Genomic DNA, 144,179 nt, shown 5'->3' with positions numbered 1-144,179 from the left:
CTTCCACTTCTGTTGAATGTATTGAAATGTTGTCCATATTGGCATTATGTGTATCATTGTTGTTTGTAGTGTCCATATTCTCAACATTTGGAATGTTTCTATAGGCATCCATGTCAAGTAATGTAGTATGATCAGAATTGAAAAAGATATCATTGTCATACTCATAGGAACTCATGTTTGCGGACTCTTGAGCCTCTTTAGTTTATCTCCTAGATTTTTGGGAACGAGTTTCAACCATGAACTAGGTCTTGACCAAGATGTGTGAGACTAGATGAAAATGGAAAAAGTATGGAAGACCAAGAGTTGGATGGAATGTAAATGAATCTGAGGTGTACTTGCAATGTCCAAAGTGTAAGATCAAGTATGTATATAGTAGAGTAGGTGTGACTTCTAAAGAGATGATAGTTTCTCTTGATGAGGTAAGTTAACCTTGAGTCTAAGTAAGATCAAATGAGACCCAAAGGTGATAGACCTTGATGAGGGACCACTTAGCAAATGTTGTTGCATGTAATGTGTTGACAAAGTATGATGAGGACAAGCAAGTGACCTTTTGACTCAAGTTTAGACAAATGTGTATGTAATCTAAGGTGTAAAGCAATGATGGACTTTGTGAGACCCAAAGACAGGTTGAATTCTAGATGAAAACCTGAAGAGATAGCTTAGGAAGCTCAAGAATTCTGAAACTGGCTGCTCTTGTTTGTTGGACTGTAAATTTTTCCAATTTGTGAAGTTGTTTGTTGTGACCAAATCTGAATTTTTGACCATTTTTCGTGACAAGAGGACACAATGTTGATGATGACTCAATGTTTGCAAGTGTTTAGACTCAAAAATGACTTAAAGAAAAGTGTGTTAATTGATGTAAAAATATTTTGCATACACTTGAAGACACAAAAGACACAATGTTTTGATGTTTGATCTTGAATGTTTGATAGTTCAAAATAAGACAAGCACAAATCTTATGGTTGGCCAGGACAATAGTTGTTGATCCCACATGAGGCTACACTATTCAAAGCAGATACTTAGATGATTGACCCCATTGGCTCCACTCTCGGCACTCACTTCTTGGGGCAGCCAAGCATCAATACCCATGAAAACTCCCCATGGCGAACTTTGTATCTCTACTAAGAACTGTATGTGTGTGGGCCACTCCAGAGATCTGACCTCCTGCCTCAACAACTAGAAGGATTTTGGCTTCTAAAACAAAAAGGTACTAGTAAGGGCATCCGCTCGTGTGGCCATACATGCGGCACTTTTAGCTCTGTAAATACAGAAGGCTCCCAGTCGGTAGGGGTTATGCCTTACAACTGATCAAATAAATTTGATCAAATGGGTTTATGGGGAGACATAGTGTTGGTATAAACTAATCAACACATGTTGTCCATGGTTTTCACCATGGATACAGTTGTTTATAGTGGTTCAGAAGAGGTGGGTTTTCCTCGCTACCACTTGGGTCGCTCTCCTCACTAGTAGTCTTAATGACCACACGAGGAGACAGGCCCTCTAAAGATTAAACAAAAAGAGTCTATTGCCCAAGACACAAAAGACACTGGTTCAATTTTAGTGCACCAATTGAAGTGTTTGATAATCTATGAAAACAAGGCACACAATAAAGATCAAAAGAAAATCCTTGTCAAGGTCCTGCAACAAAGATTTGTTAGTAGTTTGGATTGTTTCAAATGATCACCCCTTCTTGCAAGCACAGAAGTTAGGTAAATTTTAGATCCACAAGACTTTGTGAAATAGGGGCCTTCAACAATGCATTTTTTATTTACCAATTCAAAGATCTGATTCATCACAAAAAAATACCACCTGTAAAATTTCAATAAATTTCTAGAAATGTAAGAAAATCCAAAAAAATTGCTAATTTGCTCCAAAAATTAATTTTTTATGAAAAATCATAAAAAAGTCATATAAAATGCAAAATGGATCCAAAATATCTAAAATTTTTACTGGAGACTCTCGATGACATTCCAAACTTGTTTAAAAAAATTCCTACAAAATGTCCAAGCAGTTTGTGAGATATGAGCAAAATAATGAAAAGCCCTAATTTTCAAAGATCCGATTTTTTAAGAATGATTTTGCATCAAATTTAAAATCACAAAAAATAGATCCTGTGTATAATTCTATGATATTTCCAAAAATGTAATAAAATCCAAAATAATCACTAATTTTCTCTCAAAATTATTTTTTTATGAAAAATCATAAAAAATTCATATAAAATGTAAAAGTGATCCAAAAACTCTAAAATTTATACTGAACTCCTTTGATAATTTTCCTGACCTGCACAAAAGCTTTGATGCCAAAATTCAAATCCGATTGTGCGATCTGATCAAAATAATGAAAAACCCTAATTTTTAATGATCCAATTTTTAGGGAAATATTTTGCATAAAAATTAAAATTATAAAGAATAGATCATGTGTATAAATCAGAGAGTTTTCCAAAAATATAAGAAAATCTGAAAAATTCGCTAATTTGCTCTCAAAATTAATTTTTTATGAAAATTCATAAAAAAAAAATGGAAAATGCAAATTTACTCCAGAAATTCTGAATTTTGGCTTGAGAGCTCTTAATGCTGTCCTCAACCTGCAAAAAAAAAATTGTGCAAAAATTCTAATTTTTTTGTGAGATCGGATCAAATATCTCCAAGATCCTGATTTTGTGTCCAAAACCCTAGCTGCACAAGGTTATTCTCCAAATTGTTTTACAAAACAATAATATAGGGTTAGAAAAACCTGCAAAAAACATAGATCTAACCAAAATCCATGTCCCACGGGGCGTACCAAAATGTTTATGTTGAAAATGGATAACAACAATATTGAAAGACTAAATGAATTCAACCACAAAACCCTAGCCTAACAGCAACAAAGATCCACCATAACATATGAATATTACCTAAGACAATGCAAATCAAATGAAATCACAAAGATTATACCATCACATGTCCAATAGGGTTTGGATCTCCATTCTTCCCATCTCCATTGATCTTGCTTGATATATTTTCTCTCAGATTTTATGTGTACACAAGAGCTCAACAAAGAATGGAAATGTGGTTGCAAGTAGGCTTGATCACATATGATAGTTTGAATGCTAGAAGAATTGATTAGAATGCATAGGATTGAATAGATGATTAGATTGCTTAGGGTTGATAATGAAGGAAGCATCTCCTTATATAGAAGACACTATAAGAAATGGAGGGATAAGATTGAGGTGTAAAAGATAAATGGTCGGCTAAGATTAGAGGGTAGGTAGAGAAAATAAGAAAATAATGAGAGGGTAGGTAGTGTAGGAATTAAGAGAAGAATGACATGTGTCATGGGTAGAAAAGGCTAATGAATTAATTAAATAAATAAAGATTTAATTAATTAATAGAGGAAGTGGGATCAATTAAATAAATAAGGTATTTATTTAATATAGGAAAAAGGATAATTTAAATAAATAAAGGTATTTATTTAAATGAGAAATAAGGTTAGAAGAGGATAAATGAATTAATTAAATAAATAAAGATTTATTTAATTAATAGAAGAATTAGGCTAAAGTAATTAAATAAATAAAGATATTTATTTAATTAGACAGGACAATTTTAGGTGTCTACACATATATATGTCCTCTATTTTGAAAATTAAAATTAGAAAAAAATAAGTTTGTTTTCTTTTTTTTTCATGATGCTAACTAGAATCCCTAATTTTTAGTATTTTTTAGCAATAAAAAATCTATCTTTGAATATATAAAAAGATATATTTTTTTTTTTTTTTAAAATAATAGACATAAATTTCATTAATATTTGTACATTTGATTAGTTTAATCATTTTAAAATTTAATTTAGAAATGTCAGTTTTGTGCGGTTGAACTTAAGCAGTTTTAGTTGTGCTGGCCACTTCCTTTATAAAAGTGTGACATAGAATTGTTCTTTTACCCTTGAATATTCAAAACAAACACATAAGAAATTGTATGAAACCCTAAATCAGAAACCCAAAATTGCTTGTCCTTCATAGTGGTTAAATGAAAATAACAAACAGATTCAACAACGTATTTCCAATCAAACCACAATACTCCCTTGAATTCAACAAGGGTTTAATTAACACACATAGTGTAATGATTGTTTGAGTGAAATAACCAAGCAGCCAAAGCATAGATAAAAATAGTAACCACCATGATAGACAAAAACCCTAAAACATTTCCTAGTCAACCACAAATTGTCGTAATTTAATGGTTTGCTAACAAAATAATCAAACAAACACACAATAAATTATGAGAAACCCTGATTCAGAAACCCAAAATTACCTGTCCTTTACAGTGGTTTCACAAAATCCTTCTTTTCAACCACACAAAGGAGTTGTCAATAACTTGTTCTTCCACGTGCAGATGATAAAAACCTTAGAAACATCCCCCTCACAAAGAGAAAGGGATTCGGGTGGAGATGAAAATAGCAACCAAATTCAAGACTGTATTTCCTAGTCAACAACAAATTGACGCAGTTTAATGATTGTTTGACAAAAAATTCAAAGGAAACACATAATAAATTGTGAGAAACCCTAAATCAGAAAATCAAAATTACTTGTCCTTCATACTGGTTTCACAAAATACATGACAACTGCATCAATGCCCACATGTAGTTTGATGGGTTTCAAATGTATTTCCAACTGCACCACAATAAAGGTGTCTCTTTCCAACAACGAAATGAACTTCAATAATGTAATTTCCCCCAGATGAACCACAACTGTATCAATGTGGACATGAAAATGAAACACCACAACCCGTTGAAAATGAAAACAAAACAATAACTATCAAGCGTCTAGGATTGATTATCGAATGCAGATGGAAAAAAATTTGCAGACTCCAACACCACTTTGGAAAACACCACACAATCGATCCCATGTTGTGGAGGTTTACGTGGTTACAGACAATGAGCTCTCATGGTACAATACACCTATCGTTAGTAAATCTCACGGCACGAATGTCGCTTGCAAGCAACATGGGAGCTGAAGATTGATTTTTTTTAAAACCTTGCCAATAAATGTAGACACGACAACGACAACTTTTTGGCTGCCAGCGAGAAGGAGGCTTTCAGAGGGCAGAATTTTTTCTATTTTCTGGGCTTAAAAGCCCACACTAAAGCCTATCGGTTAAATAATATCATAGAATGTATATTTTAGGTGAAAAGTCAAGAAAGTTAAAACGTTCAAATATATCATTTTCACAGATCAATAATAGGTTAATTTATATTTTATTTTATATTAACAAGAGATGTAATGTGTCAAGTTCTTGGCCATAGGGAGAGATGAACATAAAGATATGTAGATGAAGAGAGAGAGAGAGAGAGAGAGAGGAAAAGAAATATAGATGTAAAGTTCTACAAAGAGGAAGAAGGGGAGAGAGATATGAATGTTAATTATGCATCATACATTACATAGTTTATAATATAATAATTATTAAAAAATTTAAAATAAAAAATTAGATTTATTTTTTTAATATTTATAAATATAATGTTATAATTAAAGGAAATACAAAAATATAAGTTTAAAAGATTTATTTTAGAAAAAAAAACTTCTTAAATAAAGTTTTGCCCCCTCTAAAGATTTATATATAAATATATATAATTAAAACATTTAAAAATATAAATTTACAAGATTTTTTATACTTATTAAATAAATTACTTACTATATAATAGTTTCTAAGGTGTTAGAGTGCATATCCATGCCCACCACTTGAGAACTAGTCCAGTGAAGCATTCATGATGTAATCTTTTTTAAAATTCTATGCACTAGGTAATTGATATAAAAATTAATGTGGTACTTTCCAACAATTGGATATGTGTCCAAAACTTTTAAGCAGAGTAAATATTCATGTCCGTTTCTTTTTTTTATTAAGTAATTTAATTTTGGTGGGGTAAGTCCACTCAAGAAAATATATCCACATATCACATATGCGAGCTTCCAAAGAAAAATTGGCATCTTAAACGAACGAGGTTGACGGGGCCATCATTTGTTATTATTTTAATAATATATAGAAATTTAATTAATTATCTTAAAACACCTGCAAATAAATATGTCATTGCTGAAATGTAGTAGGCTTTCATCATTATCTTGAAACAAGTGCAAATAAATATGTCATTGCTGAAATGTAGTAGGCTTTCATCATTATCTTGAAACAAGTGCATATAAATATGTCATTGCTGACATGTCAGGTAGGCTTTCGTCATTGATAGTATATAGACTTTTGATTGGAATTCATATTGTGCATTTAATTTTGTGGAAAGAAATATTATTATTTGTACAATTGGTTGGCTACGTAAGAAAATTGAATGGAGGAAACTGTGATTCTTTTTTAAAAATAATTAGTTAAAAGAAAAATTAAATTTAGACTCTTGATTTTTTATTCAAATTTTTTAACTCTATGTACTGATTGCTTAATCTAATTAAAAAAATAGATTGAATGGATAGCCATTAATAATATTAATATTTTGTTTTAAGATATTTCAGTTTGTTCATAATGATCTGATTTGATCATTCTTATTTTTATACGATTTTATGTTTTGTTGGTTTTATGATATTTTAATTTCTAATAGGTGGTAGATTTTAGAAAAACCTACTTAAAGTTTTATCTTTGGATTTTAGTAACAGTTTTTGTTGTTTGAAAATCATGCTCTAATTTTTTCTAATGTCCCTCAACAATTTTGAAAATCATCGTTTAATTTTAAGGAAAAATAATAGCTACAACTTGAAAGAACTACCTATTAGAACAAACAATGAAAATGAAATCTAAGCACTTATTCTAGATATAGAAGTTTGTGATTTATAAGATTTCAGAAACTTAAATTGAAGAAAGTGAACAATAGATTGACTACAAATTAGAAGACCAAGAATGTTATGAAAATAGTATGACTCAAGATTAATATGCCAAATTCTTTTATCATTAAGCATTGTTATAAGAAGACAATAAAATGATAGATTACATTGTGCACCATTCAATTGATCAAATGAGAATTGTGAGAAGGATTGAGAAATGACTCTTTAAGATATAAATCGTGCACATTGGTAACTAACAATATACTATGTACACACAAATAGACAATTCATAACAAGTACACTAGATATAAGAACTCTCTCTAATATCATTAAGATAGAACACACTATTAATATCTTACATTAATCCATCCAAATTTAATAAAAAACAAAACATTAAAATAAAATAAATTTTAAATAAAATTAATCTTTTATCTATCTACAAACAAATATTAAAATTCAAGTTAAATATTAATATTCTTGAATGATTAGTGAACTTTATTGCTTTTTACCATTGTGTTAAAAATATTAATAATAATAATAATAATATAAACTTAATAGTATAGAATGTGAATGAGATAATAGAAAACTTGCTTTCTTTTATTTGTTTTCTCCACTTTTACAAAAGAACCCTAAATTCTTCTATGATGCATATACACAACTTAATATTCTTTAATATTAATTAAGTTATAAAGAACTAATATAAATCTGGCCTGTAGAAATTTACCAAGAAATCAAGCTCCCAATGTTCTCAGATATGGTGTTTATGAGCTCTCTAAAGTTAAATCAAAGAATAACAAAACCTTGCTGATCAGTCAAATATTTCACAACGAACTCGCTTTCTTTTATTTAAACAACAAAAGGACGCTTGCATTAAACAAGACTGAAAAGTGTATCAGAAGAAGAAGATTCATGGCAGATTCATCTTGGCTATCATTTTGAGAGTTATAATACGAAGATTCCCTTTTTGTTTTATAACAATCGCTCAGTCTTGATGATATAACCGCTGGCGGAGTGTTCAATTTAATCCCAACGAGTATAATTATTCCTCCGTGTACCTTCTTCCTCTCCAGCTGTCTGTTGTCTTGTCATTTCCATTCACTCTGATTAAGCATAGGACAAATTCCAGGATGATTTTGACTGAAAAATCTTTTTCTCAGATTTTCCTACAGGGATCTTCTAATTGCATTCAATATGTTTTAGTTAGTTCCATTTAATATGTTTTAGTTTATTATTTTGTGGGGTATACGATCAGGAAAGCAAGGGGCAGTTCAAAATATATATGTAAAAGAATAGTCTAGAAACAAAACAGCTGCAACAGCCAAGAACAGGGGAATCCCTGGTATGTGCAAAATAGATTGAAGTAATGCTACAGCAGCAGAGCACAGAAATATTTTTGTTGGGTGTGTATGAAATGAAAGAGCAGTAGCTCTATTCTGTAGATCAGACTCGTATGTTTCAATATATTTTATTATTTTTAAAATTTGCAGCAAATTTTCACATACTTCTGTTTCTATTTCTTCTCTGTTTTTCTCTTTTTCTCCTCTACCTCATCCCTTCATCAGGAATACTTCTCTTTTTTTCTCTGTTTTTCTCTTTTTCTCCTCTCTCCTCACACCATTCAGTTATAAAAGGAAATCTGAATCCCAGACTTTTTAAATTAGCTCGATTATTTCCTTCAAGAGATTAAAAAAAACTTTGAGAAGCAAAAACCTTGAGGCTACACAATGGCGGTAAGACCTAGTTTCTTTGCATCTCAATTAGGGTTTTGTTTAGAAATTACAAATATTTATTTAATAACTGAAGATAGATTTATTAGCAATAAATTCATGGGTTTTTATGTAGATCACTAATGAAATAGAAAATCTTTATTGCAAGCATTGCAGATTGTGGTGATGCGAGTAGGTATGTATTGCGGTTGCTGCGAACGAAAAGTTCGGAAGACTCTCTCTCAACTCCAAGGTGGATTAATTTATCAGACTTAGTTTCTTACTGCTATAAAAGCATCATCTATTGTTACAATTTCTGAATGTTTTGTTGGGTTTTCCAAAAATAGGTGTAGACAACGTGGAGATCGACATGGCAAGGCAGAAAGTTACAGTAACTGGGCATGTCGATTGTGAAAAGGTTTTAGACGCTGTGAGACAATGTGGGAGAAAGCCAAAGCTGTCGCATTATTCTGATGATGTTGAGTGTACTTGTTATACTGATCCTAATCATGAAACACAAACGTTTGATTCCACTTACAATTACAGTGAGCATGGTTACAATGGTAGCAGTCACGGCTATTATCATGTTGTTCACTGCTGTTGCTGTGCAGTTGTACACAAATTTACATATTATTTCAGCGATGAAAATACGCACGCCTGTAGTATAATGTAATGTCATTCACTTATTGTACACAGAATTTCCCAGTTCAGGAAACTTTTACATTTGCAGAGATTCTTTTTGTCTTAATCGCGAAGGAACTCAGGAAATGCATCATTGAATGAAGACATGAGAAAGTCTAATACAAAATCACAAGTCATCCATGGAACAAACGGAATGCAATAGTTTTAAATGTGTTTTTAATGAAAGAATGTGTTAGGAAATGTGATATTTATTCCTAACGCGTTTTCCATATGAGATGGACGATCTCATTTTGAAAATCAATGTGAGATGATCAGACATATTTCGTTGGTTCGTTTTTTCATATTTTTTATATAGTTTTTTCTTTCTTTTAATTCGTTTTTATTTAATTTTTAATCTGTATTTGTTCTTTGTTCTTAATGAAAGAATAAATTCATTGTATTTTCACAGTCCAAATTAATGAACTGTCTGAAAATAATTAATTTTTCACATAAAGACGTGCATCCTTGAGGCCACTAGTTTGTTTCGTACCATAACTGCTCCCCTCACGTCTCGCAAACAATAGTAAGCAATTACTTATTCCTCACAGAAGGTACATAATTTTCATTCATTTTAATATTGAAGTCACCACCCTCGAGTTGAACGAAGCATTTATCCCAAGGGTTTTATGTAAATAAGGAATATAATTTTTTTTTAGAGAAGAGAGTGTTAATCCATATAAAACAATTAGAAAAGAATGCTCTTTCATATGGGATCGATATATTATTATGCATTAAGATAAATGTGTTTAGTTTTCAGAAATGTTACAAATTGAATCATAACCCTAAACCTAAATCAAATTATATTATAACCTTAACATTAAATCAAATTAAACTCTAACCTTAAACATAATTTAACTGAACACTAAACAAAATTTGAACCATAACCTTAAACATAGTTGAACACTAAACCAAATCAAATCCTAACTCTAAACATAACTAAACACTAAACCAGATTCAATTATAATTTATTAGGGAATTTAGGGTTAGTGTTATAATCCAAACCCTAATTCTGATTCTATATTTGATTTTTGACTTAAAAACAAAGCAAAATTGAACCCTAACACTAAACCAAATTAAAACCCAATCTTAAACATAAATCAAATTTAACCTTAACCCTTAAATAAATTGTTCAACAAAACAAGAATAGTGAACCTAAATTCCATGGTGATCCTAAACCACATTGAACACTAACCCTGAAGCTATATAAAAGTGAACTATTACCTTAAATCATATTCAATACTCATGTCAAACCTAATTAAACATATTAAACATTGAATTAGGGTTAGTTTTAGGGTTCCATCAACATATAGTTTTATAATGATTATGTTTTAATTTGGGTTTACCTTTGGTGAGGGTCAAATTATTTTTTTAATAAATCTCTTTGCTTACTTTATATATATAATAATATATATATGCTAGTCCATATAAAACAATTAAAAAAGAATGCTCTTTCATATAGGATCGATATATTATTATGCATTAAGATAAATGTGTTTAGTTTCCAAAATGTTACAAAATTTGTTTAGCCATTTCTACATTTATGTTGCATTCAACTTAAATATTTCTACCTATATATTGATTTTTATAAAACTTTCTTTTAAATTTTATTTTTTTATAAAATATTCATGCTCTTTGATTTTTATTAATTTTTTTATATTTTGCATTTTCATAAAATATACATGTTTCACTAACATATATATCTTATATAATCCATATAAAATGCGTGACATTTAATCTATAGATTATATTTATAACATTATCATTACATTAATTTTGTGATTAACCAGCATGTATATCCTATATAATCTAAAGTGCGCCCAAATATATCTTGATGTTTAATCTATAGATTATATTATATTTAGAATTTAGATATATGTTATGTATAATCATTTATTATTTAATTTATATTATTTATGAATAAGTAGTTAATATAATATTTTTTATTATATATTTAAAATTTAAATATATATTTAAATAATATTAATTTAAATATGAATTATTATATATTTTAAAGTAATATATATGAATTATATGTTATATTTACAATTAATATATACAGTATTTATTAAATGTAGTTTAATTTGAATATTAATTATAATCAAAATATTTATTATTAATTTATAATGTCAATAGAGAAGATTTTAAAGTTTATATTAATTTAATATTTAGTCTATTAAGATTAAGTTAATTCTTATATTAAATGTTATTTTGTATCATATAATATTAATATTATTAATATTAATTTAAAATTAAGTTCAATAATATTTACTTAATAATAATATAAATTTAAAATAAATGGTAAATGCTAATTGTTTTAAATTTAATTTAATTTTTTTCATTTACTTTTTTTTGTAAATTTAGAGAAAAATATATAAATAAAATAGAAGTAATTATAAATAAAATGTACAAAAGATTTGTAGGTTATTTGATAATGTTAACATTGGTTGTATGATAATAATTTTAATCATTTAATAATATTAAAAGGATACAAGTTTTGTTAAAATAACAATGAATATGTTGAAAGCTTTGTATATTTAAAAATAAAAGTTTAATAGAAATTTTGAAATAATAGAAACTGCATTAGAATATAATTGTAATTTGGAAAATTCTTTTGGGTAAATTGATGTGTAAGGGAGATCATATATATATTTGTTGACCTTCTTTGTCATCTATTTCTAACTTTCATATTAGATGATATTCTTTGTCAACCAATAGTATGTAATTGTCACATCCAGCTATTTCCCAAGATGTAGTAAAACTCTTCCAATGAATCATAACATCATAATAGTTTTCATAAGATTTCCTTTCAGGTCTATAATAGTAAAAGATACAATTTTTTGAATGTTTTTAAGAGTTCCATTTATTGATGTTAACATAACTCTTGTATTCTTACACAATAATAGTTATGTTTCAAGTTCATTGGTTGTTCCTTCATCAACATCATTAACTGGTGGCAATTGTCCAAGATCCCTACCCAAAATGATAGATGTTCCTGAAAATAGTTTTGGATGAGTAAGTATGCGAGGTTGTATATATCATACGTATCAATTGACATAAAAAATTAATGAATTTGAAAAGAATTTAATATTAATAGCTCGATTGAATGGCATACCTACAAATGTTTGTGATCTGGTAATGAAGCATTTTGAAGTGACGTGTGTATAGTGCCTATCACATAAGATTTACGTGTTCTCGTTGTGCCTTGTATTATCACATATAACGGACATTCATTTGTACTTCTTTGATTGTGTGGAATTATAATATTAACCGCCCGTTCTTATTGTTTGCTAAGATTACTATGGTTTACGAATTGTGGAATGTCATTGTGTATGAGATAGCCAACATTTATCATGGTAGTAATAGATTTCATAACTTCATTTGTATATTGTTTACCGTGGAATTTTGTAGACTACTTTGCTTCTTTATCTATATCTCTTCGTCCAAGCATATCTATTTATGAAATTTGAATTATCTAACCATGATGAAGTCTTGAAAGTGGAATGTCATAAATGCATATACTGTGCAACTATATGAGGGTATTCAATAACGTTCTGTTTTTGCCAACAATGGAAAGATTATTGTCTTCCATCAAGCCATCTACAACAATAGTGCACATGAAATTATCACAATCACAGTAGAATAAGCATGCAAGTAGAACGATTCGTTGAAGGTAGATGCTATGTACTTGTGTAATAGCCTTCAAATCACAATAAATAATTTATGTTTGGGCTCAGAAGAAGCAGATATGGCTTGAATATAAACTGTAGACCATTGATAAATTCACACAATGTTATTAAAATAAATAAAGTTTTTTGCAAAAAGAAAACAAATAGAGAATAAAAACCATAATGAAGCAAAAATACCTCTAAGTTGTGTTGCATAGATGATGTTACAATAACTTGCCTTCAAAATTATGTTGCAAAGAATTTCACAATTCGAAAGCTTGAAGTAAACATAGCAAATATAAGCAATAAGAATTAGTTTATTTATAAAAGAGTTATATCAACCATCCATAAAATTCACTCAAGTAAATATTAACCCTTATTCACGTCTACGCCAATGTAGGCAAAAAAATTAAATCTCAGTGTTATGCATAGGTTTGTTCTACAAATCCAAAAAAAAACAGTTATACCAATGCATAAAATTGGATCAAACAATTATTAATCTTCATTCATGTCACAAAAGTTATGCATAGGTTTTGTTCACGATATAGGAGCTATGCACAGGTTTTGCGGTAATCTTTATTAACGTCACAACAATTTTGCACAGGTTTTGTTCACGCCACAGCAGTTATGCATGGGTTTTGCGGTAAGCAATAAGAGTTACATAACAAAAACTCTGTCATTCCTGTGAAAAAAGAGCCTTAGCCAATTTGAACGGTGAGAATTTGTTATTTATTGCTAGATTTCATGTGGAGTTTTCATGTACACGAGTGAGTGGAGCATTTATGATTGTAGTTTTATGCCTCTCATCATAATTATATATCGAGACTACATCAATTAAATTAGTATGAGAAACAAATGATTTTGAAGGAATGATGAAGATGAAAAAATAATTGATAAGTTCAGTTAACATTTTAGTTTTATTGAGTTATGATCCTTTGGTGAAATGGTGGGTCTTCTTGCCTATAGTGCCTACAACCTAGGTTCAAACCTTGCAGGTTCATGTTAACAATGGAGCATGTTTAACCTTGGGGAGAACCTTGGAGAAATGATGGGGCTTCTTGCCTGTAAAGACTACATCCTTAGTTCAAACCATAAAGTTTAGGGGAGTGATAAGGGATGAGTATGGTAGGATTTTAGCAGTGATGGCACTCCCCTTGGGATGTTAGACCAACCACCTTGTTGAGGCTATGACAGCCTACCATGGAGTTTTTTTAGCCAAGAATATTAAGGCTAATTATGTGTGGATTGAGGGGGATTCTAATAACATTATTCAATGCCTTGTGGGTAAACAAAAACCATCTTGGAGCATTAGAACTTGAAATAATATCTTTTCAAAAGGTAAATATTTCTCATGCTTATCGCGAAGCTAATGGGTTGGCCAACCGTTTTGCCAACATGGGTGTAAAGGGTATTGATGAAAAAATATGGGGACCTAGAGATAGCTTTTCGGTCGATATTAAGGCCTTGATGCGTTATGATTTGGCCCAGGTGAAATAGATCTTGTCATTAAATCCCAATGCCATATCTTAATATGATGACCTAAATATTTATGATTAAGTGTGCATTTTTAGAGTTACTTATATTTACTTCACAAGATTTATGGGTATTTCAAGACCCTTTCTAGAAGTTTCCCACTCTGCATTCTGCGACCGTTGGAGACACCATGGGTGGAGAAAGGAAAAGGGTTGAACCCTTAAACTATGAGGAGTTCAGGAAAAACAAAAATATATAGACCGTATTTTGGAGCATGGGGGGCTTACCCCCTTCATAGAAAGATTGCATGGAGCTCATGCTAATGTTACTAAGAAATTCACCAAGGGTTTCAAGGATGGGAAAATACAAATCGAAGGCAGGAAGGTGGAGTTAGATGAAAGGTTAATAGCAGAGGTTACAGGACTTCCAATGGAAGGAGTGAAATTTTATAGGGACAGAAAAATGTCTGATGCTGTTGTTAATCAATTCCCCAAAAACAAGAAGGAGAGGGCTAAGCTCGCCAAAGTTGACAAAAGCAACTATGACACTGGTAATATCAAATCAATTTGGTGTTTTGTTCTTATGGTTTTGATGAAATATATTACTCTAGATGGCAGATACATTAGGGCCTATGGGCACCATTTTGTTGTAATCAATCATTTTAGGCACAAAGTCCACATTTCATTTCCTTTTTATCTGATGGCTTCCATCAATGTCAGTACTAAGGACCATAGAAAGAAATAAAATTCTCCTGTCCTTCATGGGGATTTTCTTTTTTATTATCTAAAAACATGTCAGAACCCTGCCTTTCCCTTCCTTTAGGGTTTCAGATGGGTCTAGTGAATTGGAAGAACAAGGGTATGTGAGTCTTTCCTCTGACAAGGAGGAGTGGAATACTAGAATAGAGGAGTCATAATCGAGGTTTGAGTATTCCCTAAAGGTTGGCTATAAAAATAAGAAGGGCAAAGCATCCCCTGTCTTTATTTCTAATTTTGAATCCCAACCTTCTAATGAGTCCTTACCGAATAAGACTACCCAAGCCCCTCCTCATAATAATAGACCTCCCTTCCCAAATGACCTTAATGCCAACTCTTTTTTCCTTAATCTGGATAGGGAGAATCCAAATGATATTTCGAGTGTTGCTTGTGATTTTGCAGCCAATAATTTCATATTGTTCAAATGGGATTTTCATGAGATAAAGGATATCAACATCAAAGTTCGAGAAATGAATAGTAGACAAGAGATTCAGGTTGCAGAACAGTGGATGGTGGATCAAAGAAAACCAATCATGGATTCTATGCAAAAAACTGTGGCCACGGTGTCTGATATGAAAAAAATATTATGATAGAAGGATTTCCTACCTGGAAGATAAACTTAAGAAAGAGTTTGAAGGAATGTTGAGCTAAGTGGATAACAAGTTTTAGAAGGTCAACGAGAATCTGATTTCCTTGGTCTCTTACAGTCACAAGGTGGTGAAGAACTCTGTTGAAAGCATAAATACCATGGTATAGAAGTTGGAATCTCTTCACCATGATGGGACTTTGACGGATGTGGAAATTTTGGAGAAAAAATAGCACGAGATGGCTAGTCTAAGTAAAAGAACCAAAGCTAATTTGAAGAAGAAATCTGCCAATTAGGATATTCAAGAGCTGAAGAAAATTGCCCTTAATATGACTCAGCTAGAAACTGAGGCCATGGAGGCCCTTAAAAGTTTGTATTAGTGTCTTTCCTTTGGCTATCATTGTATTTATCTTTTGGTGTTTTGTTGGACTTTCGCTATCACTGGGTTGCCTTTCTTTGGGTTTTTCTTTTCACAGCTTTCTCATGTAGTTTTTTGTTAAAGGGTTTCTGGTCCCTTCAAAACCTGTTTGTTCTGTAATTAAAAATATTTTAGCTTTATTATTATTTCTCTAATGTTTTCATCTTTCTATTTTTTATTTTATAGTTATTTTAGAAATTCTTGGATTATTTTTATCTTATCATCTATATTAATTTTTCATTAAGATGATTTTTTAATGATTTTTTTAACAATCTTCTTATTGGTGGCTGCAATGTTTTCAATGATGTAATTATTCTCTATTTACAAATTTAAAAATCAAAATCTTGACAAATAATAAACCAAAAAAGTTGTCATTTCATAAGATATGCCCCTAATTTGTATCAAGGTCCGTGAATTAAGTGTAACAAATTCATCAATTATTAGTCCCTACCTTATAATTCATGGACTAATATTTTCATCTACCTATTTCCAATTAATCACTACTTTGAAAATCGTGCAACATTTTTATCCTATAGTCTATATTAATTTGTCAAATTAAGATGACTTTTATGCTGATTTTAACAATTTTCTGATTGGTGGTTGTAAATTTTATGGTGATTTAATTCTTTTTTATTTACAAATTTAAAAATAAAAATCTTGAAGAATAATAAACGAGCATGCAAATTTTTTTGATTGATTTCTAATGTTTTGTGGGTTTTTGATGTGTCTACAAAATGGGTTGGGTGTCTATTTCCATGGATCTCTAGAGGGCACTTACGGAGGGTAGGTGTATGTTTCCATTGCAACCAACCTTGGATTAGATACATATTTCTAATCATTTTCACCTTCATCTATAAGTCGATTGTTACTAAATAAACCAATGCATAAGATAATATTTTCTTTTCAAATTTTCATAATTTTGTGTCTTCTTTATTTAGAGTGATTTTCCCTTTGTAATATTACTCACAGAAGCACCTGGAAAATATTTTTCTCCTAGCCCTATTTACGCTTGGCATCAACTTTTTAGTTAGATTAACATGTGTTTTAGATGCATCAACACTATTGATTACATGAGACAATTTGTGCAAAATCTTTGGGTGAGTAGCATGTCATGGTTTCTGTGCGTTTTATGCTAAGATTCTTCCTTTGCTGGAACACTTTTTTTTTTGTCAAAATGCAAATATTTAAGGGTTTTAACCAACATTATCAATTCCCTTGAAATTGGTGGATTTGTATTGTCATTTGATACAAGGAAGAGATTTTGCATCATGTGACTAACACAAATATTATTAAGGAGGCTGAGAGTTTAGTTGATTATGCCAAACAATCTTGTTCTTACCATCAATGAGGATGTGGGAATATCAATGCTAGACAAGGCCAAATGTATCCAATGGTTTCTTTCAAAGTAGTTTGTACTCCATTTGATATATATGCTTGCTTTATTGTTTTGGATTGTAACAGATCTACAAACTATGAATAAAATAGTGAAATGTAGTTAGGCCTCAAAGTTAAAAAAAAACTATGCATTCTAGCATTATTTTTGGTAAAAAAAAGAGACTCCGACTCACTTTTGGTTGCCTTGAATCTGTTGTCATAATTCATCTGTAGATTTGGCTTCATAAATAGTGGTATCTGTCTATGTATATATATCTATATACCATTATTTATAAAGTTGGGGGGTTCTGGGGTTGTTTCAAGCTATAAAGGTTTGCACAAAAATCATTCCATAAGTAATTTATTGGACCCTTAGATACATATGCAATCATCTAAGTCCATGAAAACACATTTCTTTCTATCATTTTTTCAACAATTAATTTGCCTTGTCTAAAACATAATAGGGTAATAAATTTGAAAGTCTAAATGATGATGCTCAATTTCTCTTGCATTTTTAAGTTGTACAGGTTAGCATCTTTACATTAATGTCGAAATCTTGTGTTCCATGTTAAATGTAGTCTTTGATTACCGCAAGCCACATATCTAGCTTCTACTCAACAATGGTCATTCGAGGACCTTATTTATCAACAGACTTACTAACATAGCTGAAGAATAATTTGGGCTAGTAATTGCTATGTTGTTCATGCAATAAGCTCTCTAGGTAATTTGCTTTCTAGATTCTCTTGTTTGTAAATTTTTTCAAATGGTGTCTTTTAAAGCTTAGATGCAAGTGCTTCTTTAGCTTTCGTAGTTGAACTCTTACTATATTATCAACCCTTAACGATTGTTAGCCATTTGACTTTAGTACAAGTTTTTGTTCCCATGTTTGTTTGTTTTTTATTATACAAGTAGTTTTTTAACCAAATCTAGGTTATGCTTTCAGTATGATTTGTGTCATATGGTGCAGTTTGGCTCCTCTTTTGCAAAGGAAACAAACACTTTTACTAGATTTCTATATTGTTCTTCTTCCAATTTTTTCACTAGAAGCATGTTTATTGCTTTATTTATTTTCAGGTATAGACAAGAAGATAAGAAGTAGCTAAAATACAATTTTGGGAAAATCACCAAAAAGAAAAAGTTTAATTTGAAATGATGGTAGTAGAGGTACTTTCAACTTCTTTAAATCATAGTTCATTTGCCTAATGTGCCATTGTTATTGGCATGATACTATCTTTTAAGTATGCATTCATTAAATTGCCTACATATTCTTCTTTTATGCCTTTGTTAATTTCTTTTTTTTTTCTTCCTACCTATCATACCCACTCTCTACCTATATGATTGTTATTGATTTATTTATCACATGTGTTCTTGGCCTTCTCATATAGGCTTCAGCCACAATGACATCCACCTATTATCGATGTTCGACGTGACAGATCTATCACTTGTTTAACTCCTTCACACATGGCCATACACTTTTTTTTGTTTATATTTTTCTGAAATAGAGATTTGTTGGCATTATTGGCATTAAGTTGTCATTTATGTCAATCGGTTTGGCCAAGTCACCAGTAAGTAAGAAATGGTGACCGGTATAAGAAGAGCAAGACAGATGGAAGGCTACTGGTAAATGTGACTCGTGTCATCTATCGGTAAATAAGGCTTACTAGTAATGCATCTACCAATAAAGAAGGCTTACTGGTAAGGCATCTATCGGTAAAGAAGGCTTACTGGTAAGGCATAAACTAGGATGAAGGTTGTTTGTTTGTTATGAAGGCACAATAACTAATGAACAGAACAAAGATGATGTTTGATGGTCATACCGGTAAGATAAACTAAACCGGTAGTCAAACTTGGTCAACAAAGTATGTCAAATCGACATAGGAATCCAAGAAGAGGTGGATGTCGAAAAGCATGACAGTTGGATGCTAGGTGGAGGTATTGCACTGCTTGGTGGAGTGTGCATCAATGTAACAAATTTGCAAGCAGGTCGGCTTTTATGAGGAATACGCAAGTCATGGAGGATGCCAGAGGATTGCGGAATGAGGAAGGCAAGCTGGCAAAGCAACTGAACTAATCCTGCAAGAAGATTTGATCTTCGTACCTGTTTGGTGAAGGAAACAACAAAGCCATTAATGGAGAATGACAGGGAAAAGTAGAAAAGCATGGTGCAGACCTCTAGATTTAGAAAACGCACATTGGAATGCAAAGCTTTACTGGTGATTGATCTATGTCATGAAGATCTTATCCTTGTAAAAGAAGATCAAATAAAATCAGATTCAGATCGAGTTGGAGAACATAAAACCTAACACGACAGTGTTTGAATGTGTTCTTGGCGAGAATCCATGATTATAAATACATGAGCTCAAAACAGAAAAGGATGATACTTGAGGAAAAGAAGAAGAGTGAAGAGAACTTGAGCAAAGAGAAGGATCTTCTCCCTTAGAATTTATTCTAAGAAAAGTTGCAGAAGTGAGTTAACAAGCAAACCGGTAAGAGGGTTTAACTGACAGTGATAGAGTACCGATATAACTGTAGTAGGTCTAACAGTTGAGAAAAGTGGTGAAGTGTGATTGATCAAGAAGGCATCCAAGTGTGACACAAGGGTTGCAAGGATGAGAGAGAGAGATAAGAGAGGCCAATAATTAGAGAGAGTTATCTGTTAATTGGTAGTGTGAGATCCAGTAAAGAAGAGAAGATTATTAACTGGCATAGACCTATTTAATCAAGAGTTGAAGAATTCATTTGCAACAAGAAGCTATAACTGTATCTAAATTGTATACATCACCAAGTTGGATCTTGGTGCAGGGGTTGGTGCCCTAAATCTTTGTAATCCAGTGTTTTACTTGTGAGGCTGGATTGGAGCAGTAGTCTCCAACAATATTTCTCACTAAGCTTTTTCCTATATTGGGTTTTCCTCATACATCTGTAGTTGTGGGTAGCACTTGTGTGATTGCCTTCTTTGGTTTCCTCATTTTCTTTACTAGTTTTATTGTTTAGCGTTTAAGATAACAACTGGTATTTTGAAGTTGCTTTAAAAGTCATAAGGTTTTAGGAACCACTGATTCACCCCCCTCTCAATGGTACTTCGTGTTCAACAAGATTTAACTTAGAGAAACCTTGATCTTTGTACTTTCAAACTATCATTCTTGTTTAAGAAATTTCTACAATCCCTTATATTTTGTATTATTTGAAACATTCCCTCTCCTCATGAGAAGTTTTTCATGACTTTTACTAATGAAACTTGCATCCATTGTGTTTAACCTCTTAACACTCGATTTGTCATCATGATGAAAGGGTTTTTGTTTTTGTTCATACCTTGTAGTCTTCATTGCCTTCTATTCTACTAAAATAGATAGACTTTTCCAGAAAGGGTTATTCTTTTTTCTTCCTTTCAAAGTTGGCTTAAAAAGAATTCATTTTTCCTTTGGTTTAAAAAGAATGTCATCTTTATTTTGGCCTTAAAAATCAACCTCATTTTCATTTGGGCTCTAAAAAGAATCACATTTATAAGGTAAAAAAAATAAAAAATCAAACCTTTACTTTCTTGCAAGCTAGGGCAAACACATCAGATTTGGGCTTTAAAAGAACCAACAAAACTCAATTTCCTGCAAAGGATTAAAAATAACAATCAACTTTATTATTACAAGTTAAAAATAACAAGCCACAAATTTTCAATTTGCCAAGCAATTTACTTTCAAGAAAAATGTGCTTTACTTTATGTTGACCAGGATTTCAATTTCCTAGTTAGACAACAAATTGCTTTGTGGGATAAAAAGAACACCATGCTTGTTGAAGAAACATCTCAGGACTTAGCCAAAAATTGCTTTGAAAAGGTTAAAAAGAACTCTGATTGCTTTGTCTTAAGCGGTAGGTATATGCTCTCCCCTTAATTGGGTGATCAAAAAGGCAAACCCACTTTTTCATTGCTTTATTTACTTTCAAGCATTAAATCCTTTAGAGGGTTTGCCTTCCTAAAGCCTCGAAAGGGCTAGTGTGAAGGGTATGACCCAAGTGGGAAACGACTTTATCGCCAAGTATTCCAACCCACTATAATCAAATGTGGAGGCTAATGAAAATCCCCTCCAATGGTTTTTCTCAGTGGTTAGCCTTCCCCCGGTATCTTTCAGATACGTAAAGCCTTTGTTCTAAATGTTGGGAAGCCTCCCAAGGGAGTTTATCACTGAAGACCAAACGGAAGCCTAATTATGAACCTTAGCATTAGAAAATTTGAGCTGAGTCAATTGCCAAACATTGGCAATATCATAGTGCAAGGGTGGGGAAGAATCTGCCCCCAAGCTTACTCACCATATATCTCCCAAGATAACTACCCAACTGTGAAGCAATTCACTTTGGGTTAATTTTTGGAAAAAAGAAAAAAAATGGGCACCCTCTAGGGGGTGACAAGGTTGTTTGAGTTTACGGAGTATCTAGACTAGTGGGCTATGATATTGTCAATGACCTTTGAATAAATAGTCTATCTGATGTGTCTTTTGTTGCAAATCAAACCAGTGAAAATATCGGGATTTGAAAACATCCTCACAAAAACAAACACTCAATGTTTAGCATAGGGATGGCCATTGTTTTCATGTGTGCTATGTCTTCTTGTCATGAACATTAAAACATCTTGCAATTTACAAATCAACTAATACAACAATCAATTCAAAACAAAGAGCAAAGAGCAACCTTAGTGAGAAGAGAATTTCTAAATCCAACTAATCACCTTTAGAAAAAGGTATTAGATCTTCAACTATCTTAGGATAAGATTTCATCCAATGAAATTAAGCAGTATCCATTTGAGTGATCAAAAGTTCCATCATCCAACAAGTCTTCTCAAAACAATACCTAGTTAGGTTCTCAAGTTGTAAAATTAAGTTTCTACATCGTGAAACTTAGACTCATATCAAACTAAACTTATACTTGACAAGTGGGCTTGAGTATCCAAAATGAAGTATCCATCCAACATCAACATCAACATTGATCATTTTGTATGACCACTCCCCACATTTTGAGAAGAAAAAGTCTTCTTCAAAAGACTAAGTTGAAGAAGAGACAACCTAGTTCTAAGGAACTTATCAAGAGGAATAAATTTCTCTATATTAACCATCAACTTTAAATCATATCGTGTTTTCTTACGTCATATGCGGTTGTATATCCAAGGAAAAACCAACGAATTTGACAAAGAGCCTTTGAGAAGTAGGGCTTATGTTCAGAAAGCAACATTCAACCAACACCTTAATAGGGGAGGAAGGATTAATCTCGCTCTGTTTCCAAAGTTTCTTATCACTTACAATGAAGCTCGACCTGAGCCACCAACTCCACCAAGAACCCCAATAGAAGAAGATAAAATCACTACTATAGAGATATGTTGATGCCCACTATCACTAGATCTCAGAATAACAAAGAGAAAGAATCACAACCAGAATCAAGCATGAGTCGTAGAGTGTCCAATCCTATTAAAGAATATACAAATATGGGAGAAACAAAGATCGCCAAAGAGACTCTCCAATAATGTCAAGAGAATTTCACTTTCCAAAAACTCATAGAAAGGCTTATAGAATCAGATAAGAAAAAATATCTCCTCATGCTAACTAGTAAAGCAGTCAATATTCCTACAGATTTTGACATAAAAAATTTAAGGAATACTGATGAGATAATCTCATGAACAAGAGCAAGGACTTATACTTACAAAAATCAAGAAGGAGGGGAAATGCATGATCAATACAACACACGGAACCGAGATCATACCCATTAACAAGATAACACTCATGAACAAGACAATACTCGTGATCATGACAATCTTAATGAATGAGGGGAAGCTCGCCATTGAAGGACCAATGCTCCCCTAGCTATTATTACACAACAACTCCAAGCACTCCAACGACAAATGCAAGACATGCAACAAGGGTCCACAATAAGATACTTATTGGAGAACATTTGTCCTTATCCTTTTGATAGGAGGTTAAACATGGTACCTTTTCCCCCAAATTCAGATATACCAAAGTATGACAAATACAATGGTAAGAGTGATCCCCCTGATCACGTCCGGGAATTTTGTACTATGAGCTTGGAGTTTGGTCACAACGATACATACCTGACGAGACTACTCCCAAGAAGTTTGGGAGGGAAAACAATGGAGTGGTTGTCAAAACTCACACCTCCCATCAGATCATTTGATGAGTTGGTGAATAAATTCATAACACAATACTCCTACATTATTCAACATGAGGTCACCATGCTTGACATATGCAATACGAAGCAGAAAAACAATGAAACATTCATGGTGTTCATTCGAAGATGGAGTCGCATGGTCTCAAGGTACCCACGAGATGTACCTAAAAAGGAAAAGATGGAAATCTTCATAGACAACTTAAATAGTGAAATGAGTTATCGCCTCAAACTACAATGCATACCATCTTTTACAAAATTAATAGAGAATGGTATCCAAGTAGAGGATGCCTCCATCAAGAAAGGGACCTTGAAGTTATTTAAGTAAGGTGTTAGTTCGTCAAACAATAACACCTTTAACAATCAAAACAAAAACAACAACTCAAACAAGTCTAGATTTTCGACAAAAAACAAAAACATTGTTAATGATGGGGTAGTTGATGTCGACAATGTAAAGTCTAAACAACCAGTGTTGACTTTATCAGGAAACTCACCATCCAATAATGGTCAAATAAGTGCCAATCAAGGCACTAACACTTATCAATGCAATACCAACCAAGGAGAATCAACATCAAGTAACAACAATCACCAAGGCAACAACAACAACAACCCAGGGAACAACACAAATCAAAGAGGCAACGCTAACACTTCCCCGTATCGATGAATATACATACCATTGGGAAAAACCTTGGAATTAGCATTTTGAGAACTATTGGAAAATAAGATCATCACATTGCCAGCAACAAGCAACTTTGAACCCCAAGTCAAACCACCATGGTGGAATGACTCACATTATTGTGATTATCATCGAAACAAGGGGCATAGAACAAATGATTGCATGAGGTTGAAAAACCTAGTTCAAGATATGATAGATAAGGGAGACTTAACAGTCGATGGTCATAAAACCAATGATAACCATGAAGCCTTTAAAAATCCTCTTCCTAATTACGACAAGGGAGGAGCATCAACGTCAAATAACAATAAAGGAGCTCGTATCAATGACATATATGAAAACACCATCAATCACATATCGACATATGACAATCAAGTGAATGCAATAAAAAATAAAGACAAACAAGAACATGTGTCAATAAATGTGACAACAAGGGCTCAGAAATATGTCTTGAAGGGGAACACATCAACAACAACAACTCTCCCCAAGACTCAATATAGCTTGGTCGACCAACTACGGAGAACACCCCCTCAGATATTTATACTTGAGTTGCTCAAACTTTCACCAAAACACAAGGATATCTTGGAGCAAGCTCTTGTCAAAACAACCATTCCAAATGATCTGGATATTGATCGGTTCCAAGCCATGGTGGCCCATATGATGGTGCCACATAACATATCTTTTTTCCAAACATGATGATGTCTCCTTGAGTCATCCTCATAACACCCCGCTCCATATTGAGGTCTTAGTCTACAAACATCGGGTAAAAAGAGTACTCATAGATGGAGGAGTCAGTCTCAATATATGTACTTTAATGCTTATCTGTGCATTGGGCTTCTCTAAGCAAGCTATTGATCCTAAAAAGAAAATCATTATTAAATCCTATGATGATGAAGAAAGATCATCTGAAGGAACTCTGATACTACCCATTCAGGTAGGTCTTGTACAAAGAGACACATTATGCCAAGTCTTGGACATAGACTTGACATATAATATACTATTGGGTCATCCATGGATCCATTAAATGCAAGCGGTATCTTCCACGTACCATCAATGTCTCAAGTTCCCCTACAATGGACAGAAAATTTCAATAGCTGCAGATACTAACCCTTTTCAGTACTGTAATGCTATGGGGGAAACTCAAGATAGTCTGGTTCCACACAATAGGGAGGCCCAAGCTTCCTCATCATCCAACCATCAAGAAGAACTCAAGTCCCTATCCATGAACTTCAAGAAAAAGATGAAAATAAAGGACCAAGGCATAGGGGAGTACTCTTTTGAACCCTTGTCTCTATCTAAGTTGCCAACTTCACCAAGGTCTCATGGACAACCTTCCACATCAAGACATCAGGCAACACAACCCATCACAAAGTTTGATGGTAAATTTATCCAAATGGGCACACTGGCTAAAGAATCAAAAGATAAAGAAATCCTTAGCTGGCTATATAAGGATGAGGAATAAATTAGAGCTGCTACCCTAGAAGTAGCCATACCAACTGAATAGTATGGAAATGGGTTCCGGATCATGCAGTGCATGGGGTACAAAGGAAAAGGTTCTATTGGAAAACATCAATAAGGTATCATAGAACCCATATAGCCCCATTCCCAATTAGCAAGAGATAAAACGGGGCTTGGGTATGGCCAACATGTTCCGCCTGTGCAAAAGTGAGATCACCATCAAAAACCTCAATGGAAAGAAAAGACAAAACATAATGAAGACTCATGGTAGGAAGCACTACATCAAGCTGCTAAAAAGACAAGAAAAGACCAAGAGCGTGAAAAAGAAGAAAAGTGACAAGAAGAACTCGCTATCCAAAGGGAGGAAGCTTCCTATAAAAAAGTACATCATGTACAAGAACCTAATCAAACCAAGGTCGAGCCATGACCTAAGGAAATTGCTACTCAAAGAAAGGAAATGGTGTATGAACAACTTCAAAGAGTACAAGAAAGCACTGATCCCGAATCAGAACAAGCTACCAAACTTGTGTCAATTATCAGTGAACTTTTATCACCATACAACATACCTGTCAGATTTAGTGAAGCCACCTGGGATAACGATTTTGAAACTGATTCCAACAAGTATGAGTGGGACACCTGTTCTGATGTTACTGAAGATATTGAGGTGGATATAATCCATGCATACACACCCATTCCTCATGAGGGACAAGGCTCAAGATATCGATCGTTTGAATTTGTACCACAGCATATCTACGAGGCTAGTGAGAATGAGCAGCGACAATACGAACAAGGTAATATTAATGAGAGTACCATCAAAGACCTCAAGAATATCATAGGCCTCTCAATATAGCAAAAAACTATGACAATGTTTCCATCATGACACTTACAACAGTTGATCTTGACCCGCCAAATGACTCCCTGCCGCTCATATATCCTGACCTTATAGACTGGAAAGAACCCGAACATCATGATATACCAATATTCCCATTTGAACGATGAAGCCATTTTTCAATACCTGTGCTCAGTCAACCCGAAAACATGCTCCACTAGTGAACCGCATAACGATATCTACAATCAGGGGAGTGTCAAGTCTTTGAGTCACAAAAGAAAAATAAAGAGTGGATCTAATGGTGAAAACCATGTAATGGCAATAATAGATCACAAAAAAAAAACTTAAAAAAAAGGATGTATCTAAAGGTGAAAACCTTTTTGAGGCACCTGAAGATGGGAGACTTGACACTCTTCCTGAACATTACCGGGAGAGGTCACCAATCTTGATTGAGCCAACTCAATTAATAAATATCGGCATTGAAGTGACATCCAAAACCATACATCTGGCAGAATCACTCACGGAAAAAGGAAAACCAGATTTTATCAAATTCTTCAAGGAGAAGCAAATCAATTTTGATTGGCCTTATGCTAACATGCCAGGGGTAGATCCGAATCTAATCATGCATCACTTGTCTATCACTCTTGGAGCTAAACCTGTCAAATAGAAATTAAGGAAGATGAATCCACATGTGGCATTATTAGTCAAAGAAGAATTAAAGAAGTTATTAGATGTCGGATTCATCTGACCTATAGACTATGCTGAATGGATCTCAAACATTGTACTAGTTTCTAAACTGGATAAAAGCATAAGGATTTGTATAGACTTGAGAGACCTCAAGAAGGCATGTCTGAAATATGACTTTGCTTTGCCAAGCATTGACACCATTGTTGATCTAATAGTAGGGCACACAATGCTATCACTCATGGATGGTTTTTCTGGAAACAACCAAATTAAGATAGCTCCAGAGGAGTAAGATAAAACTATATTCAAATATCCATGGGGAACATGTTGCTGGAACGTCATGCCGTTTGGCTTGAAAAATGTCGGTGCAACTTATCAGAGAGCCATGATAACAATCTTCCACCACATGATGAATACTTTCATGGAGGATTATGTAGATGATTTTTTAGCTAAATCATTCACAAGAGCAGAACACCTGGGCATCCTAGATAAAATCTTTCAATGATTAGAGAAATTCAATATCAGATTGAATCCTAATAAGTGTGTTTTCGGGGTCACATCCAAAAAACTCTTGGGCTAAATTGTATCTGAAAAAGGCATCGAGGTGGACCCTGCAAAGGTTCAAGCTATCATGGAGATGCCACCTCCAAAGAACATTAGTCAGCTACGATCTCTTCAAGGTAGGCTACAATCCATCAGACGATTCATTGCTCAAACTAGTGGACAAATGTCTCACATTCAAACATCTACTTCATAATAATATACCTTTCAGATGGGAAGACAAATGTGCAGAATAATTCCACTAGCTCAAACAATATCTAATGAATCCACCAGTTTTGGTACCACCAATAGCAGGCAAGCCACTCATCCTCTATATATCAGCAACAAAAGTGTCATTGGGGGCACTGCTAGCACAAGAAGATTTAGCAAGAAAAGAAAGGGCTATCTATTACATCAGTAGGACTTTAAACGAAAATGAATTCAATTATATATTCATTGAAAAGGCTTGCTTAGCAATGGTGTTTGCCTCTCAAAAGTTCTACCACTATATGTTAGCCCACACAATCAAGCTGGTAGAAAAGATCGATCCTCTCAAGTATCTAATTAGCAAGGCTACTCTCATAGGAAGATTACCTAAATGGGTCATGATCCTAAGTGAGTTTGAAATTCAACACATAGAACAACGAGCTATCAAAGGACAACAAATTGCAGATCAACTCTCAGAAGCACCACTACCAAACCAACACCCACTACAAGTGGAATTTCCAGATATGGATGTACTCACTATCATACCCAATCAATGGACCCTATACTTTGATGGATCCTATACACAATATGGATCGGGTGTCAACATCCTGCTCATCACTCCAGAAGGGCACACAATTTCGAGACCTTATAGACTAATGTTTCCATGCACCAATAATATTGCTAAATATGAAGCCCTAGTAACAAGAATCAAAGTAGCTGTAGAATGGAAAATCACATAATTAAAAGTCTATGGGGATCCTCAATTATTTATCAATCAAATCAATGATGACTATCAGACAAAAGATGATAATCTAATGCCTTACAAGAGAATGGTGGATGACTTCAAAAAGTACTTTGTACACATCACCTTTGAGCAGAGTCCAAGATTGGAAAATAGAGTTGTCGATGCAATGGCCACTACTACCTCACTTCTACAAATTCTAGATAAACAAAATCATTACGAATTCGTAGTGGAGCAATTGTTTTCCCCAGCCTATGACAATTCAACATCTCAAGTCATTTGTGCCCTGGTCGGTTCTGATTCCCCTCCATACGGGAAGATCTATTACTATCTCAAAAACAATGCCCTCCCACCCGACCTATCTCGCAACCAAAAATGAAGCTTCATCCAACAAGCCACCCGCTATACCTTAACTGTTGACACACTTTATCGTCAAGGTCTAGATGGTACTCTTCTTCAATGCCTCGATCATAATGAATCTGACTCCGCCTTACATGAGCTTCACAAAGGTATTTGTGGTACACATTCAAGTGGTCCTTCTCTTGCCAAGAAACTGCTAAGAATGGGATAATACTAGCTGACAATGGAAAGAGAGTCCTATCAATTTTCTAGGAAATTTCTGAAGTGCCAAATTCATGGTAACCTCATACATGCACCAGCACGAGAGCTGCAACCATTCACCACATCTTGCCCTTTCTGTCAATGGGGATTTGATCTAATAGGAAAGATCCATCCTTCCAGTTCAAATGGACATAAGTTCATCATCACGACCACCAAGTACTTCAAAGAAGTCCCAATGACCACCGTGACTGGAAAGCAAATCTCATCATTCATCCTCAACTATCTCATTTGTAGATATGGCATCCCTAGTTCCATCATCATAGATAATGGACGTCCTTTCAAGAATCAGGATGTACAAGAGCTATGCGAGCGATTCAATATCCAACATCACTTTTCCACACCATACTACCCACAAGGGAATGGCCAAGCAGAAGCATCAAACAAAACAATCCTAAAAATCCTCAAGAAAACAGTGAATGATGCTGGCAAGGATTGGCATGTACAACTCAATCCGACACTTTGGGCCTATAGAACTAGTATCCGCACACCTACAGGGGCTACACCATATTCATTGGTGTATGGTTCAAAAGCAATTCTGCCTCTTGAGGAAGAAATCTCATCTCTCCGAGTATCTTTAAAGGGCCTCATACCAGATGAGGAATATCGAGTGAATAGGTTGCAAGAACTACTAGATCTTCTTGATGAAAGACGACAACATGCCTATGACCATCTCAAGGCATATCAACAATGAATGTACATAATCTATGATCACAAAGTCATCCCAACGGCTTTCAAAATTGGTGATCTAGTCCTAAAAGAAATTCCCAGAAATCAACAAGACTGAGAGAAGAAGGGGAAGTTTGAACCCAACTGGTTACTGGTTGGGACCATTTGTCATCATATCAGCCTATGGATCATAACCATATCAATTGTCAACTTCAGAAGGGGATGTGATCGGCGAACCAACCAACAACATCTATCTAAAGAAGTTCTACACTTGAGTCGTCCAATGCATAGATCAAGCAAAAAAGCAAAAAAAATAATCAAAAAAGTATAAAAAATCGTCACTATGGTGAAAACCTAGCAAACATGCCTTGTGACACAAAAAAATATAAAAAATATTTTAAAAAATAAAAAATGAAAAACAAATCAAAAAGTGCAATAAAAACAAGTGGTGAAAACTTGGCAACAAGTGCCACTTGTGAGAGAAGGACTCCTCCATCTATCAGTACTTGCATCATATATTTGATTCATCTGATCTAAGCCCATAGTCACCTCCAAACACTTATACATGCCACATCATCCTGGACATAATTAGCATAGTCACTGTCCCTAATAATCTAAATCATATCCCACCATGGCTTGGTGATCAGTGAAAATATCCATATCAAGTAAAATCTAGAGTGGGGGCAAGTTAGTGACCTCATTGGGGGAATCTCACCTTTAGGTTTTAACAACATATCAAACATGCATCAAGAGAAAACAAGGATCATAACAACAACTAAGAACATATCCATGTATGAGTGCAAACACAAAAGTGAACACATCCAGGCTCTTTCAACTAATCATACTTGCAAGATGTTTTATGTGACATGGATACATTCCAAATAGCATGCATGTTTACTTGTGGATTTGATCTTTTGCTAATCATATCTCCTAAGAAACTCAGGGATGTCTCACAAATAGATAAGCAAGGAAGGAATATGATGTTTTCTTTGTCTATTGTTTAAGAGTGAAGCCTTCTACTATGCAAATTTTTCTTATGATAAGATCAGGTAACATATCACTGAAGACATTTCGGATTTGTCTGGGAAAAAGGTTAACTCTTGTCTGTTTTACTCAAGCAACACTCGCATTGTCTTGGTTCAATTATACCTCGATGCTTGTGCTATCTTGCAATATCAAAATTCATGTAAGTTATACTCAGGTCATTATGGTTCAATTATACCATAACGCTTGTATCAACTTTCAATAAATCAAGGCCCGATGATGAAAAAGGAAGCACTGGCACTTTGATCAAAACATATGGCAACATCTGGGAATGAGAATGCATTAGTATCATTTCATTATCATATTAATCTTGCATTAGGTTGCATATCATTTCATGCTCATCTTATATCAGTATCATATCCTTACCATATTACTCTTGCATTAGGTTGCATATCATTTTAGGATCATTAATGTCATAACATGTTAATCTTGCATTAGATTTCATATCATTATCATTTTCGCTTTGCATTGGGTTGCATATAAATCATTAGGTTCATTCTCATTATCATATTAAGTTTGTATTATCATTATCATTTAGACCGTGTTAAAATCTTGCATATGGTTACATTCATTGCATTAGTTGCCATTATCATTAAGTCTCATTTTCAAGATACATTCACAAATCACAATCATATCATTATCACAATGCATCCCATACATGAGCATCATCATATTGAGAATATGTAAAATTCTAGATTCCATTATCCACAGCACACAAAAGCATAAAACATGTTAGAAACATTTGCACAAATCATAAGCATCTGCAATCATTAAATCCATCGATCATCTGCATATCATCTTTTAAACATATAGCATTAGACATACATTACCATCATCATATAATGCACATAAATCATCAACAACACACACATCACATCATCTGCATCATCATGTACAACAGTCAAATAGATCAAAAGCATATCATATAGCTCATCAAAATCAAAGTAGTTGCATCCATAACATATCATCATCTATATGTGTGACCACATGCTGATCCAAAAGAAAAACAAGGATATAAGTCCGAAAAATATCATCAATGAAGTAACCAAATGACCAAAGTCCCTGGATATATATCAAATAACAAATGTACATTACATCACATAACATCAGTATCAAGGCAATCAATAAATATCAATAAGATCATCAGAACATCATATGAGAACATTGTTGAGTATCATATCAGTAAGATCAAAGTACAACAATGTATTATATCAGGAGGTCATCAAAATACAAAGATATATGTACATCAAGGTACAAATATTAAATTTATGATCATGATCATGACGCAAGATCAGCCTGACCACCTCTAGAGCTTGTCGGTCGAGAGCTCGAGCTACCCACACCTATGCTACTGCTAGGAGCATCCCTCCTAGGACCTACAACCCCCTCACTACCCCTTTATCTATGAGAACCCCCATGCTAAGAGCTGGCAGCATAGGTAGGAGTACATCGGTTAGGGGGTACAAACTAAAAATATAGAGTCTTGTAGTACTCTACCCGCCCTATCTACTCAATAAGAATATGGATGGTGTCCCTTGTAACACCCTCTATAGTTGCTTGTTGTAATGATCACACTATCTTCTCTGCCCGACCTCATCGCTCTATCTTTGTATCTCTCTCCGCCCGAGCAGTATCTCACTCTAGTGACAATGTCACCACCTGTCTCTGCAACTATGCAACCTATGCCTAGGCCTGTGTGAGTTGACCATGTACCCTATGCAACAAGGCCTGTAATGATGCTATCTGTGCATGTTGCTAATGAGGGGACACTCTAATCTGCAAACCCTATGGTTGCAAATGCTGCAAATCCTACATACCAACCTATCGAGGGGCAGGAGAGGGCATATCAATCCTCCTTCGTCAAGCCAATGGCTGCACATCCTCCTCTGCTGCTGCGCTCACCAATCTCATCAAACCTACTCCTCCACCAACCTCCTCCAACTCTGTCTCCTCATCAAAAGAATCACCACTCTACTCCTTAGATCCATCACTATCTGATCCCTCCTCAACCCCCATGGCAGCAACATCCTCTTCCTATATTGGACCTCCCCTCCCAACCCCACTCCTCCATCCTCCTCCTCTAGCCCTCACCACTCCTCCTCTCCCCCTCACCACTCCTCTTCCTCCCTCATCTCCTCCTCCTCCCTCGCCACCACCTCCTCCTTGACCATGTCCAATCGCACCACTTACAACAATCCTACCTCCCCTCCTCCCACCTCAACAACCTTTTCCCTAATCATCATCATCATCGACCTCCTCTTGTACAGAAATTGACTCTCCTGGCCCTGTCAGTCGAGGGAACCTGTGTGTCAAAAAGTAATGTATATACTCCGCAGTCATCCCCACGTCTGCGATGTCCTCAAACATACTCCATACTCAAAAAGGGAAAAGAATAGAACTCAGCCCAAGCTTTCACAAAATCCAATGTGGGGCCCCAATCTTTCCTCTCCTTGTGTACCTGAGCGTACATAGTCATCCCCTGCGGCATCGTCTGCACTCGCCCAAATTGTCGATAAACCGGAGGAAGAATAAACCACTCTATCACATACGGGGTGTGACCCAAAATAAATCTGCTCATAAATAAGTGGGCCACCTCAAAATCATCCTCCGGCCATGGCTCACACAATCAATAGGGCCTCCACACCACTGTATCCATATCATGTAGAGCCCACCTCCAATACTCTAACTTCCTGAGCATCAGCTGGGAAGCAACCTGGTTGTACATCATAACAAATGGTGCCCCTGCTCTCCTAAACCTCAGACCTAGTGGACGGGTCATGGCTATGTGCTCCCATGCCCAAATCTGTAGCAAAGTGCATATGGAAACTAGGCTAGCCGCGTCATCATAAACCACCTGATGAAGCTCATGATATAAATGGGCGAGCAAACAAATACCCCACATGTATCATGTGCGTGTCTGCACCATCTATTGTACAACTTGGCCCCATCCAATTGATAAACCATGCGACCTCCTATGTGAAGTCAGGAAGCTGCCAATCAAACCTGCCAAAACTGAAGGGAGTGGGGCATAGCTGTCTACCATGTCCTTCCACACCACTGAGTAACCTGCAATGTGGGGATCACCAAACACCTCCTGTAGAGCATCGGTCCCACCGGCCTCCTCCACATCATACTCCAGAAGCTCACCTATTATTAGAATTCGTAAAATCCAATAGACGTCCTCCAGCGTCATTGTGATATCACCCGTCAGCAAATGGAAGGTGTTATGCTCATTGTACCATCTCTCAGCCATCACAGTGAGTAGTGCCCTATTCTTTCGATAGGGTGGCATGTGCAACAAGTGGATGAGACTGCAAGCCTCTATGACTACCAAATCACTAGCACTCAATCAATCTCGCATCACAAAATTCTTTGAAAATTTCTCTCGAAGCATGAGAACTCCTCGATGGACCTATATCAACACATGGATATCATCCTATCAGATACATCTATTCTACACAATCTGACAATCAACAAATCAAGTGATGACAGTCAAGCAATCAACCAACATCTGCTAAACCAAACATCTAATCAATCAATCATGCCTCATATTGACATTCAAACAACACGCTTCATATCAGGACTCATATCGAAAATTAAATACCATTTTAAAATGACCAAGTTGCATATCGACAATCAATCTAAAAAATAAATCAATCAATTTCCACTCAATCCAGACTCATATCGTAGATCAATCAAATCAGTCTCATATTGACAAAATGACACATATAAAACAAAGATCTAGATCAACATAATGATCCATATCGACAAAACAACCCATATAAAAAATTGACCCATAATGACAAGTTGATCCATATTGAAAAATTGACCCATAACAACAAGTTGTCCCATATCGAACACAGTCCCATATCGAACACAATCCCATATCAAAAATTGATCCATATCGACCAACACCAAACAATCCATATCAAAAAACTTGACCCGTATCGAATAACGACAAGTTGACCCATAATGAAAAATTGACCCATCAACAGCGAGCGACAATAGACTCATATCGAACATTGACCCATATCGCAATCATGATCCATATCGACTTTGAACCATATCGCAATCAATACCCATATCAAACATTGACTCATATCGAAAACAGATTCATATCGACTTTGAACCATATTGACTTTGACCCAAATTGATCCAACCCAAAATTCAAATTGACACAACAGACTCATAACAACAAACATCAATTACCGACCAAAATCAACAGATTCGATCCAAAATGACACTGTGACAAGGTGCAAAACTTCATAACAAATCTAAAAATCAAAATTGCACATGTTCAAATTTTTCACAAATCACACAAAATGCTCACTGTTTCATATGCGCTAAAACAGTCAGCAAATGCGCAATTTCATATCATTATTTAATCTATCATATGCACTATAAGATTCATCGTATTCACTAAAAAACACATCATATGCACAATATTGTTTCTCATATGCGCTAATCTACAACTCAAATGTGCAACGCCAAAAATCAAATGCGCTACAATAATTGTTAAATGCGCTAAAATATCCATCGCATGCGCTAAAGGAAAAATCATATGCGCGAAAATAAAGCAAAAAAAGAGAAAAAGCGCAAAAAACCCTAACTAGCCCAAAAAAATCAAAAAATTTCCAAAAATCGCCTAAAAACTAAGCTAAAAATTTACAAAGCGGGTTAACATATCAACTTACCAATGGTCTGTACTATGCTAGCCTCTCAAATCGACAAAATCGCTCAAAACGGTGATGGTGATAGTGGGTGACATCTTCTCTCTCTCCTCCAAGCTCCAATGCTCTAAGGCCAAGTGTGCAAATGAAGTGGAAATGGGCCATCGAAGGCTTATATAGCCCATGATGATGCAGGCAGTTGTGATGCCTCGGTGGACATGTGGGGCATGTACATGCTATCCCCACATAGTCCCAACCCCATTTTTAAATATCACTTTTAATAAATCTATCGGGCGATAAATTATAAAATTTTTTAAAAAAAATTAAAATTAAAATCCAAAAGAAAAATTAAAAAATGTAAACTAAAAAATTTAGAAAATCGCAAAATTTCAAAAATCATCGTACTTTGCCTTTCTCCCTCGAAAAAGGCAAATTTTTTCAATTTATCTCCCGAGGGGGCATATAATCATTATCATATCAACATTTCTATATCGGCTCCATCATCAGTCTCATATCGACATCTCATATTGAAATCAATTTTCATATCTAGGGAATCAAATCAACAACTTTGGCAACAAAATCATATCAAAAAAATTTGACGATAAATCGTGTGTTTTTTTTTTAATCAACATGTGGTCACACGTTAATTCAAAAAGGGGGAACATATAGACACCTAAAAGTTGCACAACAAATTAAGTGAATTTTACTCATTTAATTATCCCTATTTCTTCCAATTAATTAAATTAAGATTTAATTAATATCCCCTTTTCTTCTATTTTGCCCATTAATCAAGTTAAAGATTTGATTAATATTTCCCTTTTTCTATCTAAGCCATTTCATTAAAATCACATTTAATTAAAATCCCCCTTCTAGCCATTTTTAATTAAATGCACATTTAATTAAAATCCCCCTTCTAGCCATTTTTAATTAAATTTACATTTAATTAAAACCACCCACTTGCAAAATTAAAAATCACATGAATATTTATTTAAATCTATCAAATGCAAGTTGCAACCAAAATTGAAATAAATTAAATTATTTTTTCCTCACCCACTTGCAAAATCCTACATCTCCCACTTGCCTCCTAAACCTCTTCTAGAGCCTTCTAGATTCTTCTAAACCCCTTTAATTATCCTCAATCCCTCTAATCATTTCCTTTCCCTAGATTTGAGGAGGTCACTTCTCAAATTTGGAAGAAAGTCTTCTAAATGTATTTAAGACTTTATTTCCTTCAACAAGCTAACTTGTTGAGTTCCCCAAATTTGGAAGGACTCTTACAAATTTGTCCCCAAAGTCTTCCTAACCATTAAAGGTTAACTCAACCTTCCCACATGGTTAGAGACTTTCTCTTTAACTTAACCCTCATCTAGCCCAAGGGTCTCATCAAACACTCATGGCTTTGACCCTAGTTATCCTATTAACCCTTGCACAAGAGTTTACCCCTTGGTTAACGGCTTTATCCATTGGTTATCCACTAACCTAACCATAACCTTGCCTCCTAAGGTAACCTCCATGTCTCCTCAAGCATTTAATGTCTCTTACATCTCCTCTCAAGCCCTCTCAAGGTGACATTTATCAACTTGGGATTGGATTGATAACTTTCAATCCTAGCCTTTGTTGAGATTATTCAATCTCAACCCTCCATTCCCCTGCTTTCCCTATAAATAGAGCCCATTCCTTCTTCAAAATAATCAAGTCTTTTGTGCATCAAATTTATAGTCATTTTTACAGGTTAAGGAGCTCTCTTTGTTATCTTCAAGCATCAAGCATTCATCTCATAGCATTTTAGTTTCATTTAGCTTAAATGCATATCCTTTTCTAGCTTAATTAACTCATCTAGTAGCATTTAATCTTTAATGTGGAATTAACCTAGTTTCATATCTTCATCATCTTGAGCATTTAGTCTTGCATCTTGCATTTCATCTTAATCCATCATCTTCGCTTTCACTAGGGTCTTAGTCACATCCATTTTGATCCTAGAATCATTTAAATCTCGTTCTCTAGGTTGTCATCCAAGAGATCAAGTGCTCTTCCAAGTGAAGGCCGCCTTGAATCTTGAGGATCTTTAGAGATAGAGGAGCATGGAACGTGCTTAGATTTTGATTTTTCAAAGTTAGCTTCTTGGTTTTGGATTTTGATTTCTGACCTCTAACATAATGTTTCATGTGTGTGTTTAAAGTGTTCTTCTCTATTGTAGGATGATACCACATTTCCGGCCTACAGTACCCATATCATATGACTATTAAGGTATTTGTGCATAAGTATTGACCAATGTTTAGATTACACTTTCAAATGACCAGTTTTTTACCCTTATATGCAAAGCAAATCCCCAAAAATTGTTGAAATGAAATGGCTTAGCATGACCTATAAGTGCACTAATTAAGCTACAAAAACTATTGGTATTTCTAAAATGAATGTTCTCTAATCTTTACATTCAACTTGAGCAATTAAACTAGTTAATTTTTTATTTTCTTGAAAATTCATTATGTGAAGAGATGTATCTATAATGATAGTAGGGAGAGAAGCACTTAATTAGTATTGTGGCCACAAAAGAAATATTAAATAAAAACTATTAAGAAATAAAATAAATTACTAATTTATAAATAGATATATCTAAAACTGTTTTTTTTTGTTTTTAATAAATTATTAATTTATAAATAGATATATTTAAGACTATTATTTTTTATTTTAGATGGAAGTCATCAACAAATCACTTTTTGCTATTTGATAGAGAACACTAGTCTCATTCCTTTTCAAGATGTCCAGCTATACATTCATTAAGAACTATTCAATTTCACCAACAATAAAAGACTAATTATTTTCATAACTATAATAATCAATATATTTGATACAGACGTAATCTGAAATTTCTTTTCTCTCAATTTGTTTATGTGAGAAGAATACAAACAGATGGAAACAATCAAGTTAATTTCAGAAGTCTTAGATTCAGAATGATTTAAAAGCGGATAGAGGCGTGGGATTATAAAAGTGGTTAAACTACAAGGAAGCAAGAAAACGCGTTATATTAAACCCTTTGGCATACTTGTTCACCAAGTTTAGACCATGGCGGCGCTATATATTCTAAACAATTCATTTACAGCATAAAAAGGATATTTTGTTTAAAATAAATAAAAAGGGATTCTTGGTATGTAAGCTTTCCAATTACAACTGTCTGTTTGCATAATTATTCTCTTGGAAATTTTTATTCTTTCGCTGGAGTAGATTATAATCTACTTAGGAATTCTCCTCGTTTTAAATTTTGGTTGTTTAATTTTTTATTTGAAATAAACAAATCCAATTTAGATTTGACAATTTAGTGGAGATGTCCAATATAGAGATTGAGATTTTTCTACAGAATTATAAATACTTCTCTGATAATTTTCGATTGTAAAGGTCTAACTGACTGAGTTGTATGTGTGTATGTAAATCTAATTATAATTTTATTAATCTTATTTCGATTCGTCTTTAAAATAGGATGAACCGGTGGAATAAACGCTTTCATAATTAGATGTACGAGAGCTAAAGTATTCTTAAAAGCTTATTCAATATTAAAGAAGTTGAAGTTTTCACTGTGTCGCAGAAGATTTAAGATCTTAATTGTAGAAATTGGCAAAACATTGTAGAAGTTAATCGTATTCAGTAGTAACGCATGCAAGAATTTAGGTCACTCTCAAAGTTGAGAAACCAAGACAAGCTACCAAAGTTTTTGTAACTTATATTCCTAATTTATATTAATATACTATCACCTAACAGATATTTTAGGTGAAATGAACATTAAAAAAGTTGAAACTTATAAAAAATATATATATATTAATTTACAATTTTTTGGTGTTAATATATAAATAAAATAAGTTAATTTATATTTTATTGTTATATTAATAGTATTTTGTTTTAATTTTTTAAAAAAATGGTTTCTTATTATTTTTTAGTTACAAAAAATTGATTTGATTATTCTTAATTTTGTAAGATTTTGTGTTTTGTTGGTTTAATGATATTTATATTTCTTCTATAAGATGATAGATTTTGAAAAAACTTCTTAAATTTTAGAAAAAAAATTAAAATTTATTTTATTTTGATGTTAAGTTTAAATAAAGTTACAAAATCTTTTCAAATTGTCAACCCCATGCTGGCTAAACATCTCATTAGCCATGCAATCCTCACTCCCAAATCTATCAAATCCATCATTTATAAGTTTCAAAGTACACATCTCAAAGAATAAATCGGCACATTAATATCTAATGTAAGATGCCACTCCTCCTCAAAATTATTTTATTTTTTGTGAATCTATGAATTATATCGGTTTGATTCCAGTTAGAATTATACTGATACGAAAAGGAATTGATTACAAAAAAAAAAAAAAAGATGATCCATTTGATCCATTCACTCCATTCACTCTCTTTTTATAAATCCTTTTTGAACTTCCTTAAAAAAACTATGTCCTTCTCATTTTAGAAGTAGCATATGCTTAAGGGGTGTTGTCTTCTTTGCTCTCACTAATATTTTCCTTCAACAATTGTAAAAGATCATCGTACAATTCAATTTCTTTTACATATATGAGATCAACTCCACCAAGTCTTGAAGATCTCCCTCACCCTTATCATTACCACATAAAATATTCTTCAATAATAACAAATAGTACATAATTGAAGATCTCTCTCACCCTTATCATTAATACAAAAAATATTCTTCAATAATAACAACTAATATATAATATAAATAAGATAATAAAAAACTTGTTGACTTTTACATTTTTCTTCATTTTTATAAACCACCCTAAATTCTTCCATTATTCATATACACTACTTAATATTAATTAAATTATAAAGAATTAATGCACATAAAAATTTACCAACGAATCAAGCTCTGAACATTCTCAGACACGGTGTTTATGAGCTCTCTACAAGTTAAATGAAAGAATAAGAAGACCTTGCCAGTAATGCGAATATTTCACAACGAAGTTGCTTTCCATTATTAAAATAGAGCACAAAAAACAACAAAAGGGAGCTTGCATTAAACAAGGCCACCTTAGAAAGGCATAAAAATATTTGGGCAGAAGAAGATTCATGGCAGATTCATCTTCGCTATCATTCAGAGGGTTCTAATAGGAAGATTCATTGAGGAGTCTCTTTTTCATTTCTTATTGTTTTAGTTAAAACAAATCGCCCAGCCTTGATATAACTGTCATGGAATTGTTGAACTTGCCAAGCACGCCAACCTCCGTGTTTTCTTCATTCCTCTCACCTTCCTAATCTCCTTCCACTGCTTATAAAAGGAAATCTGAATCCCAGACTTCTCAAATCAACTTGATTATTTCCTTTTATTTGTATTCAAGAGATAAAAAATTTGAGAAGCAACAATCAGGAGGCGACGCAATGACGGTAAGAGCTAATTTGCTTGTACCTCAATTAGGGTTTTGTTTAAGAATTACAAATATTTCTTCACTACTCGAAGATAAATTTATTAACAATAAATTCATGGGGTTTTATGTGGATTACTAATGAAACCGAATAGCTTTATTGCAGGCATTGCAGATTGTGGAGATGCAAGTAAATATGGATTGTGGTGGCTGCGAACGAAAAATTCGCAAGGCTCTCTCTCAACTCCAAGGTAGATTAATTTATCATGCTTTCAAACATAGTTTCTAACTACTGTAAATTCAATCGTCTATAGTTTCAATCTATGAATATTTCGTTGGGTTTTGATAAAATAGGTGTAGACAATGTGGAGATCGACATGGCAATGCAGAAAGTTACAGTGACTGGTTATGTCGATCGTAAAAAGGTAATCAAGGCTGTGAGAGGATGTGGGAAAAAGGCAGAGGTGTGGCCTTATCCTTATGATGCCGAGTATACTTCTTATACTGATCGTTATTATGAAAGAAAAACGTTTGATTCCACTTACAATTACCGTAAGCATGGATACAATGGTAGAAGCCATGGGTATTATCAAAATCCTCCCTACTCTACAGTTGTAGACGATAAATTGACAGATTTATTCAGCGATGAAAACCCCCATGCGTGCAGAATAATATAATGTCATTCAGTTATTGTACATAGAATTTCCCAGTTCGGGGAAACCGCGTTTTCATTTGAAGAGTTTTTTTTGTCTTAGTCGCGAAGGAACTCAGGAAATACATCATTGAATGAAGACATAAGAAAGTATAACACAAAATCACAGGTCATCCATGGAACCACCAGGATGCAATAGATTCTTTTCTTCTTTTTTTTCTAAGAATGCGTTAGGGGATGTAATATTCTATAATTTCTTTCTTTCTTTTTCTTGAAAGAAAACAAAAAACCTAAATCACAAATTACCCAAGGAATCAAGGAAATGCAATACTTCAAAATAAATTTAAAGAATTTATTGAAGAAATGTAATATTTTTTAATGGCTTTTTAAAATAAGTTTTTATTTTATTTAGAAAACGGAAGTTAAATAAAAAGTCATCCAAGGATTCAAGGAAATGCAATACTTCAAAACAAATTTGAAAATGTATTGAAGAAAGGTAATATTTTTTAATGTCTTTTTAAAATAAGATATATGTAATGTTATATCAAAAATCATTTATGGAATTAATGAAATATAATATTATTTAATAATAACTTTTTGAATAAATAAGAAAGTTAGTATTAAATTATGATTGTCTTAAATAAGTATGCAAATATTCTTTTTCTTGTCTATATATAATGATTCTTATATGAAAAACATTGAAAAGAAACTAGCATCTATTTGTCACTTTCATCTTCTTTGATTTATATCCACGTGTTGAATCATTTATATCCTCTTCAATGGAAGTGACAAATGAATCATCTACAAAATGCTCATTAATTAGTATAATTGATAAATGATGCAATATAATACCTTTAACCACCCCTTGAGAAATAAAATGGGTCAAGAGATAGCCAAATTATTTAGCATCAAGCACATATAGAGTTGGGCTCAAAGGAAAAACATGGTTAATATAATGAAAGAGCCCAAAGGCATTGGATTGGTGACCATTGAGGGTGATATAAATAGAGGCACTATCAAAGAGAATTATAATATATTCAAGGATAAAACATTATCCAAATCCCCAAGCTCAAAGAATGACTAGAATGAAAGTCCATTAAATATGATCATTAGCCTCAAAAAAATTATTTTTTAAGAATAGATCATTTTGTTGAGAACAGCATGCCCATTTTTTGCCTTTATAGATTACTAAGATATTATCAGGATATATCTAGATTTTATGAAACTAGTTTGCTGTAACTACTCAATTTAAAAAAATAGTCTATGCACCTTTGAAGATAAATGTTTGGTGGTAATTTTGTGTGGTACATCAAGTAGAGTAAGGGGCCTCTAGATATGGATATACTTATATCTTGTCTTAGGTATGAACTTGATGTTTCTTTATTAATGACTTTCACTAAGGACCTGGAATGGAAAGCTTCTAGATAAAATATATGCATGTCCTCTCCCACATAATCAAAAGAGCCTCATAGGATTCATAAGGGAAGCCATCACACCCAAGATTCTTGTCATTGTTAATGGTATGTAAAACCTCCTTGAGATTGTCAATGGAGACAAAATTATTGTAGAAGTCTTATCGTGAAGAGGAAAGTTGATAATGTGAATAACTTGGAGGCATTCTTGGAGGGAATTGTTTATTCACAATTGTGGTTTCTTATCTACACATGACCAGCTTGCACAAAATTCACAATTATGAAATGTGATTAAGAATAAGTGCAATAATGAAAGGAGAAATATACATAATCTCTAGTTGTCAATATTTTTTATAGTTTCACATTTATGAAGAAAGGTGGCATATTCAATTAGGCAAATGGAATTTCTAGGGGAGATCAGACACAAGAGACTGAAATCCATCATGCTGCATGATCACCCACTAGTTATTGATGTGGTGAGGGCCATTTTGGGGGATGAATTCTTAACTGCAAATCACAAATATAGAGCCAACAAAGATATCCCCTCCATGTTTCTAGCGATTTCTATGGATTTAAGTTTTAGCAAAGAAAAAGAAAGACTTTTATGCGAAAGGGTCTTCAAAGGGAAAGTTTTGGGGGGTATGGAAGAAGTGATGATGAATATTGATGATCATAAATATATTCCCATGCCCAAAAATTTCTTCAAAATGCATCTCGATGCCCCCAAATTCCCCTTAGTCCTAATTGATGAGGAGGAGGAATACCAAGACAATTGGCATTTAGTGACCGGAGGACTGGAATTTCTACTAAATTGGACGTAGATTGAGATGAATGAAGACCCCATGTGGGTTAAATCGTATGTCCAACTGGAGGGGCTCAAATGGGAAATGTAGGTTGATGACATTCATCAAGACAATGTGGCAAAGAGGGCAAGTGGATAACTTCAAGATTTTGTTTGAGGTCAGGCAATTTTTGTTTGAAGTTGTTAGGTCTACGGTTAAGTTGTAAGGATTTCATTTGTGTATGTTTGGGTAGGCTTAGGGTGGTATTAGATCCATTTTTGTATAGTTGGGATCTCGTTTAGGTTTTGCAAAACATATATTTTATGGGCTTTGTTAATCTTTTTCAAGTTAATCTAATGCAAGTTGGCCTTTCCAGCAATTTAACTACCAAGAAAAAAGGTGGCATCTTCAATTATAAAATAATAGAGATATTTTTACTAAACAATCTAATAGAACATACTAAAGTTTTTTTTTAATTTTATTTACAAAGATAAAAAAATTAAATCTATAAAATGGTGATTGTGTGATTATAAAATTATTATTGTACTTCATGATTAATATTATTTTCTATAAATGTCTAAGAGCCAAACCTAACAATTTTTTCCCTAATTAAACAATCTCTTTTTAAATGAAAATTTATAGAAGAAAATTATAAAAAAAAACCTCTCTTAATGTTACATGGATCTCCATAATTTAATGGATTATAGCCTTGCATTCCTATTCATTATATTTTATTTCCATTTTTTTTTATTTCCTATACTCCTGGTACTTTTCCTACTAAAATATTTTCTTTTGTAATTCATCTATTCCTACCTTATATCTTGATGCCATATCATTTGTTTGACAATACTTCATTAATAAATATTATCACTTAGTAACTCTAGAAACTAAAAGGGCATATAATTTTGAAATGGATTATCTTTATTTCAAACTCATGGTAAACATTTTTCCTTATGTCCTATTGAATGTTTAATGAAAACCCTTTAAAAATTAGTTTAAATAAAGTCATTAAATGCACAATAGTAAAAGGAAGTTAATAAACTCAAATCATTTCTCCTAGGCTTATATGCCACATTGAACTAAAACTAACCCATGACATATCCTTATAGAAAAGGTACACCTAGGAATTTCCATGGAGGATAAAATTGAGTGATTTTAAAGGTTCCTATATATCTTGATTCCATATCATTTGTTTGACCATACTTCACTAATAAATATTATCACCTAGTATCTCCAGAAACTAAAAGGGCATATGATTTTGAAATGGATTATCTTTGTTTCAAACTCATGGTCAACATTTTTCCTTATGTCCTCCTATTGAATATTTAATGAAAACTCTTTAAAAATTAGTTTAAATAAAGTCTTTAACTGTATAATAGCAAAAGGAATTTAATAAATTCAAATTATTTAGATTATAGGCCTATATGCCACATTGAATGAAAACTAACCAATGGCATATCCTTTACAGAAAAGGTACACCTAGCAATTTCCTTGGAGAACAAAATTGAACGATTTTAAAGGCTCTTTATTGTGCAATCAATTTATGGGGTTTTAATTAGATAGCACAGTGACTAATGGTGCTACTCTAGATTGAGTTTTTATGCATGATTTCTTTTTTGTTTTTTTATAAATTATTTGGATATTACAAATCTCTTTCTTATAGTTACATAGGCTGTCTAACAATATTTTGATAGTGGATAATACCATTTTTTGGTTCATATACAATGCATAAATATTACATTTTATTTGGTTCATCATTCTTTTTATTGCCTACATGCCATTATGTTCTTTCTCAATAATTTATTGGTTATTTTGGATTCATTCCTTCCCCTTCATTACTAAACAACATGCCATCAATCTTCATGACTACACACTACATTGGTGGATAGTTTAAGGTATTTTAAAGTGTATACATTAAAAATGGTATTCAATGCACTTTTGGAGGTACCTTGGAGTTTAGATGCTAGTTGCTCCTCTTTGGAATGAATATTATTTAACATGCTTCTCTATCTAGAAAGAACCACTATTCAAATCGTGGCTCATATAATGAGTAGTTTCTACCTTCTCCATTATTCAATCTCTATCTAATATTTTAATATTTTAAAAAAAATTAATTTATTTTATTTAGATAAATCATTCAAGAATACAATTTTCCAGTTATTGCTAAAGACTGCAATGAACTTCTTCTCACAACTACAAATATTATTGTGGAGAAGCATGTACTTGATACTCTTGGATAAAAGTGATATCCGATTTTTAGATTAACACAATCTACTCTTGTTTCTCTTCACTCAAATATATTGTGTGATTTACTCTTCACTGTAATATCTTGTTGCAGCTGATTTTTAAATTCAAATAATTGCTTTCAAGAATTTTATCTTAGTAGAACGCTCTATTGTATTAATCATTTAATATTAATAAATACATTTATCCAATAAAAAAAAATATCACCTCTGTCAGAACAAATTTATAAGCATACCGAGGGGCCATCTCACTACCACATGCACAATTGTAGGGGCACATTACTAACCATTTATAAAGCCGTAAGCTACTCATTGAGAAAATAAATGCATAGAACTTTGAAACAATCCATGTAAAACAGCATGGGGAGATGTAGGAGCACGAATTACAAGCCATAATTTCACAAAATCCGAACAGAACTCTCTCGAGAAAATTCTCAGCACTTTTTTTCTTTCTTTGCAACAATTTTATTGCAATTGTCTACCAAAAGACAGACGTCACTTCCAGAGGTAACAAGATTATGACAAACAATATATAATTAGTCCCAAGCCTTTGCCCAGGACATAACAGATTTTCCCAAATATAAACTTATGTACATGGCCATATTTGATACAATAGTAGCTCTATCTCCATTACATTACAATGCATGCATGTGGATTATCATCGCTAAATAGGTGTGACGATTTATCATCAATAATTGTTGAATGAGAAGGTGCTTGAAAGTACCCATGGGTGCTCCCATTGTAGCCATGCTTGTAGTAATTGTAACTGGAATTATACGTCGTCTTCTCAAAGTACTGCTCTGTGTAAGGATGATGTTCGCTATCATAAGGATATGGCCACAACTCTGCTTGTTTCCCACTTCTTCTCACAGCCTTGAGAACCTTCTTCGCCCCAATGTACCCACTCACTGTGACCTTCTGCATTGACAGGTCAATGTCTACACTGTCTATCCCTGCAATAGGATAAACCCACCAAAATTTAGGTTTCCCTAGACATCATAAAACCAGTATTTCTATGAATCTTAAACAGCTGGTGGAGGGGGCCTTGTGGTCAAAGCGTGAGATCTAATCATTAGATGTAGATAGATAAGTTTGAATAGTACATTCTAAGTTTTGATTTATTTTCTTGATTTATCGGAAATCATCTTGATTTTTTCAATAAAATTCATCTATTAATATGATTTCAAATGAACCATCTTAACAAATCATGTTAATAAAGAGTTTGTTATCATCAACATCCACTTGATTTTTGCCATTACTTTGATTATAATCTTTTTCTTTATGAATTGATATCAGAATTATCATTTATAAATAAATAATAATGCATATATTCACAAAAATGGATGGATGGATCTAAACTAAACTGGAATTCAGATTAAAAGCATAACACAAATACTAGTCCTTATACCTTTGAGATTAGAGAGAGCTTTGCGAACCTTCCTTTCGCAACCACTGCAGTCCATGTTTACTTGCAACTCCACAATCTGTAATCATATTGTCGAATCAATAAGAGCAAACACATATTGATGACTGAAGCTTAGAATTGAAATATCTCTCAAGCACTTATCATTGAATAGAAAATACAGTGGTAAGGAAAGGATGTCTAACAGTCATTGTGCCACAAAAACTATGATGATTTATGCGTTCTACGGAGAAAAATGTGGACAAAGTGAAAAACCAAGCTCAAAGATGTCGGCTGTGCTGTGATTTGGAGTAGTTAGAACATCTTTTATAGGGTTAAGGGTGCCTGAAATTGCTAGGAAACTTGCAGAGTATAATTTGAAGCTCAATCATAGAATGAGTAAAATTCGGAATGGTACACAAGGAGCTTGCGGTGGCGACGTTTTTTGCAGATGGCTTTTTATGTTATGGATTTAGCTTTACTCAAACAAAAGTATTCACTTATGAATATTAAATGCAAAATCACATGGCAAACACTATTCTTGGCGCAGTAGCTGCCGCTAAGCGATCCTCTTTCTAGCGCTCAAAATGCATTGTTGTCTTCCCTTATTAGGTGGGTGACACCCATTTAAACTGATGAGGGTGATAATCTGTCAATTTCAAACAATTCAGATTCCAACCATGATAACTTATCATAGGACGCCAAAATCGTGTATGATATATATTTTAAAGTTAGAACACTGTTTCGAATTGGCGACAAAATTTAGATGTCTTAGTCTCTACTTTTGGTATATATTATTGTAATCAAAATCACTTAATTGATATCATGGTGGAAGAGTGCATCCTAAGTTCTTTACGATTTAGTGCTTGGTTTTATATGTATTCTTTTTATGTTATATTCTTTTTTATCAAGAGTCTGTATTGTAGATTTTTCATTTGTGTGTTATTTATTATCATTTAAATAGTTTTCAATTTTATAAATTTATTAGTTGTTAGAGTTGAACATTTGATAATTGATGACAATGGTTTCATAAGTAATGCAATCTAAAAAGTTTGTTTTCAAAGTCTTTCACAAGACATACCTTCTAAAATATTTTTAGATGTATTTTTTCTCATTCTAAAATTTGATGGTGTTGGCTATTAGTTTGAAAATTTATCTTAGTTAGTAATTTTGTTAGAAGGATTTTCCCTAAAACTGTACTTAAAGAATAGGTGACGAAGGCTTAAGTCATGCATGGGATATTCATTAGCAATATCAAAACATTAGGAAATGATTCTTTTTCACTTTGTTGAAGTCAATTATGCAAATGATCTTTGATTCACCTATTTGCCACTACTTATTTTCACAACCTATACCTAAGACTTGTCATTTTAAAGGGGTGAGCTATCTATGTCTCATTTGGGGTGGAATTTCTTGGGTTGCTTTCCCCATGCTGAAAATTCTTATCAAAAGTAACAAGTTAGTTAGGAAATATCATTTGTGTTAAACTAGATATTTTTTTCTCAACTTTCCTAAACAAAAGTATTTATGTTGATAAGGATGTAACAGAGACTATTGACATACAAATGACACCACACAACATGTTCTTTATATCAACTTATCTAAAAATTATTTTAGGCATCAATCTTATGATCATAAGGTCAAGGATTTATCCCTTGTCACTCCTCATTATAATTTCACTCCTCTTGTTCATGAAAATCCTCCCAAGAAAGAAAAAGGAATTGCCAATGGTCATGAGTTGTAAAATAATCATAATTTTAGAAATGGTAATGGACCACAAAAATCTAAACTGGTAATGGTGGTCAACCACCTAATTCTAAAGGTGGTATTGCTATAGAATCTTAGGGAATAAGGGAAAATTTTGTTGCCTCACATGGTGAATCATATAAAGAGGCAAATAATTAGAAATACACAAATATTCTATTTTTATCATCTATATTATTTGTTAGACAAAAACAAATATTTTTTCTCCAATATGTCTCCTCCTAATGGTCCAATGCCATTCTCACTATCCATCTAGGAATTTGGAGGAAAACATGTATATTCTAGATTAAAGAATATATATTCCTTGAGTAATTAAACTACTTGTACCTTCAATTACTGTCTAGATATTGAGTTCTTGCAAAACAAGTGTGTTTCTCTTTATGAGATGGGTTGTGAAGATAAGACTCTTAACTCTTGCCATTGAATTTTTTCTCGTACAACCTTTGAAGTCTAAAAAAATCACAAGAAAATATTCCATATGAAACACTTGTCAACCATTTATAGGTTTAGACATTCTTTATTTTTAAGAAATAAAAACTTCAAACTTCTACCTTTTTCTATCTATTGTTTGTGTGTAATTTATCTAGTGAGTTATTTTTTTCTAAGGATCATGATGCAAGAAATGGTAATTGCCACCATTCTCTCTCCTAAGTTTCCATCACATTTCATTAACCAAGTATTTATGACCCCATCAATAGATTTATTAATTGTAATGCTTATAATGATGTTGATGGATGATCTTCCCTCTAGTGATGGATTATAATTCAATTATTACCACTAATTTGGTTCTAGATGTGGATATTTAATGTGGTTAAAATAACTACTAATGAATGTGTGGTTTCATCTATGTGTTGTAAAACTAAAAGAAAGAGATACATGTCACTGCATGTGCAATAAATTAGGGATTTTATCTCAATATTGGTCACCATTATTCTTACATATTATGGTCTACACAAAGCAATTTGAAGGTCATCTCTAATGGAGTGTGAAAATAGCTTGATAGAGCCATACTTTAATTCAATCTTTCTTTTCCTTTATTCCAACCAACCAATGATATTTCATAAAATGTTATCTTTTCATATCACTTCCATATGGTTTTTATTAAATGTGGTTTTCTACTCCTAGAACTAAAAATACTATTATTTATCTACATGTCTTTATTGACTCATCAAAATGCATTAGCTCACATAATGCATGTGAAATTTGGAGCCACATCCCTCGCGTCATATAATATAGATATATTAGTTGAATGGTGCTCTCAAATGTACATAATGTTTCCTCCATATTTATGGTCATTAGCTTGTCAAATTCAACAATCACTTGTACAAGGCCACTACATTAGAGTTATGTCAATCCATGACTACATTGAATGCTTAGCCATTCATTCCATAGTTGCTATGTGACCCATCATTTGGTGCTATAACATAGTTTTTTAAATTGATAATGTAGTCTCCAGAGTATGAGAACCCTTAGGTACCTAAAAGGTGTGACCATTAGAATGTAAACTTGACACCTATTAAATTTTTGTTTCAATGGTGAAGGTGAAGGTTTTACAAATCTATTCAATACAATAAAATTTATAGATCTATTTTATTAAATTGTGCATGCATCTGGCTAAAACAAAGTGCCAATATAAACACTCTTAGAAGGAACATAGCTCCTCTAACCATCTAGCACCCTCCACCTGAGAAAATAACCTACACACCCACATCACTCAATTCAATTATAGAAATTAGGTTATATTTCCAACTAAGGATATCCAATACACCACAAATTCCCTTCACTCATCAATTAGAGAATCAACTTAATAATCTACCATGGTCATCGATATTTAAATCTCCAACTTACACCTTACCACCATCATATTCTTACCACTTTGTAAACCAAACTTGATGTGAGGTTATGTGGAAAGAAGCACCAAAGTCTATCAACTACATACTTTTAATGCAAAAGTGGACAAGACAGTGGCATTTAACCATCACCTTCATCCGAAGGGGATATCTCAAATCATCATTAGAATATTTATCTTTCTTCTTTTTCTTCTTCACCTTACAGTCTCTTCTTAGGTGTTTGAATTTCATGTAGTTCCAATATTTTTCCTTGAAATCACTAGGAGATTTGGATCTTCTGTGGGATTTGTATGTATACTTTTTTTTCTTCTATTTTTATTTAAACAATATATTCCATAAAATTCCAGGACCTTCTTCACCAATAGAGAATAATTCCTTCTCATTTCTTTAAAAAGAAAATATGCAACTACTTCAAGTCCATTTTAAACTTGGTGATAGTGCTCCCACACGCCATAACAAGGTAATGTTATGAATCTAGAAAATAACATAATAATTTATATACTAATAATATTAATCTATTTTCAGTCCCACAAAGTGAAACTAGGCAACTACCATATTGAATAAATTTAGATGTCTATCCACAAACCCAGTATCCTCTATCATAAGAGTATATAACTTATTTTTCAAGAAAAAATTATTTAACAAATATTTATATCCTAATAAATTCCTCCTTGAATCTTCTTATAAAGATTGATTGTGATAGTATTTTCATACACATTCAAGAACACTAATTCAAAACTAAGTCTAATAATAACCTCTAATGTGATATCTATCTTGTAATGATAATCTTTTGGCGTAGCTATAGGTTTGGATATAGATATTATCACCTACAAATCTTAATTTACAACAAATCCTCCACTTTGAGCTTTCACAACTCAAGTTTTGTGTCCCTCCATCTCATCTTGTAATAAGATCAAGACCCTCTTTGTGTACACTCTTATTCAAAAAAAAATTAGTAGAAAAATCCCTATACCAAACACCTAGAATATAAAGTAATCAATCTCTTATACCTAATGAAAGGAAGTAAGCTATATGAAAATAATTACTACTATAAATTTATAAGGAGAGTGTTGTACAACATTTTGAATCTTCTTCTAGAGATTGATTGTGATAGTATTTTCATACACATTCAAGAACACTAATTCAAAACTAAGTCTAATAATAACCTCTAATGTGATATCTATCTTGTTATGATAATCTTTTGGCGTAGCTATAGGTTTGGATATAGATATCATCACCTACAAATCTTAATTTACAACAAATCCTCCAATTTGAGTTTTCACAACTCAAGTTTTGTGTCCCTCCATCTCATCTTGTAATAAGATCAAGACCCTCTTTGTGTACACTCTTATTCAAAAAAAAAAATTATTAAAAAAATCCCTATACCAAACACCTAGAATATAAAGTAATCAATCTCTTATACCTAATGAAAGGAAGTAAGCTATATGAAAATTATTACTACTATAAATTTATAAGGAGAGTGTTGTACAACATTTAATCTTTTAATAAATACAAACATATATATACTCATTTTGCATATTATATAATTATTATTTTTGCTTTAAAAATCTTATCAGTAGGATCAAGGTTTGGACACCTTAAAAAATTTAAGATTTAACTAAGGGAGGCTATCATAAATCCATGTTTTTTTGACAAGCTAAAAACAATTGTTAAACTCTACACATCTTTTTTATTATGTTGAATCCCTGACTATTAGATCTTGCATGATTTTGTCAGATTATTGATCCTCGGTAAATTGCCAAATGAAATAGAAGATATGTGATATATTAAATTTGATGGTCATGTAAGGTTTGTGAGGGTGTTTGTGAACTTATTATAAAATCTTAAGCTAAAACCATCCAAAAATTAGCATGCAAATCCTAAATCTCAAGATGAGTCCACAAGCTAAAAAATAGTATATTCCTTACACCTATCATAACCATATTATAATCCACTAAAAAATTGGGCTTTCTATTTTTTCCATTATTCACCAATCATAAATGTCTTATGATGTGTCATAATATGTACCATAAGTTGGTCAACAAGTGTAACTCCCCATTATAGCTCTTTTATGTGTCCAAAAAAATTTCACATTTCTTTTGCAATTTTATTGAAGCCATAACTTTCAACTTGAGAGGTTGATTTGACCTTATTGTTTAAATCATAAATATTGAAGAGAAAAATGCAACTTGAGAAACCATATAATTTTATTTTAGCCAAAAACCAACTCTATATCTCAAAAATTAAATTTTTCTATTTTATGTTAGAGTAATTAGGATAATGACCTGGGTAATTAATTATCTAATTAGGTTATTTATTACTTTATTCACTTAAAAGATAAACTTAGGAGTGTTTTTTTTTCATTTTAATAGATTTAGCTATATTTACCACATGTCATCTCATTCATTATGATGTGGAAACTTGTCAATATCTCTTTTAATCTTTGTCTAGGGCTTAGATCTAGGGTTACATTATCCTTTCTATAAAGATTTATTATTTTATTATAATCAATCAATATTTTGTGGATCAATACAATTCTTGGGTTGTTGAGAAAATCTATATTGCTTGATCTTGATTTGTGACAAGTGTTTTGGATCCAAATAATTGTTGAGACTTGTGGGGTTCAATCAAAAAGTCCAATGCAGTACCAAAGTGCCATTTGATCTAAGATTTCTTGATTTTTTCTAAGAAATCCATCCTTGAGAATAAAAAATGACTTACCTTGGAACAAAACAAACATCGTAGTTGGATTCAAACTAGTCAAAAATATGAATGCCATGTATCAATTTGTTAAAATTCATCCAATTTTGTGAAACAAAAAAAGAAATTTTTTTCTTTAAAAAGATGAAATTCAGCCATAACTTTTTCCTATCATATTTTGGAGAAAAATAATTATCCAGTCTTGTCCACAACCACAAAAAACCATTTGAGTATCAATTATTTTTGTAGATAGTGAGAAAATCTTATAAAAAAAGTGTTGTCAAAATAGCACAACATGGCTATTTTTCCTTTAGGTTGAAGTTTATTTTGTTATCAAATTGGATTTTATACCTTTTGGATTGAAAAATGCTCTTTACATTTTTTTGAAAGCATTAAAAAAAATTGGGTTTCTATTATTTTTTGTATTTAATAGGTAAATTTTGCTAAAATCAAATAAGAAGGGTCATGCCTATTGGCTTAGCTAGCTAAATTTACCTTGTTTTTTCAAAAAATCATAACATCAGCTAGGGTGTCAAAATTAGGAAAACAAAATATTGTCAAAAAGCTGATTTTGAGTACTTTCATCATTAGATTTATCGTTGTTCCTATTATTCTTAGTCAAAGTTAAATCTTCATTGTCTACTTTTGAGCTCATATATTTTTCTTAATATCTCTAATTTTTACGATTCATGAAACATTGGAAAAGTAATTCAAATCTCTCAAAAATCCATTTTCATACAATTTTTCAGAACCTTCCTCAAATGCATTTTACTCATTTTTTTGTGTTTTCGCATTCTAATCAATCACTTGGACATTTTGGCACCCAAAATGATTTGTTTGTATGAGATAACTTTATTTGATTTTATTTGCATGCATTAATATTATTGGGGTATAATTTTAATTTGAAGAGGTATCATGGTTTTTTTATGTTCATCCTTTTCTTGTCATTTTGTCATAAGGTAATTATGAGTCTTGTCGAAAGGACACCCTAAGACATTTCCAATGGCTTGATTTTTTGCCTTATCTATTTGGGTTCATTCATAAACTAGCCACACATGGGGTTAGCTATGCTTATAAGAACATCATTGACCATATTGTAGGAATGTTGTCTTGTGTTGATTTTAACACTATTATGCTTTATCAAGTGTTGATTGTCACCACACACTTTAGACTCACCTTTGAAAGATCTATGAAGATCTTCAAATCTCTTCATTTATAGAGGACAATGCATCATGTTGTCTCATTCCCATTACACATGTATATTATATACCCTATGATCGTGATACTTTTGAGATGCTTGAGTTGATCACATGTTTGGCATGTTTTGATGAATTAGAGGCTTGTCTCTCAGTTCTCACTCCTAAAATTGAGACCCCATCTAGATATTTTGATGTTTCTAATTATCTTGGTCATGGTATGTGCATGTCCCCCATTGATTTATTAGAGTAGAAAATTCATCTTCTAAACACAACTACTTGGTATTTGTATCTTATAGAGATACAATTCTTGTTTGTGGTCTCATATTCCAAATTTGGAGGATTATTTTAAGAACATTCATCTCCTCTTTTTTGATAGCTACATAGCTTCTTGGGATTCATATCTTAGAGAAATATCATCCTTGTTCATGGATTCTTAGATAAGGAATTGGAGGATTATCTTGAGGAAATATATCTACTCTTTTTTTTTTTTTAATTTCATTAGTGTTGTCAGCCCTTTTCCACTTCTCATGAAGATTTTTCTACATTAGTTTTCATAATCTTGGATTGTCACCTTCTACACTGATTGAGCCTTTACCTAATTGGTTTTGTGCATCATCATCATTTGTGTACAAAATAATAGTTAAGTAGTTTCAAAAGGTACACACCATTTGGATTTGGATTCTTGATTCTTTCAATTCATGGGAATGTCTTTTCCAATCATGAGTGGATCTCTTTCTTTCTAAGGCAAGAAACATTGTTTGTAAATTATAGTGGATTGTGTTCTATCTTTAGAATTTCATCATTGGCATGAGAGGTAATTCTTTATGTGTGGAATCATATCCTCATTTTCCTTCTCCGATGTGGAGGACATCTATTGTACTTGTGTGACAAAAGAAATCCTTGGGGGCTCACACCAAGTCCTCCTTCCATCCTTCTTTGACTAGTGTAGTTATTTCATTTTCTGTTTTTTGGAGAGTATTTTTTCCCATGTGATTTCCTCCTTTTCTCTAGTTATATGAGATTAGTTTTTTTGTGCATGGGTGCCTCGTCAAGCCTTGCAGCTAGGATTCATCATTCATATTTAGGGTTTTATATTCTCCCTAAGTTAATCTTAAGAGGGGTTTTAGAGTAATTAGGATAATCACCTAATTAATTATCTAAAATCAGGTCTTTTATTAATATACTTTATTCACTTAAACAAAACTTAGGAGTATTTTTCTACTTTATTAGATTGGGGTATATTTAGCACATGTTCTCTCATTCGTTATGATGTCAGACACTTGTGAAGATATCTTTTAATCTTCCTCCATGATTTAGATCTAGGGTTGCATTGTCCTTTCAATAAGGATTGATTCTTTCATTGTAATCAATCAATCTTTTGTGCATTAGTACAATTCTCAAGTTGTTGAGAAAATCTATCTTGCTTTATCTCCATTTGTGATGAGTGTTTTGCTTGCACATAGTTGTTGAGGCTTGTGGAGTTGAATCAATACCTCCAATATTTAATAATGACAAAGTCATATTTTTTTGTGATCTTATTAATAGAAGGAAGGTTAAGACACCTTTCCTAACAATTATAGGTATTAAATAGGGGATACCACCATAAAGCCACATGTCATTAACAAGATAAGTTGTTGTTAGACTCCACACACCTTATTTATTGTGTTAAAGCCTTAACTATTTGATATTTCATTCATTTGTCAAATCTTTGATCCTCGATGGATTACCATATAAAATAGAAGATCCTTGTGAAATTTAATTTTATGGCCATGCAAGGTTTAGCAATGTGTTTGTGAAGTCATTTTTTACTATTGAACCATGATATAAATGTGAACCCATGGCAGGGTGAAAAGAAATCAAATGAAGATAGAAACTTGTTGAACAAATGGATGTATTTAAATATGAAGTTTTTATAAATCTCTTCATAGACTATGGACCCAAAATGATAAACCTTGAACTAGTCTCAACTATAAATTCATAAGTTTAAGTGTTTCCTATTGAAAAGACTTAAGTGCATGACTTTAATTGGGAGACCATGACATAAGAAACAAGCTTTTAGACTCAAAAAAATGGTAGACACAAAGACAACATCCAAGTGGTGATGGGAAATAATTAAACATGTTAATCACATCTTTGCCCTAAGTATACTAATCTTACCCACTTCCTAAATCATTGGATCCACCAATAATCTAATACGTTTTTATATAATATGTAATATATTATAGTGAGACATTCCTAAATTTCGAAAAACATTATATCAAATGAAATAAATTTTGATAAACAACATTCTCTAAGTTTTGACTTGTTTGGGCAACTCATCTGAAATTCCATTAATAGGTGGTTCTTACTGGAGAAGCTGGTGTAATTTTAGATGAGTCATCACAAGAAGTCAAAGCTTAGAGTGTGTTGTTTAGAGTTGCCCATATTTTCATGTATATTGTGATTGACTATTTCAAGTACCTTTGAGCTTTGAGAGAAACTTGTGAATCTTTCTCTAACCTGCAATCCATGTTTACTTGCATCTATAGAACTTGCATTCATATTCAAAACATTAACAAAATAAGCAAAAACACATCATCGACTAAAACTTGAATTTGAAATATTAATAAAAAAAATATCAATATAGACTCATATTTTGATATATAACTTTTCAAGTACCAATAAAAAATGAACAACAAAAGATACCTAAATGCCCCATAGCAGCGAGAAAACAATAATGCTTCCCAAGCTCCTCCGTGATCTCCTTCAAGGAAAAAAATATATGAATGAAAACAAAATAGTAAATGCTATGCTTGAACAAATATTCATCGTTATGATGTTGGGAAGAGTTTTGAGTTTGTTTTATAGAGAATTAAAGAAAATTGGAAAAGGATGCATGAACCCTTCAAGAAGCAAACGAGGAACAAAAATAAAAGGTGTTAAGATGCTTCCACTTCCTTAGGCTACGCTGTTTGCCCAAAAGAGTCAGTGCTTTCGTCCACATTTCTCTCGTAATATGTCGACAGTCCATAGAAAAGTATGGAGAATATGATTTGATAATGTGAAGAATACGTATTTGTAAGCAAAGGCTTCCTACTCATCATTTGGCTTAAATTTGGAAGCCTATTATATCAAGCCATTTGTCATTTGCGTGATGGAGATTATTAAGGAAATATTATTATTATAATATTATGAAAATATAATGCTTCTATATATTATACGATCTAACACACATTCAAATGCGATGTCTTTTGTGTCCATCTTTTTAAGGATAGATTCTATTTATTCTTTCTATTGTATTAAAATATTGGCATCCATGTAAATATAGTTGTAGGAAACAGCTTATTTAGATTTGGTGTTTTTATATTTTTATAGATTATTTTGAAAATTGTGATCATCAAAAATAAATCTATTAGTCGAGTTTGTAGTTGTGGAGTATTTGTCTTTATAATATTATAATAATAAAATAGTTGTAGAATAGATTATATATGAGCTATAGTATATTAATTTGAGGACAAAATAGATAATGATTTGAGATCAACAAATTCTTTTGAGTTGTATTTATTATTATTTTTATTGGTTTGTATAAGATACCAATATGAGTAGATTGATTGGTTGATTTACAATTCTATATTAAGAATTTTGTATTGTAGTTGATATAAATTAATTAAAGAGAAACAACTATTGATTGTTGTAATTACTTTACAATAAAGTGAAAGTAGAGTTGATATTAATTATAAGACAGTTTTACTTGGCTTATCAATATTATGATTGGTTGATATAATATTTAAAATTTTATATTAATTTAAAATTTAAAATAATTTATTAGTTTTGTAAAATTTAAAATATATAATTATTCATATTATAAATAACACTAAAAAAAATCAAATAAATAAAACAACTCTTATACATGTGTGAATATATATCTATGTGGATGAGATACAAGCAAAGGAAGGGATATAAATAATCTTAAATTTTAAGAAAGAGATTCAATATAAATTTTTAAATTATATCGTTTATGTCATTCTTTATTTTTAAAAATTGTATTGTTTAAATATATAAAATTAAAAATTTCAATTAAATTTTTATTATTGAATATAATAAAATAATTAATAATTATATGAATAAAAACAATTTATATTTAAATTAGATTCATATTATATTGTATTGTATTGTATTGTATTACATATTTTAAAAATAATTATTAAAATTTTAATTTTAATATTAATATAGATAAAATAAATTTAAATTTATTTTAATTAATTTATTATATAAGTCAATGTTGGCATGGTGTGATAGTTAAGATGTAGTGTTATTTTTAGCATCAAGGTTCAAGTCCCATTAGAGTGTTATTGTTGATTGATTATATTGGGGATGGTGTCCTCTATTTGTGACCTCATCGGTTCATAGCTTTGAGTCAAAAGTGTTTACCCCTCTTTCAACAAAAAAAAGTCAATTTAACATATAAAAAACAAAAAATTAGATATATATAATTTAATTTTTTTAGATTAATAGTTGCTTGTGGGGCAACACCTTATGTATTATATCAAAAAAAAATTACAAACTAGTATATGACAGCACGAATTCCCAGTCGTCTTGATATAGAAAAGCCAGATAAGGACTGAACCCTAACTACCTTATGTCATTTCAAGAACAAACTGTGGAACACCCAACAACAAAATGGTGCCCATTGGAGTCCAAAATAGGAAAATAAATCCCTACTAAGGGCGTATACGAGTGTAGGAATTAAACCCTCCTATAGTATGAGGGGAATACATCCAAACAACAAAATGGCACAAGAGTATCAATCAATGTTTATCCTTTTCTTGCCCTCACTCTTGACATAAACCAAACACTCAATTGCACAGTGATCATGACCAATAGATTCAACCTTAGTGCCAAGACCCATGTCAACAACCACTTCTAGCAGCACCTCCTTGATGACCGCACCAACATCTTCCTCCTCATCCTTGATGTCCATACAATCTGCTCTTATATACTCCTTAATCTAGTGTCCTCCATCATTCATAGTGATTCCCAACAACTTTTTTAGAAAGACCATGTCCCTGGTTGTGATTGGCCTATGGTTTCCAAAGACCTCAAGCTCAAAGGTGGAAAGGATTGGAAAATATTTCCCTTGGTGTCAAGCCGCAAAATAATCTTGTGGGAGAGGAACCCTCAAAATCTCATCCACATTGGCTTGGACAATCTCCAATTCCCCAAGGAAGTAATCTTAAAAAATATTTTGACATAAAAGCTTCACCCCATCTTTCGACTCCCCCACACTTAACATAATCACCAAAAGCATGGTAGAGACATTTGTATTGACTCAATGTATATGGCAATATTTTAGAAAATCCTCCCCTAAAATTGCCTTAACCGCATGGATAAATAGCCTATGCAAGTAGTTGAAGCTAGTCTTGATCCTTTTGTTTGTCACCTCCTCTAAATATTGCATTTGCCTTTTGTGTGAGATTAATTTGATCGATGTGTCTATATTTAGTTCTAAACACTCATCTTACCAAGGAAGGAAGGGAGAGTCACTGAGAAATGCCAAGGAAGATAAATAGGAGAGGGCAATTTGTCCATCAAATCCCAATGTCACCTACTAACACTTGATAGTATCATGGCAACCTCACCAAAAATCTAATATCTTCAAAAATTTGTACTAGATCATGAAAGTAGTATTTCCAAGGTGTGAGTATTCATGTGGCTAGCAATTTCAAAGATATCTTGCAAAATAATGCAACTAGGATATGCATGCAAAGTCAATTTTAAATCCTTAATAACCCCCACTATTTTGATAAAAGTGTCATCTAAATACACAACTCCCTTAGCCACAGGTTTTTATTTAAGCCAAGGAGATCAGTTTGTTAGGTCCTGGGGACAACTGAGAGGGGGGGGGGAGGTGAATCAGTTGTCTAAAACTTTAAACCAAAAACAACTTAATCAATTACTGCTTTAATATCGGTGAGACAGTTTGTTATACCAGTGGACAAATTTAACAGATAAATGCAATAACGGTAAAGATTAATGCATGAAACCAAAACATAAAATCATCCACAACACATGACACCAATATTTGTACGTGGAAACCCTATAAGGGGAAAAACCACAATGGGAAACCTTACCCACAATCAGATGATACTACTGTAGATAGTAAGTGTACATAAATGGGGTCTGCACATGCAGAAAGGCTAAGTGCTTAGAGCTCACTGCTCAAACACAAATGGGAGTCACACTAACTACAATTGGATGGTTAAATCCAATAAGAATGTACTGTTTAAAATAGCATCTTCGTATGCTAGATTTAGTACTGGTGTAATGCTAATATGCCTTCACAAAACCCTAGCTTCACCTTCAAATAATGTCTTCGTGTATAGCTCTGCTTAATCTCACATGTCCCTTCACAATATACCTTCTTTGCATTCCACGTTCGATCTTACAATTAAGATCTTACATTTATACCATAACCTAAGACCAATTTTAGTAGGTCGGCTCTACAAGATATTACAATAAGAACATTTTACAAACAATATAATATCTGATGCAATAACCAATTGAACATGTTGGCTTAATGTATTTATAACGTTTATTAATCATCTCCATAGCGTGTCATGCCGATTTGGAAAAGATAAACCTGCCAATGTAACCCTAGATAACTCTGGACCTATTTGCCAGTAAAAGCAAATATGCAATTATGAATATACCAACGATCAACTCTCCAAGATAAAATGTCCACACGATGTCTTCGACATTACCAAGTGTCTTCCATGCCATTTCAAGTGTCGGTGATCATTATATCATGCCGGTGTACCATATGCCAGTAACTGTGCAATAGTTACTTGCTTGCCAGTGAATGTTTGCTGGATCTCCAAAGTGCTTTTAGTAGGTGTTGACATCAATGACAAAACCATACCAAAATACCAACAATATCCCCCTTTGGCATGGATGGCAACACAAGATGGAAAAACCATCAAAGTGCCAAAACAGAAATGCCAAGTATAAAAACCAGTAGTCTTCTCAAAGTAACAATCTCTCCCCCTGAGAGTAACATGAGTTTCTTTATGTTTTTCTATACCAAGATAATATGTTTTATAATGTGTTTTTCCATAGATATCTCTCCCCCTTTGATATCAAATGCCAAAGTTACAACATACCAACTGTTACATACAAAATACCAACCAATTTCACTATACCAACTACTCCCCCTGAGAAGTAGCTTCCTCATCAAAGCCGGAGTAAGAATATATCTCTGTTAATTTTTTCGGTTGATGACAGATATCAACTTTCTAAGTGTCTACCGGTGGGGATATGACCCCAAGATGTTCTCTAAGATACTCAAAGGTCTCCTTAGGCAAAGGTTTAGTAAAAATATTTGCAAGTTGTTCTTTAGTGTTCACATAAACCAGTTGTATTTCTTTTGCTTCAACTTTTTCCCTTAAAAAAATCAGTTTCATAGAGACATGTTTTGTTTTAGAATGTAATACCGGATTCTTAGATATATCAATTGTTGTTGTGTTATCACAATAGATAGTTATAGGTTCTTTGCATTTTACCTTCAAGTCTTTCAACATTTGTTTAAGCCAAATTACCTATGTACAGATAGTTGATGCTACAACATATTCTGATTCTGTTGTTGATAAGGATGTACAACTCTGTTTCTTACTCAACCAAGAAACTAATCTGTTTCCAAGGAAAAATGCTCCTCCGGTGGTGCTTTTTCTGTCATCAATGTCTCCTGCCCAATTTGCATCTGTGTATGCACATAATTCAAAGTTTTCATCTCTAGGATACCATAAACCAAGATTTGGGGTGCCTTGTAAGTACCGGAAAATCCTTTTTACTGTTGATTCATGATTTTCTCTGGGATTACTCTGAAAGCTTGAAACAATACATACTGCATTCATGATATCAGGTCTTGTTTGTGTTAAATACAGTAAACCTCCTATCATAGATTTGTACCTTGTTGTATTAATTGGTGTAGATTCATCTCTTAAAGATAGTTGGTCATTTGTAGTCATAGGTGTGCTTACCGGTTTAGAGTTCTCCATCCCAAATTTCTTGAGTAACTCCTTTAAGTATTTTGATTGACTAAAAAATATACCTTTTTCAGTCTGTGAAATCTACAATCCTAAATAGATTCTTACTTCACCAATCATAGACATTTCAAATTCTTGCTGCATTTTGATAGAAAAGTCTTTACACAATCCATCTTCTCCTCCAAAAACTATATCATCAACAAAAACTTCAATAGCCAAGATGTCATCATTAGTCACTTTATAGTATAAGTTACTGTCAGCATTACCTTTAGAAAAACCAATTTTCAAAAGATACTTATCCAATCTTGCATACCAAGCTCTTGGAGCTTGCTTCAATCCATATAAAGCTTTTCTTAACCTGCAAACCATATCTTTGTCATCTGTCAAAGAAAATCCATCAGGTTGTTCAATATAGACTTCCTCTTCAAGATTTCCATTCAGAAATGCACATTTAATATCCATCTGATATACTTTGTAGTTCTTTTATGCTGCAAAAGCCAAAAATAATCTAACTGCCTCAATTCTAGCTACCAGTGCAAAGGTTTCATTATAGTCAATTCCTTCTTTCTGAGAATATCCCGTACACACTAGTCTTTCTTTATTTCTGATAACCTTCCCATCTTCATTAAGTTTGTTTCTGAACACCCATTTGGTTCCAATTACATTTTTATCTTTAGGCTGGGGAACTAATGTCCAAGTATTGTTTTTCTCAATTTGTTCTAATTCTTCTTCCATAGCTTTAGTCCAATACTTATCTTCACATGCCTCATTAACTAATGATGGTCCAATTTGAGAAATAAGACATACCTCTTCATTTGCCAGTCTTCCTCTTGTCATAACTCCTTTGTATTTATTTCCAATTATCTGATCTTTAGAATGATTCAATCTTATATACCAGGGTGTCTTTGTTTGTTGTTGTTCCTCAGTCACAATGGAATTTTCAGATGATACCGGTGTAACTGGATCTTCACTCTGTACCGATGGATTCAGTGTAGGTTCATTTATTAGAATTTTTGTTGTCGGTTCAGAATCTATGTACCTTGAAGTTCCTCTGAATTGTTCATCAATCTTTACATTTGTACTTTCAACAATTTTCTGCAATCTCTTGTTAAAACATCTATATGCTTTACTCTTAGATGAATAACCAAGAAATATACCTTCATCACTTCTAGGATCAAATTTTCCAATATACTCATCTCTTCTAATGTAGCATTTGCTTCCAAATATTCTGAAATATTTAAGAGTAGGAGTGATACCAAACCATAGTTCATGAGGGGTCTTACCGGTTTCACCTTTGATGTGAACTTTGTTGAATGTATAGACAATTGTACTGACTGCTTCTCTCCAATACACATGTGGTAAATTTGCTTCTGATAACATACTTCTTGCTGCATCCAAGATAGTTCTATTTTTCCTTTCAACAACTCCATTTTGCTGAGGTGTCTGGGGTGTTGATAGTTGTCTTCTAATTCCATTCACTTCACAGAATGTATTAAACTCTTTAGATGTGAATTCTCCTCCTTGATCTGATCTTAAACACTTAATTTTCTTACCGGTTTCATTTTCAACCATTGCTTTGAATAGTTTAAACTTTCCAAGTGAGTCTGATTTTTCTCTGAGAAAAGTAACCCAACACATTCTAGAATAATCATCAATGATTAGCATGAAATATCTATCACCTTGTAAGCTTTTAGTTCTAGCTGGGCCACATAAATCAATGTGAATTAAATCAAGAGCATTATAAGATTTTTATGGAATACTTTTGAAACTAGCTCTAACCTATTTTCCAAATTGACATTCCTTACATACTGTATTGTGAGGTTTGACAATCTTAAGTAAATCTCTAACTCCCTTAGTAGTATTGATCTTTACCATGCAACCAAAGTTTACATGACAGAGTCTCTTATGCCATAACCAACTTTCATCTATATGTGCAATCAAACATGTCTTCTCACTATTATTCAAGTGGAAGATACTACCTCTAGTCTAATTACCGGTTGCAATTTCTAAACCACTTCTATTCATGATTTTGCATTTTCCATTTTTGAATTGTAGTTGAAATCCTTTCTCAACTAATTGACCAACACTCAAAAGATTATGCTTTAATCCTTCAACATAGTAGACATTGTTAGTGTTATGTTTATCATCAAGAGATATTGAACCCTTAGCTCTGATTTGACAAGCTTTGTCATCTCCAAATCTTACTAAGCCGCCATTGTATTCTTGAAAGTTCAAGAATTTACCTTTATCACCTGTCATATGATGTGAGCATCCAGAATCAATTATCCATTCATCTTTTACCTCAATTTTAGCTTCCAATGCCTATTCTACCGGTTGCACTGCAGGTGCCGATTGATCTTCTAGTATAGCAACAAAAACCCATCCATTGTCTGTCGGATCTTCATCAAAATCATCAGTCACTCCTTCATCAGCTACATAACAAGATTTGTCCTTATTTTTCTTGAATCTATATCTCTGATATTCAGGGTTAGGTTTGTATGTCCTTCTAGCTTCTTCTCTTAGTCTAGCATGTTTATCAGAGCATCTTGAAGCCATATGACCAATCTTATTGCAGTTAAAACATTTAAAGGGTGCTTTACCTTCATACTTACTTCCAACTGGACCTTTAGGCATTTTTCTTGCAAATAGTGCTTAAAGTTCTTCAAGTTCTTCAAGTTCTTTCCTACTTTCCTCAAGTTCTCTTGCATAAAAGGCTTTCCAATCAGATTTGTCAAATGATGATGCAGATGATGTTGATGCTTTGAAAGCTAAATCTGTCTTTATAGTAGCGACAGGACCAAATTCCTCAATTTCAAAGGCTGAAAGTTTTCCAATCAATGTATCTCTAGTTACTGATGTATTAGGCATTGTTCTTAATTCATTTATAGCAGTAACCTTCATTTCGTATGCTTGTGGCAATCCTCTTAAAACTTTTGAAACAATTTCATCTTCACTTAGAGTTCCTCCACAACATTTTATACCCAAAACAATTTCATTTACTCTTTCCATAAAAGTAGAAATTCTTTCATCTTCTTCCATTTTTAGATTTTCATACTTGACCCAGAAGCTTTCAAGTTTTGCAATTTTGACTGTGGAGTCTCCTTCATTCAGTGTTTCCAAATGATCCCAAATAGCTTTAGCAGTAGACCTATCTGATAGTCCCATGATTTGCTGATCTGATAATGCGTCAAAAGTGCTTCTCTTGCTTTGCAATCATTTTCCTCATCTTTTGTCAAGTTAGGTGGATTAGGCTGACTTTGAGTAGGAGCAATATAACCATTCTTTGTAACATCCTAGATGTCCTTTCCAATGCAATTCAGATATGTCTCCATTCTAATCTTCCATATCCCATAGTTGGTTCCATCAAGTTTAGGACTGTCCTTCCTGAAATAATTAGTAGACATTGGATCTCCTCAAGTTGTTAAACTTTTGCAAAAGAGGACTTAGCTCTGATACCAATTGCTAGGTCCCGAGGACAACTGAGAGGGGGGGGGGTGAATCAGTTGTCTAAAACTTTAAACCAAAAACAACTTAATTAATTACTGCTTTAATACCGGTGAGACAATTTGTTATACCGGTGCTTAGATTTAACAGATAAATGCAATACCGGTAAAGAATAATTCATGAAACCAAAACAGAAAATCATCCACAACACATGACACCAATATTTGTACGTGGAAACCTTGTAAGGGGAAAAACCTTAGTGGGAAACCTTACCCACAATTAGATGATACTACTGTAGATAGTAAGTGTACATAAATGGGGTCTACACATGCAGAAAGGCCAAGCGCCTAGAGCTCACTGCTCAAACACAAATGGGAGTCACACTAACTACAATTGGATGGTTAAATCCAATAAGAATGTACTATTTAAAATAGCATCTTCATATGCTGGATTCAATACCGGTGTAATGCTAATATGCCTTCACAAAACCCTAGCTTCACCTTCAAATGATGTCTTCATGTATAGCTCTGCTTAATCTCACATATCCCTTCACAATATACCTTCTTCGCATTCCACGTTCGATCTTACAATTAAGATCTTACATTTATACCATAACCTAAGACCAATTTTAGTAGGTTGGCTCTATAAGATATTACAATAAGAACATTTTACAAACAATATAATATCTGATGCAATAACCTATTGAACATGTCAGCTTAATGCATTTACAACGTTTATTAATCATCTCCATAGCATGCCATGCTGATCTGGAAAAGATAAACCTGCCGGTGTAACCCTGGATAACCCTGGACCTATTTGCCAGTAGAAGCAAATATGCAAATATGAATATACCAATGATCAACTCTCCAAGATAAATGTCCACACAATGTCTTCGACATTACCAAGTGTCTTCCATGACATTTCAAGTACCGATGATCATTATATCCTATCGGTGTACCATATGCCAGTAATTGTGCAATAGTTACTTGCTTGCCGGTGAATGTTTGTTGGATCTCCAAAGTGCTTTTAGTAGGTGTTGACATCAATGACAAAACCATACCAAAATACCAACACAGTTACATTCCTGGGCATAACAAACCTACTAACCCCAAATCATTCATACAACTATGGACTATATGATCTCCAATAGTTTAAGAAAAAAAAGGAGGTGGTTTACTAATTTAACTTCAATCCTCTTGTTCTTTAGGTTGGGTTAGGCTTGCTGGAGTTGTCTACTTGTTCACTATCGCTTCATCTAGATGACTAATATTAATGCCTTCTAGAGAATATCTTTGAGATGGGATGGACAAATCTTTCCTAATAGTCACATTCATATTTTCCTCCTTCATTTGGTCGTGAAGATATTGAAAGGAATACCACTGGCTTACGAAGAGACCTTTGAGACAACAAGATCTCTAGTAGTCAAGACAAAACATCTTAATGAGATTGTTATATGATATTTTACCATGTTGGATGTTGAATCCAACATTTCAATGAAACAATAAAAACAACTTCAAGGTGTGAAACCCTTGCGAATGAGATTTAATCTTTAGTGAAAGCCAAATTCCTTTCTAATCTAGATGTAAAGTGTTAGTCCAACCCAACACCTCAAACCCTACTCTAAACCTATCCTATATACTTGTAAAAGGAAAAGAGTGAGAATAAAAGCATGAAAAGAAAAGGTGGGTAGTGATACACCTAGATTAAAAGTCTCTTCTTCCTACTTAGAAAGGTATAGAGAACCAATCAAACTACTAGATTAATTGAAACTATTCTTTATTATACTAGACCTTAGAAGTAAGTGTTAGCATTGTGTTGTCATTGATGCCAACCGGTATAGGATGACTACCGGTATAAGAGATGTATGTGCAACACTATCATGGATGAGTACAAGATGAGATATCTTTGATATCATGTTGTGTTGCAAAACACCGGTAAGGTAAGCGAGAGAATGTCATTCAAAGGAATGATCATTGAGGTCACCGATACACAAGTTAGTGTTTGACTTGTGTGGATGAAATGGACAAGTTATCGGTAAGGAGAGTATGTCAACTAGTAAGCGATGTGTTGACAATGAGCAGGATGCTTGGATGTTGTTTGTGATGAAGAGGCTAAATGTTGCCTAAATCACATCAACATCGGAGGAGAAGAATGAACAGGTCACTAGTATGCTGTGTGGATGTAGAATAACAGGACTCCCACCAGATAAGTGATGCAGTCACCATGTGAAGAGATGACTAACAATGAATGTGCCCACACCAAATCACATGTGCATGTTTGAAGATATGTTGCACAAATAGGGAAGCCACATGAGTGCATTACAGGATGCAGATGACAAGAAACCACTACCACCGGTAAGTGGAACTTATCTCCTATTATGCATAGTGTGCATCATAGTTATGTGAGATAAGGAAGAAGAGGTAAAGGCAGATGTTTGAAGACTCACACCGGATCTACCGGTGAATCAAAGGAATGCCTCAAGTGCATGAAATCATGGATATGCACTGGACCGACAGAGAAGGCATGTTGACTTGTCGATGCAGATGAAGAGTGATGGGTTTTCTACTTTGAAAAACTGGTTGAGATATGGTCTAGGCTGATGAAGGAGGCAAAGTGGAGTAGCTACAAAGAGTGTATGCAGCCAGTATGCAGATGCCTTAGATGGAATCAGTTGAAGGTTGATGACATGGTGTCATCAGGATGGCTACCAGTAAGAATGAGAACTGATAAGGAAGCAAAGAGGCAAAATGATGTGCTCCTACCTGATGTGAATGAGCATGCTATGGATAGACATGTCTGGTGACAGGTTAAGGTGTTCCACCAATAGTTCAGCAAAGAGAAAACATGAAGGTTAACCGGTTAAGTGTGAGATACCGCCAGGGTTAGTGAACCGACAGAAACTAAGAACCGGTTGAGTGTTTGGTCGGTGATCCTGTCTGAACAGACACAAAGGTCCAAGCTGGCAGTTAGTCGACAAAGGAACCATGTGGAGTCAAGGTGGTGGAATTGCATGCAGCGGTAGATGGAGTGTGCACCGATGAGGTTGTTGCAGAGTTGGTCGATATTAATGATTGACCCCGTAAATCATGGGATGTGTTGCTGAGGTGTGCGGCTCGAGGAAGGTCTAACTAAGGTGATCGATGTAGAGTGTCCAGGTATAGGATGAGGTTGATGATGAAATTTGCTAACCATTAATGGTGATTGATCTTTTGTCTCGCCGACTGACTATCTGTGTTTGCTAAACATAGAAAACGTGTTTTAAAGGCATGTTAATGGTTGTGATATGAAAATAGTTGTCTGGGAGATTAGATTAGATAAGATCTAATTGGATTTGGTTTTCCTTGAGGTTGATGAGGAAACCCTAACCGCCATTTATTTGAATTGTTTTTTGGCGGGAAAACCAAGTTATAAATAAGGAAAATAAAATCATTGAAGGTTGCTGCTAAAGAAGAGTGTATTGTTGTTGCATGTGAGAGAAGATCAGTCAAGTGCTCATCAAGGAGATATATAAAATATTGAGTGTGAGGGATAACCAGGTTGAAGTGTTCAACTGGTAGAAGTGCAGAACCAGTAGTGTCCATACCAGCAGAGCTGGAGTGAAAGAAGCTACAAAGAAGCCAAATATAGAACTAACAGAGTGTAGTACCAATGGAGAGCAGCATTGTTGTTGATAGAAGAGTATACTATCAAAGAGTAGAACCAATAGAGTTTTGAACCAGCAGAGAGTAGAATTGACAGAGAGAGAACCGATAGTGAACTGGACAAGAGATCCAGCCGAGAGATTTGAGGAAGAGTTACAAAATCCATTTGTAACAAGGCTATTAACTTGTAAATGAATATGTTTTGTATTCACTGAGTTGGAGCTCAGTGTAGGAGTTGTAGCTGCTTGGGTTGGTGCCCTAAATCAGGGGTTGGTGCTCCTTGGGTTGGTGCCCTAAATTAGGGGTTGGTGCTCTTTGGGTTGGTTCCCTAAACGAGGGGTTTGTGCTCCTTGGTTTGGTGCCCTAAACAATGTAATCATATATTGATTGTGAGGCTCGATTGGAGTAGTAGTCTCCAGCAACATTTGGGTATGTGCACCAAGTTGTGGTACCCAAAGGGGGTCTTAAGATGCCACTTTTTTCTGAAATCAACAAAGTTTGAACTTCAATGATAAATTGAAGATAGTTAGACTCCAAATTTGAAGATGCAACAAGAACAAGAGTCAGAGTGCTTCGAGTCTACTTTCTAAACTACTAATTTTTTTTTTAAATGGTGGAGATTAAGGGCTTCAAAAAGGGGGGCCACAAAAAGTGGTCATGTTTTTATGCAAAAAACATAACATAGCGTCTGTTGTGGCCCCCCTAAAATGTTAACTTTTTTTTTGAATTTTTAAAATCGCTTCAGTGAGAAATTAGCTAACACTTTGTAGTTTATGCCAGATTTTTCAGCAAATTTTTTAACGAGTATATGATTTTTTACTAATTTTTGAAGTGGACACATCCTGAAAAACAAAAATTTGAGCGTGCTCCCCCCTAAAATCATTGATAACTAATAAAAAATGAAAACTTTTTTTTTTAAATTGTGTAGAATGGAGTCTAGTTTCTAAAAATGTAAGTTTCTTCAAAATCCGATGAACATGTAAAAAACTATACCCAAAATAGTGCATGTTGGTGTTTGACCAAAAACGAACACACTAACAAAAGAAATTATAGATGAAAGCCTTAACAAAACCAAAATGTGAAAATAATTACATGCTTGGATAGCTAAGAGAGAGATCGAGGTCTCTATGGTATTTTTTTTCAGTTTTATTGAAACACATGCAAACTTGATGGAGAGCACGGCCAAAAATATGTGAAAATTTTCTAATCCTCTGTTAAAAACATGTCTCAGGCCTGAAATGGTCGTCCAACCCTTTGGGTTGGATGCCCAAGTACAATCCAACCCAAAGGGTTGGTAGTTCCCAATGCAGACCATTTGGCGCGCGCCAAATGTCTTGCATTGTCCAATTTGAAGGTTTTGTGATGCAAATATATACATGAAATATAATATTTAAGTAGAAGTCACTTTAAGTTATATTTCATGTATATATTGGTAGGATGTTTGAGAGTGGTTTCAACTCTATAGGATTTATAATGTAGATTCCTGTTTTTAGAGGATCATATTGACTTTCATACTTAGTCAAATTTCAATAATCAACATTCTCCTATTAGCACTCTTTAGATCCATAGCTCACTATCTTTATCTTCCCTAAACTCTACACCTATCTCTCTCCCTCTCATGTCTCTCTCACTTCTTTCTCCCCTCTCTAGGTATATCCTACCCTCTCTACCTTTCATCCCTTCCTTGTACCCTAATTTATATCCTTGACTCCCTTCCTCTCTCTTCTCTCTCACTCTCTTATTATTTCTCTCCCCTCCCACTCGTTTCTCTTGTTCACTACCAATCCCTTCTATCCTCTCTCTCCCCATATCTAGGGCTCTCCTTCCCTCCCTATTCACCTCACTACCTCTCCCTCCCTATATTATTACCCACCTCTCTCTCCCCCTCTAGGTTTCTCACTTATCTAATTGTCCACCCTCTAGTTATCTCCCTCCCTCTCCACCTTTCTCCCCCTTTCCCTTGCCCCTATCTATTTATGAACACTCTCCCTCTCTTCTCTCTCTACAAACCTAGATCCATCTCCTCATTCTCTAGGTATCTCGCTCCCTCCATTTCTACCTCTCCATCCATCCCCTCTTACTCATCTCTTTTTTCTTCTATCTCTTCTCTTCTCTCTCCCTTGCCTCTCTAGATCTCTCCCTTCCTTTCTTCCCCTCTCCATTTATATATCCTTCCCCCACTCTCTCATTATCTCTCTATCTCTCTTATTATCTCTCTTCATTGTCTAGTTCATTAACTCTCCAACCCACCCTCTCTCCCCTCTCTAGGTTTCTCCCTCCCTTCCTCTCCACCTATCTACCTTTGCATATAGGTCTCGTTACCCACCTCTCTTTATCCCCCTCTATTTATCTCACTCCTCTCTTGAAATCTAGGTCTCTTGCCTATCTATATGTCCCCTCTATAGTTCTCTCTCTCCCTCTCTATCTCTCTTCCCCTCCTCCTTAACATACGACCCACAACAGCACCAAGTGGTGTCCTAAGGGGTCATAAGACACCATATGACCCTTGACAACACCTAAGGAGTCATATGGTGCCCTAAGGTCACACCATATGACACCTTAGGACACAATACAACCCATAACGACACCATATGATGTCCTCAGGGGTCATATGGTGTCCTAAATGGTCATAGGACATCATATGACCCCTTAGGATACAATATGACCCCTAATGACACCTACGGGGTCATATGTTGTCCTAAGGGGTCATATGACACCATATGACCCCTTAGGACATAATATGACCCTTAATGACATCTAAGGGGTCATATGGTGTCCTAAGGGGTCATAGGACACCATATGACCTCTTAGGACACCATACAACCCATAACGATACCATATGGTGTCCTAAAGTGTCATAGGACACCACATGACCCCTTAGGACACCATATGACCCATAACAACACCATATGGTGTCCTAAGGGGTCACAGGACACCAAATGATTCCTGCAGACACCATATGACCCATATTGACACTATATGGTGTGCTAAGGGGTCATATGGTGTCCTAAAGGGTCATAGGACACCATATGACCCTTTAGAACACAATATGACCCCTAACAACACCTAATGGATCATATGGTGTCCTAAGGGGTCATAGGACACCATATGATCCCTTAGGACACAATATGAACCCTAACAACATGTAAGGGGTTATATGGTGTCCTAAGGGGTCATAAAATACTATATGACCCCTTAGGACACCATATAACCCAAAACAACACTATATGGTATCCTAAGGGGTCACATGGTGTCCTAAGGGATCATAGGACACCATATGACCCCTTAGGACACCATACAACCCATAACGACACCATATTATGTCTTAAGGGGTCATAGGATACCATATGACCAATTATTACACAATATGATCCCTAATGACACCTAAGGGGTCATATGGTGTCCTATGGGGTCATAGGGCACCATATGACCCCTTAGGACACAATACGATGCATAACAATACCATATTGTGTTGTAAGGGGTCATATAGTGTCCTAAGGGGTCATACGATACAATATGACTCCTTAGGACACAATATGACCCCTAACAACCCCTTAGAGGGTTATATGACACCATATGACCCCTTAGCACACTATACGACCTATAATGACACCATATGGTGTCCTAAGGGGTCATATAGTGTCCTAATGAGTCATATGACACCATATGACCCCTTAGCACACCATACGACCCATAATGACACCATATGGTGTCCTAAGGGGTAATAGGACACCATATGACCCATAACAACACCATATGAGGGCTCATATGGTGTCCTACACCATATGACCCCTTAGGACATCATATGACCCATAACGACACCAAATTGTATCCTAAGGGGTCATAAGGTGCCCTAAGGGGTCATCAAACACCATATGACCCCTCAGGACACCATACAACTCATAAAGACACCATATTGTATCCTAAGGGGTCATATGGTGTCCTAAAGGGTCATAAGACACAATATGACCTCTAACGACCCCTTAGGGGGTCATAGGACACCATATGACCCCTTAAAACACTATATAGCCCATAACAACACAATATGGTGTCCTAAGGGATCATACAACACCATATGACCCCTTAGCACACCATACGACCCATAAAGGACACCATATGGTATCCTTCATCTGACACCATATGACTCCTTAGGAAACCATATGGTGTCCTATGGGATCATATGGTGTCCTAAGGGGTCATAGGACACCCTATGACCCCTTAGGACACAATATGATCCCTAACAATACCTAAAGGGTCATATGGTGTCCTAAGGGTTCATGGTGACCTTGAGAATTGAGAGAGACAATAAGAGAGTAAGGAATATATATGAGAGAGTCATATGGTGTTCTATGGCCCCTTAGAACACCATATGACCCCTAACTACACCATATGGTGTTCAAAGGGGTCATATGGTTTCCTAAGGGGTCATATGATGTCCTAAGGGGTCATATGATGTTCTATGACCCCTTAGGACACCACATGACCCCACATGACACCATATGACCCCTAATGACACCATATGGTGTCCTAAGGGGTCATATGGTGTCGTTAAAGGTTATATGGTGACCCATGGGGTCATATGGTGTTCTATAACCCCTTAGGGCACCATATGACCCCTAACAACACCAAATGGTGTCATAAGGGGTCAAATGGTGTCCTAAGGGGTCAAATGGTGTCCTATAGGGTCATATGGTGTTATATGACCCCTTAAGACACCATATGACCCCGAACATCATCAAATGGTGTCCTAAGGGGTCACATGGTGTCCTAAGGGATCATAGGACACCATATGACCCCTAACATCATCATATGGTGTCGTTAGGGGCATATGGTGTCCTAAGTGGTCATATGGTATCCTATGACCCATTAGGACACCATATGACCCCTAATAACACCATATGGTGTCGTTAAGAGTCATATGGTGTCCTAAGGGATCATAAGGTGTCCTAAGGGGTTATATGATGTTTTGTGACCCCTTAGGACACTATCTGGCCCCTTAGGACACCATATGACCTCTAAGAACACTATAAGGTGTCCTAAGGGGTCATATGGTGTTGTTAGGGGTCATATGGTGTCCTAATGAGTCATATGGTGTTCTATGACCCCTTAGGACACCATATGACCCCCAATGACACCATATGGTGTGTTAAGGGGTCATTTGACATCATTAGGGGTCATATAGTGTCCTAAGGAGTCGTATGGTGTTCTATGCCCCCTTAGGACACCATATGACCCCTTAGGACACAATATGGTGTCGTGAGGGGTCATATGGTGTTGTATGGGGTCATATGGTGTCCTGAGGGCTCATATGGAATCCCAAGGGGTCATAGAACACCATATGACCCCTTAGGACACCATATGTTGTCATTAGGGGTCATATGGTGTCTCAAGGGGTCATAGAACACCATATGACATCTTAGGACACTATATGGTGGCATTAGGAATTATATGGTGTATGGGATCATATAGTGTCCTAAGGGGTCATAGAATACCATATGACCCCTTCTGACACCATATGACCCCTTAGGAAATTATATGACCCCTTGGGACACCATATGGTGATGTTAGAGGTTATATGGTGTCCTAAGGGGTCATAGAATACCATATGACCCCTTAGGACACCATATGACATATCCTAAGGGTTCATATGGTGTCTCAAGGGGTCATAGAACACCATATGACCCCTAAGGACACCATATGGTGTTTTTGGGGGTCACATGGTGTCCTAAGGGGTCATAGAACATCATATGACCCCTTAGGACATAATATGACCCCTAATGACACCATATGACTCATAACGACACCATATACCCCTCAAGACACCATATGGTGGTCTTAGGGGTCATATGGTATCCTAAGGGGTCATAGAACACCATATAATCCCTTATGACACCATACAACCCTTAGGACACCATATGACCCCTAACGACACCATATAGTGTCATATGGTGTCCTAAGGGGTCATATGACATCCTAATGGGTCATAGAATACCATATGACCTCTTAGGACACCATATGACCCCTAATGACACCATATGACCCCTAACGACATGATATGGTGTCTTAAGAGGTCATATGGTGTCCTGAGGGGTCATATGGTGTTTTGTGACCCCCTAGGACACCATATGACCCCTTTTAACATCCTAGTACATGACATGACCACTTGTGACACCATATGACCCCTCAAGACACAATATGGTGTCGTTAGGGTTCATATGGTGTCCTAAGGGGTCATATGGTGTTGTTAGGGATCATATGGTGTCTTAAGGGGTCATCTGATATTCTACGACCCATTTGAGCACCATATGACCCCTTAGGAAATCATATGACTCCTAACGACACCATGTGACCCCTTAGGCACCATATGACCCCTAATGACACTATATGGTGTCATAAGGAGTCATAGAATACCATATGACCCCTTAGGACACTATATGGTGTTGTTAGGGGTCATATGGTGTCATTAGGGGTCATATGGTATCCTAACGGGTCATATGATGTCCATAGGGGTCATACAACACCAAATGACCCCTTAGGACACCATATGGTGTCGTTAGGGCTCATATGGTGTTCTAAGAGATCATATGGTATCCTAAGGGGTCATAGAACACCATATGACCCTTTAGGACACCATATGACCCGTAGTGACACCATATGACCCCTTAGGACACCATATGACTTGTAACGACACCATATGTTGTCCTAAGAGGTCATATGGTTTCCTAAGATAGATAGTAATGGTTTCCTAAAGGGTTATATGGCCCACCATGCTCCTGCACATACCTAGATGGGTTATATAGAGATATAAGATACCTAGAGGGGGAGAGAGGTGTGAGAGACCTAGATAGGGTGTGAGAGAGAGAGGGTTGAGATAGATGGAGGGGGGTAGAGAGAGGTTGGTAATGAGATATGGATGGATATGTAGAGAGGTGGAGAGGGAATGAGGGAGAAACCTAGAGAGGGTTAGAGAGGGTGTGATGGAAAGCTGATGATGTAGACGATAAAGAGAGAATAAGAATTAGTAGCGAAGGGAGAGAGAGAGATGGGATAAGGAGGGAGAGGGAGATAGAGAGGGAGAGGGGAAGAAAATAATAGAGATGCCTATAAATGGGAGGGAGGGATAAGAGGAGAGATGAAAGAATAAAGAGAGAGAAGAGTATGAGGGGATTGAGGGAGAGGTAGACATGGAGGGACTACAAGACCTAGGGAAGGAGATGATGCAAAGGTGGGGGGAAAGTGAGAAGAGGATGAGAGAGTTCAAAAATAAATAGGGGTAAACGGGGAGGGAGATATAGGGGAAGAGAGAGGGAGAGAACTATATTGGGAAAGAGAGATGAGAGACCTAGATGACAAGAGAGAGGAATGAGATAGATAGAGGGGGGGAGAGAGAGGTGAGTAATGAGACATGATGCAGAGGTAGATAGGTGGAGAAGAAGGAAGTGGTAAACCTAGAGAGGTGAGAGAGATTTGATGACCTAGAATGTAGAGAGAGAAAAAAAGAGGAAGGGAGAATTAAAAAGTGGGGGAGTGAGATATATATGGGGGTATGTATGGATGGGGAGGTAGAAAGGGAGTGGGGAAGAAATGAAGGGAGACCCCTAGAGAAGGGAGGGAGGGAGAATAGAAGAGATAGAAGAGAAAAGAGAGGAGTAAGAGGGGATGGATGGAGAGGTAGACATGGAGAGAGTGAGATACCTATGGAAAGAGGAGATAAAGAGGTTAGGGGAGGAAGAGAAAAGGAGAGAGTTCATAAAGGGATAGGGTTAAGGAGTAGGGATAGAGAGGTAGAGAGGGACATAGAGAACTATAGAGGGGGCATATAGATAGGTGAGAGACCTAGATGGCCATAGAGGAGTGAGATAGATAGAGGGGGATAAAGAGAGGTAGGTAACACGACCTATATGCAGAGGTAGATAGGTGGAGAGGAAGGGAGGGAGAAACATACAAAGGGGAGATAGGGTGGGATGGAGAGGTAATGACCTAGACAATGAAGATAGAGAATAAGAGAGGAAGAGAGAAGACGAAAGAGTGGGAGAGAGAGATAGAGAGGCAGAGAGGAAGAAAAGAAGGTAGAGACCTGGAGAGGGGAGGGAGGGAGAATAGAAGAGATAGAAGAACAAAGAGATGAGTAAGAGGAGATGGATAGAGAGGTATACATGGAGGGATTGTGAGACCTAGAGAATGAGGAGATAGAAAGGTTTGGAGAGAGAGAGAGAGATAAGAGAGGGAGAGAGTTCAAAAATAGATAGAGGTAAGGAGAAGGGAGAGAAAGGTGGAGAGGGGGGAGAGAACTAGAGGGTGGACAATTAGATAAGTGAGAAACCTAGAGGGGGAGAGAAAGGTGGGTAATAATATAGGGAGGGAGAGATAGTGAGGTGAATAGTGGGGGAGGGACAACCCTAGATATTGGGAGAGAGAGGATAAAAGGGATAGGTATTGACCAAGAGAAATGAGTGGGAGGGGAGAGAAACAATAAGGGAGTGAGAGAGAAGAGAGAGGGAGAGAGTCAAGGATAAAGAAGCGAGAGAGACAAGAGAGGGAGAGAGATAGGTCTAGAGTTTGGGGAAGATAAAGAGAGTGAGATATATAGCTAAAGAATGCTAATGGGATCATGTTGATTATTGAAATTTGACATGTCGATTATTGAAACTTGACTAAGTCTGAAATTTTATATGATCCTCTAAAAATTAGAATCTACATTATAAGTCCTATAGAGCTATACTTAAATTTCATATTTCATGTATATATTCTCCTTCGGGGGTGGATTTAACATGTGTCAAGATTGAAAAATCTAAACACTCACAAAACCTTTACATTGGACAATGCAGAACATTTGGCGCACGCCAAATTTGGCGCTCGCCAAATGCAAAAAAATGACTTTTCACATTTGGCGAGCGCCAAATTTGGCATGCGCCAAATGTGAAAATTTAAATTTTGCATTTGGCGAGCGCCAAATAGGGTGAGCACAATATTTGGCACTCGCCAAATGGTTTGCTTGGGAGAATACCAACCCTTTGGGTTGGATTTGCCTTGGGCATCCAACGCGTAGGTTTGGACGACCTTTTCATGCCAATGACACATTTTTATGAAAAAGTAAGAAGTGACACCTTTTTGGTACCACAACTTGGTGCACTTACCCATTTATCACTGAGGTTTTTCCCAACTTGGGTTTTCCTCGTATATGCTGGTGTTTTGTGATGTCCCTCTTGTGTGAATACATTTGTGTTTAGTCTCCTCTAACCAGTAAGTCTGCATTGAGTAAGAATCTAAGAACCGGTATGGTCACCTAGAATAGTTAAAAGGAAAAGTTTGAGAACCACTGATTCACCCCCCTCTTAGTGGTGCATTGTCTCTAACAGTAAGTATGGGGGTTAGGGTTTGATGAGTTCTAAGAGGGAAGAGAGTTTCCATTGTTGACCTCCTTAAATAAGATTACCACAACATACATATACTAAAAGTAACTAGTTCAACATGAAGGTAATAAATTTTACACAATATATTGGAGTAGATAAAAAGTGAAATGATAGTTTTTATTCATTCAAAGGCTAAAATCTAGTTTATAGTTGCAAAAATTGCCTAAAAACGCTTGTATCTGCAAGATAAACAAAGGAAAGAACTTTTGAAATGTTAGAAAGTTTCCCTTATAGATTAGGCATGATTGAAATATTAAAATTTAATCAAAGGTTTGAAACCTAACTTTGCTAAAGAGTTAGCAGACAAGAAGAAAATCAAATTCTACAAGTAGAATATTCCTATATGATGAATGTAGATCATTCATCACAATGCAAATGATGAGATTTTCATATATTTTAGTAGTTGGAAGTGGACAATCACTTATTAGGCAATCCATTCATGAGTCTTCTAGATGCACTGATAAAGAAGCATGGTGGCATGCAAAAGCTCTTTGGAGGGCATGGAGTGGAATAAATGCACCAATGTGTACATCAAGCTCCAAAATGGTTATTCAGGGTGGGTGATTGATATTAAATTCATCTTCTATATTTGGCTTTCACTCCAAACCACCGCTGCCAAGACTGTTTGACAAATTTTAAATAGGATTATTGATTGCATCAATGGGCATGCCATTAGACAATGTAGTGGGACCTTATATGGATTTAAAACATGGTTGTCAATCAAATATATTATCAACGACCACCACGTAGCCATGATGTCGAGTTGAAAGTTGAAAGTCAATGTTTTTCCTTTAAAAAAACATCGCCCAATCAATTTTTTTCCAAGATGTCAAATTATGACACATGTCATCAAAGTGTGCTATCACACTTAATAAGTGGGATAGCCTTTATCTTCCCATGATCTTTACATGGTTGTTAAAATCGTAAAAAGAGCTAATAATAAATTTGAAATCGAGGAGAAAGAGTTGAAACTAAAGGAAAGAATTCACACCACCAAATAAAAAAAACTTGGCCAAAGAGAAAAAACGAGGTTTAAAGACCTTGTTAGGGGTTAAAGGGTTTTTTAAAACCTTGTCAGGACTCAACAATGATTTTGAAATCATGAGGATTGTTGAAAAGTCTAAATAATAACCAAAAAAATTATGATTTTTGAATTGAAACCAAGGCAATAGGAGGTTGCAAGAACCTTGTTGGAATCTAAAGTAGTTGTGGAAACCTTGCGATGTTTGACATGGGTTTCAAAACTGCGCCAAAACTCTAACAAGACTTAGCCATTTTTATTTTTTTTTAATAGGTGTTTTCGTTGAAGACCTGGAAGAAATCATTAACACTCTATTAGATTTGTTATAATTGATGGGAACTAGTATACACATAAAATGTCAACAAAATGTAAGGGTTTAGAAAGTTGGGAAAATTATTGATTCTAATCTAAATGAAAAGTGGGTTGGAAAAGGAGATGTTGTAGTCACAACTTGTGTTTGACTATTAATAAAAGAAGAAGCAATTATCTTAATAAAGTTTTTATTTTGTTTCTTAAATGCTTGATAAGTTGAAGGAGCCTCCTCAAATTAGTCAAGTGGAGTCATGGAGGAGGAACCCTCATATTGACCAATTAAAAAGTTGATAATCATGAAGGGTTGTGTACAAATGTGTAAATGATATAAATTTTAAAAACAATATGTTATCTCAATTTGTGGTTGTAAATTTCCAATGAAAACTCTTTGCACATTAGCGTCTAGGAGAGAGTAAGAAATTTGTGAATACAAAGTTTTGATATCTACCTATAAAATTAGTTATTTTTTTTTGTCATAGTAGACATGATAGAGGAAGTGAAAGAAGGAATAGAGGGTGTCATTGTAGGTGTTGATACATGTGTCTCCATTTGATGTTGAGGAGACATATACACAATTACATATGCATAATCAGTTGTCTTTGTAGTATTTGCATCCACTATATGAGCTAGATTCTATTTATAATATCCACATCATGCAAATCACCATGTATCGATCTCCTTAGAATATTAATAAGAGGGACAACCTCTCCATCCCAATGTTCTATATTTACAAATTGTTGGAAGCCTTCCAATTTCTCATCTAGATTCTTCAAACATTCATTAGACACTTGAATTTCAGGGTCATCCTCATCATAAGAATCATGAGAGGAATTATTTTTAGGTATTTGTAGGAAAGGTGGATGTTGGATTAAGGGATAATTGTTCTCTTGAATATTTTGATGGGAATAAATCAACGTGCAACTCAAGCTCAACACTAATGCTAGTCAAAGCACGAGAAGCCATGAGTCAATAACTTCTTCTTATAAGAACCTTAGATTCAAAACAATGACTTATGAACTCATAAACAAGTATAGGCTTCAAAAACTCACATGTGCTCCTAGAAAGCAATGAAAAGATGAAAACTAGAAGAAGAGGAAAAGGTTTTGGTTTTAGTGTTTTTTTTATCAGACAATATTTATCGCAAATATAATATAAAATAAAAAAAGATGTAATTAATTAATCAACTAAATAAGTACAAGTACATAAGAAATACACTTCAAAATTGATTGCATCTCAATTAGAAGTATATGCAAGCATAAGAAATCTTGGGTTAACCAAAATGAAATGTTAGTGAAACAACTAATTAAATGCATGTAAATCAATTAATGAACTAATTAGGTGCAAGAATATATGAAAGTGCATCACAATGGCTACAAGTGTAAGGCACATAAGATTCACCAAAATTAAATGATTGTAAATGAGATCCTAAGGCAAATAATGTAATCTAAAAGATCTCTCAATTCCTTTATTATAGCATTAGAGAACAAGAATAGGCCTAAAGTTACTATCATCAAAGGAGATATAGGGACTTGTAGCTCTTGTTCCCCTTTTTTTAATGATGAGAAATGATATAGTGAAGTGTATGTATGTGATCTAGGTTAATAATGTAAAAAATTATTGAATATAATAGAAAATAACAAATACAAAATGAAGAATTGAAATAATAATAGAAACCAGGATCTGAAATCTAAAGCAAATTGTGTAGGGTAGAGGCATTGGGCACCCTAATTTGGAGGTGTTGGGGGCTTCAAAAGATAACTAAAAATATAATTATGAGGTTTTGTACATCTATTTCCCAAAAATATAGCTCAAAATAGTAGGAAGGGGTGTCAGACATCCTAGTCTAAGGTTTTTTATCCATTAAAAGACTATTACAATCTATCACTATCTCCTTTGAACTTCTATAGCTTTCCTATTGCCAGATTTGCACTTGCACACATGAAAAATGGGAAAAAGTGTTATTTCATTTAGGGGCTTTCTTAAGTCAAATCCCATGTTAGTGTTTCCACTTTCATAATGACTATTAATGAGATCTAAGTGTGTGCCCTAAGTAATGAAATGATTAATTGATAAGATATTACCTCAAGTATGAAACCCTTTTATGGTTTCTCACACAAGGATTGATTTGATGGATTCCTGCAACATGTTAGTATATGCTTTCAACATGAAGAAACACAATGTGGTTGATCAAGATTGTTGTAGTAGAATTGAATGATTGAATGCTTCTTGAATGCAAATATGTTCTTGATTGCTAGAAAATTTTAGAGAATGTGTAGAGAGAGTTAGACTTTTTAAATGAGAGAGTGAGTTGTAATTATATGAAGTTTACACCTTTTTAGAATAATATTTTGGGGAATGCCAACAGATCAAGGTTAATTACTGCCAAATGTAAGGTCAACTTTCATATTTGAAATTTGAGATCCTTTTGCTTGTAGAGGGGTTTTAGGAACCCTAGTCCTAGAAAAATGAGCCATGAAAAAGTTCAAGAATAGGGGAATAAACCAAGTTTATAAAAGCAATCCCAAACTAGGCACAATCATAAATAAATTAAGCACATCCACCAAAATGGTTCCCAAACCTACTATACAACTGTTAAGGTCAACAATTTATGACTACAAAATTTTATTTAAACATCAATGGTAGAGGATTCGTGACAAGTTAGGTTTGATAAGGGATTTATGTGTGGCATCACTAGATTGATGGATTTGGGAGAGAAGAGGATTTAAAAATAATTAAGGGACCTAGGATTTGTTTGATCAAATCTAATGATGGAGGATGAGTCCTCTCACACTTGTATGGGGAATAGGGACTAAAGATAAGTATACTCTCATGCATTGAGGACAACTTGGAAAGATAATTGTAGACAAGTGTCCTCTCACACAAGTGTGGGAACTCCTTGGAAAGAGAAAATTGGTCAAAAACCCTACTCACTTGGACTAAATTGGCAATGAGGATTTTCTTGACAAATGGATGGTCAAAATTTTATCACAACTTTTAAGGATAAGTGTGATTACATGTGTGATTAATTAAATTAATCATATTTAGGTATGTGCAAGGGATTATCTTAGCTAATTAATTTATTTTAACTAACTAATTAAATTTGAAGTGAAAAATGGGGATTAAAAAAGGTATTTATATTTAACAAAGATTTTTATGTGATAGGATTATAAGTTTGAATTTGATTAAATAAATACATTTGTTTTAAAATTAAAGGCGAACACAAAGATAATAGATGAATTATTTAAATAAATATTTTATTAATTAATGCTTGAGATAAAATTAATTTTGGTGTGGTTATGTGTGGACAAATTTAGGTGTCTACATTAGATCATTCCTTACCTTCTACGTTGGGGTATCATGTCTTCCAGCATCTTATCTAAAGATTATGTTCCTATAATTATTACATCACTATGGACCTATTTGCTTACCTCAAACATTGCGCATTCATGCTCTTAGATGCCACATTAGGGCATGTGCATAATCCTACTGCCTTATGGACCTAAATACTTTCTTTTAGTCATTGAGGGTCATTTTCGTGCCTTTTTGGTAAATGTCCATGTTACCTAACTAACCTTATTCCTTGAGATTCATATCCACCCATGTGATTTCCATGTTGTATAATTCTAGATATTTTACTTAAATATTATATGATATATATATTATAGCTACCACTTTTCATGAGTTATAGGATTAGCTACTTTTATGTTTAATTTCATTTTTTTTACCTCTCCTCTAATTCCTTTCATCCTACAAACACAACCACATGTAGGTATGACATATGTTGTCACTAACATTCTTATGATCAAAGCTTTTAGGGAGTGATAAATTCTATGTATAGAGACTCATTACCGTGTCCACATAGAGTTTAATTACATAGTGTGGTGTTTTTTTATATGTCCACATAGTATCATGCCATATCACTTTCCATACAAGCAAAAATTTCTAACCCTACTTCTTCCTATTTTACAATTTTTAATTTCCTAGATAGTTAAGAAAGTTTTTCATTTGTGAGATAGAAGGTACTTATTGTACATATTCTCTATTTTATAGGTTGCCATGGAGTACACATGTCAATAAAGATGAAAACATGATGACATCTAGTAGGGTATATTACTTTATAGTAACTTGGTATAGTTTTTATTTTTGAGTATGGACTAAATCATACATTATGTTTGTGAGTGTTCACTTACTTTGTGTATATCATTTCATACAACATATTTGATTATATTCAAGAAGCAAAATATCATTATCAGTCATTGCAGATCTAAGGCATATCTTTCCATTATTTATTCCAGTATTTGCAATATTTCATTCAAGGTTAATTCCTTAGAAACCGGGGTTTGACTTAGGTAAATCCATATTCCCAACCTATTTCCCCTTCTTTCGATGTGTAGGAAACGGGTACAAAGGTGTGATTTTTAGAATAAGCATTATTTACAGTGATGAATTGATCCCCCTTTGGAGTGCAAAAAGTTCAGAGGACCAGAGCGTGGGCGAAATGGTCCCTTATTTTTAGGAGCTCTTTTTGGGAATAGGTCTGGATCTACTTATACTTCTTAGATCCAAGTTTATGGCTTAATCTAATGGTTGTAGCTTACTATTTCTGCATTTTTATCTTCATTTTTAGCACTTTTACCCTAGTTTCAACAATTGAACTCACAAAAGAGAGACCCCAACCAATCCAATTAGAATTCTCGATCCTAATCTTTACTGATTTGTGACTAGATCTATTGGATTGGAACCCTCTTTTGAATGTAATTGGTGAATAAATTAGGGTTTCCATCATAGAAGGAAAAACACTACTAATTTGTAGCTTAGGGACCATTACATTCAAAATAGGGTTCTAATCTAATAGATCTAGTCACAAAATTAGTAAATATTAGGACTGAGAATTTTGATTGGATTAGTTGGGGTCTCTCTTTTGTGAGTTGAATTGCTAAAATTAGGGTAAAAGTGCTAAAAATGAAGATAAAAATCAAGAAATAGTAAGCTACAGTCGTAGGATCGAGCCACAAACCTAGATCTGAGCAGTATAAGTAGATTCAAACCTATTCCTAGAAATAGCTCCTAAAAAGAAGGGACCATTTCTCCCATTTCCCGGTCCTCCAAAATTTTTGCACTCCAAAGGGGGATTGATCCATCAATATAAATAATGTTTATTCTGAAGATCACAACTCTGTGCCTATTTTTTGCACACAGAAAGAAGGGGAAATAGGTTAGGAATAGGGGTTTGCCTAAGTCAAACCATGGTTTAGGAATTAACCTTGAATGAAATAGTGCAAATACTGAAATAAATAACAGAAAGATATACCTCAGATTTGCAATGATTGATAATGATATTTTACTTCTTGAATGTAATCACATATGTTGTATGAAATGGCATGAACATGACAAAACCCTAATCACACATACATACTTACATATGAATGATGTAATGTTGCTCCACAATGGATAGATGAAGAATATGCAGCCTTGAAGATATCTAGAAATGCTTGATGATGAATACTTCAATTCTTTAATGATAGATTTCTTAAATGGGTGCCTTATGATTCTCTTGTAATGTGTTTGTGTCTCCAAATGAGAGGTATGGATCTCCTTATATACTTGCCCATTGAAAAACACCTTACTTTTCTAACATAGGCCAACATGAAGATCACATTCCCACCAACTTAATGTGACCTTTAGGAGGAAGCAAATTAAGGTCCTATTTGGGAGGACCAAGGCACCATGCCTTGGTCCTACCCCATTTAAGGGCCAAAACCAAGTGGCTAAGTGGTGTGAAATTGAATGGTATGGGTAGAATTAGGTCCTAGTTTGACTTTGGGACGTGTACGCTAAGAGGAGGGCCAAAATGTGGAGCAAATTGTAAGGGAGTACAATTTAGAATGCTACACTTTGAGATATGTAGTGCCCCTACATGATTCATACTCTATGATGGCTATGATAGATATTCGCAAACTCTTCTCATGTATTGATATTTCTTGTTTCATGCTTTTCTCTTTCATATTTTGAGATGTTTTTGCATATTAGTGGATACAATATGATATTTATGATGATGATTTTATATTTAGAGTTACTTGATGATGTTAGGGTTTACTATTTGATGAACCTTGTGATAATGCATTTCTTAGGTGATATGATTTGTGTTTATTACTTATGGTGTTATATCTAGTGCTAACCCTAATTATGATAATCTCATTGGATATGGATGATGATTGTTTAATTGTGTTATATCTATGACTATGTTGTTTTACTATTTGCAAGTGTGTAAGGGATGATATCACATCACTCATCATGAGAAGGATGTGATGTTATAATTTTCTTTCACCTGACTATGTTGATCTTATGAGTGTGTGTATATATATATATATATATATATATATATATATATATATGCACATGTTTGTCCCTTGATGATGTTTTGTAGGAGTGTAAGTACTAGGCACCAACTCCACCTAGTCCCATAGGTTTGAGCATGCCTCCTTTCCCAATGGTAGTTGATCAAAGATGACACTAAGGCCCTACCACACTTAACCCTAATCTGTGTCTGAGGTTTTGACCTTTTGTCTTGATCACATTATCATTGGATTAATCTTCATTCAAGATGTGTGATCTTGAGGATGGTTATGTGTTTAGCCACGTTTTATCCATTTTATTCTATTTTAATTGATTTAATTTATTTGATATTTATTATGGTATAAGGTTAATTATTAATATTATTATATTTATTAAAAGTTATATTATATGAGGTATAAATTATGATAATATTATCCGTGTACTATTTTTGTGTGTATTTTGAGCAAGTTAGATTGAATAATTAATGTATTTGTGTTCCCTATTTTTCTTCCTAATTTCTAGGAGGAATTATTTGATAAATAATTATGTTGTTTTCTTTGTGGCAATAAATAATTATAAGCATAAAATATTTTGAGTGGGGCATTATATTATATGATTGATATTAGTTGAGTGTTGGTTTATATAATTTAATGTTTAATTTTGATTGGTTGGGGAATTTGGTTGTTTCCTGTACAAACACCAACTCCCAATTTTGGGAATGGTATTTGTCTAGGAATTAACATGTTTTTTGGGGGGTTGGTCATTTGATGGAAATTTTTGGATTTTGGAGGAAATTTGTGAGAAGGATTGCAACCTTGTTTGTGTTGGATTTAGAGGATTTTTGAGAGAGTTTGTTAGAGTTATCTTGTATTAGCTAATAATTATTTGCTTAATTATTAGTCTATTAGACTCTATGCTTAAGCTAAACTTAGGCATTTAATAATATGGTGGGTATTTAATAATTATTCTAATTATTAAATACACTTTATCTCTTTAGGTTTGCACATCTTTAGGGTTGCATATTCTCCTTTTATAAGGATTGTATTGTATTTTTCTATTTTGTTCCCTCTCTGAATGATAATCTTTTTCTCTAGAGCCATTATTGTGTTTTCGTCTCCAATCTTCTCTTGCGACATGAATTTTGCATGCAGGTGCTCTTGGGATCTCTAAAGTTGTATTTTCTCAACTTCTTCATGGTATCAGAGCCTACATTTGTTGCTACTTGTTCCTAATTTTTTAGAATATTTTTTTTGGAGGCAGGGGTTTCAATTTTTTTTTTAGAGTTTTATTTTGGATCTGGGGTGCTTCTTTGTTTTGGGCATTTTGAACTCAAACGGACCTCACCGTTGAGCTCAGAACACCCAAAAACACCTATTTTCATATAAAATTTGTCCAATTTGGACAACTTTGGCTTTGAGGAATTTTTTTATTTTTGGCCCTTCAAGGGCACATTTTCGAAAAAAAAATAAAAAATTATTTAGGCAGTTTTACGGCTTGCCTAGGATGATCCAATCAAAAACGAGCCACCAACAGTTTGTAACCTGCTGGGGCCAACCTAGTGGTTACCGCAGGCTAAGAGTTACCCAACGACACCAAGCGGTCTCCTCAGGCTGCTACCAACGGTCTTTAAACCGCTGACCCTTGCCTCTCTGTCACCGTGGCGGTCAACCAACTCCACCACCCCCGTGAACCGCCTGTCACCACCACCCTCCGCTCGACCGACACCAGCTGCTGCTCAGCCCGTTCGTCGCCGCTGCTCCGCCCATTCATCGCCAACCACCACCGCTCAACCCAAACTCCACCTCCATGTCACCAGCAGGGGGGCCTTTTTTTCCTTTAAAGGGTTTTTTGACAGACTATTTGTTTTTTTGCCATAACTTGGGAAAATAGAGTCAATTTTTGAAAAATCTTATATCGCTGAAAAGCTCTTTTTGAGCTCTATTCAAATCTGGATGTGAGATTTGCTGATTTTTTTCATTTTGTACCTTTTTTTTCGTGAAAGTCAGAGCTCTTTTCTACACTCTGGGAGCCATAACTTGGGCAAACAGACTTCATTTTTGGAAAATGAATAGGCGTTAGAAAGGTCTTGAAGAGCCCTATTCATATTTGGGGTTCATTTTTTTAGAAATATTACCAGGTACACAAGATATTCATCTGATTATTTTTTTTCTCTTGCCTTTCTTTTTGTCTCTCAGATTGTACTAGGGTTTGGTTTTTCATCTTGTGGGGGTGTTATTTTACTACTTTTTGTAATTTACTTCAGAAAATCAAAACATCTAAAAATAAAAAAAAAGACCCCTTATGCATCCTCTATCTAGTCTAAAAGATCACTTATTTAAAAAAAATTAAGAGCAGGTCCAGGTCCAGGTCTAGGTACAGGTACACATGGCAGATTCTTTAGTTGAACTTCTTACATCCCAGAACTATCACCTCTGGAAAGCTCGTATGATGAGTCTTCTCATATCAGAAGGGTTATGGCCATGTTTGGATGTAGATCAATCTCAGTTGCAGTGTCCTTTTGAGATTCTTCAGCACAAGAATAAGATGGATGAGATTATGGGTGTCATCTTCTTACATGTTTCAGACAACTTGGTTTTTCACCTTGATGGTTTGCTCACTCCTCGGGCTATGTGGTCCAAATTTAATGCTCTATTTGGTATTATCAATGAGTTCAGATCATTACAAATTGAGGCAGAGCACTCCTCCTTGTTACCTAAGTCCTTTCCTCACATTGAGGATTTTATGAACAAGTTTAAAACCACTAGATCTATCCTCCATAGTTGTGGTAAAAATAAGATAGACACAGAGTGTATCTACCTGATTCTCTCTAAGCTTCGAGGTCCCTATAAAATATTTGCTTCCACATTTTATTCTATTATGGATTGCTTGGGTACATGCTTCACCATGCCTACTTTTGATGTGTTTTGTGATCGCTTGACTCAAGAGTAGGCTCACCTATCTCAGTTGGACACTCTCACAAGATCAAAGAACAAAGCATTGGTTGTTAAGACATCTAAAGAGAACAAGAAGCAGAAACCGAAGCCTAAGAAGGATTCAGCTGGCAGTGAGAGTTCCTCCAAGCCATCACCTAAGTCTAATTATAAATTGAAGTCCTATCCCAAACAAGAGAAATCTTCTAAGTTTGGTGAGTCTTCCTCCAAGAATAAGAAGAAATCAGATGACCTTTGCAGTTTCGATGGCAAGGAAGAACATCCAGTTTCCCGATGTTGGAAACGATTAGAGGCTTTGGAGGAAGTCATGCAACAACATCATATTTCTTCTCCTCAGCCTCCATCTTCCTCTTCTACAAGGAAATGACATGCTCTTTCTGTACGATCTATTACCTCTGTATCCACTTGGATTATTGATTCAGGGGCTTCTCACCACATGACACACTCACAACAACTTGTTACCTCACTTGCTCATAGTGATACTTTACAGATTGTAGTTGGTGACTTAGCACAACTTTCAGTTTCAGGTTTAGGTTTTGTTCCATTGACAGGTGGTTGTTTTCAGGATGTTCTTTTGGTTCCTGACGTTTTGATGAACCTCCTCTCTGTTTATCAGATTTGTCATTCTGGCTCTAGTAAAACAAATGATTTTATCACCACATGATGTGGTTATTAGAGAGCTCCATGATCCTGATTTGGTTGTGGCTACTGGCAGTGTTGATCCTGATTCTCGGTTATACTAGTTTGATGGCTTTGAGAGTCCAGATGGTTGAGGTGTTTCTCTTGTAGCACATGCAGATTCAATGAGTAGACTTTGGCATGACCATTTTGGCCATGTCAATTACAGATACTTACAACATACGAGCACACAAGCACTTGTGATTGGCCTCCCTCAGATATCTTGTACTGATGGTGTATGTCGAGGTTGTGCACTTGGCAAGAATCACTGGGATCCTTTTCCTACAGGCAGAGTCATGCGTGCTAAGGCACCTTTGGATTTGGTATACAATGATCTTATGTCATTTTCAACTCCATATTTTCTAGAGTCCAAGTATGTGCTCACATTCATTGATGATTTCTCCTAATGTACATGGGTGTACTTTCTTAAGTACAAGTCTGATGTCTTTGATTCATTTCGAGTCTTTAAGACATTTATAGAGAAGCAGTCTGGTCTTTCTATCAGGAGGATACACACAGATAATGGGAGAGAATATGTGAATCAAACTTTTATAGATTTTTGCACAGAGCATGGTTTGCAGCATCATTTATTTGTTCCTCACACTCCTCAACATAATGGTGTTGCTAAGAGAAAGAACATAACACTACGGAAGATGGCCAATTATATGCTGCAATCACGTTCTATGCAGCTTGCTTTTTGCACTGAGGTAGTTAATTGTGTCACTTATATTCAGAATCAGATGCCTCATAAGGCATTGTGCCAAATGACTCTTGAGGAGGGTTGGTCCCATGTCAAGCATGATGTTTCATCATTCTGAGTTTTTGGTAGTGAGGCTTGGGAATTTATTCTAAATTCTCAAAAGAAATCCATGGAGAGGAAGAGTTGACCACTCATATTTGTTGGCTACTCTAAGGATGTTAAGGTGTATAGGTTGTTTGATCCTGATTCCCAACAGGTCATGTTTAGGCGGGATGTCCAATTTGATGAGCACCTTCCTAAGATGGATTCTCCATCACCAGCTTCTCCCTCACTGCCTCCTCCTCCCTCTTCATCTTTTGAGGATTCCTTATTCTTTTAGGATGATGTAGATGATGGTCCACCATCCCCACCACCACCACCACCACCTGCAACTCAACCTTTGCCCAAGTGGGCCCGGTTTACAGTTGATATTGTTGGTTATATGGCAGGTGATCCTTCAGACACTCGTCATACTTGTGCACAGACATCTGGTTCTAGTCTTCTGAGCCATGCTATTTCGGATGATCCTCAAAAAAATTCAGAGGTGACAGGTCACCCAAAGTGGGATAGGGCCATGGATGAGGAGTATTCATCTTTGATGAAGAATCATACTTGGGATCTTTGTACTCTTCTGAAAGGAAGAAAGTTGGTTCGATGCAAGTGGGTGTACTGTACCAAGTATGATGCAGATGGTTCTATTAATAAGTATAAGACTCTTTTTGTTGCGAAGGGGTTTTCTCAGGTGGAGGGTATTGATTACTTTGAGACCTTTGCTCCTATAGCCAAGATGAATTCTGTTCACTTTGTACTTTCACTTCCAACTTCACAGGGATGGACAATTTTCAGATGAATGTGAAGAGTGCCTTCTTGCATGGAGACCTTCATGAGGAGATCTATATGGAGCAGCCTTAGGGATTTGTTTAGGATTCCTCTTTGGTTTGTAGACTTCGGCGTTCATTATATGGTCTCAAACAAGCTCCTCGGGCCTGGTATGAGAAGATGGACTCTTTCTTACTCTCCACACTCTTCACACATTGTCATTCTGATCCCACAATATATATTCAACATCAGGGGGATGATATAGTTATCCTTGTGCTCTATGTTGATGATCTTATCATTACCCGTAGCTCGTCCTCTTGATTCAGGCTATTCAGAGAGCCTTGATGGAGCAGTTTGAGATGATAGATCTTGGCCTTCTACAATATTTTTTGGGCCTACAAGTTATTCAGTCTTCTGATGGGATTTCTATACTTCAGCAAAAGTATGTTCTTGATATGCTTCATAGATTTGACATCCTTGCTTGCAAGCTTGCACCCACACCATTTCAGTCACGTGTTGTTTTGTTTTCCACTTGTGCTACACCTTCCGTGGATCCTACCTTATACAAGCAATTGGTTGGCAGTTTGTTGCATCTGACACATACTCATCTGGATCTTTCCTTTGCGATCAGTCTTGTCTTTAGGTTCTCCCATGATCCTCATGAGAGTCATTGGCAACCTACCAAATGTATTTTGAGGTACATTCGGGGCACTACACAGTCTGGCATTCACAATACTTTAGGACCCCCTCATATTGTCGACTTCACTGACTCAGATTGGGCTGGTGATGCTCATGATCAGAAGTCTACTTCTGGCTTTTTTTTTTTCCTCAGTTCTGGTCCTATCACATGGTCTTGCAAGAAGCAGTCTGCTATTGCATTATCATCTACAGAGGCTAAGTATCAAGCAACGATGTTAGCTAGTCAAGAGGTTTTATGGCTTTGACAGTTGATGACTGAGTTTGGGTTCCCTCCTGATAGTCCCACTCTTCTTTGGTGTGACAATCAGAGTTCCATTCATATTTCCCGCAACCCAGTGGAGCACCAAAGAACTAAACACATTGAGCTTCACATGCACTTCATCAGACAGTTGAATCAGGATGGCTTTCTCATCTTGGAGTACATTCCTATAGAGGAGCAGGTTGCTGACATCTTCACTAAACCTTTTGCATCTTCGCGCTATCTTTAGTTGTGCTCTATGCTTGGGGTGAAGGAAGTTGTCCTTGGGGGGTCTCATTAAGACATTCCTTCCTTCATGTTTTGTTTATAGCATGTTTTTCCCATCTCTTTTTGGAGTAGATTTTTTTCCCATGTGGTTTTTCTCTATTTCTCCGGTTCATAGAGATTTGGTTGTGATTGGGTACCTCATTAGGCCTTGTTGCCGGGACCCAAATTTTCCTTCTTCATGTAGTTGCATTTTGCTTTCATGCATTTAGTTTTTTAGCTAGTCCCTAAGTTCATCTTAAGGGGGGGTGTTAGAGTTATCTTGTATTAGGTAATAATTATTTATTTAATTATTAGTCTATTAAACTCTACGCTTAAGATAAACTTAGACATTTAATAATATGGTAGGTATTTAATAGTTATTCTAATTATTAAATACACTTTATCCCTTTAGGGTTTCTTTAGGGTTGTAGATCTTTAGGGTTACATATTCTCCTTTTATAAGGATTGTATTGTATTTTTCTATTCTATTCCCTCTCTGAATGATAATATTTTTCTTCAGAGCCATTATTGTGTTTTTGTCTCCAATCTTCTCTTGTGACAGTTATTTTGCTTGTAGGTTCTCTTGGGATCTCTAAAGTTGTTTTTTCTCAACTTCTTCAGAGTTTTTGAGAGGATTGTGTAAGAATTTGGAGTGGATTTTATTGAATATTGTTGCTATGTGTTTGGTGATTTAGAAACCTTGTTGGATTGATTGGAATTTATGTCTGTGTGGGGTTGTGTGTGCAAGAGGGGTTCTTCATCTTCTCTTTGTTTTTTTTCTCCTAGTTTCTAGGTAGGATTCCTAAGCCATTTTGATTTTTATGTATTGAAATGATCTATGCCTTTGGAAATATTTTTTTCTCTATGTTTTTAATGCCTTAATTTCATTCTGGAAAGATTATGTATTTGTGGTTTGAAATTTGTAAGCTAGATGAAGTAGGTGTCTCCTTTGATGCATTTTTTTGGACTATTTTTGGTGTTTTGGATCTTGGAGATTAATTATTTATCTTGGGGTTGATCAAATGGAATTTTGAGAAAGGGGATTCACCCCTCTCAAATGGGTCTCAGTCAATTTTTGCATTTTGGTTGGTCTGGTTAACGAATGTTGAGCCCAAAGTCAAACCTAGGTTTATGTCCTACTTAATGTTGTAAATACGCTAAAAAAAAATGTAAGTGCATCAAAATAACTTGAAAATGTTCTGAAATAACTTTCAAATGTGTCAAAATAAGTGGTAAATGCGCCACTTCAAGGTTTTTGGTGTAAAAACCCTAATTTGACCTCTAAATCAAGTTGTAGGGGCCTGTGTTAGTCTGGGTCAATCCAGAGGCTTTTTCTTGGGTTTGTAACTTGTATCATGAAATTTCTAGAGGTTGTGTGAGTGAATTAAATGGATTCATGTTTCTCCTTTCAGTTCTATGCATTCATTCATTATGGTTGGTTGATTCTGCATTTATGATGATGCCTTGAGTGTATTCGAATAAAGGAATGTTATGTTGATCAAAAAGTAAGTTATGGTTTATATTTTGATATACTGTGATGTGAGTTATATGATGCTTATGAGATCTTTTTTGTAAGGTCTGATTTATGTATGGATACTTGGATAAAGTTTTATTTGTAGGTGTTATTGTTTAAAGTTTTTTCTGCTTGTGTTTAGATAAGTTATTCTCATGTTAAATATTATGTTATTCATTATAATATTTTAATTAGTTAATGCATTTCTTTAGAAAAAAAAATCCCTCCTTGAGGTTAATTAGTTAGATGAGTTGACCTATTGGGTTCCTCAACAGGGTGTTACAAGATACATGATTATTTTAGGATTTCCATGCACCTCAAAGTGGAGACAACAAGTAATGATAAAATTTGTATGCCTGTGTCAATTAACATTTATTCTTGGTCTCATTTTGAGATAATGTCTCAATTCAATTACATATTGACAAACAATATAATCTTGTAGAAAATTAAGTTCATTCCTTGATCCTTCAGATCTACCTCTATTTACATAAATTCTTAGGTATTTGGTCTTATCTTATCTATATCTCCATATTTTCTTGAACATCACCTACATGTCTTATCTCTCCCTCGTCTTGGATAACTCTTGCAAGTATGTGATTGATCTTACACCTATGGATTGAACCCCTTACATTTTAAAATTCAAATTCAAATTTATTAGACTCTCATCTATTTATTTCATAATACGAGCTAACTTGGTACACATTTTGTATGATTCTTGCTAGTATTTTTATTTAAAAGAATTCAATTGCATTCATTTTCTCATCCTAGAATCATTTAACTTCCTAGCACATTTATTACATGAACATTTCAATTGGTGCTTTAAAGGGAATAATATTTATTAACATCATCATCATCAAAGATATTTGCATGCTTTTGGCCCACCAATATTTAACACAACCATAAAGTTAATCTCTCTTGAGGGTTAACCTTGGAAAACTTGTTCACAGGTGATTTGATAGCCTCCTTAAAGTGTTTTTATATATTGCCAAGGTCCCTTGACAACTAGAAAGAAGTAGAAAACTAGGGAATCAAAAATATAAGTGTGAAACTAATGGGATTAGATCCACACATTATAGAACAACCCTCACCACCTAAATGATCTAGAGTCACGAATTTAACCTAGAAACAAATATAGTTCTACATACTTTTTGAGATGTGGGACATATCTAAATAATCCATTTTCTATGCTAGAATACAATATTTTAGTGTCTACATTAGAGTTACCCATATGTATCATTCCTAGAGCTAAGTATAATTATCCATCATATTTAATTTTCTCACTTAACTACAGTAATTAATCTACTTGTTGATTTATATTAAAATTTATTCATTTTATTAGATTAACCTAGATTAAGCTTATGGAAATATCATTCTCCATTGCACTTTTATTATTAGCTATTGCTCTTGCTTACACAATACTCTTCATTCATATCACACTTCCCTTTACTATGGTGAAAACATGTTCATTTACCTAATCCTCATTTCACCACCTACACAATGTCATATATTATCAGTATGTTCTCCCACCATCTTGTCACAACTATTCACATATTCAAGCCATCAAACTTATCTAGATGTAACTTATTGATCATAACATTGATAACAGTCAATTGTCAATATTATTTAATGCCCATTCAAGTAAAGCCTAAGTTTGATGGTCAACCTTATTTGTTAAACAAATTACATGTAATAGTTATCCATTCAAAATTGCCTTTCTAATGCTAAGACATACCTTATTTGGAAAGAAAAAATATATAAACTAAATATATATAAAAAATAAAATCTCATAGAAAATTCGATGATCCATTCAAAAACTTCCATTTCATGTAATATAATTTTCTAAAAATTTTAGTTCTATTTTAAAATACAGACACTGAATACAATTATAGAACTATCAAAATCAAAACCCAAAATCCATTATAAGATAAAATATTTTTAAAAAATTTAAATTTGTTTCTCCCTCTTATATATCTAACTTCCATTTATTGTTAATATTCGATCTATAATTTTGGACTGATATGATTGGCAATAGTTAGTGTCCTTTCTCTCCATAATATCCTAAATGATTTTAAAGCATCTCACTTGCCCTCCTAAAACAAATATATAATCTACATTTTTTTAATGCAGAGTGTATTATATTTGATTTTTGAGACCACTTCTAACATTAGGAAATGTACCCAACTACTACAATCGACGGTCCTCTAGCGAAGAGTCTATTTTGCTGACACTATTAAACTTATTTTTCAAAAAAATTTCAAATTAACAGGGACATATGCCTCTGCCTTTAAACTTAATTTTTCAAAAAAAATTCAAATTAACAGGGACATACGCCTTGACCCGGCATAATTTATTATCAAATATTTTGAAGCATCTGCGTCATGCATGCAAACCTCACGGAACAGTGATTCTGTATGCGTGAATTCGGTTTCTTTTCAAAACGCGGTCATAAATACAATCTCCAGTTTTTGAATTGCAGCCTTATTCCGTCATGAAATGCAAAAAAGATTTCAGAGCTGTCAATCTTTTGAAAAAGAAAAATACAGAAAGCCCGCCATCTTAATTGTATTTGCTTACGAGTCTCGAAAGATTGAAATTTATTCCCTGCAGTACTATAAATCTATTATATATTGATTTGGGTTGTAAAAATCAGGAGTCAGACACCGATAACTGCAATTCAAGTCCTTTTGGTAAGATATGGCAAAGACCTCTGAATTTGGCCCTGAATTGCAGCCATCCCCAACCACAGGTATCCATGGAAAATTTCCTTACTGTTGAGTAATTTGAAATTTGGTTTAAAGTTTTACCTGATTTCAATATTGGATTTATATTCTATTTTTAGGTTCACTCAGTTGATTGGTTTCATGTTTTTGTTATAAGCTGATAATTGCCCTATGTTTATTTGGTTGTTGGATGCAATAGTGACAATTTCCCTTCGATTATTTTCTCTCCGGATAGAATAAGTTGCATGGTATATGTTTCTTTGAGTAGCGAGCATGGTATGTGAACTCAATTTGGACTGTGTTTACATATGTTCGTTTTTTGTTTTTCATTTATTGGGTATATAAGTATCGACGATAAATTGTTGCTATGCCTGCAATTGTCTTTTATTGGGTATGAAAGTATTGACGATAAACTATTTTCGTGCCTGCAATTTGTCTTTTATTGGGTATGTGAGTATTGACGATAAATTGTTTTCATACCTGCAATTGTCTTTTATTGGGTATATAAGTATTGCCGATAAAATGCTTTCATGCCTGCAATTGTCTCGACATGCTACATCCGGTCCCTTCATAGAATAGAGGAAAGTAGAATTGATATTGTTTTTTAAGAAATGTAAAAAATAGAAGGATCTAGTGAATAATGGTGTGGTATCAAGATGGAACTATTGCCTTGATGTTAAATTGGTCTCAAGCCTGTGTGGGTTACCTTGATGAGACTGGATGAATGCCCCATGTGAATGATAGAATGGATACCTCTCGGATGTGTTTCAATGCTATTCTAAGCTTGATAGCGATGCATTAATTAGGACAGGGAGGTGTAAGGAGTACAAATCTAATTTACCCAACGAAAAAGGGAAGAAAATCCCCATTTTAATTTTGTTCTTTCTTATATCTTATGTTGATAGTATTGTATTAGTGTCATTTGCAGGAAAAAGAAGCTTGACGGATAGAAAAAAAAGTATCTGTATAGATTCTCTGCCATTTGTTGAAAAACTTGAACCCTATTTATGATTTCAAACAATATTACTACTATGGCTTCGGCATACTATAGGTGGGGTGGCGAGACACTATAGCCGATGGCTGTGGTCTATGCTTGTGCTATGTTAGCACTTATTAGAACAGATAATCTGCTTTTACAGTTGGCTAGTAAAATTCCTGTGGAGATTCTTCTTGTACCAAAACTAACGTAACTGTGGAGTAACCACTTTCGATAAAAAGACCACAGGGTTTAAATTATAATATTTTTACATGTTTCATGTAGAGAAAGCTCATAGTACGTTGCTCTAGTTATTTCTGTATAGCTCCACAAACCTTTCATTACTTTATTAGAGATCACCCCAATTCAATTTATTATAGATTTATCTCCTCCTTTCTTTTCTTTTTAACTCTTCAAAATCTATCCACTACAGTGTAACCAAATCCTATGCATAGTGTTCTAGGTCTTTTAGGTATTCACAAACAGACTCTTACTCTTCCGTAGTTAAGAATCTCTCAGGGATTTTCACAGCCTTACCCATTCTCTGACCTTTGGCACTAACTTATCAACACTTCACTCCTTTCTAACCTATGACTTGTCATCCCTGACTATACTTGGAGTGTCTATTCCCATAGGAAGATTCTACTAGAGTGCTACTTAATGTATTGGGCATGTCAATTGAGTCATTTGATATAGATGTAGCTGGACTCCCTTTTTTCCCTCTCTCTTTAGGGACATTAATAACACTTTAAACCTATGCCTTGGCTATCTACACTTTAAACCTATTTTTTGTCTCTTTTATCAGACAATGTGATTAAAGCATGCCTTCTCTTAACAATCTCTATGATCTTTTATTCTTTTAATAAACATGCCATCCTAGGTATTAAATCCTTTCTGTCAAAGGTTCCTTGACAATGTTTTGAGAGCTGCCTTCCAAAATTTTCTTATGTCTTGGTCAAACAACCTAAGATCACTCATCTTATTTCAGACATCTAGCTGCCCCTGTTAATTAGAATTCATGGCATTTTACTCATAGGCCTACCTCAGTGAACATTAGTAATTCACGTTTCTTAAAATAGAGATTAAATAGGCCTGTTGATTTTGCTGCGCTCTAACCAATGGTCTTGAACTTCGTAATATTAAATGTCATAAAACAAATTCATATACTTAATAGATGAATTTGGTGTGAATTCAGTCCCATATTGGCAAAATACTTCACAACATCTCTGCCCCAGCTATACAAAACAAGAAAAGACGACATCATTCCAGTTACTCATATTCCTAAGGCTTAAGTAGGTTTTCCTTGGCACACCCCTGTATCCCACTACTGTGGTTTGACAGATCAATCCTTTCCTTCCTACAGTCTCTAATTGTCTAAATTAATGGGGATCTCTGCAATTAGTGAGTAAGCATGTTTATATCTTGTTAAGGCTTCTATTACTTAGAAATACTCCATTTTGCCTTATAGGGCCTGTCACTAAAGCTGTGACATTTAGATAAGATATTTTTGCTGCCAAGTAATCCTTTCATTGCCACTAGTACATCAATGTTATACCATTACCTTCTCTATTCTTACTGTGTGGTAACTAGTAAATGCTTATCTAAATTCATATCATAATTCAGATACAACAATCATGGTAATATCTAAGAAGGGAATCAGATATGCTGGTATCTTAAACATGCATCAATAAGATTTCAGTCCAGTCCACAGATCTCAATGCCATGTATTCAACCTACAAGAATTATTATAAACCAACCAGTGCATTCAGTTCGTGATATATTAAATCTAAAAGAGAGCATAGCAGTTAGTTCAATGGTTCAAGGAAATCACAGCACGTGACAATAGTTTTGGAAGATTACAGTTGAGAATATGAAAGCACACGTATGCCATGGTAAGCATAATCCCTATACTTCTAGAGATGGTCTTATATAAGTCAGAACTCTTTGTGGATTGGATATAAGAAGAGGCACCTAGACTTGGAAAGAATGACAAATGAGGCAGTAAGAAATTAGACTTTTCTTGTAAAGAGCCATGGGAGCTAGGACATAGATGCTTGGGGAAAGGGCAAGTCCACTACATAGAGGTCATTTTTTATGAGAACTCAAAGAAAGAAGAAATTGAGCTTGTGGTTGTACTTGATGAGATAAAGCATGCGAACAAAGTAGGAGAGTCTTTGGAAGGAATCCTTGCTACTCTTTCTGGAGCACCTAAGTACCATCCTTTTAGAGGAGTTTTGCAAGGTCATAGATTGATGGTATTGATTGATAGGGGGTCTGTGATGTCCCCATCTAATCGAAACCAGTAAATAGTATGCGAGGGAAAGCTCCTTGAATTATCTTTGTAAATGATAATGAGCAAAACAATGTTTAAGACAATGGAGGGTGTAATAACCTTTAAGGAACAATGCTTGTATGAAAGTATTGGTTGGGTTCATCAAAGGATAGTTGGCACATTACAATTTCTAGATTGTGGTCCATCATAACCATATCAGGACGTGCCATTCACAGTAAAGAATCACATGAGTCGATCACAATTGAGATAAATAACTGTCAAGGAATAACCGGAGAGATTAAGATACAAAAAATCGTATGCATTCCTTAAGAGAAGCAATCAAGTAAAGTTATTGAAGTGGATTCTAGTAAACAGAGATTATATTTGAAAGGATTAAAATATAAGAAGTCTGTAGCAACTTTATATTAAGAACAGTGATTGGTCAGTCAAAAGACAAGTCAGTGATCTTAAGGAGCAATCGTAGTAAACAAACTTATATGCCATGATTCAGAATACAAGGTGGTGTTTCCTAAATGGTTAGAAATGACTTCTTTAAAAGGTGGCAAACAGCAATAAAATTATAAAGCAGCGATTATGATTTGGAGCGATTAAGGATAAGGATGTGATCCTTTAAAGAGATGTTTTATTATCTGTTGACCAAAGACAAGAGAGTACGATTCGCTTAAAGGAAAGATTAAAAGATGTTGACCATTTGATAAGTCAGATTAATGAAGATGTGCAATCAGAATAGGAATTAGTGATATGATTATGTTTAGATAAAATAATGCCATTAAAAAAAAGATGCAATACTTTTAAGAGTCACAACTCTTAATGAGAGAACATATGGAGATATATAAGGCAGACCTAACCATTCCAAGAAGAATCATCGGATATCTTATTTCTTATTTCATCCTCTGTAGATTCACTCTTATTGAGTAAACAGCCCTTGGCTTTGGATGCATATTTACCAGCGATACATATCAGACAGTGTGCCTATGGAATTGCTATAATTCACAAGATATATCAGGCAAGCATCCATTTCTGAAGATCATATATAATCACTACATAATCATACATATCAGACAAGCATTCATATATAGATCGAAGGTCTTATTAGACCAATACAAAGTTTATTGCATATCAATATAGCCAAATCAGGCATAGCAATAGCGATATTGAGGAGAATATTGCATACTTCAAGAGTCTAATCAGAAACAGAAAATCTACAGCATCACTATAAGCGATTGAGGAAAGAACATACAGCATATTAACATCAATATATCAGAAAAGGCTACAAGCAGTTGAGAGGTAACTTGCAGCATAATATACACTGTCATATCAGAGATAGCAGAGTATACTCCACCCTTGCAGATCAGAGACCATCCTTGCACAATTATCATCAATTATATCAGAGACAGCAGAGATACTCTATCCATACTCAACATTGATTACATTGCATTAAGTGCAGATATATAGATCAAGATCATCTTGCATACATCTAAGTGTTAAATCAGAGATAGCAGTGATATTGGTTCTTATATTATCCCATTGCAAGTGATATCAATTGTGTATCATAATCTATCATTCTTAAGTAGCAGAAATTATCATTATTCTAAGTGTTATTAGAGTCTATTTTGGAAGGAAGTCTCATGCAATTGAACTATGTACAGATAGTTGATTGGATCCTTGATGTATCTTGTCAACACTAGACCAAACATTTCTTATGCAGTGAGTGCACTGAGTCAGTTCATGTGTGATCCAAGATAGATACATCTAGTTGTAGCCAAACATATCTTGAGATACTTGCATGGCACAAATGGATATGGCTTGAAATACTCTTCCAGTGTAGACCTGAATTTAGAAGGCTATTCTAATTCTGATTGGGCAGGGAGTGTTACTGATCGGAAGAGCACCTCTAGTCGTTGCTTCAGTTTAGGATTTGCTATGATTTCCTGGTGTAGCAGGAAGCAGTCTTCACTGGCACTGAGTACCGCAGAGGCAGAATACATTGCAGCATGTGTGGCAACTTGCGAAGCAGTGTGGCTTCGAAAGCTCCTTGTGGGATTATTTGGACAATCGTTGGAGCCTACTACCATTCCTTGTGATAACCAAAGTTGTGTGAAGCTTTTAGTCAACCCAGTGTTCCATGATAGAACAAAGCATGTTGAGATTCAGTACCACTATATCAGAGATTCAGTACCACTATATCTTGATCAAAGTTATACTATATGCTAAGATTGCAAGAAAGTTCAAACGGCTAACTCCAAGGTTCCTTTAATCCCGGACGTGACTCAGTCGGTTGATGAGTTTGTTGTTAACCCAAGGGACCTTACGTATTTGCTTGAAGAGGATAACAAATTTATGCAAGTTTAAGGATTTCTATGTGAATGATTCGCAATGAAAGCTCTATTTTTTGCATTTTTGGATTTAAAATGTGCGGAGAAGTAAATGAGGAAAGGGTTTAGAAAACTAGACTAAAACTAAACTAATCCTACGAACAAGGAGACGGGATTACTTATGCAAAATCCAACCACACTTCGCTTCACCAACAATGCACAACTACACGAAGGCGGTGCAATCTTTAGAGGGTGTGTTGAAGATTTTCAAATTACCAAAAGAAACCATCAAATCGATCAATCTCTACTAATAATCGAAGTTAAACATACACTTATAACGGAGGCTAAGGCTAACTTTGCACAGTATGCAACAATCAGCTGCACACCAAAAGTATGAGCACGGACTTCACAACAAGTAATCCTATCAAATCCAGTTCATCTAACAATATGAAAGCAAATCTAATCCATGAAGAGAGTGAGACCATGCGAGCTCCAAAACAACACAAGAACACACCAACAATGGAACAATGTATTAAGTGTTTGCTTCAAAAACTCTTAGCAACAATCTCAAACAACAACCTCTCTTCACAAATGAGGGGGGTAACCCCTTTATATAGGCCTCTGGCCTTGACCACATGCAAACCCTAATTATGGCTTTTCCCTAAAAATTCTCCACTCAAGATGCAACAAGGTGGGGATCAACAATTAATACCCATCATGCCCATATACAATTAATTCAAAAAGATCAAAATGGCATTTATTGGTGCATTAAATGCAGCCCATTACATCAAACTTGCCCAAATTATAACAAATATTCCCATGCGAGAAATAAATGCCCATCATTCCCCATGCGACGGCTACATGCGTAGAGAATCTGCCATAAAATCATTAATAAGACGGCTGCATGCAAAAAGATTCCTTATGCATTCAACATGCATCGACCGGGCCGCCACTAAGTCAAAAGTATTCCAGCAGTAAATGCGCAGCCACTATTCAGCCAAAAGATTCTCGTCCAAGAATGGATGACCATTATCTCGTTCATTTATTGCATATGCAATGAATTTACTGATGACAGCTTCCAGCTCTCTGATGGAGATACTTGGCACATTTTCAATATCAAATTCCATCAAGGTAATTTCTTCCTCGCTCTTGGAAAAGAAGCTTCCCCATTCCATCATGATTTCCCGTGTCCTCTTCATTGTACTGGAAAATGAAGAAACATTTGCAAAATGTTCCTTAGTGAATGAACCTACGAAGAAGAACTCGTGCAATTGAGATTTCAAGGAGTTCACTATTACTCCATTCTCATTGAGCTTCTTAGCGAATAGTGCTTCAATTGCATTGATGACTTCTTCTTGCACCCTTCTGATTGAGTCTTTCAAGGTTAAAGACTCCATGCTAAATTTGTCAAAGGTGTTCTTTCTTGAGAAAACATCGCAGAACCACCGAGGAAAGTCATAAACCTCGTTCTCCTAAATTACTTTCCCATCAATTAGTGTTTGCCTCGGAATCTTTGTTAGAGACTTGAGCCGCAAAATGGTTAAGTCTTGATATATGTGAACATGTTCTCACAATCCTTCCACTACCTCCAATCTGTTCAGAAGGGCTACAAACCTTGAATGAATCTGAGCCAAGTCCTCGATGAATTTTCCTGCTTCAGTGTAGACATCCTCTATCCACTCCTTGGAATTCTGTGCCATTGCTCTAATTACCCCACATCATCAACAACTTCCTTAGGAAGGGAAGGATGAATGAATTAAGGACTTGCTTCCCTGAGTGGCCGTTTAAAACTTCTAATGTACTCGCATAAAGCTCTATTTTCTTCCCTCAGCCTTTTACATTTCGCCTTTGTCTTCAGCATCTTTACCTTCATGGCTAAGGAAGATCCTTTGAAGTCTCCAATTACTTGTCTCGTGGAAGCAGGACCAAGATCAACCTGTCTGATAACATAATCTTCCTGCCTAATTTCATTCCCGTCCTTATACACTATAAGCTCAGCTATGTGCAAAGTTCAGGACCCAGATTCATCCCTCATGACCTTGGAAAATTATCGGGGAGCCTTCTTTTTTGTTGGTTGATCCATCCTTTTCAACAACTCTTCTAATTCCTGAGCTGGATCAATTTCTTTTTCCGGTTCCCTCCTCAGCCTTTCTATCAACCAATCAAGAGCGGGAATGGAGTGACTATAGATTTCCATGTGCTCTTGCTCCTGTGATTCTTCCTCCATTTCGCCAAGGATGGCTTCTACGAAACTATCCCGACGAGGCTCTTCCTGGTGTGGAGGACTTTCTTGTCTTTGATCTCTTGGCTGATTGGGTCTGTGTGAAGCACTAATGTTGAGTATATCTGGTGCTAGAGTATTACCTGGAGGTGGATCCGTTGGATTTTCCTGTGCGAACATCTCTACCTCCTGTACATTGGAAGAACTTGTCGGTGATTGCACCCTTTCTAACCTTGCTCTCTTTTGCAGAGGTTCTTCCTGTTGCATCTCTTGTTGAACTTCCTGAGGAACTTCTTGATGGATTTCATGTTGGGCTTCATGATGAACTTCCTGTTGGATATCTTTCTTCCTTGTTGTCCTTGGCCTCTTTGGAGCACTTTTCCCTTTATCAAGTCAGACTTCTCCTTCTGCTCGGGCCTGTGAAGATCCTTCAGTTGTTTCACTATGGGAATCCAGACACCCCATCAACTGATATGTCAAATGAACATTTCCTTCCGTCAACTTCCTTATCTGTCGATCAACCCAGTGTTTAGTGAATTTTAACGTTGGTCTAACCAAGATATTCAAATCATCAATTTCAGGCTCGGACCAGTCTAACAGCTGAATAGGTTGATCTTTCACTTTCTCAAATTCAGGTTGCGTTAAATCCGAATCCTCTTTCACCCAGTTCGACACTTGGTAAATTTCACCTATCCTGATGGTGTCAAGGGGCAGTCTGGAATACATTTTCCTTTGGACTTCAAGGTCATCTTCGACACTTGCCCAATAACCTTCCAAGTGAAATTTGTGTATGAATTTCATACCAGCAACCTTTCTAATTTGGCAATAAGGATCATACTGGGCTCTGGATGTATAAAATGGTAGGCAATAGAATGCTAACTCCTCCGCTGCACTCTTAGCTGCTTCCAAACCTGGGCACACTTCCATGAAATCACCTAGGGCAATTGGGAATTTAATAGACTGCTTCTTCTTCTTCTTCTGTAGTTGATCATAGGCTGTTAAGTGCCTCATGAGTTCCAATAGTATGAATTTGTCGAATGGATACCTTGGCAATTTGTATGACTGGAATGAGAATCCTTGTGTCTTGATGTAGGTGAATTTTGGAAATTGTAAGAACATGGCTCCATACTTCTGAACTAGGGCCCTTTCTTGTGGTGACACCCTTACGTGCAATTGTTTCTGCATAAGTCGTGTCAAGTACATAGTGAAGGTGTCGTTCTCCAGCTTGTAAGAATTAACATTGTGAAGATGCAGCTAAGGATAACACTCATGCACTTTCAACTGTGCTGGTCCGCAACCCATGATTCCACTTGTTGGAAGACCATCAAATAAAATCCTCCCCTTCGTGCAAGCATGTAAATTACGTAGGAGCTCATGAAGAAGGATTGAGACTTTCTTTCTTTCAAGTTCCTCAGCTGTTCGTGCAAGTAATGACTAATTAATCTGGCCCAATCGGCTGGCCCGTTTGCATCCATGATCTCGCCAATGCAGAAGAACATCTATGTTTCAAAATTCACAGTATGTGAACATCCCATTACCTTGCTCAGCATCTTTATCTGGTCCACATATTCCTGTTTGAATTCAAAGATAGTGAGAGTCTTTGGCATTTTGGAAATATGTGGCGTAGGCTTCAACAACCATTGTTTGTTGATCATGTCAGCACACTTGGCAGGACCCGCATCATACATTGCTTGAGCTCAGCTAATGGTCCTGTATGTCATGGAATGGTGTGAAGGAATTCCAAAAGATCCACCAATTGATTCCGGAGTCAATGTCGCTAACAATCTGCCATTTGATGTTGAAATTGTCTTCCGCTCCAGATTATAATGCTTTGCACATTCCATAATCAAATTTGGACACTGAATAGCAGGAGGAAAACTAGCTGTCACAACAATTCCGCTTTTGACAAACTTGATAGCCATTGGTGATGGATTATATCCTGTTGTTCCGAACATTCTGATCTTGAAGGCAGCCAGGTTGAATGTGCCCAAATTTGTATTGCTGATTTCCTTCCACCTAGAATTCATCTAGGAAATAGGAAGGAAGCCCTTCATTTCCGCCTTGATCAGTGCTTGCCTGGTGATAGTAGCCGCCTTGTTTGATTCTGCCATCCTACAAAGCACCTTGAAAACGATGAAAATTCAACTAAGTATGACCTTTCTTCACTTCTCCAATTCTTCTTTCTTAAATCCCGCGCGTGAGAAATGAAATGCTTCTCCACGCTTATATAGAATTCTTCAAATCATACTGCTAAGTTGGGAGGCATTAATTTGGCAACTGAATTTAATATGCGTCATACTTTCCCAATCACTGCACCATGCAAATGGAACTTCCCTTGTAATTGAGTTCAAATTTGGAAATTTCACTTAATGCACTAAGTCATGCGTCATACTTAGAATATTCCCTCTGTCAACTCATTAACTTTCCATTCTTTCAAATTTTGGAGGGAAATTGGAATACTCTTCAAGATTCACCTGATTCATCGTCTTAGCTCGACTTTTCCTACCCTGGAGGTAATTTTCAATGCTTCTCCAACATCTCCTATTTTTTAGGGATCTCCCTAAAATTTAGGACCGGTGTCCATCAGAGAGAAAAATCTCTCACGATTCCAAATCTATAAAAATTTCTAGATTCTGATAAGATTTGGTGTCTAAAAATGGAAATTTAAAAAAATTTCCCGAGGGGCTTTTTGCTTTTCATTCCTCCTTGACCCCTGGATTTTCATGCCTTAGACAAATTTTCAATTTTCTAACTTAGTCATGGAATTATCTATGCCTTGGAATTTCATCATCATTTCCTTTACACATTTTCCAAAGCCTAGGCATTTTGGTGCCCTTTCATGCACATGCGCGGAATTTCACACTAAAGGAGGAATTCATGCTTTGTTTGAATTATCCATCATCCCTTTTATTTGGCACCTTGTGACCTTCTTGGGCGTATTTTTGCTAAGGTCATGGAATTCACAAATTTTAAAGTTCTCCTTGCATACTTCATTTTGGCGCTGTTGATGTGTTTTTCATGCACATGCGAACACAGAATAAAATACCAAGGTATCTTATCCTCTCTTGAACAAAGTTTCCCGACTGCTGAAGATCTTGCTGAAGGATCAATCGGAGTAACTCCAAGGTTCTTGTATGTAGGGTCTCTACGTGTGGATAAGCTTCTCGCGGTATGATGTGATTTTGTTGAAATCACAAGGGGACTTACACTCGATGACCTGAGCGTCTGATTTGCTTTGGATATTACTGGAACGTGGAATTTCACTGGCCCTTGATTTTGAAAAAGGAAAAAAGGAAAAGGGTTGGAACGAGATCTATTTCTAACACTAAGAACGTAAGAGCAATGAATGACCTTTGATGAAATTCTAACTAAGTCTTGCTTTGACATCCTAGGATCATCTCCACAAGATTAGTGCGATCTTCTGAGGAAAGATTTATGATGTTTAGATCACTGCTACAAGCATGGACACTGTCAGGTTGATGCATGTCAATGAAGAAGCGATAATTGAAGTTAAGCTTAAGTTGAATGATTCCAGTTGATTACGCAAGGCAAGTTTGCAATCAACAAACCGCTAGTAGTATGGATATACGAATTTCACCGTTGATCATACAAATTTCTTCCATTCACCTAATAACATGAAATCAAATTTGAGAAGTATAGAGACCATGCAAATTGTTGAATCGACCCATAGAATTCACCATTTCTTCAATGAAGTTTACAAGTCTTTTGCAACAATATCTTGGCAACAATCTTGGCCTTCTCTTTCTACTCTACTCTAACTATTTCCTACTCTCTGACTATTCACTGTTAACTCCCTATTAACCTTTACAAATGAGGAGCTAGGGCTTTATATAGAGAACCCTTTACAAACAGACGACTCTGATTGTCTCAGAATCAATGGCTAGGATTACAAGATAGAAACCCTAATTAGGGTTTGTTACAACAAACTTCCTCTAGCCAATGAGAAAATTACATTCCAAGCATGAGGACCAATAGGAAGCATGGGTAGGCACACCGAAGTTTGTGCCACCTCCGATAGATTAGATACATTGAATTTGGTCCTGCTGAGGTGGACCAATCCGATCGAAGGAATGATGACTGGGATGCCACCTTGCCTAATGCTTGTGACTTGGTTGATCCTCCTCTGTCTTTGATATGATGAGTGATGTACTTCCTTTGCTTGACCAGGCTTCCTTATTGTCAAGTCTTCCTTCTCTAGTAGCATATCTCGCCCTGAAGTGCTGGCAAAGCCTTTCTTTGTCATCTTGTGGTAGAATGAGGTCTTGAGCCTAACTTGAACTCCTTGAACACCCCTAGTCTTCCAACGCTTCAAAGCACCTTGAGTCCTCCCTTTTTGCATGTGGAACATCCTTGATGATGATGGACTGGAAGAGGTCGTCCTTGCCCTCGCCTGGTCTTCTTCCATCTGCAAAATCAACCAAAAGGTGATTAAGGACACATAATGAATTCATTCTAACATAGCATTTCCTACCTTAAATCATCAACAAGAAGACATTAAAATAAAGTTTTCTCAAGATTCTCCCCAGGGACAAGCCCTATAAGAATTTCGCTCTGGACCCTTTGGAAGGGTCAGGAGTGAAATTTGCATTCCTGGCCTAAATTCTTCTCACTTTGTGACCATGCTTTCTTAGATGCATGCCTAAGGATCCCTTTAATCTCAACCAATACCAAGTTTGAGGTAAAATTGGAGCAAGATGGAGTCTTTAAGGATTTTGCTCTGGACCCTCTGGAAGGGTCAGGAGCGAAATTCTTGTTTAGGCTCAAGTTCTATCACTTCTCCACTCCAAAACGTCTTCCAAGGAAAGCGTGCACTAGTCTTCTCTCCACCAAAGCCTGGGAATCCATCTCTTGACCTTCATCATGAGCAAATTAGGTGAAATTGAGAATTTCGCTCTGGACCCTTTGGAAGGGTCAGGAGCGAAATTCTTGACTTGCTTGTTTTCCTTCACCTAAGTCTACTCTTTTCACTTTTCATACCTGGACTTCCATTTTTGAATCCTTCTCTCAACATGACAAAACTTGCTTGATCCTCAAAATGGCTAGAAAGGAGAATTTGGCTAAGAATCATGGCCAAGGACAGGACCTATTTAGGATTTCGCCCTGGACCCTTTGGAAGGGTCAGGAGCGAAATCCTTGTCAACTCAAAATCTTCGTTTTTGGTGGCCAAAATCCATTCAAGGGCAATCCTAGGGGCATCTCCCAACTTCTCTCACCTTGGTCTAGGCTTGGCTTGGCACAAATTTTGGAAGATAGAATAGGTTTTAGGATTTTCACTCTGGACCCTTGGGAAGGGTGAGGAGCGAAATCCTCGCTCTTGAGCTTATTCCTTCATTCTTCCATTTCAATTCACCTCAAAGGCCAAGAAAACGTTACTCCATTCCTATCTAGGGCATAAGAACCAAAAGTTTGATTTGTTTTGAAGGGGAAATAGGTGATCTTAGGAATTTCGCTTTGGACCCTTTGGAAAGGTTGGGAGCGAAATCCTGGCTTTTGCTTAATTCCTTCATATTTGTTGATTATTAGCAACCCAAATTTATGCCCAAGGACATCTCCAATCCTAATTTACCTTGACCCACACTAGACTTGGCACAAAACTGAGAGAAAAGAGTGGTTTTGTGAAATTTTGCTCTGGACCCTTTGGAAGGGTCAGGAGCGAAATTCCAACTCTAGGCTTGACTCTTCATCCTTTCAACTCTAATATTCTTTGGAAGGCAAAAATACATCACTCTTTACCCAAGGAACAAGGTTTGTAGCCTAAGCAAGGGAGCAAATGAGGTTTATAAAGAATTTCACTCTGGACCCTTTGGAAGGGTCAGGAGCAAAATTCATCCTTTAGGCAAAATCTTCATCTTTCAATGCTTTCAACCACTTCTCGAGGCAAGAATAAATCAATCCACCTTCCAACATGCCTTAGAAACCAACACTTGGCCAAAACTAGGAAGGAAATGAGAGCTATGGGGATTTTCGCTCTGGACCCTTTGGAAGGGTCAGGAGCGAAATCCTCATTCTTAGTTAATTTTCCACTTCATTCATCCAATTCTTCCTCAAATGTGATCAATTCAACTTCCTTCCACCCTAATCAAGGCAATCCACCATCAAACTAGCTCCAAACAAGGCCAACCTAGGGCTTAAGGCAAAAAAGAAGGTCAAATGGAGGATTTCGCTCTGGACCCTTTGGAAGGGTCAGGAGCCAAATTCTCCTTCCAGGTTGATTTCCATCATTTTATTGCTTCAAACCTTTTCTCCAAGGCAAATATGCATCCAAGTCCCCCAAATCATTCCTTAGAAGCTCCAAACTCGGTCAAGTTAAAGAGCAAAATAGAGAAAAAATGAATTTTGCTCCTGACCCTTTCAAAATATCATTTAAATATTTTATTTTCTTTTTATTGTAGGAGGCCACATAAAATGATATTTATATATTTATTACCTCCTTAACTTTGACATCCACCATATTTCACTTAAGTGATAAAGTCACTTTATTAAAATATTTAAGTGAAACACGAAAACATTATTTCCCAGCTTTAGGAAATTCACCAAGTCTTGAAACTAAAGACAGTGCACTCTCAAGCTGAATAAAAAACTGAGATTGAGACCAATTACCAAAATTAGCATCTACTATAAATAGTAATATGCTAAAAATAGTCAAAACTATCCAAACCCTAAAACTGAATATATTGCATGTTGAAGCTAAGAGGAGACCGAAGCTATGACCAGTTCTATTATCCACTGCCATACACCAGTTCTATTATCCACATGCAATAATCTTGAATACTCATTACATCAGACCCACTGCCTCAGCATTCCACTTTTGTTGAAACAGAATGCTTAAAGGGAATGCTTTGCCTCACTTGTAGCAACATGAGCAACATGCGTTTCCTCCTATCAACACCCTCTCCCTTTGCCAACCAACCTCACTAATTGATCAATATGGATGGATTTGGATAATACATGAACTAACTTCTCATGGCTTTGACTATATGTCTACTAGATAACAACATGGCTCTATCCATCAGCCTAACAACCAATCTCTCAGCGTTGTCAACCCACATGTCTTCAGCTCTTGTCTAGCCATTAGCCAGCCTATTCGCCAACTCCCCAAGTGCCAACAAGAGATCCCCAACAATGGTTTCCTAGACCATTTCTATGAGGAATCTTTCTTTTTCCCTTAATTTTTATCTTCTACCCTTGTCTCTTCACATTTTGCCTCTTCACTTTCCACCTCTTTACCCTAAAACTCTTTAGATTCACTACCCAAAACACAAACAACTGCTTCCCTAGCCATCATAGCCAACACATGTAATTGCAGCCAATAGTTGGGCAAGGGATGGCACCACCCAAGAATTAGAACATTCACCTAGGAAAGATGAAATGGATATGTGAATAGATGCCTAGCAAGATGATGCGCACATTGTTGGAAGGGTAATGGATGTGAATGGGAATGGAAAAGAATTGATGCTTTCAAATTACCAAATAGCTAGCAAAACAATCATTGATAGAAACTGCCAAAATGACCACCAAGGAGCCCACATGAATGATGTTGACTGTCGCTCTGACTACTGCCATCTGGCAAGCAAGAAATGGTTGCATGAGAAGCACAGTTTTCAACAAGGATAACCCCCACTATCCAAGGAATATTCTTCACAAATTGATCGCTGTCAAAGAAGGGTGAAATCACTGTCAAGGCAACAACTGCCCCGTTGATTTTCTCCCGACTCCCTATACCTTCTACTACTAACTACACACACATGGCACTTTGGGCTCTTGTGAATTTGTCGTATATTAATAAAATTGCTTGAACAACATGTCCTTGCCATTTTGCATACTTGCAACATTGCTACGGGCTTCAATTAAGCCTCAGGATGCAAAGACATCTTAGGAGTGAAGCCTAACACCTCTCACTAGTGTTGTGGGTGACTTGAATAATGCAATAAATTTATTTTATAAATGTATATATATCATAATTCTCTCCTCTACGTGCCTAAAAGATGCCTCCACATCTTGCATAAGACTTAACGAGGAGGATTCTGGAAAAAGTTATAAACTTAAGCTTTATGCCTGGCAGTTGCATTTTTGTTTTAAATTTTCTAAGGATTTTTTTTTTCATTGAGAGGATTTTCATTTTTTTTGGCTTAGGGGGAAAATTATCTGAAGGAAAGGGAAAGAGGCAGGAATAAGAGGATGAGCTGTATTAGGTAGTAAAAGGATTCCTTCATGCTTATTGTATTTCGAGGTATGCACCAATTCATACTCTTAAAACTTTCTTTTGTGGAATTCAAACCTTGCTTTCTTTCCTTAGTTGAATATATGTTCTTTCTTCTTGTAACAAGGCAATGAAGCAACCTCTGGGGCATTATGCCAAATTGCCTGTCTGCTGTGTTTGAATCTTTCAAGCATGCAATTATTCGATCTAGAATACAATCTAAGAGGACAAGAAATGAATTCAACTAGGATCTGTTTGCAGCATTCCATAAATTTTATGATTTCTTATCTTTTTTTGAGCAATTTCTTTAACCCTGAAGGACTTTGTTAGTCTGTGTTTCCATAAGCAGTGGACTTGCAAAATCATTTTTTTTTCAATATAGGTTACACTATCTTTCTAAGAAAGATAGTCTACTTCTTCGAATGATGCCCTAAGCTGTATGTTACTGGCTAAAATATTTTGTGACTGAATAAATAAATTATGCAAGTTTTCACAAAATACTTGGTGATTAATTCTGGCAAGTAAATGGCTGGAAAACTCGTGAGCCAGTTTACTTGGTGATTTTTCCATTTTCGATTTGGTTAATCAAAGAGACATTGACCTTTTATATTGCTATTTAAGGTTGCTACACCCTCCTTTGGTATATGTTTTAAGTTGAGTAATGAATTGGGAAGTAGTGAAGCAGCAGATGAATGAAGCCTTGGTGAAAATTAAAACATGTTTTCACATGTCAATTTCAGGGTTAAAGCCAATTCTAGAGTTTGATTTAGTTTGTAGAACTCTCTGTGCATCAACTATGACATACTCTGCAGTTTTTCTCTCTAAATGAGAGATTGATCTGAGCTGAATTCTCAAGTTAGTGCAGCAAACAATATCTTGTAGAAATTGTTAGCAGTGAATCTCCCACATTCTGTCTGTGGAGACCTCAGTTGAATTCCAATACCACATCATAGTCAAGAAACATCAATATTTCTTCTTTCGGTGCAAAGTGTTGTCTAAATAAATTATATGGTTGAGAGAAGATCAAGGACATGGATATGTGCCTCTAGAAATGTTATGAAATGTAGTTGCGGTGCAACTTCCATCACAATTTCCTTACTTGATTGCTATTTTCATATGTATAAGTCCAAGGTAACTTCAGACCTCACCTTGTTTTAAAGAGAATCCCATTCGTAACAAGAAAGGACTCTTCTGTTAAAAGGAGCAAAATTCTAATGCATGACAATATAGTGGAATGCTATGCAACAGAAATCATTTTAAAAATACCAATATACCATTTATTAGATTTAGACAATGTAAGACAGTAGAAATTTTCAGTCCAGATATCCTAGGCATAGAAAAAATATAGGTGGAAACTGAAAAATCATACATAGGATTTGCATGTTGATATCTGATAGAGAAAATGTGTTAGGCCCTAAGGGGATATTAAATTCATTCATTTATTCAAAATCCTAATGCATATAACATTCCATATTGCATGGTCAATGTTATTCTATATTTTCCCATATATTATTTTCAAAATTGTCTTGCCACTATTCTGTACAGTTGTCATAGGCTTATCCAAGCATAGAGCAATACAAACAAAACCAACTGTCCAAGAGAGAATTGTAATTCATTCATTTGCCATTTTAACATATTTCAGTATTTTTATTATCTGTATAATGAAATACCACTTACACCCTCCTGTCATTTAATGGATGAGGGAGGGGGGATGGTGCGCCATTGATCTGAAAATTCTATTCCACTTAGAAGCCATATCTAAAGGGTTTCTATGCTGTCAAAATCCAACTGGGGCTTGCACCCAAGCTTATTCTAGGTGACCACCTTTTTAGCATCTGTAATCTCATTAACATGGAGCATGCCAACTGGAAATTCAACTGAGGTCATCTTCATGGTGATTTCTCTGCCTCACTACTAAACCATCCAGCTATGCTTGGCAAAAGGCCAATGTTGAGCACAAAGTGTCAGACACAATTTTTGCTTGATTGGCAAGAGTGACCCTAAAAATTTGATGCTTTATTTCTTTTGGAATGAAAGAAACTCCAATCTTCTACAAAAGTGGCACTAAAGCTAGAATTGGTTGCAATCTCCAAAACATTTGCTAAGACATTGTAACTTTGGTTCTGCTACGTGATGTTTTCTGTGGAATTAAAAGCTGGTAATGGACTCCTTGGAAAGCAAATAAATTGCATTGTTTCTCTCAGTTTCCAGGATGGGGAGACACAGGTACTGAAACTTTTTCCCAAATTTTGGGGATGGCAGGGGAAAGGTGGGAGGATAGCTATTAAAGGAACTTAAACAAACTTAAATCAGCTGAAGCCTGAAATTTTATAAAGTAAATAAAATGTGCTTAATTTGCAATGACAATCCTAATCCTTTTAGGTTTTTAGCATATTTTTCCCTTTAAGTCACCTTTGTAATTTTTATGATTCGAATGGATCAGGCTTTCCAGTCCTGAAAAGGGGGGATGTCCTCTTCAAGTCCCTAGGATGTCTGGGAGATTGTAGATGTCGCCTAGATCCATTGGGATGCTTCCCTTGAAACACTAAAGTAGCTTTTGAATGGGAAGATTATGCAAGATATTGCCATAATGATTTAAAGTTGTGGATGTTTCCATATTTATGGTTAATAAATCTATAATAGGCTTGTCTCCTTGGATTAATAAAACTTCAACTTTCTAAACTCAACTTTTTGATCAAGCCATTGGGCATATTGATGTTTGCATACCTCTGAAAGCTAATCTCCTGCTGGGTGGATATTAACAAAGAAACTCAAGATCTATAAACAGGCTTGTAACTAAACTTGAGATGAACCTGCAGGAAGTAAAGAAAGCTTACCTAGCCATGAATTTTCTAAACATTGCCATTTTTTCCCCATACAAACAAATACTTAGCAGGGGCTTTGAGTACTTTGTGGGTACTTTTGCCTTGTAATTATTCGCTGACATAATGATGAGCTAGAAATAAAGTCATGGAGAAATGATTGGTCATGGGAAATAGTTATAATTTGATTATTAAAAGTGCTCCCAAGTATGAAACTCCCACAAAATAAGATTATCTAAATTTTTGATTGTGTATGATCTATTTTTCTATTCCCAAATTGTCACGTGAGAGCATGCACACTTAGATATAGGTCTTAGAACCAGAATGTTTTCAACGGATAGGATTTACCTCATATATAGAATTCTACAATTAATAAAGGGAATGCTATATTGGATATTTGTATTTGGCAATGGCTAGGAATGTTCTGTTGAATTTTAAGTAACAATTAACTGGCTCATGGTTTTACTTTAAACTGTTAATCTGTTAAACATGGTGTCATATGTGCTGTCAGCATGACAAGATGATACTTACCATTTAGTAACTATTTACTTAAGATGATATATGTTGATTTAGTTTGTAGACACAACTATGAACTCTTAGGCTCTTACCTATAGAACCATTGCCCTTAGTGGCCATAAATAATCTGATTATGTTTTTTGTTATTTCCCTTGAGTAATAATGTATGCTCAAGGTTTTCAATTGTCAAAAATGTATTATCATAAGCATCCTTTAGACAATTGTACTCTGGTTTATTCATCTTTTCATTCTACAGATCTAGTAGCTGAATCTTGTTTTAAGCTACTATCAAGTGTTCTTTCGCATCTTCTACCATTCATAAAAACAACCCTATTTTTTCTCACTTTGGTCAATATGATGATGAAAATACTGTTGAAATTCGATAGCTAGAATCGGATTATATGTAGAAAATTAAATACATATTGTAACTATGAGCAAATTACTTGTATTGGGTTGGGTCCAAATTAAATAATGTAACTTGTAATTAGAGCGCTAAAGATAAGTATCGTGCTCTTTGTATCTTGTAATCAAGGCCCCAAAATTGGGCGCTAAAAGCAATCATTAAATGTAATTCAAATATGAAAGGCAGCTGACATGATTAAGTTATTAGCATGAATCTTGTATATAAACAAGATTCATCCTAAACATTAACACATTATCTCATCACAAGCGAATTTCTTCTCAAGCGACTATTTGCTCCAGCTACTTCATTATCGCGAATTTGTTATCTGCCTTTGTGCTGTGCGAAGTGGTCTTCTAGTGCAGCGAAGGTGTAGAGACCTTTCATCGATTGTGCTGGGAAACAATCAGACATCTAGGATAGCGAATTCAATCACTTGTGATGCTGGAACTCTACCAAAGCATTCAGTGAGTTAGGGCCTGCACTCCAGCAACTTGACTTAGATAAACTCTGCCCTAACTGGGTATCTGAATCAGATAAGTAATCTGATCTAAACATACTTGTAATTTGCTCATGAGTTAAAAGGTTGGTCTGGATCTTTGATGCTGGGTTTTTCCTCCAAGAGGGAGGTTTTCCCAGGGTATTTTGGTGTCTCTTGTGCTATGTGAATGTTCATTTCATTTAATTTTCTGTTAATTAATTAAATCTGATCACTAATTTAACATGGTGTCAGAGCTTGGTTTATAGATATTAATAATCAGATTTACTATTAATAATCAGATTTACTATTTCCTTTTCAGCCTAACCTACTGGTCAAGTTTAGACTTCATGGCTTCCTCTCTTAGGGCTGAAGACAGGCTGGAAGGTTTTGCGAATTACACCTCTTGGAAAGTCAGAATGCTGATGGCTTTAAATGACCTTGCTGAATATGTTAGCAAGGATGCTAAAGAACCTACTGACGAAAAGGAAAAGGAAGACTGGAAGAAGAACTTTCAAGCTACAAGGCTGATCATTGATTCCGTCAAAGATCATATTGTGTCATCTATCTCCAAGATGAAGTCCGCAAGAGAGATGTTCAGCACATTGGAGAAGATGTATGAAGTCAACAACACTTGCCGCATTCTTGCCTTGAGGAATCAGCTCACTCACATCCGATTGGAGAAAGGGGAATCTATCACCTCCTACTTCATGAGGATGATTGATCTAAAGGATCAACTTTCAATAGTTGGGAAGGAAGTTGAAGACAACGATCTTACCTTGACTGCCGTCAATGGTCTTCCTCCAACTTGGGAACCATTCATTCAAGGAATCAGCGCTAGGATTGAGCTTCCCAAGTTTGAACGGTTGAGAGGAGATTGCATCCAAGAAGAATCTCGGCTGGCTGCTAAGGGAGCAATTAGAAGCTCTCATGGAGGAGATCATCACATGCTTGCAGCCCAATCAGTCAAGAAGAAAGGTGGAAATTGGAAGAAGGGAAACTTCAAGAGGAATAGAGACTTCAAACCCTCAGCAAGTCATGATTCAAGGAAGAAGCCAAGAGATCTTTCACGCATTCGCCGCTTTAGATGTGACAAGTTTGGTCACTATGTGAAGGAATGTTAAAATCAACTCAAGCAAGGAGAAGCGAACCTAAATGAAGTTGCAGAGCCGAAGAACAATGAAGACTTCCTCTTCATCTCTGCCTTGTCAAGCAATGTGCCCACTGACTGCAACACATGGCTGATTGATAGCGGCGCACCTAGACACATCACGGGCTACCGAGAGCATCTCTCAGACTTGATAGAGAAAGAATCTAATCTCCATGTGGTAATTGGTGATGATGCTCTATATTCGATAAGAGGTTTCGGTACTACTTTAAATTTAGATTCTGGTATCTCTCTACATCTCAGTGATATTTTATTTGTGTTTGGAATTAAGAGGAATCTTATCTCCATTTCTGCACTAGAAGATAAGGGTTATCAAGTAGCATTTTTTGAGGGTAGAGTACTTGCATGGCCTAAGAAATCTAGTTTTAAATCTGCTCATGTCATTGGTAATAGATATGATAGCTTATACAAACTTTCAGCTAAACCTGTTCAAGCTCTCACTCATGAGGCTCCTAAGATCAACGAACTATGGCATAGGAGGCTTGGTCATTTACACTTCCAAGCACTTCCCTCACTTGAGAAGATGGTCAAAGGTATGCCTAAACTTAGTCAATTTCATGATGATACTTGCAAAGGATGTGCTTTAGGTAAGAACACTAAAAGTCCATTTTATAAAAGTGAAAGTAGAGCTAAAGAAAAATTAGCACTTGTTCATTCTGATTTATGTGGACCTATGTCCATTGCTTCACCTAGTGGATGCCTATACTATGTTATATTCATAGATGATTTCTCTAGAAAGACTTGGATTTACTTTCTGAAAACTAAAGAATTCGATGAAGTATTAAGTAGGTTCAAAGAATTTAAGGCTTTAGTTGAAAATCTATCTGGAAAAAGAATTAAACTGTTAAGATCTGATAATGGAGGTGAATACACCTCAAGTAGCTTTCATGACTTTTGTGTAGAGACAGGAATTAAGAGGGAGTTTTGTGTCCCCTACAATCCTCAGCAAAATGGGGTGGCTGAAAGAAAGAATAGATCCATTGTTGAAGCAGCTAAAGCAATGATTCATGATCAGGATCTACAAACCTTCTTATGGGTTGAGGCATCTAAGACTGCAGTATTGTTGACGTGTATTTTGTACACTATCAAACAAAGAATAAAATACCTAAAGGTACCTTATCCTCTCTTGAGTAAAGCCTCTGAATGCTGAAGATATCGCAAAAAGGATCAATCAGGGTGACTTCAAGGTTCTTTTCTGTAGGATCTCTATGTGTGGATAAGCTCTCTGTGGTATGATGTGATTTGCTGGAATCACAAGGGGACTTACACTTGATGACTAAACTTCTGATTTGCTTTGAATATTGCTGGAACACAGGATTTTTACTAGCTTTGATTTGAAAAAAGGAAAAAAGATGAGGGTGAGGAGAGGATCTAATCTTAATACTAAGAATGTAGGAGCAATGAATGATCTTTGATGAAATTCTAACTAAGTCTTGTTTTGACATCCCAGGACCATCTCCACAAGGTTAGTGCGATCTTCGAAGGAAAACTTTATGATGTTCAAATCATCACTACAGGCATAGATACCATCAGGCTGATGCATATCAATGAAGAAGCGACAATTGAAGTTAAGCTTAAGCTGAATGATTCCAGTTGACTACACAAGGCAAGTCTGCAATCAACAAACTGCTAGTAGTATGGATGTACGAATTTCACCATCAATCAAACACATTTCTTCCACTCATCTAATAACATGAAATCAAATATGAGAAGTATAGAGACCATGCAAATTGTTGAATCGACCCATAAATTTCACCATTTCTTCAATGAAGTTTTACAAGTCTTTTACAACAACACCTTGGCAACAATCTTTGCCTTCTCTCTCTACTCTACTCTAATTGCTATTCTATCAACTGACTAATCACCTTCTAACTATTCTCTATTCACTAACTCCTCTCTAACTCCTATTATTCTCTTTATATGCCTTTACAAAATGAAGAGCCGGGGTTTATATAGTGCCCATAATACAATTCGATGGCTAAGATCAATTTGAGATCAATGGCCAAGATTCAATAATGAAAACCCTAATTAGGGTTTGTTACAACCATTACATAACATTTAATGCTTGACCAATGATAAAATTACATCTTTAGGACACATGTCTTCTCTGGAAAAATCGACCAATAGATAGCTGGGGTAGGTACATAGAAGTTTGTGCCACCTCCCATGAGTTAGGTACATTGAATCTGGACATGCTGAGGTGGACCACACCGACTGGAGAAGTGATGATTGGGATGCCACCTCGTCCGACACTTGGTTGATGCCAATTTGATGTTGCTGAGAAGCTAGCTTTAATTAACTCTTCTGGAACTATTTGCTTCTTCAACGAACCCTTGCTCTGACTTCCCTTGTCTTTGATGTGCAGGACGATTGATGTACCTCACCTTGGAATGCTGGATTGGAAGAAGTTATTCCTGATGATGCTTGACCGAAGAAGGCCGTCCTTGTCGATGCTAGACTGGAGGAGGTCGCCCTTATCCTTGCTTGATCTTCTTGGAGGAGAGCCTGCCAACTTGAAGATACCCCAACCTTTGGAGTCGCCATCTTGATACCTACACAACATTTCAAAATTAGTTCTCAAGCATTATATCTTGAAGTGTAGAAATCTAGACTTAAAAGGAAGATTTAAGATTTTAATTAGGAAACTTTCATGATAAATCTTGAGTTATCATTTCCTAATTAACCATGCAATACTTAGATTTTCCAAAACAAATGTCCAAAAATCAAACCTTAAACAAGGGTGTCAAGATGATTTTGCCATACCTCCTCTTGAGTATTAAACTCTAAGAAATGATGTAAAAATAGATGAATTTTGCTAGGCAAAATGTAGATCAAAGCCTTCCCTTGAACGAATTGCGCCTCCTCTAGCTTCAAAAAGAATAGACTCCACCCTCTTTGATCTTCAACACTTAGTAGAAATTCGCTCCACTCTAGCTAGATTTAGCTCCTCCAATAGCTCTCCAATTTCGCACTTAGGAAAGGATGAATGAATGATTAAACTTGAACAAAGCATCACCCATATATAGAGCGCTCACCTTGATTCCCTCCAAGGCCGACTTGACAAAAAGAAATGAAAATGAAATAAAATCCCCCTCAAAAGAAGGCCGACTTGACAAAATAAATGAAAATAAGGCCTTAAGCGCTTTATACTTAATTTTAATTTAATAAAAATTAATTTTAAATGCCTCCAAGATAGAAGTTCGATTTTTTAAGGCTTAAAATTAATTTATTAAATGCCAAAATGTCTTTTATTTAATGCCAATTTAATTTTAATTTTTTCAAATGCCTCAAAATTAGCAATTTTGGCGATCTAATGCAATTTGGAGAAAATTAATTTTTAAAACAAGGCTTGATGAAACTTCTTGAGGATTTCGCCCTGGACCTTCACTGAGGGTCAGGAGCGATTTTTCATTTTTTGCTCAATTTTAGCACTTTTCCACCTCCAAAATCTCTTCAAGATATTTCAACTAGGTCCTTTCACTGAATTGCAAACTTAGCTCAATCCAATTTTGGAGAAAAGGTGTGATTTTGAAGTTTCTCGCTGTGGGCCCTCTCTGAGGGTCCATAGCGATTTTTGCAATTTAGGCTTGATTCTTCATCATTTTGCATTAAAACTTCATTCATCATTTGGCAATGCCTTCCCTTAATCCACTCCAACCAAATTCGCTTTGTTGTTGTAAGGTAAAACGAGGATTTTCAACAATATCGCTATGGGCCCTCTCTGAGGGTCCGTAGCGATTTTTCACTGTGGGCCTTCACTGAGGGTCAGGAGTGATTTTTCATTTTTTGACCAAAATCATCAAGTTTTAAATGCAAAATAAGATTCATCTTGCTCTTGGAGGTCTTTTCTCCTTGTCCAAACCTTACCTTAGCACCATGTTGAAGAAAACATACATTTTTTGAAAATCTCGCTGTGGGCCTTCAGTGAGGGTCCGTAGTGATTTTTTGGTTCTAGGCAAATTTCTTCATCTTTTAATCTTTAAATCAACTCCAAGGCATGACACATCACGTTCTCCTCCTATCCAAGCAAGATTTTATCTCAATTCTTCAAACCAAGGAGAGAAAACTGGAAAATCGCTATGGGCCCTCTCTGAGGGTCCGTAGTGATTTTTGTAATTGCCTTCAAAATATTGATTCTCAACGATTTCTTTTCACTTCAAGGCTTTTCAAACATCGTTTCTAACCCATGCCTAACCTTAGCTTTCCTCAAACTTGGATGAAAACTTCCCATTTTAGGTTTCTCGCTGTGGGCCCTCTCTGAGGGTCCGGAGCGATTTTTCGCTGTGGGCCTTCTCTAAGGGTCAGGAGCGATTTTTTAATTTTAGGTTGATTTCATCGTGTTGATCCTCCAAATTATATTCAACGGATAGAACATGCTTTCCTTCATCCCTTCCAATCATAAAATCACTTTGATCTTGCAAAAATAATGCATATTTGAAAATCTCGCTATGGACCCTCTCTGAGGGTCAGGAGCGATTTTTGCTACCTGGACCAAAATGCTTCACTTTTCGTCTCGAAATCACTTTGCCACGGAAGATATCATCTTGTTCTTTGCTATGAATAAAAATTCATGTCCAAGAAAGGTCCAAAAATGTGCACACAAAGAAAATCGCTCTAGACCCTTTCTGAGGGTCAGGAGCGATTTTTCTTTTCTTGGGCAAAACTCCTTCATTTTATCATCTTTGATCAAGTCTAGATACCTCATTATGTTCATTCTATCCTTCACCATGCTTTTGACATCTTAAATCGACCAAATAAGGCTAGCAATGACCCTTATAAGATTTCTCGCTGTGGGCCCTCTCTGAGGGTCAGGAGCGATTTTTCTGTTTTCAACAAGGTCCTTCATCATTTCAAGTCAAAACTTCTTCAGGTGGGTGGAGAAAGTCATTCATTTCCCTTTCATACTCAAAACTTAGTCCTTTTCCATTGCAAAATGAAGGAAATCAAAATCTCGCCGTGGGCCCACTTTGAGGGTCAGGAGCGAATTTTGACCTTTTGAACTCTCTGTCAGGATAATTTTATGGAATATAACATTTAAGTATAAGAAAGAAGAAAGATAGAAGGTAAGTTATATTCCATATATACTTTCAGGATGTTTGAGAGTGGTTTCAGACCTCCAGGAGCTATATTGCAAAATCTAATTTTTGGAGGTTTTTCAGTTTCCAGACTTAGTCAAATTTCAGGATCAGGACCTTTCAGACTTGGCCAAATTTCAGGATCAGGACTTTCAGACTTAGCTAAATTTCAGGATCAAGACATTCCAGACTTAGCCAAATTTTAGGACATTCCAGACTTCATCTCTCACCAACTTGACCTAACTCAAGCAGAACCTGCTATCTAGGTGATCCCCTTGGCGACACTCAAAATGCAAAGGCTAACAGACAAAACCCTTAAAGACCTAAAAACAAACCCCAGAAAAGCAAAAAGCAGGGGTCCCCATTTGCAATGGGGCGATGTGTGAATACGTCACAACAAGTATATATTCAGAATAGATGCCCTCATCGTGTGTTGAAGAACATGACTCCTGAAGAAGCCTTCACTGGAGACAAACTTGATATTAGCCACCTAAGGATCTTCAGAAGCCCTGTCTATGTTAATATACCAAAGGAGGAGAACTAAGCTAGAGTCATCCAGGAAGAAGCGCATCCTTGTTGGATACAATGAATCCTCCAAAGCATTCCGAGTCTACATCCCAGGACAAAGGTACATTGAGGTAAGTAGAGATATAACTTTTGAAAAAAATATTGCTCTTAAGAAATCTAAAGGTTCCTTGGTTGATGATGATAAAGAACTTAATGGAAATCAGGATATGGATGTTGATACTAACCCTCAGATTCAGAGGGAGTCTATTGAGCCCTCTGAATATATTGAGCCTTATGATCCTTCGGAGCCTCTGGATCCAACTGATGGACCCAGAGACATTGCAGTTAGTAAGAAGAGACCACTTTGGGTTAGGAACACCATCCAAGAAGCCGAAAAGTTTGCTGCTCCCTAAGGAACATTCAGAGAAAGCAAGAGACCTCAGAAGCTCTCCAACTATGTTGAAATGATGTGCAGCATTATTGAGACCGAACCATCAAATGTAGAAGAATCCATGAACCAGCAAGTGTGGAAGTTGGCCATGGACAAAGAATATCAATCCATCATCAAGAATGATGTTTGGGATATTGTGCCTAGACCTAAAGGTAAGTCTGTTGTATCCTCTAAATGGTTGTTTAAAATTAAACATACTACTGATGGAAGTATTGAGAAATATAAAGCTAGATTTGTAGCTCGTGGTTTCTCTCAAAAGGAAGGCATAGATTACGAGGAAACATTTGCACCTATTGCTAGATATACTTCTATTAGAACTATTATAGCTCTTGCTGCAGCTAAGGGCTAGAAGTTACATTAGATGGATGTAAAGACTGCTTTCCTTAATGGTGTCATTCAGGAAGAAGTCTATATTGAACAACCAGAAGGTTATGAGATCCATAGTAAATAATCTCGTGTGTGCAGGCTAAAGAAAGCTCTTTACGGCCTCAAGCAAGCTCCTCGAGCTTGGTATGAAAGAATTGATAAGTATTTGGTTAGCTTAGGATTTTGTAAGAACGATGCTGATTCTAACCTTTACTTTAAAGTATTTGATGGTGAAATGCTAATTCTAGTCTTATAGGTGGATGATTTATTTCTAACTGGTGAAGATAGTCTCATCATTAGATGTAAGAAAGAATTAGCCATTGAATTTGAAATGAAGGATTTAGGTCTAATGCATTACTTTCTAGGTTTAGAAGTATGGCAAAGACCCAATGAAATTATTTTTAGTCAAGGAAAATATACCATTGATATATTGAAAAGATTTGGTATGATGGATTGTAAACCTATGTCTACTCCTATGGAAACTAGAAAAAATTGAGTTTATTTGCAGCTAACTCTGATTTTGCAGATCCATCGGAGTACAGGCAGTTGATTGGATACTTGATGTATCTAGTTAACACTAGACCAGATATCTGTTATGTAGTGAGTGCCCTCAACCAGTTCATGAACAAACCGAAGCATGTTCATCTTGTTGCAGCCAAACATATCCTGAGATATTTGCAAGGCACAGTAGGCTACGGGCTGAAGTATCCAATCAACACTGTCATTACCTTGGAAGGTTACTTTGATTCTGATTGGGTAGGAAGTGTAACTGATAGGAAGAGCACTTCAGGAATTTGTTTCAGTTTGGGTTCAGCCGCAATCTTTTGGGCTAGCAGGAAACAATCTTCAGTTGCATTGAGTACCGTAGAAGCTGAGTACATTGCGTCAAGAGAAGCAGTGTGGCTTCGTAAGCTTCTTGTTGGATTGTTTGGACAACCTTGGGAACCCACAGTCATTCACTGTGACAATTAGGGTTGTATTAAGATGTCTGCTAATCCAGTGTTTCATGACAGGTCAAAACACGTGGAAACTCATTATCACTATGTTCGTGATATGGTACAGAGAGGTGCCATTCAGTTGAAATATGTCAGCACTGATGAGCAGATTGCAGATGTCCTCACCAAGCCTCTAGCTCGTGTGAAGTTTGAATACTTCAGAGAGAGACTTGGAGTTGTTGAGAACACAGCTCTGGCTGAGAGGGAGTCTCACTCTTAGTGATGCACTGAGTTGCATCTTCCACCCTTTGTGGGCAATGCAAGGTGACATTGGATCCTTCTCAGGGAGAAGGTTGAGGTGAAAGACCTCCTCCACCCTCTGCGGGCAATGCAAGGTGGATCCATCCTCTGTGGGCAATGCAAGATGGATACAATGAAAAGATCCATGATATATTGTGTTATAATCCTCCCTAGCTGAGAGGGAGTGTTGAAATTCGATAGCTAGAATCGGATTATATGTAGAAAATTAAATACATATTGTAACTATGAGAAAATTACTTGTATTGGGTTGGGCCCCAAATTAAATAATGTAACTTGTAATTAGAGCGCTAAAGATAAGTATTGCGCTCTTTGTATCTTGTAATCAAGGCCCCAAAATTGGGCACTAAAAGCAATCATTAAATGTAATTCAAATATGAAAGGCAGCCAACATGATTAAGTTATTAGGATGAATCTTGTATATAAACAAGATTCATTCTAAACATTAACACATTATCTCATCACAAGCGAATTTCTTCTCAAGCGACTATTTGCTCCAGCTACTTCATTATTGTGAACTTGTTATCTGCCTTTGTGCTGTGCGAAGTGGTCTTCTAGTGCAGCGAAGGTGTAGAGACCTTTCATCGATTGTGCTGGGCAACAATCAGACATCTAGGACAGCGAATTCAATCACTTGTGATGCTGGAACTCTACCAAAGCATTCAGCGAGTTAGGGCCTGCACTCCAGCAACTTGACTTAGATAAATGCTGCCGTAACTGGGTAACTGATCAGATAAGTAATCTGATCTAAACATACTTGTAATTTTCTCATGAGTTAAAAGGTTGGTCTGGATCTTGGATGCTGGGTTTTTCCTCCAGGAGGGAGGTTTTCCCAGGGTATTTTGGTGTTTCCTGTGCTATGTGAATGTTCATTTCATTTAATTTTCTGTTAATTAATTAAATCTGATCACTAAATTAACAAATACCACTATTTTCCACAACCCTACAGTTTCATGCTGCAGATCCAATCACATTCACTCGCTAAAGGTCTCAAAGGCACCCTAGCTTTAAATGTCCCTACTTAAAACACAATTGTGGAACAACTTTCCTTCAACTCATTGCACTCTTCAGGTGAAACATAATATGAGAATGGATTAGGACAACTCAAACTTTTATGGCTCCAATTAGCAAGAATTGTTGATCTGGATAGCTTTTCCATTGAATGACTTTTCTTAGGCCTGCAAATGAGTTGTTCACTAAGTGCACAATGTGATGGCATATCAATGTGACCTTTTCTCCCTGATACCGAATCCTGTACATTCTCACAAGCTCAAAGGCTTTTGTCCCATCTCATTATGCAATACAACATCTAAGCTGCTCAATATGGTCACAAACTCGCATCTTGCAAAACTGAACCTGATGCTACTCTGCAAACATCGACCATAGCTTCTAAAAGGTAGGAAAACAATGGATTAGATAATTTTGGCTTAAGTAGTGGTGCACAAACATTGCAAATGCTTCTCAAACTGGATCTTTTAAAGGCATATCAGCAATTTAGAATATGAGATAATTCTAGAACAATTACAACAGGACTCTTTCAAAATAATTCTGTTTTTAAGTTTCAATGTCACACAACTCAGAGTTTTGCTATGCATGCTGCAAATAGATTGTTTGATGTCTTGTTTCAGTATTATAAACTTATAACAGTGATTGTGCACTTGGAGATGCACCCTGCCAATGAAAGTTGGCAACACCAGTAAGCTCTTTTACCTTTCCAGCAATGGCCTTTGCCACAACCCATGCAATTACAAGGAAACCATGCGTTGGAATGTTAGACAGGGTCATAAAACTCAAAAATGTAATTGTAGTGGTAAGGAGTGATATCCAGTTTGGTAAGATGTCAAATCACATGAAGGGAATGTTGAACCCCCAGTACGATAATGTTGTAAAAGGGGTCTATATTAATCAATACCAGAGGATGCATTACTTCTAATTTGAAATCAAAGTAATATATGCTCCCTACCATTGAACTCTAATCTTCTTTGGACTGTTGAACTTAACTTGGGATATAAAGGGGTTATTTTTTCAGAAACTGAACCAAAAGATGCTATATTGCAAAAAGGTTGAGAAATGGGGATGGAAAAATTCAACGTGAAATTTGGAAATTGGGATAATATGTTTAGGAAACAATGGAAATTCGGTTGTCTTCTGTAGGTAATGGCAGGAAACCTGAATATTAATGTCAACCCAACACAAATTAATCACTTTGCCTTTCCAATAGGAATAGTCTATAAAATCGATGGCTACTCTTGCTGTTCTATTTATATCTTATACTTGCTTATAAGTTTTCCAAATTTTAAAGTTTCGTGTGTGAGTAATTGGCCTCTGTTCTCTAAATTTCTATTAAGTTTTTTAGGGCTTGTACACTTTTAATTAGTTAGGCTTGCAATTTGAAACTAGGTTAGGCTAGTGATATAAAATGTATAAAGAGAAAACACAAATAAAAGGACAAGTGTGGGATTACTATATGAAATATCCATTCAGGCAGGAAGTGTTTCTGACTTTGCTGACAACACATTTCTATCCATTTTGTAACTCATCTTCAAGGTTCATAAAGCTCCTAATTCTTGGAAATGTCCCCTATACTTGGGCGTCTGCTTTTAGCCCCTAGAAATAGATTTCAGGATTCTAAGGAGAGGAGATGTTTTATGAGATTTATTTGAAGTAACTTGGTGAAACTGAGTTATTCAATATAAATATCAGGTAAAATGAAAATTCCTGTTCTTTTCAAGATAGGGTTCTGGAAAGCCAAGCTGGTCTCCTTTGGGATATGGCCTAAAATATCATCTATACCTTTTGGCCTTTCAAAACTGGGTTCCTCTAAAAAATTCCTAGCTGCGGATGCAATGCATATCAATTAGATAAATAGAGTAATGTGTAGAGAAGTTATTTATAGAACTTTTGGGTGGATTTGCAGATGCAGATGATATCAAAGATAAGTCTAGTGCTTCCCAGATTGCTGAGGTACAGGCATGGCTTAATTCTGTGTTTGAGGCTGCTGGGAAGGAAATTCCAGAATTTAAATACACAACCAGTGCTGTAGCTCACTTGAACAATGTAGCCAGGGTTTCACAGGCTCGCACACATGCAGCACAATTGATAACCACTGACCTGCAAGAGAAAGCAGCAGAATACCACAGTCAAGGTAAGCTGGTAAATTCATTTGCATTAGTCTTGAACATAAATATTCATAAGTTGATTAAGCCTTATACTAATCATCTTATTTTCAGCTTCAAGAGTGAGAGAGATTTTGGATGGTGTGGGATTAGCATTTGAGGATCTCTCACAGAATGCAATGGCCTCGACGAAAGTAATAGGGACTGTAGCAAATTCATTGAATCTGAAAGATACTGAAATGAGCAGGTCAGCATTTCTTGATTTTTTGGTGAATTAATTCTCAATCAGAGATTAAGGCAAAAATTGGTAAATTGAATTTCTCGTACTATATGTCATTTTGATTCAACTAGTTCTCGGCACCAAGTCTAGTTGGGATTAAGCACTAACCATTGGAGACTATAAGGTGTTTGTTGTCTGCTCCTCTTTTGGTTCTATTTTTTAACATGTTTAAATTTTGTTCCAAAAACATAGTTTTCTTGTAGGAATGGGAGATCTTCTACTACGGAAGATTGATGCAGAGGAGAAGAGAGACAAAGCTCATAAGGAATCGAAAGAACTTTTGGAAAACATCCGTAAGGCTATTAAACACTTGACTCATTTGAAGAGGTCCGGTATGCACTTGCAGTATATTTTGTTATTTTGTGAAATGTCATTTGTTATCCAAATTTTCAAATAAAACCTGAGTTGCCACAACAGAACTGTGACTGAACTTGAAGAAGAAGCAAGTCATCGTGAGGGCATAATTCAGCAGAGACAACACAACCTGAAGATTATGGCTTCAAAACAAAATCAGTATGTGATACAGCTTGCCAACATTAAGGTGTGCTCTAATACAGTATTCAAAATTGTTCCACTTGGTGTGTTAATTAATTCCTATCATTTTCCTCTGTTAAATTGGCATTTGATTATAAAGGAATTTGCTGTTTCACATGTTTTATCAGACAGCATTGAACAAAGTGGGTTACACTCCTGAGATAAATCACGGTGCACTGATTCAAATGATTGAAAACCAGAAAGAGCTGGAGAGTAAAACCGAACCCATATTAAATATTCTGCAGACTTACCAAAACCTACCACCTGTATGGTTTCTCTTAAATGGCTTACTATACATGTTGTCTTTTTTTTCAAAAAAATTAATCAGCAAAGGAAATATGTTACAATCTCTAACCTTGTTTTCTTTTATTCTTTTTCACTTCATAATAATATCTTGCCTCGTTTTATATTGCTTGAACCCCTTTTGTTAGAAAAGGAAGTTCAAAATAGTATCTGACTTTGCTATCTTTTGTCAGGATAAATATCTTGCTGAATTAGCCATTGAGGAAAAGAGGTATGAGTGTGAAGCTGCAGAGAGATCTCTTGAAGATGCAGTACAGAAAGCATTGAACACCTTAAGTGAATGATGGGATACTGCATTTAGCATTACCATCCTTAGTTAAAAGGGACTTCCCTTGGCACCTTGTCTGGCTGATTGTTGTGTCAGCAAAAAATTTGTGAACACCTTAAGTGAATGATGGGATACTGCATTTAGCCTTATCATCCTTAGTTAAAAGAGACTTCCCTTGGCACCTTGTCGCTGATTGTTGTGTCAGCAAAAATTTTGTATGATTCTTTTTTCAATAATGTGCTACAAACTGTAGACAAACTGTCAATCAGAATTGTAAGGCACGATTTAAGGTTGAAGTGATTCTTAGCAGCTCACTTTGTAAAACTTCCCTACCCTATCCTGTAAGTAAAGTGAGTATCTTCCATATTTTTTCATGATATTTTTTGGCCATGTCTTTCTCTAGATCTTCTGTAATAGACCTGCTTAGGCTTCATTTAAATGCTTGCATGTGAAGCGGAAGCTTTCCACATTTCTGTAGTCTTAGTTATTTCATTACAACCAAAGTTTTCATTGTTTCAGGAACTTGATGATTTTTACCAACCCCTTAGACGAAATGGTCAATGAACCTATAAACCAAGAGATCATTTATCCTTTACACTATATATAATTGTCATGGTCAAAATTGAATACACTGCACTTTTCCCATTTGTTTTGGGCTCACTTTGACAAGTTTATCCTTTATTTAGTGACTAGTGCACAAGTGGCACATTTCAGCACAAAAGTTGACAAGTAAATTGATTCCACTTGATTCCATGTGCACATACTCCCAAGGAACGAAGCTAATTCTCAGTTCATAAATTCCTTACTCAAAGTCAAATCTATGAGCACAAAATTGACCCTAGAACTTCCAAATTCAGTTCATCAGTTCCTTACTCAAGTCAAATCTATGAGCACAAAATTGACCCTAGAACTTGCAAATTCAAATTTAAAATTTGATTCCTTGTCCAACTCCCTCCAATTAGTCATCATATGTCAAATTGAACACAAAATTTGTTAATTTGAATGCTAGGGTGTTGTATTCGTGGACAAAACCTAATTCACTTTTACACATCAACAAACATCCATCCAAGCATCATAGCATTGTCATTTGAGCACATCATAGAGCAACAAAATTTTAACATTCTATTATATCAACATTTTAGGCATCACTGCATGTTTGCTTCTTGTCTTAAATTCTTTTCACCAAATTGTTGAATCAATAATAGAGGCTTGACCAAAGTAGAACTATATTAACTTAGCAAGCTCCTAAACAATGTATAATTGACTCCACCCACTTTAGACACAAGTTTTAGACATTAATTAAGAAAGTGATTTTTTGTAGTGTGTCGAATTATATGATGTTTTATTAGGATTTGCCTCTATAATTTTTTGAGGCATTCTCATTGACCCATATTTCATGAGTAGTGGTTCACAAGAACCTATACTTGAGCATGCATGGTCCACTTCACCCACATTGCATCGAGGTGATATTCATAGGGGTGAAGTATTGAGACTTCTCGAGACGCCATCCATCCAAGACTATTATGACTCAATGCACCTAATAATGGAGTTTTCCATGAGATCAAGCTTTCTTAACTTGCTGCATCATTTGCATTCACAAAGAAGTGCTCCTCAAGATGTTGAAATTCATTTGTTCTTAGCAAAACAATATGAGTTCATGGGCTCCCTCCATTGTTCTCAATTGAGGACCTATCTATATCTATAATTTCATCCTATCAGATTATATGAGAGCACCCATATGTACTATTGACCTATTATGTTATAAATGTCCAAAAGATAGATACAGTATCATAAGAGCCTTGATTGACTTTAGGGAATTTTTTTATCATGTCTATCATTTATGAGTGGGAGGTAGCCTTTTGTTGGGGCAACAAGAATGCATGCATAAACTTTTGTTCAATAACAATGTTAGAAACTATTTATTTGTGTTTTGATCTATTTGCTATGTGCTTGCATTAAGTAATGTGTGAGGTAAGTGTGGTAGTGGTAGAGAATAGCAGGTTAGGAGTTTTGAGAATGAGAGAGAGTATTTCATTATGAACTAGTGTGATTCTTTGTTTAAGGGAAATAAGAGCTAGTAGCAAGAATGGTGCAAATGGGGGAGTTGTTGATGTGTTTTTTATGCACTATGCAACACAAAAGAAAATACTAAGTATTCTATTCTCTCTTGAACAAAATCCTTCCAAGTGCTAAACTGTGTGATCAAATGGGATGACTCCAAGCTTCCGAATGTCAAGTCTTGACTTGCTCTTGGATAGACTCAGTGTGTATGATGTGATATTGTTGGAATCGCAAGGGGGACTTGCATTGAACTTGAATGCTTAATGTTTGAATGTTGTTGGAACGTAGGAATTTACTTGACTTAAAAAAAAATAGCAAAAGGATAAAGGGTTGAGAAAGTTAATCTAATCCTAGGAATGTAAGAGCGATGAAACTCAATTAGACTTTTCTTTTCCATGCAAAGCAACAACTCCACGAAGTTTAGTGCGATCTTCTAAGGTATGCATATGATGTTCAAATCACTACCACAGACATAGACACCATCAAGACGATGCATATCAATGAACAAGTAGTAATTGAAGTTAAGCTTATAAAGAGTTCAATCAATCATGCAAGATATTCCACAATCAATGAAATATTAGTAGTATGAACATAATAATTTCACCATCAATCATCCATAATAGCATTCATTCATCTAATCATCACCATCTAACATGAAGATCCAACAAGAAACCATGTAATTATGTAGAAGAAACAACACATTCCACCATATCTTCAATGAAATAGATATTTATTTACAAGCTTGGCAGCAATTTCTACCTTCTACTCTACTTCTAATTGCTATCTGCTACTCTTGATCACCTAACTATTAACTTTCTATTAACCTTTACAAATGAGAAATTTGAGCCTTATATAGATAGCTCTTTACAATGAGTGACTCAGATTGATTTACAATCAATGGCCAAGATCGAAAGATAGAAACCCTAAATAGGGTTTGTTACACCCATTACATAGCATTTAATGCTTGACCAATGATAAGTTTACAATAAAATGGACACGTCCTTTGAATTTTGACCAATAAAATAATTATGGTTGTTGCATGTAGATTTCCTCCTCCAAATCCCCATGGAGAAAAATAGTTTTAACATCTAGTTGTTTAAGATGCAAGTCTTCTGCAACCACAAGACTTAGAATAGTTCTAATTGAAGTCATTTTTACAACTGGAGAAAATATTTCATGAAAATCTATACCCTTTTTTGTGCAAAACCTTTTACCACAAGTCTAGCCTTGTATCTTTTCTATCCTCTATCCTCCTCCTTTAGCCTATAAACCCATTTATTTGGCAAGACTCTTTTTCCTGTAGGTAATGTGACTAAGTCCCAAGTTTGATTCTTCATCAAGGAATCCATTTCCTCTTTCATGCCTAGCTCCCATTGTTGTTTGGCATCCACTTACATTGCTTCTTCATATCCTTCTGGTTCACCAAAAGGATAAAATAAAATACAAAGAAAGAGAAAATCTTTCAGGAGGTCTACTTAACCTTGTAGAAAGTCTTAACACTTGCAAGAGATTGTGGGATATTTTGTTGTTGTTGAGCATTAGGTACCAATGGCATTTTATTTTCAGTAATCTCATCCAGCACCATATATTCCTTTTTGACTTGTTCATGCTTCTTTTCCTGCATTTGTTCTTTATATATGACCTTCTAATTGAATATAACATCTCTACTTCTAATTATTTTTTGATTTTCAAAATCCCATAACCTATAACCAAAGCCATCCATTCCATATCCAACGAAGGTACATTTTTTAGATTTAGCATCGAGCTTGGTTCTATTTTTCTTTATCAACATGGACAAAAGCTTCACAACCAAAGGTTTTTGTAAAAGAATAATTTACATTTTTACCAGTCCATGCCTCCTTTGGAATGCCACCATCCAAAGGATTTGAAGGTCCTATGTTTATCAAATAAAAAACAGTATGTACAACATTTGCCCAGAAATGTAGGGGTAGTCCAACATGCAATCTCATGCTCCTTGCACGCTTCATAATGGCTATATTCATTCTCTTACACACACCATTTTCTTGTGGGGTTCTTGGAACTGTCTTCTGCCTTCAAATTCCATTGAAAGAACAAAAATCTTCAAATGATTTGCTGCAATACTTGTAAATGATGTTCAATTTACATTCAATATGCAAGTTATATTCTATTATCTATTTTTGTTGTATTTATTATTGCCTTATTGTATATATCTAACTATCTTCTTGCTTGTGGCAGATGAGAGGAGCATTTAATATTTTCTATGTCCTATCTCATGAATGCCACTCACTATGTATATAACAAATGGGGCACGATCAAGCAATGCCTTGATCGGTCATGACCGATCAAGACATTACTTGATCGTGCCTTTTTGTTTATACTAACAAATGCATGTTTTACTGTAAATGCCAATCGGTGTGGAGTAGGATTATAACCGAAGTTTATCGGTGATTACCCAACGCTAACAACCGATAGTTATCGATGTGTTAGCCTTGACAACCGATAACTATCGGTGTAGACTAACACACCGATAACTATCGATGACCTTTATATTGCCACCCGATATGCATCTCGATATATTATATGCAACCCGATATGTTATATGCAACCTGATATAATATATGCAATCTGATATATATTAATCGGTGTCATCATTATTTATGTTAATCGATATACATCTAAATACAAGATTTATTAGGTCGATGAACATGAGAAAAATACATAGTATGATTATCAATAGGTTGTTTATATGCAAATGTAGAATGGCTATCAAGGATGAATTAATTGCTTGATGGTTTTTATCATAGTTATCGATATGATAAATGATTCAATGAGAGACTTCATTTATCTCTCAATCAATCATTTATCTTACCGAAGATATCATGCAATAACACTCCCTCTTAGCTAGGTAAGATGAATGTAGACAATATATTCAAGCATCACAATTCAATTGATACTAATCATTTTAGTCATTCATGGGAAATCATACCACCTAATCATTTGGTATGAAGTATCACCTAAACACGTGATACTAAAGTTCATCACATCAATCTTGTGATTGACATGATATCACCTAAGCATGTGATATCAATATTCCCTACACACGCAATACTTAAGGATAATCATATGAGAAAGATTAATTTCTCACCTTATCCTAGTTGTGATAAGTGCACTAACACTTTATACAAATGTTTTATCACAACACAATCAAGGCACATCCATGACATACCAGAGATCCAACATGATAACTGGTTTGGACATTATAAGATCGTCACCTTATAATGTCCCCATACAAGTGTTCACTATCTTGAGAGATCGTCACCTCTTAGATGTGAACCTAGGGGATAGAATCCAAAATTGTCCTAACATGACAAAGAGGTTTACACATTAAACATCTTATAGGTATGCAAATATAGATTACAAAGCAAATTACCTTTCTGTCATACCTAAGCCTTTTCTAAAGTGATCAACTTTCACTTTGGAAAAAGGTTTGGTCAGAATGTTTGCAGTTTGATCTCCAGTACAAACATATTCCAGTTGGATTGCATTCCTATCTACCATATCTCACACATAGTGGTATGAAATCTCACTATGCTTGGATCTGTCATGAAACACTAGGTTTACTGAAAGTTTTATGCAACTCTGATTGTCACAGTGTGTAATAGTGGTTTCATAGGTTCTCCAAACAATCCCACAAGCAACTTCCTAAGCCATACTGCCTCTCGAGCAACCATAGAAGCTGCAATGTATTCTGCCTCGGTGGAACTTTGAGCTACAAAAGACTGCTTCCTGCTGATCCAAGATATCATAGTTGAACCTAGACTAAAGCAACACCCTGAAGTGTTTTTCCTGTCTATTACACTTCCAGCCCAATCTGAATCTGTAAATCCATGTAGGTCTATCTCAACCTTCTTGTATTTGAGACCAAGGTTTAGAGTACCTTGTAGGTACCTCATAAAGTGCTTCACTGCAACTAGGTGTATCTCCTTCAGTTCACACATAAACTGACTTAGAGAATTAACTGCATAACAGATATTTGGTCTTGTATTTACCAGGTACATCAGGGACCCAATCATTTGTCTGTATTGAGTAGAATCAGTGGGTTGTGACTCTGCTACTGCTTCTTTAAGTTTATGTAAGTTGGTTTCCATAGGAGAGGTCATGGGTCTACAATTTAGCATTCCGAATCTCTTCAAAATATCCAAGGTGTACTTTCCTTGGTCTAGTATAATGTCGTCAGAATTCTGCCATACTTCTAATCCTAGGAAGTAATGAAGGAGTCCTAAGTCCTTCATATCAAATTCTTTGGATAGATCATTCTTGCATTGTTTTATAAGTTGATCATTTCCTGTGATTAATAAGTCATCAACATATAAAATCAATATTAACATATCACCTTTATTTATTTTGTAGTAGAGATTAGGGTCTGCATCATTTTTGGAGAAGCCTAGTCCTGAGAGATAGGTGTCTATTCTTTCATACTAGGCCCTGGGAGCCTGTTTGAGCCCATAGAGAGCTTTCTTGAGTCTACACACATGAGACTCTGTGTCATGAATTTCAAAACCTTCAGGTTGCTCTAGGTAGACTTCTTCTGAGATCTCACCATTTCGAAAAGATGTCTTAACATCCATTTGGAGTACCTTCCATCCCTTTGCTGCTGCAATGGCTAATACAACTCTTACTGATGTATACCTGGCAACAGGTGCAAAGGTTTCTTCATAATCTATTCCCTCCCTTTGTGAGAAGACTCTGGCTACAAATCTGGCCTCGTGTTTTTCAATACTGCCATCTGCAACATGTTTGATTTTGAACAACCATTTAGATGAAACCACAGATTTCTTGGTTGGCCTAGGAACAATCTCCCAAACATCATTTTTCATAATGGATTGATACTCTTCAGACATGGCATCCTTCCATACTTGATGTTGCATCTGATACATTGTTTGGTTCAGCTTTAGAGAGGTCATTCATAAGGGCAACATAGCTAGTGAATTTATTAGGCCTTTTGCTTTCTCTAAAGGTTCCTAAGGGAGGAGCAAACTTCTAAGCTTCTTCTACAGTTTTGGTGGCCCATAGTGGTATTTTCTTGAGGTTTTCTCTAGGCCGACTTAGAGTTTCACTCATAGTTTCCTCAGGATTCTCCCTCTGAAGCTCAGGAGTAGGATCTCTATCTAAGTTGGGGTTGGGAATATGGACTTCAGGATCTAGAGAGCTTTGGGCTCTTTTGAAGGCTAAGTTTTCTTCAAAGATCACATCCCTACTTAGTTCAATATTCTTTTGACCGGGTATATATATCCTATAGGCTTTGGAGGTTTCACTGTATCCTACAAAGATTCCCCTTTTTATAGAGGGCTCTAATTTTAATCTTTTCTCCTTAGGTACATGAATATACACTGGGCATCCAAAAATCCTAAGGTGGCTTATATCTGGTTTTGATTTAGTAAAGACTTCCTCAGGAGTCTTGTCTTCAAGATGAGAGTGTGGACATCTGTTTTGAATGTATACTGTAGTGCTAGTTGTTTCTACCCAAAGATTGATATTTAGATTCTGATCAAGAATCATAGCTTTGGCAGCTTCAACGATTGTCCTATTTTTCCTTTCTGCTATCCCATTTTGTTGAGGGTTGTACGATATTGTTAACTCCCTCTTAATCCCTGAATTTTTACAAAACTCTTTAAATAATTTTGATGTGTGTTCCCCCCCATTATCAGTTCTTAGGGTTTTACTTTGTTTCCTGAGTAGTTCTCTGTTAATGATTTGAATTCTTTAAACCTATTAAGGATCTCTTCTGATTCTTTAAATTTCAGAAAGTAGATCCAGGTTTTCCTAGAGTAGTCATCAACAAATATTACATAATACAAAACCCCCCCCAAGGAATTTACAGACATAGGTCCACATACATCAGAATGAACTAACTCTAAAATTTTACTTGTTTTCCTAGTACTACTCTGAAAAACGCCCTTAGTATTTTTACCTAGGGCACATCCTGTGCATGCCCCTGAATGATATTGCTTTAGCTTAGGTAGACCTGTGACGAGGTCTCCCATTGATGATAAAGCTCTAAAATTTAGGTGGCCTAGTCTTCTATGTCAGATTTCATTGGCATATGTAGTTTCATGAATTAGGGCTAAGTTGGGCTCTGTGCATAGCTCATATAGGTAGCCTTGTCTTTGACCAATTGTATTAGCTTTCTTGATAGATGAGTTCTTTGGCCAAGCCAACACTTTGTTGTCCATGAAGTTCACTCTGTATCCATTGTCCTCCAGTGCTGATATTGAGACAAGATTCCTCTTAATGCCTGGAACATATAGCACTCCTCTAAGTTGTAATGATACACCTGACTTTAGTTTGATGGTGCAGTTTCCAACTCCTTTGATAGGGTGTGTGGAGTCATCTCTGATGGTTAGCTCTTCATCATTTTCATCTCTCATGAAGTTTAGTACTTCTTTGAATCCTGTGATGTGTCTGGATGAGCCATTATCGATCACCCAGGAGTTCACTTTGTTTGATGTTTGATGTGTGAGTGTTGAATAAAGTACATACTTCTCGGAGTCCTCTTCCCTTTTCAATTTTCCTGATTTGGAAAATGTGGCTTGTTTATCTCTTTTTGGACATTTGGCAACATAGTGCCCAAATTTGTCACATCTGTAACACTGAATTTGAGAGAGGTCCTTTTTGAAAGAGTTCTTGCTATGACGGCCTTTTCTCTTCCTGAATTGCTTCTTCTTGCCCTTTCTGTCTGAGTTCGTAGTTAGAACTTGAAGATCTTCATCTATATTCTTTTGTTTGATTCCTTTCTTATTTTGCCTTGATTCCTCTTGGAGATAGTCAGCCTTTAGTCTATCAAATTTTGGAAAGTTATCCCTTGCACTGATGCCTTGGACGAACGTTTCCCAGATACTAGGCAACCCATCTACAACAATGAGGATTAATTCTTTGCTTTGGATCTCATATCCAAGGGTTTCTAGTTTATCCTTTAATGTAGATATCCGCATGAAGTAGGCATTGATTGATTCTCCTTTTATCATGGTTATATGATTTATCTCTCTTTTTAAAGCCAAGGTTCTACTGGCATTGGATATCTCAAAAGCGTCTTCAAGTGCTTTGAACATGTTGAAGGCTGATTCACGTTTCTTTATAATGGGCATAATATTATTCCTTACCCCATCAACTATTATTTTGATAGCCTTATCATTTCCTTCTCTCCAAATTGCTTGATGAGTTTCAGTCTCAGGTTCTTTAGATTCAGTCTTTACAAATGATTCAACTTTGTTATCTTTTAGTGTCATTTGAATTCTAAATTTCCATGCGGAGAAGTTGTCACCTCCTGCAAGTCTGTCTTCAAATCTGATAGCGCTAGCCATTGATAGGATTGTGATGTTGAATATATACTTGATTTGAATTTTACGTAAAATTGAATAGCTTCAGGTTCGATTTAACTATAGCTCTGATACCATGTAAATGATGTTCAATTTACATTCAATATGCAAGTTATATTCTATTATCTATTTTTGTTGTATTTATTATTGCCTTATTGTATATATCTAACTATCTTCTTGCTTGTGGTAGATGAGAGGAGCATTTAATATTTTCTATGTCCTATCTCACGAATGCCACTCACTATAAGTATATAACAAATGGGGCACGGTCAAGCAATGCCTTGATCGGTCATGACCGATCAAGACATTACTTGATCGTTCCTTTTTGTTTATACTAACAAATGCATGTTTTACCGTAAATGCCAATCGGTGTGGAGTAGAATTATAACCGAAGTTTATCGGTGATTGCCCAACGCTAACAGCCAATAGTTATCGGTGTGTTATCCTTGACAACCGATAACTATCAATGTAGACTAACACACCGATAACTATCGGTGACCTTTATATTGCCACCCGATATGCAACCCGATATGTTATATGCAATCCGATATATATTAATCGGTGTCATCATTATTTATGTTAATAGATATACATCTAAATACAAGATTTATTAGATCGATGAACATGAACAAAATACATAGTATGATTATCAATAGGTTGATTATATGCAAATGTAGAATGGCTATCAAGGATGAATTAATTGTTTGATGGTTTTTTATCATAGTTATCGATATGATAAATGATTGAATGAGAGACTTCATTTATCTCTCATTCAATCATTTATCTTACCGAAGCTATCATGCATTAACAATACTCGCCTCCATTATTAGATCTGAGATACTTCAACCTTTTTCCTGTCTCATTATCAACCAAAGCTTTCCATTTCTTAAAAGTTTCAAAAACATCTAATTTTTGTTTTAAGAAATACACCCATGTTTTTGTGGTTGCATCATCTATAAAAATAGCATAATAACAAGAACCGCCAAGAGATGATACCTAAGCTGGTCCCCATACATTTGAATGCACAAGCTCTAATTTCTCATTCTTCTTCTCTTTCCCAACCTTGAGAAATCAAACTCTTTTTTGTTTACCATAAACATAGTTTTCACAGAACTCTAAATCAATTTGCTTCAGTTTTGAGAACAAATTTTTAAAGTGAAGGATTTTCATCCCTTTCTCACTCGTGTCCAAGTCTATGGTGCCACAATTTTGTATCTGTCCTTGCAACATTTATTGTAATTGTCCCTACAACAACTATTTCTGTAGCAACTAAGGTAGAATAAGTATTACCAGTACACAAATACAATGTGCCTACCTTTGCACCTTTAGCTACTACAAATGCACCTTTAGTAACCTTCTAAACATTGTCTATAAAGGTAACTATGTAGCTTTCACTGCCTAGTTGTCCTACAGAAATTAAATTTCTTCTTAAATTACGAACATGCCTTACCTCTTGCAATAACCAATCATTTCCATTCTACAACTTGATTTTTATCTTGCCTTCTCCTACAATCTGATAGGGCTCATCATCACCCAAATATACCTGTCCAAAATCACCTTGAACATAATCTAAAAAATATTTTCTATGGGGTGTGGCATGAAATGAAGCTTTTGAATTTATTACCCAAGAATCGTTAACATTATCTGGACACAGAATCAAGGCATCTTGTAAAGACTTGCAACATTAGCTTCCTTATTGTCATTTCCATTTTTTTCTACTTTGTTTCTTTTTCCAGGACCAACAATGTTTTTTTAAATGTCCTAGTTTTTCGCAATACCAGCAATCCTTTCTTCCTCTAGATTGAAAGCATCCTTTTTTTGACTTCCCTCATGACTTCTCACGTCCACGAGTTTTTCCTCTTACCTTTTGTGTAGGGGAAAAAGCGAGACTAGGTTAACATGCCCTAATCCTACCTTTTGACACACATTACGGAATACGAAAGAGCCTAGAGGTATCACACAATTGGCTACTTTTTTTTGAGAAAGAGAGAGCCACGGGCTACCTATTAGGATTTCTATTCCTTTGTTGAAATTGAAAGATAAAATGATGCGAGTTCAAGTCCTAATCCCAAAATGCATGTATGAACTAATAACAAGATTGCAGAATTGAGATTAAACAATGAACATCTATAAAAATAAGAATGCAGATGCGTACCCGAAGTCAAAATTTGATTGAAAATGTTCGGGACGGGGGCGCAGGCGCCACTGTCCTGATTCTGTCCCGGAAACTGCACTTGAAACTACTGTTTTGCACTCTGGAAAACTGTCGGAAATGCTGTCTGTCAGGAGGACCAGGGCGCCCAGCGCCTTTGTCCCAGGGACCAGGGCGCCCCACGCCCCTGTCCTGGTCTTTTGCTCTGCAATTTGGTGTGGAGTGCTGTCTCGACTTGCTTTTCCCGGATCTGCAACCTGCGGCGTCGTCCGAGTCCTGAAACCTGCACTTGTATCTGAAAAGGGTATGGTGGGCGGCTATATAGGGTTTTGCCTTAGTCAAACCCCCGCTTCGGTGATTTCCACCTCCACGAATAGCCAAGTTGTATTTGTAAATGTATTGTGTGTGCAGACCTTGTGTGTGTGCAAGATCCTAAAATGCAAGTAAGCAACTAGAGCAACCTAGAAAGTAAACCCTAATTGCTTGTAAATGATAATGTAAATGCTCTAAATCAAGATGCAAAGTGATCTAAAGCATGAATAAATGATATATTGAAGCTTATGCAAAGACATGAAAACAACATGAAATCATACCCAACCCCCAAGGGAGGGGTACAAGCCAATCTTCAGTCGGTAATCTCCTATTGTTCTTCAATGTCTCCCAAGCCCTAAATGGATGAATGGAATTGATAAATGCTTGATAGAGGGATGTTGAATGTTGTTGAAGTCTTCAAAGATCTGCTCTTTCGCTGCATATGAGGTTCCTCCCAACAAAAATCGGATCCTTTCAAATGAAGAAAGAGAGCTCTTATGTATGAAACCCTAGGTCGTAATTTTGTCTTTTGGCCGACCTAGAGATTGAATCTCCCGCCAATTTATTGGGGTTAAGCTTTATTTTATGATTGGATTGTGCTCCTAAAATTTCGGGAAAAATGTCCGGGACCATGTGCACTCCGGGCGCCACGGTCCCGACAACTTTTCACCAAATTTTCAGGGCCGTCGGATATGATGATTTTAGAGAGAATCCCGAAGTTATAGGTGATTCCGAGATGTTTTGACCCTCGAAATCAAGCCCCCAAGTTCAAAATAGGACTTAATTAGGGTTTTTGATTGAATGATGTATTGGAGGAATAA

At 35.3% G+C, this 144,179-nt stretch overlaps 4 protein-coding genes across 7 annotated transcripts; 3 read left to right on the top strand and 1 right to left on the bottom strand.

The window, feature by feature from the left end:
- Nucleotides 1–8,105: 8,105 nt before the first annotated feature.
- Nucleotides 8,106–9,311, top strand: LOC131055432 (heavy metal-associated isoprenylated plant protein 28). The gene is made up of 3 exons (XM_057989915.1): nucleotides 8,106–8,516; nucleotides 8,670–8,745; nucleotides 8,840–9,311. Exons 1-3 carry the CDS (start codon nucleotides 8,511–8,513, stop codon nucleotides 9,163–9,165), a joined length of 408 nt encoding a protein of 135 aa, XP_057845898.1. The 5' UTR covers nucleotides 8,106–8,510; the 3' UTR covers nucleotides 9,166–9,311.
- Nucleotides 9,312–41,055: 31,744 nt separating this feature from the next.
- Nucleotides 41,056–41,899, top strand: LOC131055375 (heavy metal-associated isoprenylated plant protein 29-like). Its single transcript, XM_057989832.1, has 3 exons — nucleotides 41,056–41,118; nucleotides 41,263–41,347; nucleotides 41,451–41,899. Exons 1-3 carry the CDS (start codon nucleotides 41,113–41,115, stop codon nucleotides 41,771–41,773), a joined length of 414 nt encoding a protein of 137 aa, XP_057845815.1. The 5' UTR covers nucleotides 41,056–41,112; the 3' UTR covers nucleotides 41,774–41,899.
- Nucleotides 41,900–46,607: 4,708 nt separating this feature from the next.
- LOC131055433 (heavy metal-associated isoprenylated plant protein 30-like) lies at nucleotides 46,608–47,882 on the bottom strand. Its single transcript, XM_057989918.1, has 3 exons — nucleotides 47,794–47,882; nucleotides 47,594–47,669; nucleotides 46,608–47,138 (listed from the first exon to the last, which is right to left on the bottom strand). Exons 1-3 carry the CDS (start codon nucleotides 47,797–47,799, stop codon nucleotides 46,816–46,818), a joined length of 405 nt encoding a protein of 134 aa, XP_057845901.1. The 5' UTR covers nucleotides 47,800–47,882; the 3' UTR covers nucleotides 46,608–46,815.
- A 49,597-nt stretch (nucleotides 47,883–97,479) lies between these two features.
- On the top strand, nucleotides 97,480–131,877 carry LOC131055374 (AUGMIN subunit 1). Of its 4 annotated transcripts, none has more exons than XM_057989830.2 (8): nucleotides 97,480–97,938; nucleotides 113,872–113,968; nucleotides 129,892–130,119; nucleotides 130,205–130,337; nucleotides 130,563–130,697; nucleotides 130,788–130,911; nucleotides 131,033–131,170; nucleotides 131,381–131,877. In XM_057989830.2, the coding sequence occupies exons 2-8, from the start codon at nucleotides 113,950–113,952 to the stop codon at nucleotides 131,489–131,491; spliced, it is 888 nt and encodes a 295-aa protein (XP_057845813.1). In that variant the 5' UTR covers nucleotides 97,480–97,938; nucleotides 113,872–113,949; the 3' UTR covers nucleotides 131,492–131,877. The 4 variants fall into 4 exon arrangements, with proteins under 4 accessions (XP_057845813.1, XP_057845812.1, XP_057845811.1 ...); XM_057989829.2 differs by lacking the exon at nucleotides 113,872–113,968 and adding an exon at nucleotides 98,112–98,188; XM_057989831.2 differs by lacking the exon at nucleotides 97,480–97,938 and adding an exon at nucleotides 98,128–98,188.
- The last annotated feature ends 12,302 nt before the right edge of the window (nucleotides 131,878–144,179 follow it).

Source organism: Cryptomeria japonica, chromosome 8 (genome assembly GCF_030272615.1).
Source record: "Cryptomeria japonica chromosome 8, Sugi_1.0, whole genome shotgun sequence".
Classification (NCBI taxonomy): Eukaryota; Viridiplantae; Streptophyta; class Pinopsida; order Cupressales; family Cupressaceae; genus Cryptomeria; species Cryptomeria japonica.
This window is presented reverse-complemented; position numbering and strand designations above follow the sequence as displayed.

Coding starts and splice junctions, on each gene's coding strand:
- LOC131055432 (XM_057989915.1), top strand. Junction 8,746..8,839: donor GACTCTCTCTCAACTCCAAG/GTGGATTAATTT, acceptor TTCCAAAAATAG/GTGTAGACAACGTGGAGATC.
- LOC131055375 (XM_057989832.1), top strand. Junction 41,348..41,450: donor GGCTCTCTCTCAACTCCAAG/GTAGATTAATTT, acceptor TTGATAAAATAG/GTGTAGACAATGTGGAGATC.
- LOC131055433 (XM_057989918.1), bottom strand. Junction 47,139..47,593: donor AGCTCTCTCTAATCTCAAAG/GTATAAGGACTA, acceptor ATCCTATTGCAG/GGATAGACAGTGTAGACATT.
- LOC131055374 (XM_057989828.2), top strand. CDS start 97,887: ATGGCAAAGACCTCTGAATTTGGCCCTGAATTGCAGCCATCCCCAACC. Junction 130,120..130,204: donor AGCAGAATACCACAGTCAAG/GTAAGCTGGTAA, acceptor TCTTATTTTCAG/CTTCAAGAGTGAGAGAGATT. Junction 130,698..130,787: donor CACTTGACTCATTTGAAGAG/GTCCGGTATGCA, acceptor TTGCCACAACAG/AACTGTGACTGAACTTGAAG.